The 103,464-nt window shown below is 38.8% G+C and overlaps 1 protein-coding gene across 1 annotated transcript; it reads left to right on the forward strand.

The window, feature by feature from the left end:
* Positions 1-4,014: 4,014 nt before the first annotated feature.
* BTBD8 (BTB domain containing 8) lies at positions 4,015-96,252 on the forward strand (the record flags this gene model as incomplete). The annotated part of the gene is made up of 18 exons (XM_080693076.1): positions 4,015-4,163; positions 13,301-13,498; positions 21,721-21,917; positions 27,043-27,160; positions 40,977-41,066; positions 57,836-57,916; positions 60,976-61,072; positions 64,907-64,995; positions 66,022-66,124; positions 76,435-76,617; positions 77,352-77,489; positions 78,755-78,884; positions 81,231-81,292; positions 86,371-87,073; positions 88,162-88,249; positions 88,682-88,821; positions 92,211-94,523; positions 95,786-96,252. The coding sequence occupies 18 exons, from the start codon at positions 4,015-4,017 to the stop codon at positions 96,250-96,252; spliced, it is 5,346 nt and encodes a 1,781-aa protein (XP_080549202.1).
* Positions 96,253-103,464: the final 7,212 nt, after the last annotated feature.

Below are 103,464 nucleotides of genomic sequence, written 5' to 3' on the forward strand. Positions count from 1 at the left end.
GAGTAGCTCAGAGGTAAAATGCTTCTGGGTTCCATCTCCAGACCCTGCCAAAAAAGAAAAGAAAAGAAAAGAATTGAAATTGAAGGGTTTTCACATTTAAATCTCCTAAACCAGGCCAGGAGGCACATACCCATAATTACAGTCCTTAGGAGGCTGAGACAGGATTGCAGGTTCAAGGTCAGTCTCAACAGTTTTTTTTTTTTTTTTGGTAGTACTTGGGATGAAACCCAGGGGCATTTTATCTCTGAGCTACACCACTAATCCCATTTTTAAAAAATTTTGAAACAGGGTCTCATTAAGTTGCAGAGAGCCTCACTAAGTAGCTAAGGCTGGCCACAAATCTTCAATCCTCCTGTTTCAGCCTCCCAAGTACTGGGATTACAAGCATGTGCCATCAGGGCCAACAGCCTTAGCAATTTAGTGAGGCTCTCAGCAACTTAGAAAGACCATTTCAAAGTAAAAAATAAAAGAGGGCTGAGGATGGGATGCAGTTCAGAGGTAGAATGCCCCAGGTTCAATCCCCAGTAACACACACACATGCACACGCACACACACACACACACACACACACACACACACACTCCTAGTTTCAGAGCCCTTGAGACATTTTATTCAACAGGAATAATGTTGGCACTGTAGACTCCAGAAAGCATGTGATATGTCTGACTGTCCTTTGCAATCCTGCCAACACTGAAAAGGTTCTGCAAATGTCACTTAAGCCTTTTTATCTTGATGAGGATGACTTCAGAACAGAACAGGAATTCACTGCCATACTTCAGGAAGCTTTTGGAGTGCCGGATCTTGATGTTTCCAGACTCTTTTAGGAAACAGCTGAAAAGAACTCAGCATGCATTTCATACAAGACCTTTAGGAAATTTCCCCTTAAGCATCCAGCATATGACAAGTTGTTTAATTCATACCTAGCTCTGCAGGCAGCCAATATATATTCATTACTATAAGAAGTACATCTTCAGCCAGGCGTGGTGGCACATGCTTGGGAGACTGAGACAGGAAGACTGTAGGTTTGCGTGGCCAGCCTTAGCTACTTAGTGAGGCTCTCAGCAACTTAGTGAGACCCTGCTTCAAAATAAAGAATAAAAAAACCAGGCTAGGAGTGTAGTGTGGAGGTAGAATGCCCCTGGGTTCAACCCCCAGTACTGAAAAAATAAAATAGAAGTACATCTTCATCACTGTATCCAAATGTTCCAGAAAATTGATATCTACCTATTGGTTCTAAGATAAACAGATCTCCAGAAATTGTAATCTTTTGTGATTTATTTGCTCATTCTAAATAATCACTTTAATACATTTATTTATTAATTTATTTATTGTACTATGGGTTATTTACTAAAATTGCAGAGTGCAATGAGCTTACTCAAAGTCTCTGATTTAAATGTTAATCTCATCTAAGAATACCTTGGGGTGCGGAGGTGTGGCTCACTGGTTCTCTAGGCCCTGGGTTAATCTCCAGGCACTGCCAGGGAGCCTGTGCACACACACATACCCTTCACAGAAACATCTAGAATAAACCATGGCCTAGCGAAATTCATGTAAAATTAACCCATCATGGTATCAAATTACTCACATTTGGATGAGAAAAATGTAAAATATAGAAAACAAGAAATGTTTAATTTTGGAAAGAAAGAGGAATTTGTAATTTTAATTGGGAAGGTGGAGGGGCTCCTAACAGTGACTGGACAAGCTTTATTTCTCAGTTGTGAGAAAATTTATCTAAAACAGATTATATTTAGAATATAAAATTAGATTATTTTCATAAATATAGTTGGCCCTCCGTATTCACAGAGTCAATCAATCTTTGAGGTTTTTTTTTGTGGGGGGGGTCTGGGGATGGAACCCAGGGGCATTTGACCTCCGAGCTACAGCCCCTGCCCTAGTTTTTATTCTTTATTTTGAAACCGGATCTCAGTGAGTTGCAGAGGGCCTAAGTAGCTGAGGCTGTCCATGAACTGCGATCCTCCAGGTCTCAGCCTCCCGAATGCTGGGATTACAAGCATGCACCAACACGCCCGGTTTAGATTGAATTTTTTTTTTTAAAGAAAAGCCATTTATTTATTTGTACTAGAGATTGAACCACACCCGGCTACCTTTAATTTTTTTAAAGTCTAAATCTACAGGTTCCTCTTCTTTCATTTATTTTGTTTACAATCTATTAAGATCCTGGGCTGAGCCTGGTGTGGTGGCGCACACTTGTAATCCCAGCCTTCGGAGGCTGAGACCGGAGGCTGAGACCAGAGGATCGTGGTTCAGGGACATTCTCAGCTACTTACTTAGTGAGGCCCTCTGCAACTCAGTGAGACCTGGTTTCAAAATAAAGAATAAAAAATAGGGCAGAGGGTGTGGCTCGGAGGTAGAACGCCCCTGGGTTCCATCCCCAGACCTGAAAAAAAAAAAAAATTAGGCTGATTGATCCCTGGTGTTTCCCATAACCTATGTTTTGCCAACTGCATATTCTTGGTACAAATCAGCATATCCTCTGCATTTGGGTCTCCTGTCGATTGGATCCAGGAGCTTGACCAGATGCAGCTTTGATCCCTTTGGCTAGACCATATTTATAGTAAGATTTTGTTCAGGAAGAATATATTTACTGGTTTTCCTGGTTTTCCCTCTTTTTGTGATATTTGCAGCTACTGGTGCAAGCATTGCCTACATTGCTGAGGACAACAAAATGGTGATATTCTCATTTTATTTCTTTTCCTTTGTTTTTCATTTATTAAGTGAAATATTTTAACAAAGAGATATTTCCATTCATTTATTATTTGGTTATATAGTAATATGATTCCACATAAGAAGATAATAGTCCAAATTTTCAGGTATCTAAGTATAAAAACAAAATCATATGTTATAAAATCTATTTCCTCACAGTTCTAGGGGTTAGATAACATCAGGGTTGAATTTTTTATTTGTGAGGTCTCTCTTTCTGGCTTGTAGATGGCCGCTTTTTCACTGTGACCTGATGTGAGCAGAAAGAGATTTCTGGTGTCTCTTATGAAAACACCAGTCTTACTGGATTAGGGCCTCATCCCTATGCCATCATTTAACCTTATAGTTGGCCCTCCACAACCATGCGTTCTACCTTCCTCATCATAAATTTTACGGCATTATATGCAAAATCCTGTACTATAATTTGACTTTTCTCAGCTCAAATCTAAGAGCACTTATGAGAGGAACTTCTTGGATGAAAAAAGAATAGGGGTCCTGGAGACGCTGTAAAGCTTCGTATTTTACTCAGGATTGTTCTGAACGTGGCAGAGTTTACAAACTTCTTTTTCTACCCCCAATTTTTCTTTCCCAAAGTCAGTTATTCCTCAGGATTGAGAAGCAGGTGAGGGGGTGAGACTTGCTGCTAGGTCCTTTTCCTTGGGGGTAAAAAACCTAACAGCAGGAAGACACGGCATACAAAGGCTGACAGTATTGATTTAAACTCAGTCCTTAATAAAGCGCCTTTTATTTTTTATTTTATGTATTTATTTTCTAGTGGTACTGCTACCTCGGAGCTATACTCCCAGACCTATTTTATACTTTATTTGTTAACAGGGCTCCACTAAATTGCTGAGAGCATAAGTAGCTGAGGCTGGCTTCGAACCAGTGCGATCTCAGCCTCCCAGCGCAGGGATTACAAACGTGCGCCACCACGCCCGACTAATAAAAATTTCTTTTAAAATCAATAGTTGAAGACGACCAGAAAGCAAAGCAGTGGGACAGGGAGGAGGGAACGCCAGCTCCAGGGCGACGGGGGCGGGGCGCCCGCAGGCAGAGGTAAACACAGCGAGTACGCCTGCGCACACCACCCCGGTCACGTGCCGGCGCCCTCGGGCCTCTGACGTCACCGGAGGGCGGTCCGGCTGCTTTAAGAGCCGACCGCAAACAGGAGGGGCGTCAACCTTTTCACTCTGGGGCGGGCTCGGTCGGAGCGTTTGGTCGGAAACGCCCCCTTCTCCTTCCAGGGCCCGCTAGGGAGAGTGGTCAGCCGGTGCCGCGCAGCCTTGGTGGGGCATGGCCGGTTGTGGGGAGGGCGGCGCGGCCCCCGAGGTGCTTCTGGGGTCCCCCGGAGTTTGCAGTAAGGGGCTGCCCAAGAAAGGGCTCAGTGAGCGGCGCCGGCTGAAGGCGACGGTGTCGGAGCAGCTCAGCCGGGATCTGCTCAGGTAGGGGAGGCGGGAACTCCGGCGGCTTCAGTTGCTAAAGCGCCCGCCTCCGCCCCAAGCGTGGCCTCCTCCTGATGTCTCCCCATCCTCCTCTCCAGTCCCCCAGCCTCCCCATTCCTCCCGGGCGGCCTCGCACACCCTCAGTGACCAGTCTCCAGCATTTCGGACACCACATGCAAAAGGAAAGCAGAAACTGAAGTCGCAGTTATGTGCAGCACCCATTTACGCTAACATTCTAATAGGAGCAGGCTCTGGTGCTCGAAAGACACATCACTAAAGGGGCAGATCCAGGTTTAGAAACGTGCACTTAAAAAAAAGAAAATAAAGCCTGGCGTGTTGGCGCACACCTGTATTCCCAGTACTTGGGAGGCTGAGGCTGGGGGTGGGGGGTCGCAGGTTAAGGCCAGCCTTAGCAGCTTAGATCTTGTTTAAAAATAAAGGCCTGGAGGTATAGCTCAGAGGTAGGAAGCCCTTGGGCACAAACCTCAGTAAAACACACACACACACACGAAAGGAAATCAGAAAAAAGACTTTGGAATGAAGAACAAATTATAGGTGCCTCGGTCTTCTTTTGAGCTCTGCTGGAACTCTCTATAAACAGTTGGGCAGAAATGCTTATATGAATTATTTCCCGATTGCAACCTGGCTCCCTCTCTCCGCCTAGAACCCTCTGTAGCTCCCAGCTTCTGCGAGGACCCGAGCAAATGAAGAGGTGGTTTGAAGCTTAACTTTTGTAAGCCTTGGGATATCCTCCTTTGGCTGTAAGGAATCTAGTTAGTCATCTCCATTTATAAAGAAAATGAACTTAGAAATATTACCTAGCTGATTTACACCATGAAAACTTTGACTCTTGAACTTGAGTGTACATTAGAATCATCTTTACTGGGTTTCAGTTGGTCTTTGATGTGGCCCAGGATTTTTGTGTTTCTAACAAGGTCTCAGGTGATGCTAATGCTGTTGGCCAGAATCACTTTGAGGACCACTTAAGTAAACAGAATTACAAGTAATAACTAACAGTTTTGCAGCATTCCACTTTTGCGTGCTACTGGGCATTCTACCTGTGAGCTATCCCCCCAGCTCTTTCTTTTCTTCTATCTTTTTTTGGAATCAGTTTCCCACTAGGTTGCTGGTAGACAACTCGTGTTGTTTTGTGAGCCTTAAAATGTCACCCATTTAAGAAAGTTATATAAATAATAGGTTGAAAGTGTAGCCTCATCCTAATAGCAACTGAACCCCTAAGTTCCTATTATAGGAAAAGACAGATGTGGTGGTGCATGCCTGTAATGTCAGTACTTGAGAGGCTTAGACAAGAAGATCACAGGTCTGAGGATAGCCTCAGCAACTTAGCCATATCTTCAGCAACCTAGTGAGACCCTGTTTTCAAACAACAACAACAAAAAAGGGCTGGGGGTGTAGCTCAGAGATAGAATGGCACTGGGTTCAATCCTCAGTAACAGACACACAATGAAGAAAAATAGGAGTAGCGATATTTTTTAGCAAAAACTTCAAATGCTTATCTAGTCACCTTTATATGCTGAGTTTATTTTCTCCAAGTACAGCAATAGCATTTATTTATTCTGCAGATATTAAATATCTAGCACCAGCCAGGTATCTAGTCCTATACTGTGTCCTAAGCAATTGAAGATTAAGTTCAGTGGTAGAGTGCCCTGACTTCAGTCTTCAGTACTTTAGAAGAAGAAAAGGAAGATATTGCTTTGGCGTTTGTTCTTAGAGTTTAGAGAGATAATGGTCAAACAAAAGTGGCAGTGGTGGTAGGAGTGAGTTGGGGAAGGCTTTTCAGTGTGACATTTGAGTGAGCTCTTGGGTATTATGTATTCATTAGGCAGATTAATGGATTCTAGAGTATTAGATTAAGAAGGGGGAGGTAGGGGGTGCCTAAAAGGGAATGGCTTTTATAGTCAGAGGGATTTGAAAGAGCTTGATTTATTTTGGGAAAGTAAGTTGCATTAACTTCTAGGTTACCTGATATAATGTGATATGTGGAGAAGTGAGGGAAAACAGAAAATGATTTCAGCTGTTCAAAAGACAGATCTCGTAGAACTGGAAAGATGCTTGGGCTGTAACAATTGCATAGGAAGACCTCATTGATTAGTGGACCATTATTCAGAATAGTTTAAGAGAAAAAAGTCAGTAGAGGCGGGTATGGTGGTGCAGGCTTGTAATTCCAGTCTTTGGAAGGCTGAGACAGAAGGATTGCAGGTTTGAGGCCAGCCCCAGCAACTTAACATAGTTCTCAGCAACCTAGTGAGACCCTGAAACAAAATAAGTAAAACAGGAGCCAGGCGTGAAGGCCTACGCTTGTAATCCTAGCACTTGGGAGGCTGAGACAGGAGGATTACACATGTTTGAAGCCAGCCTCAGCTACTTAGTGAAGCTCTTGGCAACTTAGACCCTGTTTCCAAATAAAGTATAAATTAGGTCTGGGAGTATAGCTTAGAGGTTGAAAGCCCCTGGATTCCACCCAGTATCACAAAAATAAAACAGGGATGGGGTACTCAGAGATAAAACACCTTTGGATTCAATCCCCAGCACCATGAAAAAAAAAAAGCTAACATATATTACCTTTTCACTACTTACTATATACTGGACTTATATGTAATGTTTTATTTACTTTTCTCATGAATCCTGTGAGGTGAATATTGTTATCTTCATTTAAGAGATGAGAGAAAGCTGGGTGTGGTGGCGCACGCTTGTAATCCCAGCATTCGGGAGGTTGAGACTGGAGGATCACGGTTCATGGACAGCCTCAGCTACTTAGTGAGGCCCTCTGCAACTCAGTGAGACCCGGTTTCAAAATAAAGAATAAGCTGGGTGTGGTGGTGCACGCTTGGAATCCCCGTGCTTGGGAGGCTGAGACAGGAGGATGTACAGGTTCAAAGCCAGCCTCAGCTACTTAGGCTCTTAGCAACTTAATGAGACCCTGTTTCTTTTTCTTTTCTTTCTTTCTTTTTTTCTTTTTTTGGTGGTACTGGGGTTCCTGGAAGCCCTTCTACCTCCAGGCTACACTCCCAGACCTATTTTTATATTTTTTAAAATTTGGAAACAGGGTCTCCTAAGCCAGCGCGCGCGGCTGGCTTCGAACCTGCGCGATCCTCCTGTCTCTGCCTCCCAAGCGCGGGGATTATAAGCATGTGCCACCACGCCCGGCGAGACCTTGTTTCTAAATAAAATATAAAATAGGTCTGGGAGTATAGCCCGGAGGTAGAAAGCCTCTGGGTCCCACCCCTCCCCCCCAAAAAAATTATAAAATAGGGCAGGGGGTATAGCTTGGAGGTCGAATGCCCCTGGGTTCCATCCTCAGACCCGGGGGTGGGGGATGAGAGACACATTGGATAAACAGAAGTAATGAAATCAGAATAAGAACTTAGCAATCGGTTCCAGAGGTAGTAAAGTGACTTGTCCAAGGTCACACAGGCAGCATATGAACCCAGACAGTCCCCCTTCTCTACAGTCACTGTACAGACTAATCTTGCAGTAGCCTTGTCCCATCATCTCTGCTCCCCTTAACATTTTTTTTTTTATGGTACCATGGATTTGCTTTGGAGTGTTGTTAGCATGCTCTCTGTTGGTCCTGTTGATCATAGACAACCTCCCTTGGAGTTCTCTTGTTTAACTTTTGCATCAGCTAATGGCTAACAGGCCCAGTCCTTGATCTATTCAGATGTGATTAGGGCATGAGGCACACAGTGCCAACCAGAGCCATAATAAATTTGGTTGTTTATTGGAAGAAGGTGATGGGTATGGCAGGCAGTCACAGTGACTGCATGGAGCGTGAATAGATACACTAAGTCTAGATGACAGAGGCCTTCTTTCTCCAGGGATATGGTTGGAATGTATTCTGGAGAAAGTGGAGAGAGCCATTGGGGCTTTTAAAACATGAATTAACATATTTGTGTGTGTGTGTGTGTGTGTGTGTGTGTGTGTGTGTGTGTGTTACTGGGGATGGAACCCAGAGGCATTCTACCCTTAAGCTATACCCTCAGCCCTATTTTTGATTCTTTATTTTGAAACAGGGTCTCACTGAGTTGGAGAGGGCCTCACTAAGTAGCTGAGGCTGTCCTCAAACCTTGATCCTCCTGTCTCAGCCTCTTGAATGCTGGGATTACAAGTGTGCGTCACCACGGCCGGCACATATTTGGGTTGTGAGTTTGAGAAAAGAAAGATTGGAAAGAGATTTGCTAGGAGATTTTGTAATAGTTGAGGGATACATACTGGCAGTGGAAATAGAAATTTTAACAGGGTTGGTAACTGACTACATGTGGGAGAACTGGGAAAGGGGAATGGAATATGGCCTTAAATTTTAGGACATTTGAAAGGGAGGTATATAAGGAATGTTCAGGAAGCTCTGTCAAGGAGACATCTGGAGTTGAACAGGAAGGTTGGACTAACAGAGATTAAAGGTTGGTGGCATCACCAGCACTTAGATACCCAACCAAGGGCTTTTAACTTCCTTTAGCCTTCTATATCCAATTACTAATTAATACCTTAAGAGTGCATACACACACACACACACACACACACACACACACACACACACACACACACTTTTTTGGGGGGGATTCTACCTCCAAGCTACGCTCCCAACCCTTTTTATTTTTTACTTTTTTATATTTGAAGCAGAGTCTTGCTAAGTTGCTGAGACTGGTCCTGAACCTGTGATCCTATCTCAGCCTCCAATGGGACTACAGGCATGTGCCACCATGCCCAGTTTACCTCTATATATTTTAATTGCAACCCCCCCCCCCCATTGGTCTTCTGGCTCCAGCTCTTCACATCATCCTTCTGTGTTGTGTGGTAGTTTTTTCATCTTCATTCTCAATTCTATCTTCTTTCAACACTTAACAGAGGATGATATGAAAAATACACTTTCCCGTGTTTCAAACTGTTTGACACCCCTTCAATAGTAGGTTACATTGAGCTTTTTGTCTCTCGTTCATCTTTATCCCTGTAGCTTCATCTGCCACCGTTCACCCTCTCAGTCCTCTCTGCAGGCCGATTTGTAGCTCCACGCTCACTTCACCTTTGTAAGGAACTTGGTCAGGAACTCCCTTTTGCCTTGCCTTGCTTCACTTTCCTAATCAATTCCTTTTTTTTTTTTTTTTTTTTTTTTTGGTGGCACTATCGGGGATCAAACCCAAGGGCATTCTATCTCTGAGTCTCAACCTCTACCTGATTTTATTTTGAAAGGGTCTTACTAAGTTGCCGAGGACCTCACTAAATGGTTGCAGCTGGCATTGAACCTGAAATCCTTTCTCAGCCTCCCAAGTTACAGGCACGTGCCATCATGACCAGCGCTCCCTAACCAACTCTAATTCTGTCTTTAAGAATCTCATTTGATTTCATGCCCTCTATGAGATCTTTTCTTAATGTCTGTACTTAGAAAAAATGTATTTATTTCAGTCTAAGTGTGGTGGTATATGCCTGTAACACCAGTATTTGGGAGGCTGAAACTGGAGGATTGCAGGTTCAAAGACAGCCTCAACAAGTAGTGAAACTCTGAGAAATCTAGTGAGACCCTGTTTAAAAATAAAAATAGGGCTGGAAGTGTAGGTTAGAGGTAGAATAACCTGCATTCAATCTACAATAACACACACATACATTTGTGCTAGTGAATGTGTCACATTTTATAGTGCTTTTAGTCCTTGTTTCCCTACTATATAGTATAAACTTCTTGAGGGTAGGTAGTTTGTTATCTTTATATTTCTAGTGCTTAGTACATAGTACATGCTCAAAAAATGTTTAGTGATAACTGGGTTTTATCAACCATCTAAATGCTTTAGATAGATTATATTATGATTTGAATATTTGTCCCTTCCAAAATTTAAGTTGAAATTTAACTACCATTGTAGCACTATTAAGAGGTTGGACCTTTAGTGGTGATTAAGGCCATGAGGGCTCTACACTCATGGGCGGGACTGACACCTTATGCTAGAGTGAGCTTGCCCCTCCCCCCGATTTTTCTTCCCTCTTGCCTCCCACCTGTGATGATGAGGCAGAAAGGCCCCTGCCAGATTTTGGCACTTTGATGCTGGACTTGCTAGCCTCTAATCTGAGCCATTAAGTTTCTGTTCATTATAAGTTATCTAGTCGATGATATTCCATTAGGGCAGCATAAAATGGAAAAAGACAGGTTAAGCCGGGTGTGATGGCACACGTTTATAATCCCAGCATTCGGGAGGCTGACAGGAGGATCACGGATTATGACGGCCTCAGCTACTACTTAGGGAGGCCCTTTGCAACTCAGTGAGAAACTTGTTTCAAAAAATAAGACTAAAAAAAAAATCAGGCTGGGGTGTAGCTCGGAGGAACAATGCCCCTAGGTTCTATCCCCAATAGCTCAAATTTAAAAAAAAATGGAAAAAGGTTAGTACAGTAGTTGGCAAAGAAATTAAATGAAAAGCTGAGTCTTGACAACATTAAACTTTTGCTCCAATCTGCCCCTGCTCTAGACTTACTTTTAGCTAAGCCAGTAACCTCCCATGTTTAAACCAATCTGAGTCAGTTTTTCTGTTATTTTAACAGTTACAGGATACACTGGCAACAGATACAAGTGGCTTTATAAAAGATGGTTGCAGTGGCACATGCCTGGAACTCTAGTACTTGGAAGGCTGAGAGGAAGATCACAGGTTTGAGCCCAGTGTGGGCAACTCAGTGAGACCATGTTTCAAAATAATAAATAAATCAGGGCTCTAGGTATAGCTGAGAAGTAGAGCACCCCTGAGTTCGGTGCCCAGCACCTCTCTTAAACATTATATTTTCATGCTGACAATATTTTACGCATGTTGACCTTTTGTCATTTAACATACTCATGAGCATCTATTGAGAACAGGAGGATTCTGGAGTGGTGGTTATTTGGCTACCAGTTGCAATGCTTCCTTAATCACTCAAGGGGGAAGGGAACAAATTGAATGCACAATTTGAGTTTGAGGTTTTTTTTTTTTTTTTGCAATACTAGGGATTGAACCCAGAGGCATTCTATCTCTGAGTGACACCCCCGGCCCTGTTATTTTTTAAGGGAGTTTATTATTATTATTATTTTTTGCAATCATACATCACTTTGGAATACAAGACTTGAGAGGATATACTAGCACATATCATCCAATAATCCCTCATCCACTCCCCATCCCATTCCCTCCCCCTCCCTCGATCCTATGCTTAATTGGTGATTATCTTTGATATAATTGTTTACACACCTCATGAGTTTTAAAGAGATTCCATTCTCCCCCATCCCCTCCCCTCTGATTGGTCACCTTAATTGCTTCTCAGTAGGCCGGCCCTGTTTTTCTTTATTTAGAAAAGGGTCTCACTAAATTGTGGAGGGCCTCACCAAGTAGCTGAGGCTGGCTGAGAACCTGTGATTCTCCTGTCTCAGCCTCCTGAGTATTGGAATTATAAGCATGCACCACTACTCCCGGCAAGTTTAAGTTTTTAAAACTTAAGAGGACAGCACACTGTGTAACTTTAAAATTACTTATAAAAATAACTTATTGAGCCAGGGTTGTGGTTCATGACTAATTGCAGTACTTCAGAAGGCTGAGACAGAGGATCAGATTTGAGGGCTAGCCTCAACAACTTAGCAAGACCCTGTTCATAGTAAAAGTAAAAGCGGTTGGGATGTAGATCAGTGGTAGAATGCTCTGCATTCAGTTCCTAGTACACACACACACACACACACACACACACACACACACACACACAGAATTGTTGAAACTGTTGACCAAACTAAGATGCATCATCTGCTTGTTTTCAAGGGTTTGAAAACTTTGTTCTTTGAACCATTTGTTTTGCTCAGGGTAAAATCGGATCATTCAAAAAGCAGATATTGAACCTTGCTGTGTCATGAAGATAGTTTTGCCCTTGGGGAGTTCATTGTCTAATAGAGAGAAATACATAAAAATAATGATGCAGTGACAGATGAGCTACAATAGAAGTATGTTCTGAGTGTAATGGGATGAGAGGAAGGGGCCATTTACCGGTCCTGGGGGACTGCAAGTGTCCTTGGCAACTCTCCAGGCTTTCTCTGTAATGGCTGTCTTCACCCATTACTTGTACCTCCCCTAGAGTAATGGTGTGATTGCCAATTATATCCTGCCATGCAGAAGTCTCCTGAGAACATATACCTTGATGATCATATTGCTACAGTGATAAGTATTATTTAGTATTTAGAGAGTAAAATAGGCAAAAGATTATATTATGGAAGTTTCTACTGTGATGTTGATTGCTATTCTTCCATTACTTTTTACATACATGAAATTAATGAGCCTTATCATAACTATGACTATATATTAGTAAAGGGATTTAATGGGTTTACTCCCTGAGTCCATCATTTTAATAATAGATTAGAGCATGATTAATTCTATTTGGGTGGCTAGAAAAGGGCTTAGATGTCACATTCTTGACATCCAAGCCTGCATTTCGGACTTGGTAATTGCAGTCCAAACAAAGTGTACCAGTTTCTAATCTGAATTGTCTATTGTTATGTTTGGTTTGTTGGTGTTATTGACTGTTTACTTTTTTCGTTTCGAGTTTAGTAAGATTTTTTTTAAAAACAAATTCTTTTTAATAGTCAGCAACCATGTTAACTTTGTGTTCTGTGTTTCAAAATAAATCTAAAGAAGGCACATATTAAAAGAAAATAAACATAGGTAGCAGAAAATAAAATTTATTAGTATTAATAGAAACCAGTGATAGTGGTATATGCCGTAATCCCAGTCAGTACTTCGGAGGCTGAAACAGAAGGATTGTAGGTTTAAGGCCAGCCTTAGTGACTTAATGAGACTCTGTTTCAGAATTTTTAAAAAGTAAATAAGTGGGCTAGGGATGTAGCTTGGAGGTAGAACACCCCTGGATTCAGTCCCCAGTACCAAAATAAAAAGAAGGTGGCATAAATAAGGAAAGATATTTAGAAAAAGTTGTCTTATAGCGAAATTACCTTTGTTTTCATTATAAATGTTTAGAAATTAGATTCTAAGTGTTCTTTGGAATGAAGTCAGAACAAATCTATTTTCTATTTTCTATTTACTTATTTTGTCTCTATTTTAAATTTGTTTTGAGTCTGTTTTATAAAAATGTATTTCCTAGCATCACTAAACTATACTTTTTTTTATTCATTACAGGATTTTAAGAGAAGAAATCCATACAGATATTTCTTTCTCTATAGATAACACTTTGTTCAAAGCACACAAAGCAGTCCTTCTAGCAAGAGTTCCTCACTTTTATTTTCATATTAGTGGACAGACATCAAATAATTTAACAAATCAAGAGCCTGTTCTTGTGGAGAATGTGGCAGCTTCAGCATTTAGAACATTTTTACAGTAAGTGTCTTATCTTTTTTCCTTTTATGTTTAAATGTAATATATAACTGGATATTTTTAAATATATTTGTGTGGGGGGCATATGTTTTCATTGCTTTCATAACCTGATAAAGAAAATATGTTTGCTTAAATTTAAGTCATCTTAGTAATAAAGACTGATTCTGGAATGGAAATGTAGCACGGTGCTAGAAGGCCCTGTCTGCTTGGATCCTAGCATGTACATGCGTGTGTGCACGCGCACAGACACACATACAGTGATCCTAAGAGACGAGAAATGAATGTTGTGCTCTCTGATAATCTGAATGAACTATTCTATGGTAGTTTCTCAATAGCGGCACTATTGACCTTTTTTTGTTGGTTAATTGTTTTGTTGTGGGGCATTGCTGTATATTTTAGGAGGTTTAATTGTGACAACCAAAATGTCTTCAGAGGTTGTCAGATGTCCCAGGGGCTGGTGAAGAAGGTTGTTGAGAGCCATTGACATGTACTTCTGTATTACTGATATTTAAAACTTTAAATTATATTTATAAAAGTAAAATACCGACAGGCGTGGTGGCGCACACTTGTAATCCCTGCACTTGGGAGGTGGAGACAGGAGGATCATGCATGTTCAAAGCCAGTGCACTGGATTAAGAGACCCTGTTTTCAAATAAAAAGTATAAAATAAAATAGGTCTTGGAGTATAGCCCTGAGGAAGAAGGGTTTCCAGGAACCCCAGTGCCACCAAAAAAAAAAAAAAAAAAAAAAAATACCTTAGATTCGATAATTTACAAATGGTAGGAATTTGTCACCACAGCTTGAAGACTTGGAAGTCTTAGATAAAGTCAGCAGGTTTTATGGTTGCCAAGGGCTAATTCCCCATAGACGGCACCTTCTCTGTGTCCTCACGTAGCAGAAGTAATGGCTCCCTTGGGTCTCCCTTTAAAGGGCACTAATCCTGTTTATGAGGGGAAACCCTTACAACCTTATGCCTCATTTTTTGGTACCGCCACATTAGAGATCAAGCTTCAACATACAGTTTTATGGACACAAGCATTTAGACAATAGCAGCTTGTCAATCAAATTTTTTGAAAATTGATCAATTGAATTTTTAATAACATTTTTTTATTGCTGAATAATATTCAGTCATGAGTATACCACATTTTATTTATGTTCATCAGTCTAGGCCATTTAAGTTTTTCCCACCTTTTGGCTGTTACCAATACTGCTGTGAGCCTGTTTCTACTGCTTTAAAATTCCCCTAAAAGTAAAATTGGTAGGTCATATATGAGGTGACTCTTTGTTTAACCTTTTGAGAAACTGCCAGATCTTCCAAAATGGCTATACCGTTTTACATTCCTGCCAGAAGTATATGAAGGTTTCATTTTCTTCGTATCCTCAGCAACACTTGTTATTATCTTGTCTCTTTTATTATAACTATCCTACTGGATATGAACTAGTATCTTTATGGTTTTCATTTGTATTTCCCTGATAACTAATAATGTTGAGCACATTTTAATGTCCTTATTTGCCATTTTAATACCTTCTTTTGAGAACTATGTATTCATATCCTTTGCCCATTTTAATTAGGTTATTTATATTATTGAGTTATAAGATTTTTTAATATTCTGGAATATAGACACTATTCAGATGTAAGATTTGAAGAGATTTTTTTTTCATTCTGTAGGTTGTCTTTTCTTTTTTTATTTTAATCTCCTTTATTTTGTGTGGTGCTAAGGATTGAAACCAGGGGCATTCTACCTCCAAAATATACCCCATACCCAATGTTTTATTTTTTATTTTCTATTTTGAAACAGGGTGTCACTAAGTTGCAGAGGGCCTCACTAAGTAGCCGAGGCTGTCCTTGAACCGCAATCCTGTCTCAGCCTCCCAAGTACTGGGATTACAAGTGTCCACCACCACTCCCAGCTGTCTTTTACTTTCCTGATTGCTCCATCTGTGACAAGAAAGTTTAATTTTTTTTTTTCAGTACTGGGGATTGAATCCTGGGGTGCTCAAGCACTGAGTTACATTCTTAGCCCTTTTTTATTTTTATTTTTTAATTCAAAACGGAATCTCACTAAGTTGCTAAGGCTGGCCTCAAACTTGCAATTCAAAAGAGACCTATCCAAAGATAGTCTACAGAGACTGCCTCAGCCTCATGTGCAGCTAGGATTACAGGTTCATGCCACTGTGGTATGTACAAAGATTTACTCTTATTTTCTTTTGATAGTTTTATGATACTTTTGACTCTGACATTTAGGTCTATGACCCATTTTGAGTTAATTTTTGTATATGGTCTAAAGAAGGGGTCTAACTTTTTGTTGTGGTTTGCTTGCTTTGGGTACTGGGAATTAAACCCAGGGGTCTTCTACTGCTGACTTACACCCCAGCTATATTTATTTTTTATTTTGAAACAGGGTCTTGCTATGCTACTGAGGCTGGCCTTGAACCTGTCATCTTCCTGTGTCAGACTGCCAAGTATTGTACCTGGCTCTAACTTTATTCTTTTGTTTGTAGCTATCCAAACTTGTTCCAAGCACCATTCCTTTTTCTTTTTTTCTTTTTCTGAATGAAACCCCTTCCCCTTTTTATTTTTTATTTGTGACAGGGTCTCACTGAGTTGCTGGGACTGGCCTTGAGCTTCTGGCCCTCCTGCCTCAGCTTCCCGGGTTGCTGGGATTATAAGCATGCACCCCCATGCTGGCTCCAATGCTGTTGTCTTACAGTTCGCTCTGCTTCGTCACACATCTGTATTCCCACAGAGGACTCCTTGTCCCTGCCACTACCTTCCCTCGCACACATTTTCTCCCTCACATTTGTCCCCAGAATGGATATTTCCCATTCTTTGAAGAAACTGCTCTTTCCCCACTGGATTGTTTGGACATCCTTGTTGAAAACCAGTTGTCCATTGCTGTAGTGAGTTCTCTTCCACCAGAATTCTGTATTGAAGTCTTATCCCTCAGTGTGATGGTAGTTAAAGATGGGACCTTTGGGAGGTAATTAGGCTTAAGTGATTTCCTGAGGGTAGGGTTCTTATAAGGATCACTACCTTTATGAGAAAAGAGACAGAGAACTTGTGCTGTCTTTCTCTCCTCATCTTGTTAGGACACAGTGAAATGGTGGCACCTGGAAGCCAGGAAGAAGGCCTTCACCAGAACCCGATTATGCCGTCACTCTTATCTTGGACTTCTAACCACCAAAACTGTGCCAAATTGTTATTTAAGCACCCAGGGTATGGTATTTTGTTATGGCAGCCTGAGATGACCAGTACATTTATAAATGTAAGAATTTATTTCAGGTCTAGTCCACTGATCTGTACGTCTGTTATGCCAATGCCAATTGTCAGTTTTGACTATTATGAGAATGAAGTTGGATTTTTGTGTTTTTATGTCCTGGACTCTACATATTTTTTAGGTGACAATCTTATTTGATGATATGTCCTTTGCTTGTAATCAGAATCATGTTAACTTTAGTCTAGAAAATTGTCTTTGGATCATTAAACATTAAGTATATTTGAGTGATTTGACTTATTCTTCATTTTATGTTCCAACACTAGCTAGAGCAATCAGTTTTTCTTTGAGTATTATTATGTGAAGCTCCTATAAGTGAAAATGGAAAATTGAAAAACTGCATAATCTTGACTACTACTTATTTGTTAGAACAGCATGACATACTATAAATTAATATTTCAAGTGCAATTTAGGAAATTATTTTCCAGTGTAGATCACAGGCTTTTCATTGAGTTGCAAATCCTGAGTTAAAAATGTATATTTTTTTTCTTCAGTAGGTGGTCTAGTGGAGTTTTTATAAGAGGCTTTGTAGTCGAGCCAGATCTACCATTTCTAAATATGTAACTATGTGAACTTGTACTAATCACTTACCATTGGTTTCATCATCTAAAAAAAAGGCCATAATACCTACCTCATAAAGTTATTGTGAGCTTTAAATGAGATGCTTATAAAGCACTTAGCCTAGTAGCATGGCAGCCTGACATATAAGTACTGAGCAAATTTTAATAAAATTAAATGTTTAGTTAGCACTATAACTTCTACATGTCTGCTGCAGCTACTAAGTATATGTTTAAAAGAAGATCAAGCCGAATGGGTCTGCCCACGCCTTGAATTCCAGCTACTCAGGAAGCTGAGACAGGAGAATTCCAAGTTCAAAGCCAGCCTCATTGAATTACAAGACTCTTTCTCAATAAAAAAAATAAAGGGCTAGGATGTAGCATAGAGGTAGAATGCTCCTGGGTTCAATCCTCAATATTGGGGAAAAAAAACCTGAATAGGCCAAATATGGGGATAGACTATTTTTTTATACAGGAGGGAAAGAGAGAAATTACATTAGTGTTGTTGTTATTATTATTATTATTATTATTATTATTATTATTATTTATTATTATTATTTTTTTTGGTGGTACTGGGGCTCCTGGAAGCCCTTCTACCTCCGGGTTACACTCCCAGACCTATTTTTATATTTTCATTTGGAAACAGGGTCTCTTAAGCCAGCGCGGCTGGCTTCGAACCTGCGCGATCCTCCTGTCTCCGCCTCCCAAGCGCGGGGATTACAAGCGTGCGCCACCACGCCCGGCAGTGTTATTCTTTATTATTAAAAGTTATGAGGAACCGGGCGTAGTGGTACACGCTTGTAATCCCAGCATTCAGGAAGCTGAGACCGGAGGATCTCCGTTTGCAGACAGCCTCAGCTATGTAGTGAGGCCCTCCACAACTTAGACCCTGTTTCAAAATAAAGAACAAAACATAGGGCAGGGGGTGTATCTCAGAGGTCCAATGCCCCTGGGTTCCATCCCCAAACCCACACACACAAACAAATGATGAGGAAAAGAGATTGAGTTAGAGATAAAGTGAGAGTGAAGAAATCCCAGGGCTTGTCAGCAAGACAGATACTTGCCTTTTCCTGGCTGTGCTTTAGCTTGTTTCTTTCAGCTTTTGGTTTCTCATTTAGAACAAAGAAATTTTGAATAGCTGGCTTTGTACCTCATCACATTTCCCAATACTGTATTTTGAGCAATTAGTTACATTCTATTTTTATATTGGGTTAGTCATGTACATCTGAGGTTCTATACACTCCTTGAGATCAGATTCTCATTGATGTGCCTGTCCCGCCATAGCTCATTTAGTGTCTTGTACATAGAACATCCTGTGGTGTACTGCCCCCTCCTTTTTAGCCGACTGCATTGAAATTGACTATATTAAAATAATTCATAAGGAGAGTATATTATAATGGAAAACACTGACATTAAACTTCTTTTAGTAAACATTCATATAAAAAAGCTAGATGTGATGGTGCACACCTATAATCTCAGTACTTGGGAGGCTGAGACAGGAGGATCACAGGTTTAAGGCCAGCCTCAGCAATTTTGTGAGATCCTCAGTAACTTTGGGAGACCCAGTTTCAAAATAAGAAAATAAAAAAGGCTAGTGATGCAGTTCAGAGGTAAAATGCCCCTGGTTCAATCTCAGTATTACTACTACTAAAATAAATAAATTAAAATTTAAAATAAAAAATAACTGGGGTATAGCTTGACGGTGGAATGTTCTTGGGTTTAATTTCCAAGAACCAAAAAATAAGAAAAGGAAAAAGAAATTCTGATAAAATAGATTTTTGAATTTTTGCTCTATGTTTGTTTGTATTCAATCTTTTATTTATAAAATTATTAATATCAGGAGTACCGGGGATTGAACTCAGGGGCATTCTACCTCCAAGCTAGGTCCCCAGCCCTTTTTCTTTTTTACTTTGAAACAGTTTCTCTAGAAACTTAACTCTTGATGATTCTAGTTGCTGCATTGGTGATGTTTCCCAAAGCATGGCCTCAGTTGCTATCTTCAAGTTCTCTTGTTCACTTCACCTCATGTTCTAGAGCAGTTCCATTCTAGCTTAGGAAGACTGGTGACGTGTCATGAAGCTGAAGAAAGAGACGCGGACGGATCTAGAATTGTACAGAGTAAATTTACTGGGGAATTTACTGATGGGAACCCGATTCTGGGTGGCAGCAGGACCAGCTGGATCCCCGTAGTTTGGGTCAGAAAGAGGATTGTACTTATAGGTCAGGACAACAGTGACTTCATCCTAGCTGGAACGTACCTGCTTCATCCTAATATTGAAGGGCTAAGCACATTCCTGGAGCCAGGGTCCAGTCATAAAGCTCCACATAGCACTCTAATGGCTTTGGCTTTTATAAGTTGCTGGGAAACTTTGCAGAAAAAAAAATGGCTAGGGTTCTGGGGACATCATTGTGCTTATGATTCAAGATAACTGCAGTCCTGTCAAGGTGAATCTATATACTTCAGTTGTTCACTACCATGTCAAATCCTAACTCATCTTGTTACCAGTAACGTGACTCCATAATCTTTCCAGGCATCTCCCCTCTAATTTCTACCTCTCTTTTTCACTTACTCCCTTTAGGACTCCAACTACAATAATTCATTGTCTTAGTTAATTTTCTGTTGCCTATACAGAATACCTGAGACTGGATAATTGATATAGCGAAAAGGTTTATTTGGCTCATGGATCTGGAAGTCCAAGAGCATAGTGCTGGCATCTGCTTGACTCCTAGTGAGGACCTCGTGCTGCAGAGTGGAAGAGTGGTGGACACATTCAAGGACAGGCACTCGTGTGAGAGACCTAAGGGAAGTGCCAGGCTCCTTCTGTAATACCCTTGGCATGAGGACTGGTCTACTGCCAGAGCTAATCCAGTCTCTGGAGAAGGAAATTTATCTATCCATGAGGGCAGAGCCTCCATAACCTAGTTACCTCCCAAGTCTCCACCTCCCAATGATTTCACACTGGGAATCAAATTTCAACCTGAGTTTTGGTGGAGACAAACCATACCCAGGCCATAGCACTCATCAGCCATTTTAAAGTCTCTGATCCTCTTCTGTCCTTATTTCCCTTCTTACTCAGCTCAAATTAATTTGGCTATATCACTATCACTCCTGCATACAGCTTGAGCTCCCCTTCCCCCTCTGAATTTGTTTTTTATTTACATAGCAAAACCCAAAATATTACATCCATCTTTTTTACCGCTTTACTCTTGCACTGCACTTATACAGCTTAATGTGGCTAGAAAAAACACACAACCCTGCTAACCAGCCTTACTTTACATGGATGACTGTGACCTCCAGTAGGCACTTAGGATGTCAGTCTTAATACATGGCTTTTGTCCTTCCTTCTATCCATGTGCTATAGAACATTGATTTTTTGTGTGTGTTTAACCACTCCTGACTTGGTGAGTCAAATCCCAGTTGGTCATTGTGTTTAATCAAACTTCTTATATATTGTATGTTGCTGGCTTCACTTTACTATTTTTTTTTTTTTTGGTACTGGGGATTTAACTCAAAGGCCATCTATCTCTGAGCTTCTCCCCTAGCCCTATTCTTTATTCTTATTTAGGTTGATGAGAGTCTCACTACTTGCTGAGGCTGTCCTTGGACTTGCTATCCTCCTGACTCAGTCTCCCAATAACCGGATTATATGCCTGTGCCATAATGCCTGGCTTACCGAGGGTTTTTTCAGTTATAGTAATAAGGAATATATGTCTGTATTTTTATTTCCTTGTTTTGTCCTTGTCTCAATAACACTGGCTTCACAGAATGATTTGGGAAGTGTTACTTCCTCTTCTGTTTTTGGGAAAGGTTTGTGAGGATTGGTTGGTGTTAATTCTTTGAATATTTAGTAAAATTCGCCAGTGAAGCCACCTAGTTCTGGCTCTTTCCTTTGTTGGAGGTTCTTGATGACTAATTTGTTCTATTTGTTGAAGATCCGCTCACATAGTCTTGTTTCTTCTTGAGTCAGGTTTTGTAATGTGTGTCTTTTTGGGAATTTTCTATTTCATCTAGATTATCTAATTTTTTGGCATTATATATTTTAACACTAAAAAAATTTTATAGAATACTTTCAGACTTCCTTCAGTTTTCAGTTGACCTTGCTACACTTAATACAGACTAAAAAGGTTTTAAAATTGTGTTTAACATATATAAATATGTTTAAAAACAAATGTTTAAAAGAAAATTTCCCCAATGTGCTGCTCTCATACATACACACATAAACATATGCATGAAATATATACATATACATAAACACATACGTGATGTAGGTCTATACATGTGTATACGTGTATCTACATACATATTTATGTATATTATGCGCATTGGAGATCTAGCTTTTTTCCTCCTAGAATCACCCCTATTTTAATGAATACTTGATATTTTGTCTTTCAGGATTGTATATTCATCAAACAAAGACATAAAAAACCATGAGGAAGAAATGTGTAGGAACATGGTAATAGAAACCGGGACACCACAAAAAAAGCTTGACCTCACTTCTCAAACATGTGAAACTTCATCTGAATGTTCTCTTCAGAAGCATGAAATTCCAGAACATGTCCGTGATAGAGATGACAGTTTAATTTCCAATGGTGAGGAATTTTGGTGTATTTGTAAAATTTTATAGATGTGAAGCCAGGCATGGTGGCACACAACTGTAATTCTAGTACTTGAGAGGCTAAGACAGGAGGATTACAGATTTGAGGTCAGCCCAGCAACCTAGCAAAACCCTGTTTTAAAATAAAAATACATATATTCCAAAATAAAATATAGACATGAAAATAATTATAATCTGATATAATTAGAGAAAAGTTTATTTTAAAACTCCCCTATTGTGGGGCGTGGTGGCACACACCTATAATCCCAGTGCTTGGGAGGCTGAAACAGGAGGGTCACAGGTTTGTGGCCAGTCTCAGCAACTTGGTGAGACTCTGTTTCAAAATAAAAAAGCCAGGCATGGTGGTGCACGCTTGTAACCCCCCAGCGTTTGGGAGGCTGAGACAGGAGGATCACGGTTGGTTCGTGGACAGCCTTAGCTACTTAGCCCATTTGCAACTCAGTGAGACCTTGTTTCAAAATAAAGACTAAAAAATAGGGCTAGAGGTATAGCTTGGAGATAGAATGCTTCTGTGTTCCATCCCCAGTACCACACACACACACACACAAAAAAAAAAAAAAAAAAAAAGATGAGTTTGGGTGTGTAGCTCAGAGGTAGAACACCCCTAGGTTCAATCCCCAGTACCATTAAACAAAACAAAACAAACTTCTTTGATTTTCTTTTTTAAAAAAGTATGGGGAAAGGAGTATATTATTGTGGTCAACTCCCAATGTCCCCAAGTAACTAGAAATCTATTATGAATAAATCTACATTTATTTCACAATTTAAACAAATATGCCTCTCCATGTCATTATTTTTATGCTAGTCTATACCAGTAAGATTTTAGCAAACTATAGAGTCAGTTCTGTTATAATCACAATATATGCATTCATTAAAAAAAAGGCTAGCCAGTCATGGTGGCATATACCTATAATCCCAGTACTTGGGGAGCTGAGACAGGAAGATCACAGGATCGAGGACAGCCTCAGTAAGTAGTGAGACTCATCAACCTAGTTATACCCTCTTTCAAAATAAAAATAGGGCTAAGGTGTAGCTCTGAGGTGAAATGCCCCTGGGTTCAATCCCCAGTAACACACACACACACACACACACACACACACACACACACACACACACACACACACGCTAGGCTACACAAAAATTCCTGTTACATAAAAACTTTGTGACATGTTTAAGATAGTGACCAGGTGAGCACTGTGGCACATGCCTGTAATCCTAGTACTTGGGAGACTGAGACGGGAGGATTGCAGATTTGAGGTCAATCTCATCAATTTAACAAGATCCTCAACAATTTAGCAAAACCCTGTTTCAAAATAAAATTAAAAAGGGTCAGGGGTATAACTTTGAGGTAGTATGCCCTGGGTTCAATCCCCAGTACCCCCCACCAAAAAAATAGTAACCTAGTAAAAATGGTAGCTCAGTTTAACACATTAATTGGCTAAGAAATATGATGGTTTGGATTTAAAATGTCCCTAAGGAGCCGGGCGTGGTGGCGCACGCTTGTAATCCCAGCATTTGGGAGGCTGAGACCAGAATCGTGGTTCACGGACAGCCTCAGCTACTTAGGCCCTCCACAACTCAGTGAGACCCTGTTTCAAAGTAAAGTATAAAAAAATTGGGCAGGGAGTGTAGCTTGGAGGTCCTCTGGGTTCCATCCCCAGACCTGCAACAAATAAATAAATAAATATCCCAAGGCCGCATGTCAGATAGGACAGCCATGTGTGGAGGCGAGTCTTGGTTCCTGGGGAATGGTCCCAGGTGTGTGGCTGGGCACGGTGTTTTCCCAGGCTAGCTACTGCATCTTCCTGCCCCTTTATCCTCTGCCACCATGAGCTGACAAGCTCTTACCCTCTCTCTGCTCCCCACCATGATGCCCTGAAAACCTTAGAGCCCTGATGCCTACTTGGAAACCAGCTCATAAATGAATTATGACCTCTGAAATCTCCAGAAACATGAGCAAATAAGTCTCTTCAGTGGTCATCTGGTACTTTGGGTCACATCACTGAGAATGCTGACTGAAATATGTGAACACATTACATATGCTCATTTACCTTAGAAAAGACCTTTAGTTTGTAGAAGTAGGGGTCAGAAGGGTTGTAGCTTTTTGTGTTTATCTTTACATCTTTCTCTCTCTAGGGAGGGAGAAAGAGAAAGATTGATGTATAGTGGGGGCATTCTAGCTAAAGCAGTGGTTAAGTCCTTGTTACAGTAACAAGGAGCTGGATGTTGTAGGGCCTATAAGAATTGTTAAGGACTTTGGTTCTTACTCTAAAAGAAATGGAGCTGTGGGAAGGTTTTGAGTTCAGATGGACCATGACCAGGATTGCATTTTGAAAAGATGTCTCTGGATGCTAATAGATTTTGGGGCCAGGTGTGATGGTGCACACCTATAATCCTAGTACTTGTGCTACGAAGGATCTCAGGTTTGAAGCCAGCCTCGGCAGTTTAGGCTTTCAGCAACTTTGCGAGACTGTTTCCAAATAAGAAATAAAAAGGGCTGGAGGTGGAGCTTGGAGATAGAATGCCCCTCTGGGTTCAATCCCTAGCACTACAGAAAAAAAAAAGGAAAGAAAAAAAGAAGATTGTGAGGATTAAGAGTGAGAGATTTGGGCTAAGGTATAACAGTGTAGATGTTGAATAGTAGTTGGGTTCTGGATCTTTTGATGGTAGAGCCCATATTGGCATTGTAGTTTTTACTCCAGGCTTATAAATTGTTCAGTGGGAGTCTGTCAGAAGCTAATGATTTAGAAACTAAATAAAGTTTCTGGACTGACAAAGTATAACATCCAGTTGTTAAAAGAAAAATTTTAGGCAAAATAAATATAATTGGGTTTATTTTATTTTATTTTATTTTTTGGTGATACTGGGGGTGGAACCCAGGAGCTACCCAGGCTATACTCCCAGACCTTTTTTAATATTTTATTTGGAAACAGGGTCTCACTAAGTTGCTGAGAGCCTCACTAAGTAGCTGAGGCTGGCTTCGAACCCGTGCGATCCTCCTGTCTCAGCCTCCCAAGCGCAGGGATTAAAAGTGTGCGCCACCACGCCCGGCTAACTGGGTTTATTTGAACAAAGAAGAATTCATAAGCCAGGCAGCACTCAAAACTAGGAGGTTTAGAAGGCTCCACTCTGTCACCTGGGCAGGGAGTATTTAGATGGAAGAAGGAAATAAAGTACAGATTACTTGGTTGCTTACGGTTAGGCCTTTGTCTTATTTGGACATGGTTTGACCACTTGGCTACCTGGGGTTGGATAAAATTTCACTACTTGGGATTATTGAGGTCTAGCTGTCCATTACCAAAAGAAATATAGTTCTAAGTTTTTGGTTTGTTTACTTAATAAGTTAGGTTGTAGTTTATTATGAAGGAACTCAAAGGATGGAGACAATGTCAGGTCAAATTAAATTTAGTACAGTGTAGTTTCCACACACTATAATACACATTGATCTACACCGGTATTTATGAACTATGTTGTACAGTGTAGTATTTCTCCTTTTTATTTTACTTGTTTTATATTTCATTTTCTACTACCTAAATGGTGAATCTTTTGAAGAAAAAAAAAGAGGTTTTTTGTTTTTTGGTTTCTTTTTGTGGAACTGGGGATGGAATCCAGGGGCTTTCTACCTCCAGGCTACACTCCCAGACCAATTTTATACTTTATTGGAAAACAGGTCTCACTGAGTTTCTGAGAGCCTCAATAAGTAGCTGAGGTTGGCTTCGAACCTGTGTGATCCTCCTATCTCAGCCTCCCAAGTGCTGGGATTACAAGCATGTGCCACCATGCCCAGATTGAAAGGTGTTTTTTTTTTTTTATCTTATTTTTGTATATCTCTTCTTTCTTTCTTTCTCTTTCTTTCTTTCTTTCTTCCTTTCTTTCTTTCTTTCTTTCTTTCTTTCTTTCTTTCTTTCTTTCTTTTTTTGGTGGTACTGGGGTTCCTGGAAGCCCTTCTACCTCTCGGCTACACTCCCAGACCTATTTTTACATTTTTATTTGGAAACAGGGTCTCCTAAGCCAGTGCGCGCGGCTGCCTTCGAACCTGCGCGATCCTCCTGTCTCTGCCTCCCAAGCACGGGGATTACAAGCGTGCGCCACCACGCCCGGCTCTGTATCTCTTCATTCTGTGTGTAGTAATAACCTCATAGTACTCTTAACAACCCATTAATTTTAGTTGAATTTCTATCCCTTTATACATCAGTCTAGCCATATATTCATAAAGCAGAGTATATTAGATTTATATCACTATAGTGAAATATCTGAGATAATTAATTTATAAAGAGAAATGGATTATTTTGGTTGCAGTATTGGAGGTCCTAGTCTATGATCAGGTGGGCTGGGTGCTTTGGGCCTTGCTGGCTGTGCCAGATGGCAGTGGTGGGGAGTACCTGGCAGAACACTGCTCACCTGTGACCAGGAGGCGGAAGAGGAAGGGACCAGGGTCCCACAATCCCCTCTAAGGACATTCTCCCAGTGACTTAATAAAAACTCTCCCTTGGCTCCATCTCCCATTCAGTATCTAAACTTTAGGGAATAGAAAGAATCACTTAGTGGAAAAGAAAATCGAATTGGGAAAACTGATGGCTTTCTAACTCAGATATCCATGAAATAAATTAGCTTTTGGCCTGTAGTTTTGTGATGTTATATTTAAATGTGTTTCTGTATTTAAAGGTTTATCTATATTTAAGTGTAAATAGAAATATTTTATTTTATTTATTTATTTATTTGCAGGTCTGGGGTGGAACCCAGGGGCATTCGACCTCTGAGCTACACCCCCTGCCCTAATTTTTATTCTTTATTTTGAAACCAGGTCTCACTGAGTTGCAGAGGGCCTCACTAAATAGCTGAGGCTGTCTGTGAACTGCTATCTTCCGGTCTCAGCCTCCCAAATGCTGGGATTAGAAGTGTGCACCACCACGCCCGGCAAAATAAATATTTTAAAGCAGAAAGTATAAGTGGTTTAAAATCTGTTTTATTTAAATTTACCACTTAAATATTCCATTTATTTGAGATAATTATGTAGAAAAAGCTCTTGCTGACATAGAAAAAAATTTTGGAATGTTTATAATATTAAAGAAATTATCTTTTATTTTTCTCTTTTGAAGATAATTATGACTTGGAGCCTGCATCTGAATTAGGAGAAGATTTATTGAAGCTTTATGTGAAGCATTGTTGTCCAGATATTGATATTTATGCTGGTGGAAGAAGTTTTAAAGCTCACAGGTAAATAGATGTGTGGTTGATTTGGTGTCTTGGTTGTGATGTTAAAATGTAGAAGAATGACTATCTTTTTCTCACACAGTGGTTTTCTAGCTCTGCTTCATGTCGGCCACAGGGGACTGTGATGATTCCTCAGGGTTCTCTGACAGAGGAAGAGGTTGGCCATCAGACTGGGTTTTCTGTCTGCGGCCCCATCGGTGCATGCAGGTCCATCCAGAAAATGAGCGTGCACGAGTTTCAGCCACAGCAGCTCTTCTATTTTTTCACACTGGGTATAAACCTAAGATTTCAGTAGAAGGAAATGTTCTGTTGCCTAAAATAGGTTTGAAAGCCCCTGTCACAGTAAATGTAGTTAAATATAGTTTTCAATTTTATACGCATTATGGTATTGAGAATTATTATTTCTACATGAATGGCATATATTTTCTCTGAATACATTTTGGCATGAATTCTGTGATTCAAAATAGAGATACTCATGAATTGCCTTGATTAGGAGGCTTAATATTTCAATGAACTTTTTAAAATCCATTGTTCAGCTTTAGAGTTGAGTTGCTTAGAAATTCCAGGCTTTGGGTTTCAAATTAAAGGCTGCTGCCTGTTTCGCTTGGGCTCTTTTGATCATAAGTTGCTAAAATCTGCCTAAAAAGAAAAAATTTGAATAAGAAATCTAGATTATGTGTTGGAATTCAAGGGAAGTACAGCTGGGCTTCACTGTGAACTAGAACCAGAACCAGAAATCCAAGGAGCCCAGACAGTTCTTCTTCCATCTGCTCATGTTCCAAATATGAATGTTGATAAATTATTTTGGTGCTTCTGAAGAGGAGAAACCATGCCATTTGCAATGGCAAGAAGCGGTTTTCTAGGCTCAGGTTTCCTTACCTCTTAATGAAATTAGCAGTAGGCTTAAATTACAGAAATCTGCCAAGCTCAGGTATCACACTGGTTTTGCTGGTTAATTGTGTACATTGCCAAACACTAGGATTGCCAGAAAATTTGCTCACCACAATTTGAAGTTCTGTTTCTGGGAATATGTGTTTTGTAAATATATGTACATACATATACATATTTTCCTAATTCTTATGAAATCTGCATTGTTTATAGTAACATACAGAATGTAGTATAGGTTGATCAGTATATTTTTGGTGTCATGAATATACATCTTCTAAATCATAGTGTATGTGTCTTTTTTTTTTTTTTGCTAACACTTTAAAGATTTAACTTAATTTTGTATCCAGGTCTTTCTTGAGACCATGTGGACATCTCACCAAAGTTCTGATTATTGAGCCCTGAAGCTGTTGCCATCACCCAGGGGAGGCAGGACCCTGTGACCATTTGCAGTTTGTCCTCAATGTATTGGGCTTCTCCCTATGTGCTGCCCGAGAGTGGCCAAATAGAACTGTGTTTTAGTAACTGAATCTAGAAAATTAAGTTTGTATTCCAGGACAGCGCTTGCTCACATTTCTGTCTTGCTTTGTTAACGTAGCAACAACAACAACAACAACAACAACAACAACAAATAAAATAAATTTATATTAACTAGAAGGGCAATTTCCTGAGGATAGTTTCAAGATCTGAATTTATTTTCCCTATTTTGTTGTCCTTATGTAAGTTACAGTAACATATTCCAAGTCAGGATTATCTTCCTAGTTCAGGCTTGAGCAGCTCTGTGTAGTACACAGTAATTTTATTGTACAGTTCAAAGAATATTCAGTAGTTCAGATGATACATCTTCATGTAAAGCCCATATATTTGTCTAAAGTTCAACATCAGAACTTTTTTTTGTGTGTGGTACTAAGGATTGAAGTCAGGGAAATTCTACCTTTGCGCTATACCCTTAGCCCTTTTTATTTTTTATTTTGAAACGAGGTCCCTAAGTTGTTGAGGAACTCTAAGTTGCGGAGGCTGGCCTTGAACCTGTGATCCTCCTATCTTGAATTTTAGACATGCCACCATGCCTGGCTAACATCAGAACTTTTAAAAATTACTTCTTGCCAGATGTGGTGGTAGACGCTTATAATCCCAGTACTTGGGAGGCTGAGACAGGAGGATTCTGGTTCACAAACAGCCTCACCAACTTAGTGAGACCCTGTTTCAAAATAAAGAATAAAAAATAGGGCTGGAGGTGTAGCTTGGAGGTAGAATGACCCTGGGTTCCATCCCCAGTACTGAAAAAAAATTAATTACTACTTAGCTGAGCGTGCTGGTGCATGTTTATAATCTTAGTACTTGGGAGGCTGAGACAGGAGGATTGCGGGTTCATGGCTAGCCTCAGCAACTTGTGAGACCCTCAGCAACTTAGTGAGACCCTGTTTCAAAATAAAGAATAAAGTAGGGCTGAGAGTGAAGCTCAGAAGTAGAATGCCCCTGGGTTCCATCCCCAGTACCAAAACAAACAAAAAACAAAAAAACCTTCTTGTTCTGTATGATCATTATTGGCTAGTAGAGTGGCTAAAAATCCATTTGTAAGATGGCTGCTCTAAGTTTTTTCATTTAAATGTACCCATATGATAAAAGATCCTATTTATAGAGAACCAGGATTTATGAAGTGAATTCTATTCAGTCTAAGTCTCAGCACTGCGAACAGCTTAGTTTGCTAGGATAGCATGTTCGAATTCATATGGTAATAGGGGAATGTCGCCCTTGGAGTTCATTTTCTCTAGTGCTCAGGTTGCTTCCTCAGTCACATCCCTGATAACCCATTTCTTCCAAGATTGTCTCACCAGTCGCACTGTGGTGATTTTTTTTTAACCTTAATCTTGACTATAATGCTGGGAGTACTTTTTTCTTTTTGTGGTGCTGGGGGTTGAACTCAGGGGCATTCTACCTCTGAGCAACACTCCCAGCCCGATTTTTTTTATTCATTCTTTATTTTGAAACAGGGTTTCACTAAGTTGCAGAGCACCTCACTAAGTAGTTAAGGCTGGCTGCGAACCTGGATCCCTCTGCCTCAGCCTCCCAGGTCCTGGGAGTAGAGCGTCACCGCACCCAGCTCTAGAAGTGCTTTACATGGAAAGTCGCCTGATGCCAGTGCTGTTTGTGGTGGCACACCTAACAGACAGAGGGCCTAGGAGGGTGTGGACTGTGAAACCAGCAGTTAGAACTGGAGAACGTGAGGACTGCAGAGCTAGTCTGCCTGGGTTGTATTTTTTTTATTTTTTGTGGTACTGGGGATTGAACCCAGGGATATCGTGTCTCCAAGATAAACCTCCTATTTTTTATTTTTATTTTGAAACAAGGTCTTGTTGGTTGATGAGAATCTCACTACTCGCTGAGGCTGTCCTCAAACCTGTGATCCTTCTATCTCAGCCTCTCAAGTACTGGGATTACAAGCATGTGTTACCATACCTGACTCCTGCCTGGGATTTGTTTGTTTGTTTGTTTGTTTGTTTGTTTATTGTGGTACTGGGGGTGGAACCCAGAGGCTTTCTGCCTCCAGGCTATACTCCCAGCCCTATTTTATATTTTATTTGGAAACAGGGTCTCAGTTGCTGAGAGCCTCACTAAGTAGCTGAGGCTGGCTTCAAATTTGTGCGATCCTCCTGTCTCAGCCTCCCAAGCTCGGAGGATACAAGCGTGCGCCACCACGCCCGGCTCTGCCTGGGTTTTAATCATGGGTTTTCACCATCATCATCTGTGTGAATTTGGGCAAGCTATGTAGCTATTCATTCTGTGCTTAGAATCCTCATCAAAGATTAGCGTTATAAAAACACTTTATGTGATGATTGTGGTGAATTAACTGCTTATTACACTTAAAACCCTTTAACAGTACTTGGCACATAGTAAGTCCTCTGTGTGTTTGCTGTCCTCACCATCTCAGGGATAGGCCTTTGATGCAAGCTTTCGTGTAGATGGTAGCAACAGCTTCTATGCTCCACTTATGTGGAGTAAGCAGAGAAATGGGATTTGACCTTCATCTCTCCCTAATCCAAGGAGGGGTAAGTGGCCTGCATTTCTATGAAACAGCAAAAAAGTGTGCAGTAGGGGCCTACAAAGCCTAAAATATTTACTCTTTGCTCCTTTACAGAGAAGACTTGCTTGTCTTTGTCATAATAGGAGTAACAGGAAACTTAAATGAAATAAATATAACAGAATTCCAAGTTACCATTCAGTGAGTTACAAACATCTTAATATTAATATTAATTACTTTAGCAATGATAAATGGTTAATCTTGTCCATATGAGAGGTTTAAAATAATAATAAATTAGATATAATAAATAATATTTAAAATAATAATAAATTAGAAATAATAATAAATTAGAAATTCCTTGGTACCACTGGCCTTGCAAGGGTTGTAATAGGGGACTAAAAGCAGAAGGCACTGGGTGCCTGAAAGGAAACAGACCGCCTATAGTAGAAGCTCCCTGACTAAGCCCCACTTACTAGACTGTGCAGATGCCGCCAGCGAGCATGCTGGGGTGTTAGGCTGAGCTCCTAAGGCTAGGAGACCATTTCTAGTATGCCTGCGCATTTCTCTTCCCATCACGTTAGTTTGTGCCTTCCAAAAATCACTTGGGATTGTTCCCAACCTGTCCGTGCCATTTGGATTTGTTATTTTGATTATGCAAATTAATATATAAGCCAAGGATACATGAAGTATGAAAAAAGAGTTAAGTGTTTTAGTAAAATCTAAGGTGAAAGACACTTCAGAAATTACTACTGAATGTAGTATATATGAAAGAATAGGAAAGGGTGAAGGGAGGGATGGGGAATGTAGCTTGGTGGTAAAAGCTTTTGCCTAGCATGCAGAAGGTCCTGGGTTCAAACCCCAGCAACAAACAAAAATGTTTTTTGAGGGGAAACCATCATTTTGTGGGAGGGTATTAGGGATCAAACCTAGAGGCATTCTACCTGTGAGCTACACCCCCAGACTTGATTTTATTTCTTATTTTGAAACAGGGTCTTGCTAGGTTGATGAAAGTCTCACTACTTGTTGAGGCTGTCCTTTAACCTGTGATCCTCCTATCTCAGCCTCCCAAGTACTGGGATCACAGACATGTGTCACCAGTCCCAACTTGAGGGAAAATGCAAAAATTTAGAATGGTTCTATGCTCAAATTACTTAACTTTCACAAAAATGTACTCTTTTTTAAGAGAAATTTTAACTAGAAATAGTTTTTGTAAGAATGATGAGGTTTCAGTTAGCAAATTTACTTTTTTTTTTTTAAAGACTGGCTTATGTTGCAAGATCTATGAATGAGTACATATTTATTTTTAAGGTGGGATAAAGTGATTATGATATGTAGAAATTATTTTTTAAATCCTGTTTTTTTGATTAAACAACTATCATCCTAATTGTTTTAGATAATAGGATATCCATTGTACTTTACTATTTAATTTAGGAAAACTGTAGTCAGTAGATGTCATAAAATCCTCAAGAGAAAGTTAACCTTATAAAGTCCTCTGAAATGTTTGTGAGGAAGTGGAATGAATAATAGTGACAGCTCCAAAAAGAGTCACTACTCTGGGCTTAATATTGATTCAGTTATGTGGAACTAGATAAAAACACACACTCTCTCTCCCTCCCTCCCTCCCTCCCTCTCCCCCCCCCCTTCTCCCTTTCTCTCTCACATTCACCCCTAGGAGAATTTGTAAGAATTAGACCCAGTTTAAAAAAAACAACTTCTGATCCAGGCTGTTATTGTGCCTGGACTAGTGAATCTAGTTCAGTTACCATTAGCTGTGACTGAAGTCACAGCAAGGGGGAAATTAGGGCATCTTGACAGAGCTAGAAGCAGCACTGTCAGTTGGAATTAAATGTATTCAAAAGGAAGAAATCGTTTTTGGCATACTGGAAAATAAAAAAGATTTAGCAAAGATTTTTAATGCACCATGCCATCTACAGCATTACATTTTAACCTGAGGCACGTATCCTAATTAAGTAAGAATGTTTTCCGAGTTTCTGCTTTTAAGGTCAGGGTAATCGTTTAAGCCTCAGACCCTTGAACTCAGATGAAAAGGGCTAACATGCCGTGTGTCTGCAAGTCTCCTGAGAAACAGACATGGAGATGGGATTAGACCAGCAGCAAGTTCAGTAGAGTAAATGCATCTGAGAGGACATGAGGAAGCCAGAGAAGACAGGCTGTGGACCGCAGTACTGCTCGGCCCGAGTGAAGGCAAAAGGAAGAAGTTACGCCAAGGGAAGCATCTTAGATGCAGCACAGGTCTGGGGAAGATGGCAAGGCTTTGGGGAAATTCCCAAGCCAGAGTCTTCAGAGAAACCGTATCTTCCAGAGATATATCTGCCTTATCCCGGCTAGGCTCAGTCACTGGCAAGAAATAGCTTAGAGTAGGTGGCCTTGGAACCAGAGTGGCTTAGATTTCACAGTACTGTAGCTGGGGCCATGGGTCACTTTCGGCAATTGGCAATTAAGGGGGTAGATTCTCATGACTGCCACCTGTGTAAATCAGGATATGCTATGTATTTAGGTATAGTCAGATAAAGTATGTAGATGTAAGAATAGAATTTTAATAGTATTCTTCGTTAAGAATTGTTTTATGCCTGGGCACAGTGGCACATGCCTGTATTCCCAGTATTTAGGAGGCTGAGACAGGAGGATCACAAATTTGAGGCCAACCTCAGCAACTTAGCAAGACCCTGTTTAAAAAAAAAGAGATGGGAATGTAGCTCAGAGGTAGAATGCCCCTGGGTTTAATTCCCAGTACCCACCACCCAACACACACACATTGTTTTATGAGAGCCAGGCATGGTGGCACATGCCTGGAATCCCAGTGCTTGGGAGACTGAGACAGGAGGATCACAAGTTTGAGGCAAGCCACAGCAACCTAATGAGACCCTGTTTCAAAATAAAAACAAATGAGAAGGACTGAGGGTATAGCTCAGGGATAGACTGTCCCCTGGGTCAGTCCCCTGAATGAATGAATGAATGAATGAATGAATGAATGAATTCATGCATGCATGCTAAAAATTTCCCTCTAAGCAGTGCTTTATCTGTATCCCACAAATTTTAATGTAGTTTCATTTTCACTCAAAAGTATTTTTTCATTTTCCTTTTAATTTCTTCTTTACCAAAGGATTGTAACTATCTATTGGGGAATTTTTCAGATCTTTCTCCATTATTGATTTCTAGGGTGTGTATTGCAGTACTGGGGGTTAAAACCAGGGGCATTATACCTCTGAGCTACACCCCATACCTTTTTATATTTTTGTTTGGAAACAAATTCTCCCTAGGTTGCTGAGAATCTTCCAACATTGCTGAGGCTGCCCTCTAACCTGCTCCTCCTGTCTCAGCCTCCTGTACTGGGATTACAGGCATGAGCCACCAGACCCAGCTGGTTTCTAATTTAATACCACTGTGGGTCATAAACATTTTTAGTTCATTTAACTTTTTTTTTTTTTTTTTTGGTGGTACTGGGGATGAAACCCTTCTACCTCTGGGCTATGCTCCCAGACCTATTTTATATTTTTTATTTGGAAACAGGGTCTCTTAAGCTAGTGTGCGTGGCTGGCTTCAAACCTGCGCGATCCTCCTGTCTCCGCCTCCCAAGCGTGGGGATTACAAGTGTGCGCCGCCATGCCCGGATAGTTCATTTAGCTTTGAGACTTGTTTGATGGCCCATAATAGGATCTGTTTTACTGTTTTGTTGTACTTGAAAAGAGTACATGTTATGCTGTACTGGGATGGAATATTCTATAAGTGTCAAATTGTTTGACAGTAGTGTGCAAGTCTTACATATTAAGTAAATTTTGTCTGCTTTTCTATTATTGAGAAGGACGTTGACATTTCCAGGTGTAATTGTGAATTTGTCTATTTGTCTTTTCATTTCCCTCCCATTAATTTTTGCTTCATGTATTTTGAAGGTTTATTTGATATATCACACTTGGGATCATTATTTCCTTATAATGAGTTGAGCTCTTTTTTATTATAAACATCTCTTTTGCCCCCAGGTAATATCCCTTGTTGTAAAATCTACTTTGATTTAGCTTTCATAAGTAAAAAGGACTGGGAATATAGCTCAGAGTTAGAGTACTCTTGGGTTCAATCCCTAGCACTACCCCAAAATAACTTTAAAAAATGAGTTTAAAATTATTTTTCATAGATGTATTTTGTATTTTATAATCCAATCTCATAATCTTCTTTTAAATGGAGTACTTACACCATAAACCATAATGTAGTTATTGTTTGGGTTACATCTACTATCTTCATATTTTTTTCATTTCTTTTTGTGTTTTGTTCTCTTTTCCTGCCCTTTAATTTTTTGCTTTCGGAGGGATAATAGATTTTTAAAATTTTTGTATTGGCGTATTAGTCATACATCTTTTTGTGTGTTTGTGTGTGATACAGGGGGTGGAACCCAGCGGCTTTCTACCTCTGGGCTATGCTCCCAGACCTATTTTATATTTTATTTGGAAACAGGGTCTCACTAAGTTGCTGAGAGCCTCACTAAGTAGCTGAGGCTGGCTTCAAACCTGAGTGATCTTCCTGTTTCAGCCTTCCAAGTGCTGGGATTACAAGCGTGCGTCACCATGCCTGGCTCATAGTCATACATCTTAATGGAGTACAAGATGGTAGAGGCATACATGCACACATCACTCAATTATCCCTTACCCAATTCCCACCTCATTCCCTCTCCTTCCTTCCTTCTCATGTTTGGCTTAGTGATTAACACAATAGGTTTGTAAATGTACATTATGTACATTAGGGAATTTCCTCTTACCCCCTCCCATCACCCCGTTAGGGCGCCTTATTTACACATCTATGGTTTCTCCTTTGTCTAGAGTTCCTTCTATGGACCCTTTTCTCCCTAGCTTCTGCATACTAGGGAGTACATCCAATTTCTTACTTTTTGTGACTGACTAATCTCACTTTGCATAATGTTCTCCAGTTTCATCCATTTCCCTGTAAATGATGTAATTTTGTTCTTTATGGCTGAGTAAAATTCCATTGTATGCCTTTTAAAATTTTTTTCCTTTTTTCTTTCTTTCCTCCTCCTCTTCTTCTCCTCCTTTGTACTGGAATTGAATCCGGGAGTACTTTGCCACTCACCTACATTTTGGCCCTTTAAAAATTTTTTCTTTCCTTCCTTCCTTTTCCTCCTCTTCCTTTTTTTCCTCATCTTCCTCCTTCTCCTCCTCTTCCTCCTCCTCCTTTTTCCTTCTTTATACTGGAATTGAACCCAGGAGTACTTTACCACTGAGCTACATCCTTAACCCTTTTAAAATTTTTATTTTGATGCCAGGCATAGTGGTGTATGCCTGTAATCTTAGGACATGAGAGCCTAAAACAGGAGGATCACAAGTTTGAGGCTAGCCTGAATGATTTATTGTGAAACCCTGTCTCAAAACAAACAAACAAACAAACAAAAATAGGGAGGGGATATAGCTCAGTGGTCGAGAGCCACTGGGTTCAATCCCTAGTACCATACACATATACACAAAAAATTTATTTTGAGACAGGGTTTTGCTAAGTTCCTCAGATTGGCCTTGAACTTGTGATTCTCCTTTCTTGACCTTCCTGGTTGCTGAAATCATAAATGTGCACAGTAACTAAATTTGTGTGTGTGTGTGTGTGTGTGTGTGTGTGTGTGTGTGTGTGTGTGTTTTGCTTTTCTCTAAGCTGCTCCAGAATTTACAATATGCATTGTCACACTGTATCTTCAATTAGTGTTATAATTCTTTGTGTATAATGTTAGAACCTATTCCCCTCCCTCTTGTCTTTTGAAATATTTATATATTTTGTATTGAAGTCCTTTATCCAGTAGGTGATTTGCAGATATTTTCTTCCAATTGGTTACTCATCTCTTTCATTCTCTTAATGGTGTCCTTCTTAAGCAAACATTTTTAATTTTTTTTTCAGTACTGAGGATGGAACCCAGGGGCATTCTACCTCTGAGCTACAGCCTCAGCCCTGTTTTTTATTCTTTCTTTTGAAACAGGGTCTCACTCACTGAGTTGTAAAGGACCTCACTAAGTAGCTGAGGCTGTCTGCTAACCACGATCCTCCTGTCTCAGCCTCCCGAATGCTGGGATTACAAGCGTGTGCTGCCATGCCTGGGTAAAGTTTGTAATTTTAATAAAGTCAAACATCAGTTTTTTCTTTCATGGTTAGACTTTTGGTGTTTTTTCTAAAATGCATTCCTAAACCCAAGGTGATATAGCTTTGTCTCTATTTATTTGTTTTTGTGGCACTGGGGATAGAACCCAGGGGCATTCTACCTCCAAGCTACACCCTCAGCTTTTTATTGTTCTTTATTTTGAAACAGGGTTTCAATGAGTTGCAGAGGGCCTCACTAAGTAGCTGAGACTCTGAGAACCGAGATCTTCCTGTCTCAGCCTCCTGAATGCTGGGATTACAAGGGTGCGTCACCATGCCTGGCTTTTTTCTCTCTTTGTTTTATTTTCTAGAAGTTTTAAAGTTTTACATTTATCTCAACTTAACTCTTGTATAGATATAAGGTCTACATCTGAGCTTTTTGTTTTTGTGTTTTGCACATGGATGTCCAGTTGTTCTAGTACCATTTGTGAAAGGACTATCCTTTCTTCATTGAATTATCCTTGTGCATTTGTCAAAATTCACTTGCCTTTTATTTGTATAGGTCTATTTCTGAGCCCTGTATTCTGTTTTACTGATCCATGTATCACATCTTTCACCAACACTCTTCTGTCTTGATTACCTTAATCAGATGGTGTGAATCTTCCTACTCTTTTTTTGTTAAATGTTAAAGATTTGTAGAAGCAGTTTGATACTCTGGTGATTAGGCATGTGGTGTGTGTGGTGGAGGGGTTCGGGGAATTGAACCCAGCGATGCTCCACCATAAGCTATATTCCCTGGCCCTTTTTATTTTTCATTTGGAGACACTCTTGCTTAAATTGTCCAGGCTAGGCTTGAACTTGTGATCCTTCTGCCTTAGCCTTCTGAGTAGCTGGAATTACAGGTGGGCACTGCTGCGCCAGGATCAATACTTGTACACTCTGGCGGATGTTATTTTAGTGTAGACGAGACTTCTTTTTGCTTTGTGATGGCAGTTAGGCTACATGTTGATCACTATTCCAATCAGGGTTTCAGCTGATTCAAAGCTGCCTTCAGCTCTCACAAGAACGTGTTTACTTCCTGTTCGCTCTTCCTCCTAGGGTATGGCTCTTGAGGGGCTCATAAAAATCCTGGGCTACCCACCAAAACTGCTTCTCTTTAATGGATCTCAAGTTCTAATTTGTGTTCTTTGAAGCCTGTGAAGATAAACCAAAGCTATTCTCAGCCTCTCAAACATTGTTTTTCTTTATTTGTGTGTGTGTAATTGAATCCAGGGGCATTCTATCTCTGAGCTACACCCCCAGCCCAATTTTTTATTCTTTATTTTGAAACAGGGTCTTACTAAGTTGTGGAGGGCCTTACTATATAGCTGAGGTTGGCTGAGAACCTGCGATCCTCCTGTCTCAGCCTCCCAAGTACTGGGATTACAAGCATGCATCTCCATGCCCAGCTTGTTTTTGCTTTTTAAAAAATGTTATCGAAGCTGGGTGTGGTCACACATGCTCATAATCCAAGTACTTGGGAGGCTGAGACAGGAGGATCCGGGTTCTCGCCCAGCCTCAGCTACTTAGACCCTTTGCAACTCAGTGTGATCCTGTTTCAAAATCAAGAATAAAAAATAGGGTTGGGGCATAGCTCGGAGGTAGAATGCCCCTGGGTTCCATCCCAGTACTGCAAAAAAAAAAAAAAAAAGTTATTGGTACATTGTGCTTACTCATCATATTGGGATTCATAGTGATATGCTTACACATGCACACATCATGTGGTGTGCCCTCCTCCAGATGCCACCCTGCTCCCCTCCCTCCCTCCTCATACATGCTAGTAAGATTGGTCGTGATGCCTTCATGTATGGACATAATATTATTTGGTCTGTTTCCTTCCTCAAGTTTCCTTCCCTTCTCCCTCCTTCAGTCCCCTTCTAATATTCTACTGGTGTCTCTCCTTTTTTATCTGAAGTCCTTTTATTTCCTATTTTCTCTCTAACTTCCGTGTATGAGAGAAAAACATGACCCTTGACTTTGAGACTGGCTGATCTCACCATAATGTTCCTAGGTTCTATCTGTTTTTCTATGAATAACATCATTCCTTTTTTTTTTTTTTTTTTTTTTTTTGGTGGTACTGGGGGTGGAACCCAGAGGCTTTCTACATCCGGGCTATACTCCCAGACCTATTTTATATTTTATTTGGAAACAGGGTCTCACTAAGTTGCTGAGAGCCTCACCAAGTAGCTGAGGCTGGCTTCGAACCTGCGCGATCTCCTGTCTCAGCCTCCCAAGAGCTGGGATTACAAGCCTGCGCCACCACGCCTGGCTCACATTATTCTTTATGGCTGAATAAAACTCCACTGTGTGCATATACCACATTTTCTTTTTCCATTCAACTGTTAATGGACACCTGGTTTGATAACATGCATACCTATGTTTATAGCAGCAAGATTCACAGCAGCCAACTTACAGAACCAACACAGGTGTCCATCAACAGATGAATGCTTTTGCTTCCATATCTGGCAACCATTTCAGTAGAAAAAGTTATGTCAAATGCTTGGATCTCCTGTCTACTCTCTTATAATTTGTTGAACTGATCTAACCACCATGGAAATGTTCATATGCCTTCAAATCATGCTTTTTCTTTTGTGTGTGCATTCAGGAGTATATATGTGCACATGCTCCATCTTTAGCTCTTTTCAGCAGAAGGGCTGGTCTGAAACAATCTAGCAACTAGTAAACCATTACCAGAAGTGCCTTTCTCTTCTCCCTAGTCTTCTTACTGTTCCATCCCATCCTCCACTGGAATATAACATTTTCCTGTTTATCTCATTTACTGCCGTATTCCTTGCATCTAGAATAATGCCTAGCACAAAGTAGAAGTCAATGGATATTTGTTGGATTAAAAAAATTACTGAAAATTATGCCGGGCATGGTGGCGCACGCTTGTAATCCCTGCACTTGGGAGGCAGAGACGGGAGAATCTTAAGCCCTCACAGGCTTAAGAGACCCCATTTCCAAATAAAAATATAAAATAGGTCTGGGAGTGTAGCCCTGAGGTAGACAGGTTCAATCCCCAATACCACCAAAAATAAATTTTTTTTAATTAGTAAAAATTTTTATTTGAATAGAATGGAAATTCAAGAGAAAATAAATTGCCCTGTAATTTACTTGAAACCAAGATAGAGTCTTTCCTGAGCAAAATTAGGGTGAGTTCTGAAATAGAACTCAGAATCCTTACAGTAGTAGTTTCTCCTTTTAATTAAAACTTTGCTAATAATAACTAGTTTCTTTCCTACTACTTCCTGAAGATGTTAAGTGACATCTTTGGTCTTTATTTTTTCTTTTGTAGTGATTTGTTGCTCTTTCAGTCATGGAAGTAGTTTTAATTGTTATTATTTAAATTAGCCTTCAAGAAAAAAATTAAAATGATAACAAAGGTGTTGGAATTTGTGTTTTAAATAAAATACTATGCTGGGTGTGGTGGTACATGTCTGTGATTCCTGTACTTGGGAGGAGGAGAGAGGAGGATCACAGGTGTGTGTACAGCCTCAAAAAATGGTAAGACTCATCAACCTAATGAGACCCTGTTTCCAACTAAGAAATTGGGCTGGGAGTATAGCTCAAAGCTAGAATCCCTCTGCATTCAATCCCCACACACACAAATAAAATACTTACACATAAATATACACTTATAATTTTTTATTGTAATAATCCTACCAGTGGATACAAACAGAACAAATCGATTGTTAGGTTTTAAGAGGTAAAGATGAACAGCTTCATAAAAATGTTATATCTTGCATAGTACATAAATGTTTACCTGTGTTCCTCTCCTCTTTCCTTTAGGGCCATTTTAAGTGCCAGATCTAGTTATTTTGCTGCAATGCTGAGTGGCTGCTGGGCTGAAAGCTCCCGAGAGTGCATTACTCTTCAAGGGTAAGCGTAATTTTTACAAGGTGGCTTGACTGCAAATGATTTCAAAAAATACTTCATACAAAGCAGTTTTTATTAATCTGATTTCCCTGTGTGTTTAGTGAAATGTTTCTCTTGTAGTAGACTTCAGCAAGTACATTTTCTGGAACAAGAGATGTAGGGAGCATTTAGTAAGAGTGTATTTAGCTGCTCTTCTATAACACAATTCCCAAACTGGATGAGTGGCTTAAACAACAGAAACCTATTATCTCAAAGTTCTGGCAACTGAAAATCCAAGATTAAGGTTGGTGTCTGACAAGGCCTTGCCCCTTGGGCTGCAGATTGCTGCCTCTGGCTGTGTGCTCATTGACTTTTGCTGTGTGTGAGCATTTGAGAGAGAACTCTCTGGTATCTCTTATAAAGATACTATTTTGCCCTTCTTGGTTCCATCCTTATGATCTCCTTTAAACTTCACTATTTCATTAGAGGCTCCATCTCCAAAAACAGCCACACCAAGAATTTGGGTTTCACTATATGAATTTTAGGAGGACCCATTCAGTCTATAATGGGTAGTTTTTGATTATGGGATATTTTAAAAACCTGGGAAAAGTTTATTTTTGTGTAGGCAAAAGAAACTTATAGATAGATCTATTGGTGGCATTTTATCACCAATGTTGAAAAACAATTTGAAAGATGTATATATCCTATTGATAAAATCTCTTCCTTTAAGGTGAATGTAGCCGGGCGTGGTGGCACACCCTTTAATCCCCGCGCTTGGGAGGCAGAGACAGGAGGATCACACAGGTTCAAAGCCAGCTGTGCTGGCTTAAGAGACCTTGTTTCCAAATTAAGATATAAAATATGTCTGGGAGTGTAGCCCGGAGGTAGAAGGGTCCCATCCCCAGTACCACCAAAACTATGGGATATATACACAATGGAATTTTACTTAGCCTTAAAGAAAAACACTATATCGTTTACAGGGAAATGGATAGAGCTGGAGGACATTATGCTAAGTGAGATTAGTTAGTAACAAAAAATAAGAAATCAGATGCTCTCCCTAATATGCAGCAGCTAGGGAGAAAATGGGTCATAGGAGGAACTCTAGATGAAGAAGGAGATTCTATAGATGAGCAAATAAGGTGACCTAACTGAGGGGATCAGAGGGAGGGGGAAATTCTCTAATGCACATGATGTGCTTTAACAAACATATGAATGTCAGTCACTAAGCCAAACATGAGAAGGAGGTAGGGGAGAGAATGGGGTGGGAACTGGGTAAGGGCTAATTGGGTAATGTGTACTTGTATGTCTCCACCATCTTGCATCCCATTACAATATATGAATACAATGCACTAATAAAAATTTTTTTAAAAAGCAAAAATAAAAATAAAAATAGGGATGGTGGTGTAGCTTGGAGGTAGAATACTCCTGGGTTTCATCCCCAGTATCACAGGGGTGGAAGGGAATTAGGAACAAGCTCTGTATAATTTACTACTGCTAAAAAATAAGATTTTATAATATGTTTCTTTTGACCTTTGTCTCACTAAACACTAAACAGAATTAGGTTTTTTTGGTGTGGGAACCCAGTGGCTTTCTACCTCTGGGCTATACTCCCAGACCTATTTCTTATATTTTATTTGGAAAAGTTACTGAGAGCCTCACTGAGTAGCTGAGGCTGGCTTTGAACATGTGCAATTCTCCAGCCTCAGTCTCCCAAGCATGGGCATTACAAGCGTGCACCACCACACCCAGCTATATCCCATAGTTTTTAATCCATTCATCTCTTGATGGGCATCTTGGCTGGTTCCATAGTTTGACAATTGTGAATTGTGCAGCTATGAACAAAGATATGCATGCATTAGTTTGGTAGTTTGGTTTCCTTTCTTTTGGGTAGATACCCAGAAGTGGTATTGCTGGATCATATGGTAAGTTCATTCCCATTCTTTGGAGGATACTCCATACTGTTTTCCAAAGTTGATACTAATCTGCAATCCCACCAACAATGTATTCGCATCCCCGCTTCTCCATATCCTTGCCAGCATTTGTTTTTGTGTTTTGAATGATTTACATTCTAGTTGGAGTTAGGTGAAATCTCAAGGTAGTTTTGATTTGCATTTCTCTGATTGCTAATGTTTTTGAGCATTTTTTTCATGCATTTATTGGCCATTTGAATTTCTTTTCTTTGTGAAGTGTCTAATTCATTTCCCCATTTTTGATTGGGATATTTGTTTTCTTAATGCTGAGTTTATGTTCTCTGTATATTCTAGACACTAGTCCTCTATCTCAAGAGTAGTTGGCTCTTGATTGAGGTTCTTGATAGTTTCCTTTGCTGTACAGAAGCTCTTCAGTTTAATGTAATCCCACAAAAATTCACCTTTCTGTGTCTTGTGCCTTTGGGGTCTTGTTGAGAAAGTTTTTCTCTGCTCTTATGTGTTGTAGTGTTGGACCTATGCCCTCTTCAAGAAGCCTCAAGGTCTCTGGTCTAATTTCCAAGTCTTTGATCCATCTTGAATTGCGTTTTGTGCAGGATGAGAAAGTGGGATTTATTTCCATTTTTCTCCATATGGTTAACCAGTTTTGCCAACACCATTTGTTGAACAGGCTATCTTTTTTCCAGTGTATGTTTTTTGCCCCTTTGTCAAAAATTAATTGGCTGTAAGTATATGGATTTGTTTGAGTCTTCTGTTCTGCTCCACTGGTCTGTGTATCTGTTTTTGTGCCACTACCATGCTGTTTTTATTGCTATGGCTTTGTAGTATAAAGTCAAGTATTGTGATTCTTCCTGCATGGTTTTTGTTGCTGAGAACTACTTTGGCTATTCTGGCTTTTTTGTTGTTACAAATGAATTTAAGAACTGATATTTCTATGTCTGGGAGGAATGATCTTGGTAATTTAATGGGTATTGTGTTGAATCTGTAGATCACTTTTGGTGGTATGGCTATTATGATATTTATTCTGCCTATCCATGAATATGGAAGATCTTCCCATCTTTTAAATCGTCTTTGATTTCTTTTTTCAGTGCTTTATAATTTTCTTTGTAGAGGTCTTTTACTTCCTTGGTTAAGTTTATTGCTAAGTATTTTATTTTTTTGTGGGAAATCCTGAGTGGAAGTATTTTCTGGATTTCTTTTTCAGTGAATTTTTGGTTGGTATACAGAAAAGCATCCTATTTTTAAGATATATTTTGTATCCAGACATGTTGCTGAATTTGTTAATAAGTTCTATAAGCCTTTTGGTTGAGTTTGTTGGGTCTTCACAGTATAATATCATGTCATCTGCAAATAGTGAAAGTTTGAGTTCTTTTCCATTTGTACTCCTTTGATTTCCTTTTCTTGCCTTATTGCTCTGGCTAGAGTCTCAGGTACTATATTGAAAAGAAGTGGTGATAATGGACATCTTGTCTTGTTCCTGTTTTTAGGGGGAATTCTTGAAGTTTTCCCCCATTTAATATGATGTTGGCTGTGGGCCTATTGTAGATTGCCTTAATAATGTTGAGGCATGTTCCTTCTATTCCAATTCTCTGCAGTGCTTTTAGCATAAATGGATGTTGGACTTTGTCAAATGCTTTTTCAGCATCTATTGAAATGATCATGTGGATTTTGTCTTTGGTTCTGGCTATATGATGAATTATATGGATTGATTTTTATATATTGAAAACATTCTTGCATCCCTGGAATGAACCCTACCTGGTCATGGTGTATGGTTTTCTTGATGTGGTTTTGAATGCGTGTTGCTAGTATTTTGTTTAGCAGTTTCACATCCAAGTTCATCTAAGATATAGTTTTCCTTCCTTGAGCTGTCTTTATTTGGTTTTGATATTAATGTGATGTTGGGTTCGTAGAATGTATTTGGGAGAGTCCCATTTTTTTCTGTTTCACAAAATAGATTGAGGAGTATCAGGATTAGCTCTTCTATAAAGTTTTTGTAAAATTGATTGGGAAGCCATTTGGTCCTGGGCTTTTCTTTGATATGGTAGGCTTTTTATTGCTGTTTCAATCTCTTTGATTGCTATTGGTTGGCTTAAATTTTCTATATCTTCTTGACTCAATTTAGGCAGGTTGTATTTATCTAAAAGTTGTCCATTTCTTCCAGATTTTTCATTTCATTGGGATATAGTTTTCAAAGTAGTTTCTGATAATTCTCTGGATTTCTACACTGTCAGTAGTAATATCTCATTTTTTATCTCTTATCTTCATAATTTGGGTTGGTTCTCTCTTCTCTCTCTCTCTCTCTCTCTCTCTCTCTCTCTCTCTCTCTCTCTCTCTCTCTCTCTCGGCTAGGTTGGCTAATGGTTTATCTATCTTGTTAAGTTTTTTAAGAGACCAGCTTTTGGTTTTGTTGATTTTTTTGAATTTTTTTTTATTCTCTACTTTGTTGATTTCTGCTCTGATTTTCCTGTCTTCTGCTGGCCTTAGGGTTAGACTATTCCTGTTTTTCAAGGGCTTTGAAGTGTGTCATTAGGTTTTTTGTTTTGTTTTGTTTTTGGTGGTAACTGGGGTTCCTGGAAACCCTTCTACCCTCCGGGTTACATTCCCAGACCTATTTTTTATAATTTCTTTATTTGGAAACAGAGGCTCTCAAGCCAGCAAGGCTGGCTTTGAACCAGCACGATCCTCCTGTCTCCGCCTCCCAAACATGGGGATTATAAGGGTGTGCCACCACACCTGGCATTTCATTAGGCTTTTTATTTGGTGATTTTCTGTTCTTCTTATGTGAGCACTCAGTGCTTTGTATTTTTCCCTCAATACTGCCTTCAAAGTTTCCCAGAGGTTTTGATATGTTGTATCTATTTTTATTTCTAGAAATTTCTTTATTTCACCCCTTCTTCTCTGACTCATTCTTCATTCAGTAAGTGTGGTGTTCAGTCTCTACATGTTTATGTGGTTTCTCTGGGTCTTCTTATAGTTGATTTCTAGGTTTATTCCATTATGGTTTGAAAAGACACATGGAAGTATGTCACATTTTTTTGAATTTTTAATGCTCACTTTGTGGCCCAGGATGTGATATGTTTTGAAGAACTTTTTGTGAGTAGCTGGGAAAAATGTGCACTCTGCTGTAGTTGGGTGGAATATTCTATATGTGTCTAATAGGTCCATTTGTTTGATGGTGTTCATTAGGTCTGAGGCATCTTTACTGACCTTTTGTCTAGAAGATCAGTCTAATTGTGTGAGAGGGGTATAGAGGTCTCCCAGTATTATTGTATTGGGATTTATGTATGACTTAATGTCACAAAGAGTTTGTTTTATGAAAGTAATTGCACCTATGATTGGGGCATAAATGTTGACTATTGTTATCTCCTCTTGCTGGATTATTCCTTTTACAAGCAAAAAATGACCTGCTTTGTCTCTTCTAATAAGCTTGCACTTGAAGTCTAACTTGTCTGATATCATAGTTGCTACTCCTGCTTGTCTTTGAGTTCTGTTGGCATGGATTACCCTGCTTTAGCACTTTACCTTTAGTTTGTGTTTAGCTTTACTTTACTTTTAAGGTGTGTTTCTTGCAGGCAGCAAATAGATGGCTTTCAGTTTTTAATCCATTTTGTCTTTTTACTGGGGAGTTGAGGCCATTTACATTCAGTGTGATTATTGAGATGATTTTTAATTCCTAACATATTGAGATTTAGCTTCTGTTTGAGGTAGTGTTCGTTCTTTTTTGCTTAGTTGTTTGCTGGATGGAAATTCTTGTTTTTATGGTTCTGGCATTATTATTTCTTCTTTGCAATTAATCTCTTTGAGTATTTTCTCTAGTGCTGGTTTGGAAGACAGAAATTTTTTCAGCTTCTGTTTGTCGTGAAAGATTTTTATCTCCTTGTCTAATTTGAGAGATACCTTTGCTGGGTAGGAAACTTGGGGCTGCAGGTTGTTTTCTTTCAGAGTTTGGAATATGCTACTCCAAGCCCTTCTGGCTTGGGAAGTCTAGAGTGATTTTTTTTTTTTTTTTTTTTTGCTAGTCTGGAAATGGAACCCAGGGGCATTCTACCTCCAAGCTATACCCCCTGCTCTATTTTTTATTCTTTATTTTGAAACCGGGTGTTACTGAGTTGCAAAGGGCCTCACTAAGTAGCTGAGGCTGTCTGCAAATCGCAGTCCTCCGGTTTCAGCCTCCCGAATTCTAATTGGTTTCCCTCTGAATGTCACTTTGTTGCCTTTAAGATTCTCCCCTTGGCTTCTACATTGATCAGTTTGACTATTATGTGGTGTGGGGAACCTTTTCTCTGATCTTGTCTAAAGGGGGTTCTATAAGTTTCCTATATTTGTATATTGACCTCTTGTTCTATGTTTTGAAAGTTTTCTGATATTACTTCTTTGAAAAGATTGTTGATCCCTTTAGTTTCACCTTCTATGCCAATTATTTTTTAGGTTAGCTCTTTGAAAATGGGCCCATATTTCTTCTGTGTCCAATTCATGCTCTCAAATTGTTTTTTCTACATTATATACTATGCATTCATTTTTGGAGTGATCATTTTCTAGGAGTGAGATTCTATTTTCCATGTGGTCTAATTGGTTATTTATAGTTTGAATTGATGCCTTCACTTCAATTATTGCATTCTTTATTTCTTTCAGACTCTAAATTTTTTTGGAAGTCCTTTATTACCTCTATAGTTACATTCCTGATTTGACCTTCTGGAGATCCCTGCAAATCTTTGTTGTCAGGTTCTGTTATTGTGGTATTGTAGGAGCTCATTGCTTCCTTTTTATTCCTCCGTCTCATGATTTCAGATGTTTGTATTTGTTGCTTTTGATAGATTTCTCTAAGCCTTTAGGTGTCAGCTGTTATATCCAAGGGCAAGTTGTTTTATTCAATAGTGAAGTTTGAGTGAGAAGGGAAATGAAGTTGTAAATGCAAGAATATGATAAAGCCACAGATAGGATCAAATAAATGAGAATATGAGTTTGGTAATGTAGTATAGAATAAAAATTAGCAATAGTGAATTTATAGTGGTATTCTAGTAACAAATGTTACTTTTAGTATAGTGATATGAAGTGGATTTAATACAAGACACAGAAGAGAAAAGAAGAGAGGGAAAAAATTATGGAGAGAGGAGAGTAGGTCTATAACAACAGAAGAAGTTTGGGAGAGTGTTTGAGGAGAGGGTAAAAAAGGCATTTACACTCACAATAAAAGAAAAATGAAAAACAACATCAACAACAAATTAATGCAACTCTACAAATATATAACTACTCAGCAGACTGGGTCTCTGCAGTTTCTCTCTGTGCAGACTGGGAGAGCCACCGGCACCTTTCCTGCTGTAAGCCTGGTTCTCTGAGTCTTTCTCGGTCTATACAGATGGCTGGTATCAATGGTGCTGGATCTAGTGTTAAGTGCAGGTCATCCTCCACACTTTCCACAGATGTGGAGTCTTGGTCGGTGGCAGATGCTTCTGATACCAAACTCAGTGTAAGAATCTGTTGTCCACAGTTAGGGCTGCGTTGGTCTGATTTCTCCCCACTCACCATGATTGGTTATCCGTGGTGATCCTGGAGATCCTACTAGTAGGGTCTAGTGTTAAGCATAGATCTCCCCCAACACTTTTCACTGATGCAGAGCCTGAGTCTGAGCCTCTGCTATGTCCAACAGTAGACCCAGGGAGTTTATCACGGCCGCGTGAGTCCCTGGGGGTGCTGTGCTGGGCCTTCTCCTGCAGGGGCAAGGCTGCACTTACAGTCTAGCCGGTCTCGATCTCTGGAGGGCGTGGTGAGCTCTGCTGCTTTTGGAAGTTGTAGCAGGAGTTTGCACAGGAAGAACTGATGGCGTACACTCCAGTGATCTGCAGCTGCTCACTTCAGGGCTTAGTTGTTTTCCTCTTTGTCTCTGGAGTCGGTGCAGTGAGGGAAGATGGCGCCACCACTAGTGCCAGCAGCCGCAAGGTGAGCGGGTTTCTTTTCTGTTCCCTGATTGGTCTTCTAACCTTTTTATTCCCCTCCTGCAGCCTTTTACCTATAGTTTTATTCCTCTACTGACAGTATTTTCTGGCTTTGTAGAATGCTGTTTTTAAGGCAGTGGAGATCAGGTGTCAACAGGACTGGTCGTCTGCTTCCCTTGGTCGCCATCTTCCCAGAAGTGGCTTTATTCTTTATTTTGAAACAAGTCTCACTAAGTTGCAGAGGGCCTCACTAGATAGCTGAGCCTGGCCATGAACCACAATCCTCCTGTCTCAGCCTCCCAAGTACTGGGATTACAAGTGTGTACCACCATGCCTGGATGATTTTTTTTTTTTTTTCTGGAAGAAATCATAGTTTCTTGTAGGTTCTTAACAGTTTTAACTGACTGATACCTATTATGCATATCTTTGTTCCTCTCTTCAAATAGCTCTTCAGCCATAATAGCACCTGACCATAACACTTCATATTTTCAATGCTTCTTTCACATTTACTATACCCTTTAATTTTTAGAATCAGTCTTTGAGATAGAGAAGGTATATTAAAGTTATACGTCTTTCCAGATAGTAAGTGCTTATGCTGAATGAATCACATTTTTATTGATTCTTAATTCAGAGGTCATTCCACTGCAGTCACTGAGGAAATTAAGAGTTTTCCTATTGGTGTGTATTCTGGAGTTAGCTCAGGATACTCTTTTCTAACTATTTTAATCAGTGATTTTCAAATTTTGTCCCATGGATGGAACATTAGGGAACATAAGGCACTTTAAGAAACATCAGGGCCCTGAGGGGAAGGCCATGCGAACATGGAGCCTCTTCAACTTTTATCAATTTTTTATCAATACATAGTTTAAGATACTCTAAGTTTAGTTGTAAGAATAAAAGCCAGGGCAGTCCTTTTTTTTCTTTTTTCAGTCCTAATCATTCTTCATGAAATGATCAGATTAAACATTCACATGCCCAGGCTTTTGAAGATAGGGTCTACTTATCAAGGTTAGTAAAGCTAAATGTGGTGGCACACCCCTGTACTCTCAGTACTTAGGAGGCTGAGACATGAGAATTTCAGGTTCGAGGACAACCTTGGCAATGTAGTGAGGCTCTCAGCAACCTAGTGAGAGCCTGTTTCAAAAATCTATACATACATACATACATACATACATACATACATACATACATAGGGCTGGGAGGTATAGCTTTGAGGTAGAATACCACTGGGTTCAATCCTCTACCCCAAAAAAGTAGCCAAATTAGTTCCAAGGTATTATCCAAATAAACTACACCTTTTATTAGTGCCAGCCGTGAGCAGGCTCATATCTCGTATAGTACTTTGCCATCACTCCTTTTGAGGTAAGCGAGGCTCTGCCCCTTACTGGTTACCTTACCCAAAACGTTTGCATGAGCAGTAGAGGCTCACTCCTAACTGACATATTCATTTCTAATGTTCATGCACTTGAAATGAAGATACAATCTTTTTGGTTCAACTCCTTTATTTTGCTAGATAAAACAAGATTTTTTAACACTAAAATGAAAGATAAAAGCATCCCCTGATGAATACATGGTTTATTCTGCAACCTTTATCATTCTCATCATACAGTGCTAGGATGTTTTTCCTTTCTGTCGTATCACATATCAAACGTACTGTCTCAAATTACCACCTAAAATTTTATTAGTATTGTGGCTTTTATTAGTATTGTTAGAAGGCTAAGGGAGATTGAGAAATTTTATGTTTCAAAATTTATCTTTTAGCAATTTTTATATTGCAACAAAATAATGTACAAAACAAACTCCATTTTCATCAACATATCATAAATCTGGGTAGGTGTTTTCATAAGGAGCATGATATAATAGGCCATGAACTCCTTACAGAAAGCCCTGTGTTGAGCCTATTTCTTTCCTGACTTCAGGGATATCCCTTGACTTTCCTGAGCTTCTCTGAGGCGACTGAGAGGATTGAGTGAAATACAGTAAGGAGAGAGCCTGGCATAGTGCTTGGTGCAGTGTATGTCGTGATGATTTATCTCCTTTCTCTAAATTAGTTCTCATTTTGTGAAGAGAAAAAAGTTACAGTGAGGGCCATTCCCTGCATCAGGACACCGCTGCCTGCTTTGCATGATCAGCAGCTTCTTTTGTAACTGCGCAGCTGTTCCATGTCTGCATGATATTTTCTACAAATAGAAGAGAAAATAAAATCCTGTTTGTTCTTACAGTAGCAACACTGGTGTATTTTATTTTATTTTATTTTATTTTATTTTATTTTATTTTATTTTATTTTATTTTATTGGTGGTACTGGGGGTGGAACCCACAGGCTTTCTACCTCTGCGCTATGCTCCCAGACCCATTTTATATTTTATTTGGAAACAGGGTCTCACTAAGTTGCTGAGAGCCTCACTAAGTTGCTGAGAGCCTCACTAAGTAGCTGAGGGTGGCTTCGAATCTGTATGATCCTCCTGTCTCAGCCTCCCAAGCATGGGGATTACAAGTGTGCGCCACCACGCCCAGCTAACACACTGGTGTTTTTAATGTTGGTTGCTCAGAGATATGTGCACATGGTATTTTTCAAGAGGGACAGCTTTCAATTAATTGAGGTAGGACTAGTAAGAGTCCCGTAGTGTTCCACCGTGACCCAGATTTGGGAACTGGAAGGGTGTAGTTGGAAGAAAATTGTCCTGTTCTGGTGAAAGGAAGGGAACATTTTTCCATGTATGTAATGGATTCAAACCACAGCCAACACTTCTATGAAGGAATCCTGTGTAAATAGAGGTCTTACAGTGGTGGCTTGGGTTTTAGAGCCACCATACATTTGGGTTTTATCATCTCCCTTAGGAAATTGAGCCTTCAGTATGATCTTTTGAAATTATGTATATATCCTATCTAAAATTTTCTGTCTTCTCATCATAGTTAGAATTAAACCCAAACTCTTTATCATGACCTAGAAGACCCTATATGATCTGGCCCCGGACTTTCCCTCATTTGTTTTTTATTATTGTTCTTATTTATAAACTCATTCCTGCCTTGGGGCTTTTATGCTCGCCATTCCCTCTGCCTATGAGGCTTTTTTTAACCTAGTACTTATTTTGCATGGTTGGCTTCTTCTCATGTTTGAAATAGAGTTCAAGTGTTACCTTCCCAGGTTACCCCACCTAAAGTAGGTATAGCCCAACGCCCCAGTTGTCCTCTTTATACCATCTTGTTGTGTGGTCTTTGTGACACTTTTCATTAATTTATCAAATTTCACTAATTTGTCAAGTGTGTGTGTGTGTGTGTGTGTGTGTGTGTGGTGTGGTATTGGGGTTGGAACACAGGGGCATTCTACTTCTGAGCTACACCCCTAGTCCTATCTATTTAGTTAGTTATTTAGTTAGATAGTTTTGTTTTGAAATGAGGTCTCACTAAGTTGACTGAGAGTCCCACTAAGTTGCTGAGGCTGGTCTCAAATCTGTGATCTTCTTGTCTCAGCTTCCTAAGTACTGGGATTACAGGCATGTGTCATCATGCCGGGCTAAAATTATCTTCTGTATATATTTGTATATATACTTATTGTCCATATTCTCCTTCTAGCATATATATTTCTTTATAGAAATGCTAGAATAGACTCAATAAATAGTGTGAATGGTTGGACACATGAATGAAAAAAGGAATGAATGAAAGGAGTCCCCATGTTACCTTAGCCCATATACATAGGAGCCTGAACTCTAGAAAGCACAGAGTGTGTAGACCAGTTGCATAATTAGTTTCTGATCATAGATCTTTGTCCTCTCTGGTTATTCTTTTCTCTAACTCTGAATATATGTAATGCTTTCATTTCCTACAAGCTTTTATCCTGATTACATGTTAGAGTCATGCTTTAAATCTTTCCATTTAAATTGTGGGCTATGGGAGTAATGTGTTGCTTTTCTAGGTCAGTTGATCACGTCTTTATTAGCACTTTTAGGAAAAATACAGATGACTTACAATATAATAAGAATGCATCTGTTATTAAAATATCTGTCAAGACAGCAAGAAAATGTTTCTTGCTGTTTTATAGCTATTATATATTGATACATAGGTTCAAATGTCTAGATTTTGCTGTTTAAATGACTTGTTTTTAGTCATTATCTTTTGCTTAAATAGGTCAGGTCTTAACTCTCCTTTCAGTATACCAATTCTCACTAATGTTGACAAGAATGGCTCTTGAGAAATCTGAGGAAAAGTGTGTTGAATAGTGGTGTTTTTTTGTTTGTTTGTTTTTTTTGTGGGACTGGGGTTCCTGGAAGCCCTTCTACCTCCGGGCTACACTCCCAGACCTATTTTATATTTTTATTTGGATACAGGGTCTCCTAAGCCAGCACGCGGCTGGCTTCGAACCTGCACAATCCTCCTGTCTCCGCCCCCCAAGCGCAGGGATTACAAGTGTGCACCACCACGCCCGGCTAGTGTTTTATGTTAACAAACTACAGTTGATATGACTTAATGACTCTGAGATTAAATCTTGTCATATTCATAATATTATAAGTGAGAATATCAGATATTTCACTTTTTTCTATGTATTAAAGATATAGAATTTTGAATTAGCAAAAACTAGCCATAGTAGAAGCCAGTAATTTTTTTTGGGGGGGTGCTGGGGTTTGAACCCAGAGTCATTCTTTTTCTGAGCTATACTCCCAGCCTTATTTTTTATTTTGAAACAGGATCTGGCTAAGTTGCTGAGGCTAGCCTTGAACCTGTGCTCTTCCTATCTCGGACTCCAAGTGCTGGGATTATTGACCTGGGCCACCACACCCAGCTGCCAGTAATATTTATTAATATAATAATTATATATAGTTCAGTGTTCTTATGAAGGTTTGGAAAGAGCTCATGTTTCTCTGTAAAAGACCTAATATAAATCTGGCATGGTGGTGCATTCCTGTAATCTCAGTACTTGGGAGGCTGAGAAAAGAGGAGCACAGGTTTGAGACCAGCCTCAGCAAGATAGCAAGACTCTTAGTAACCTAGTAAGACCCTGTTTCAAAACAAAAAATAATAACTGAATATGTAGCTCAGAGTTAGAATGCTCCTCAGTTCAACCCCTCCACAAAATAAATAAGTAATAAATACATTTAATTAACTAATTAAATGAGACCCAATAAGCCATTCATCAAACAGTCTTCAAACACTGAACTTTTTTTTTTAAAGCCATAGATGCAAAGTGAACACCTGTCTGAGTTCTGCCCTTTGGGCCACCCATTTCTTTTCTTCTTAACCTTTCTTATTTTGTTCCTTTAGCAGATATTAAGTACTCTGCTTAACAATCTGTGATGGTCTTATCAGCACTGTCTCTGCTGAGATTTTACAACAGAGCTCCAGTATTACATGGGGAAGGAAATTCTTCTATTCTAAGGATATTGAATCAATGTATATGTACTAGACATACAAGGATAAGTAAGACACGAGTACAGAACATAGACTAGAGAGACAGAAATCAAGATGTTGCAAGTCAGGTTGATAAGCTTGATACTGAAAGTATGTGAGGGATGCCAGTTAAAAGCCCAGGCTTTTGAGTAATCCTGCCTAGATTTACATTCCAGTTCATTACCAGCCATTTGACCAGGAGCAAGTTACTTAATTTCAGTTTTTAAATTTATAAAAGGAGACTGATGATAGTATATACTGATGTTATAATGATTAAATAAGCCTGTAGCATTGTGCTCATAATAGGGACTCAATAAATGTTACTTACTATTTTTGACATTCAGTTGGAATTTTGTTTTTATTTCTGCCTTGAGAGTGTTAAAGAAACAATCAGAGACAAAGAACCACCTGTCTGGTGTCTGAAAGATGAAGTGGAGAGGGAGAAGATGCTCGGCAGAATGCATAGAGTGTGTCAAGGCATGGATGTATTAGAAATTGTACGTCCTTCAAGTATAGAGAATGAGTCGTGCAGTTATCTTGAAGTAGCTACTAGAGAGAGGCCTGGAGGTCAGAGGATGAGGGGCTTTGTATGTCAACCTAAGAAATTTGAAAACTTTTTCCTGTGGGCTTTGGAGAATACTTTGGGAGTTTTAGAAGTAGGAAACTATGTAAGGTTTGAATTTCAGCAAAATCATTGTAATAACAGTGTGGGAATTGGAATGCAAGCAGAAGACTTCAGGCAGGAAACCTATATGAAAGGATTCTATATTCAGATGGGAGAAGATGAGAAGCTAAACCGAGGTAGTAAAAGGGGAAATAAAAACAGATTGAATTCAATAAATTTTTGAAGGTATAAATGGCAGGATCAAATGAGAGAGGATGAAGATAAACCTCAGTTTCTAACTCAGGCATCTAGACGAATAGTCTGAGAGTTTTTAGGGGGTCTAGTAAATAGCATGCTTCCTTCTTAGCAAAAAGTTAGCAAATTAAATGAAACATTTCTTTTGGGCTGGGTATGATGGTGCACACATGTAATCTCAGTACTTGGGAAGCTGAGATTGGAGGATTGCAGGTTTGCAGCCAGCCTCAGCTTCTTAGTGAGGCCCTCTGCAACCTAGTGGTGAGACCCTATATAAAAAATTGAGCTGGGGGTGTAGCTCAGAGGTAGAATGTCCCTGGGTTCCATTCCCCAGTAACACACACACACACACACACACACACACACACACACACTCACACACACTCACACACTCTCTCTCTCTCTCTCCTCTCTCATTGATAAATCAACGTTAAAACTTTAGAATGTGCTTAGTTAATGGGAAAGCCAAAGTTAATTTGCTTACTATATCCCTCTAAGTCTGAACAGTCTGATTCTGTACAGCAAACACACTTCCCCCATCATTTGTTCCCAGTGGTTCAGCAAAAAAGAAAGGAAAAATTAAATCAAATTACCTCTTGTCTCAACCAACAATTAATAGTTGTCCACCAGATCAGTCCCCTCTGAGCTACACACCCAGTCTATTTTTTTAGTATGTATGTATGTATGTATGTATGTATGTATGTATTTGCAGATCTGGGGATGGAACCCCCAGGGGCATTCAACCTCTGAGCTACATCCACTGCCCTATTTTTTATTCTTTATTTTTGAAATAGGGTCTCACTAAGTAGCTAAGTAACTAAGTTGCAGAGGGCCTCACTAAGTAGCTGAGGCTGTTTGTGAACCATGATCCTATGGTCTCTGCTTCCCAAATACTGGGATTACAAGTGTGCGCCACCATGCCCGGCTGGTCTTATTTTTTATGTCTCCTGATAGAAATAGTAATCAGTAGGTTATCAAATGATAGAAACTAATCGTAGACAGTTTGTTGCAAAACTACTTGTTATGTCCTTACTCTTTCAGCTGGATAATGAGAACATTGACCAAGTTACAGCCACTATGATAGGTATCACAAAATAAGTCTGTACAGCATAACAATCTTTCTAATGAATGGACTTGTCTATCTTTAAGCAACACCAGAGACTATTTATTTAAGGTGCTGAGAAAAGTGTATGTGTGTGTTACATTTAGTCAGCTAGTTAGTTACTGGGCATCAAACTCAACCTCATACATGCTAAGCAAGTACTCTACTACTGTGCTATGGGAGAGAATGTCTTAATGACCTCTAAAGTCCTGTCCTCTTTTTTTTTCTTTCTTAGTGGGGACTGAATCCAGTATTATTCTACCACTAAGCTGTATTTTCAGTACTTTTTATTTTTTGAGGCAAAATCTTGCCAGATTACCCAGATTGGCCTTAAACTTGAAACACTTCTGCCTCAGCCTCCTGAGTAGCTGAGATTACAGGAATCTACCCCATGCCCAGCTGTAAAGTTTCTTCTAACTCTAAAAGTTTGTGGAAGAAAATGCCTAATAAATAAGCAAATATTCAATAATATTCTAGTAACATTTTATAATTTCATACAAATCCATAGTTGCAGTTCATTTCAAATTATTGAATCTCCTACATGGATGTTATTTGAACTTTATCTTGACCAAAAGCTAACAGGAAAACTGGGAAGCTGGGTGTGGTGGCACACACTTGTACAGGAGGATTTTGCAGGTTTGAAGCCAGCCTCAGCTACTTAGGCCCTCTGCAACTTAGTGAGACCCTGTTTCAAATAAAATAGAAACTAGTTCTGGGAGTATAGCCCGGAGGTAGGAAGCCCCTGCGTTCTATCCCCAGTACCACCAAAAAAAAAAAAAAAAAAAAAAAGGAAAGCTGGGCATGGTGACACACTCCTGTAATTCCAGTATTTGGGAGGCTGAGACAGGAAGATCGCAGGTTTGAGGCCAGCCGTAGTAACTTAATGAGATCTCATTTCAAAATAAAAAATGGGGCTGGGCGTGGTGGCGCACGCTTGTAATCCCCGCACTTGGGAGGCGGAGACAGGAGGATTGCGCAGATTCGAAGCCAGCCGCGCTGGATTGAGAGACCCTGTTTACACATAAAAAAAAAAGTACAAAATAGGTCTGGGAGTGTAGCCCATGGGAGTGTAGCCCAGAGGTAGAAGGGCTTCCAGGAACCCCAGTACCACCAAAAAAATAAATAATAATAATAATAATAATAATAATAATAATAATAATAATAATAATAATAATTAATAAAAATAAAAAATGGGGATGTGGCCGGGCATGGTGGCACACGCTTGTAATCCCAGTGCTAAGACAAGAGGATCGCACAGGTTTGAAGCCAGCCTCAGCTACTGAGTGAGGCTCTTACCAACTTAGTGAGACCCCCGTTTCCAAATAAAGTATCAAATAGGTCTGGGAGTATAGCCCAGAGGTGGAAAAGCCCCTGGGTTCCACCCCCAGTAACACACACACACACACACACACACACACACACACACACACACTAGGGATGTGGGTGTATCTCTGAGGTAGAATGCTTGAGTTAAATCCCTAGTAACACACATACACACATGTTATAGGAAAGTAAAAAAGTAAAATGTATTATAAATATTAGATTAGTTAAGCCTCAATTATTTATGGATTTGCATTTTCTTTTGCAGTATAAACCACGTAGAAATGAATGTTATGATGTATTTTATATATGGAGGAACTTTGGATTTTCCAGACAAAGCTAATGTTGGGTATGTATTTTTCATAAGTTTAAAAGTACTAATACTATACAGGTTCTGCTTTGTTGCATAGTACCAAAGAAGTAGAAGCTTCACTTTTAAAAAATACTTCTAACACTTTTACTGGTACAGTATATAGTCTTACATCATCATGTAGCTTGTAGTGATAGTGACATATGTGCACACATGTATGTCACTCGGTGACCTTCCCCCAGCTCCCTTCCCACTGTCCCTACACAAAGATACTGAGGTAAGCATTGGTGTCTCACATGTGTCCATAAAGCCAGTGGAAGTGACTCCTTTATTAATTCTCCCTTTCTCCTACCCGTCCACAAAACCACTTCCCTCAATCCACTGGAGTTTCTCCTCCATTACATAAAGTCCCTTTATATACTCCCTAACTTCTGCATATTAGAGAAGACATATAACACTACCCTTTCTGTGACTGGCTAATCTTATTTAACAAAATGTTCTCTGGGTCCATTCATTTTCCTGCAAATGACATCATTTTGTTCTTTACTGCTGAGTAGAATTCTATTGTGTATATATCCCATCTATCCCATCATTTCTTTTTTTTTTTTTTTTGCTGGTACTGAGGATTGAACCCACAGGGGCATTCTACTTCCGAGCTACACCCTTAGCCTTTATTTTTGTTTAGAAGAAGGGTCTCACTAGGTTGCTGAGAGTCTCAGTAAGTTACTGAAACTGGTCTTGAATCTGTGATCCTCCTGTTTCAACCTCCCAAGTACTGGGATAACCTCTGTGCCCCACACCAGCTTTTACTGTTTGTTTGTTTGTTAACAGTCTCTTGCTGTGCCGCCCAGGCTGGTCTGAACTCCTCAATCCAGGAGATCTTTCCTCTTCAGTTTCCCAAATGCTGGGATTACAGGCGTGTGTCACCTCACCTGGCTCTGAAGCTTCACTATCAATTTTACTCTATCTTTAGTGTTAGGAAATATCTAAAAAGTAAAATAAGCAAGTAAATTTATTGAGATGAAAAAGGTGACTTAGTTTACAGTGATAAGATTGAGAATGGTCTTTATTAGATTTCAGGCATGTTAGAAGAATTTCAGTTTACTTTTGGAAAATTAATGAGAGTTTTTATAAAATTTGTCTAGTCTCATAAAACTTCAAATATTATTACACTATATTTTAATTTTAGGATGTATTTTTAAACAAAATAAAAAGAAAAACATTAAAACTTAAGTTGGGGAGAGGACCATCAAGTGCCGTGTGCATGTGTCACTGGCAACAGGGTTTACATTATGATGTAAGATTATAACGCACCAATAAAAGCACACTAAGAAATAAAAATAAAATAGTAAAAAGTAAAATTTATTTAAGAATATAAGGGCATTTAAAGACCAACATACTGCATAGTGAAATACCATCTAAACTTCTGAAATCCTACTGAAAAGTGAAATTTCACCTTGCTGCTGCTGCTGCTGCTACTACTGCTCCTCCTCCTCCTCCTTCTGCTCCTCCTCTTCCTCCTTCTGCTCCTCCTCCTGCTCCTCCTCCTGCTTCTCCTCCTCCTGTTACTGACTAATGAACCCAGGGGCATTCCACCTATGAGCTACACTCTCAGTTCTGTTTTTTTATTTTTACTTTGAAACAGGGTCTCATTATGTTGCTGCCCTGAATCTTTAATCCTTCTATCTCATCCTCCCAACTACTGGGATTAAAGGTGTGCCACCATACCCAGCTCCACCTTGCTCTTCTGATTTCCCAAATGTCTTCTCTCTTCTTGTATTCCAACATCAAACAAGTGAAAGGTGTTCTTCTAAAGATTCATTGGGTTCCTTTAATTCTGAACTGAATAAATATGTTTTGGGGAGAATATGTGATGGTTCACAGGGATTAAATACTAAAGTTTTATCCCCTCATAATGTATATGAAATTTTTTCATGCTATTTCTAAGTACCTAAAGTATGTATAGGTACTCATAAATATTTGCCAAGTGAAGGAAGTAAGGGAACTCTGGCCATTGAATTCTGTCTAATATTAGGGTCATTTGTAGGCATTTTCTTTTTTAAATTTTTTCTTTTTTTCTTTTTTCTTTTTTGGTGGTACTGGGGGTGGAACCCAGAGGCTTTCTACTTCCGGGCTATACTCCCAGACCCATTTTATATTTTATTTGGAAACAGGGTCTCACTAAGTTGCTGAGAGCCTCACTAAGTAGCTGAGGCTGACTTCGAACCTGCGCGATCCTCCTGTCTCAGCCTCCCAATCGTGGGGATTACAAGCGTGCACCACCACGCCCAGCATTTGTAGGCATTTTCAACATAATAAGCATCAATGTAGTTTCTCCCCTAACTCTTATTATACAAATTTATTGAAAAGATATTTGTAACACAATCTTCAGAGCAGTTTTGTTTAGATGTCCTAGATTTCATCCTATATGTCAGTGATCATATGAGGGGAATTTGAAACCTTTCCAGTTTATTTTTTGTTATTCACCACTAAGTAAATCATGTGTCAGTGCCTCAGCATTTGGCTTGAAGACCAGCCTCAGCAACTTAAGACTCTCAGCAACTTAGCAAGACCCTGTTTTCAAAACAAAAAATAAGCCGGGCGTAGTGGCGCACGCTTGTAATCCCCGCACTTGGGAGGCAGAGACAGGAGGATCGCGCAGGTTCAAAGCCAGCCTCGCTGGCTTAAGAGACCCTGTTTCTAAATAAAAATATAAGAATAGGTCTGGGAGTGCAGCTTGGAGATAGAAGGGTTTCCAGGAACCCCAGAATCACAAAAAAAAAAAACCAAAAATAAATAAATAAAATGGACTGAGAGTGTAGCTTAGAAGTGGAATACCCCTTGGTTCATTCTCCAGTAAAACACACACACACACACACACACACACACACACACACACACACACTACTTATTATAAAAAGCAAAAAGATTTTAAATAATTCAGATTATTTTTTCTAAGCAACTGATGTACTCTGTATTATGCTTTAACATTTATATAATTTGATTTTTAATTTGATAATTAATATTATATCTATTTCTGTATATTGTGCTTTTATCTTTAAATTTAAGGATTAAAGATACATTTATAATTATTTTAGTGAGATACTCATCATGGCTGATATGTATGGATTAGAAGGATTAAAAGAAGTAGCAATCTACATTTTAAGAAGAGATTACTGTAATTTCTTTCAGAAGGTAATTATTAAATTTCAGAAATCTTTACCCAGTGCTTTAAGTTGCCCATTATTGCCTGTTAGATTTTAACCTTCATGGTATTAGTGCTTTAAATATTAAAAATATTAACTCAGTTTAATAATGGGAGTGCTACTTGAGAATAACTCATGGTATGCTTACAAATATCAGAAATTAAAGTGATTTTAAGTGAAATAAAGTTGATATGGGAGTGGTTATTGGAAAGATTAATAATATTCTCTACAATTCAAAGATACAATGTACAGCTGGGATTCAGGACTTCAAAATAGGATAAAGGAAGTCAAGAACTGCAGTCACAGTCTCCATTTGTCAAGACCTACACAGTGGTTGTTTTCCCTGGAAGTATATCCTTTCCTTCCATCACCTCTTAGCAGCATGTACTTGGGTTGGAATATAGTTTCTTCTACCTGTCTCCCCAGGTGGAATATGAATGCTGACTTTTTAATTTTAGTATATGCAAAAGCCAATTTATCATCTAAAGAAAAATCTTATACTATGCATTTCAAAATCATTTTGGACATTATCTTTATATTCTTCATTATCTTAACCACTTTGCGCTGCAGGTTATTTTTATTTTATTATAAATGCTTTTTCATATTTTGTAAATGTTTTACAATAAGTGCACATTACTTTAATCAACACAAAATTTTAAATAATTGTTTACATTGTATTTTCCTCTTACTGGGTACTTGAGGCATATAATATGCGTTGTATGAATTCTAATTAGGTAATTTTTAAAACACTTAAATTTAGATGTTTGTGCTGGTTAGGACTTTTTCTGCCTCCCTATAAGTTGTAGATGAATAGGTTTTGGACAGTCATCTTTCCTTTTTATATGAGTATATCGGTCATATTCAGCTTCTTGTATTTTATGTTCGGTAATTCATTTAAATTTATTTTTGTTTTCTGTCATCATATACGTTGACATACATAGTTTGAGTGAAGCATATCTCACATAATGGTGTTTGAAAACCCAGTCATAACAATTAGGAACCACAAAACTATCTCCACAATTTTTTTTTCTGGGGCTGGGGGTAACTGGGGATTGAACCCAGGGTTATTCTACCTCCAAACTATACCCTGAGTCCTATTTTTTATTCTTTATTTTGAAACAGGGTTTTACTAAGTTGTGGAGGGTCTCACTAAAAAGCTGTGAATGGCCACAAACCTGAGATGCTCTTGTCTCAGCCTACTGGGATTACAAGTGTGCACCATCATGCTCAGCTTTCCACTTAATTTTTAAAAATTACTGGTGGCACATGCTTGTAATCTCAGTACTTGGAAGATTGAGACAGGAGGATCTCAGGTTCAAAGCCAGCCTCAGTAACTTAGGCTTTCAGGAACCTAGTAAGATCCTTTTTCCAAATAAGAAAGAAAATTGGGCTGGAGGTATAGCTTGGAGCTAGAATGCCTCTGGGTTCAATCCCCAGCACCGAAAATAATAACAATAAATAAGTTTAAGCTACTTAGACCATCTCAACTCAGACCTTGTTTCAAAATAAAGAATAAAAAATTGGACTGGGGATATAGTTCAGAGATAGAATGCCCCTGGGTTCAATCCCTGGTATAAAACAATAAATAAATAAATTTTAGAAATCACTGATTTTATTACAACTATTCTTTGGAAATACACATTTAGAAACTAGATATATATGTGTAAATGTTTTTTGCTGGTCTTGAGGCATATGAATTCAAACTCACAACAAATCAATGTGTATAAAGAAAACATCAACCTTACTGGGCAATGATGTGCCTAGGAACATGGTCCAAAACCTGAAAATACATTCCATGGGCAGTATATTGTACAAATGCTAAACCTTACTAAAGACAGAAAGTTGTTTTATTTGTATCTACCCTTTATTTTTTTAATTTTGTTTACTTTTGTGTGGTACTGGGCATGGAACTCAGGGGCATTCTACCTACAAGCTATACCCCCAGCTCTATTTTTTATTCTTTATTTTGAAACAGGGTCTGAGTTTCAAAGGGCCTCACTAAGTAGAAGCTGAGGCTGTCCTCGAACCGCGATCCTCTTGTCTCACCCTCTCAAACACTGGGATTACAAGCATGAGCCACCATGCCCAGCTGTATCTACCCTTTATTTATCCAATTCATTACTTCTATATATGTGCTTTTAAAAATATTACATCTTGAGTCAGGTGTGGTGACACACACTTGTAATCCCAGGACTTGAGAGGCTGAGACAGGAGGATGGCAGGTTTGTGACCAGCCTCAGCAACACAAGGCCACTGCAATTTAGTGAGACCCTGTTTCGAAATAAGCAATAAATAGCCAGGCGTGGTGGTGCATGCTTGTAATGCCAGCATGTAGGAGGCTGAGACTGGAGGATCGAGGTTTGCAGACAGGTTCAGCTACTTAGTGAGGGCCTCTGGAACTTAGTGAGATCCTGTTTCAAAATAAAGAATAAAAATAGGGCTGGGGTGTAGCTTGGAGGTAGAATGCCCTGGGTTCCTCCCCAGTACCACACACACAAAAAAGGAATAATAATATTGAGCATGTTGTTCAGAGGGTAGAACACCCTTGGGTTCAATACCCAGTACACCCCCCCCCCCCCCCCCCACACACACACACACACGAAAAAATTATCTTAGAATCCATTTACATTCTTTCCTTTTATCTGAGGTCAGTATAGGACCTCCTATTGCCCTTGTACTTTGTTACATTTTACTTAAGGAAGTAGATTAGACCTTATGGTTGTATTGCAAAGTAATGTGTCAGAAATTATTATACCACTTCTGCTTATAAAAAGGATATTTTAGTTAAAATCATTTAGAATGAATATTGTGTGTATTTTAGAAGCTAGAAAAGCTCAAACACTATCCCATAAAACTAAAAGTTATCAGTAATACTTTTTTCTAAAAGCTAATGGACTTTGCACAAAAAGACTATTTTTAGAGCTGGATGTGGTGGTGTACACTTGTAATCTCAGTACTGGGGAGGCTGAGACAGGAGGGTCGCAGGTTCTCAGCTACTTAGTGAGGCCCTCTGCAATTTAGTGAAACCCTGTTTCAAAATAAAAATAAAAATAGGGCTGGGAGTATAGCTTGGAGGTAGAATGCCCCTGTGTTTCATCCCCAGTAACACAAAAAATAAAATACTATTTTTAAATCAATTTGTTTTTTGTTTTTGAAACAGGGTCTCACTGATTTGCAGAAAGTGCCTAAGTAGTTGAGGCTGGTCCTGAACCTGTAATCCTCCTGTCTCAGCCTCCCAAGTAAGTGGGACTATAAGCATGTACAACCACGCCCTTTTTTAAAAAAATCTAAGTTGCTGAGGGCCTCACTAAATTGCTGAAGCTGTCCTTGAACCTGTGATCCTTCTGTCTCAGCCTCTCAAGTAGTGGGATTACAGACATGTCCACTACTCGCCAGATTAACTTCTTATCAGTATTCACTTAGTAGTATGTATTCAAGTTTCATCCATTTCTCTTCACATCTTGATAGTTCATTTTCAATGCTGAAAATTCCATTGCATGGATGTACTATATTTATTCATCTACTAAAGAACATCTTGGTTACTTCTAAGTTTTAACAAAAGCTATAAACATCTGTGTGTAGGTTTTGTGTGGAAAGGTGTTTTTAAGGAAAAAAATTTTAAAACATTGACTATAATACATCTATAGGTAGAGTACCACCAGAAGTTGAGTCTAGGTAAAGAAATATGGAAAATAAATTTCTGAATTAATTTGAATAGCATATATGTATTCTACAGTTTAAGCATATATATTTTTAAAAATTAATCAAATGCTTTCAGCCTTTGTAATTTGAAAAGGAATAAATGATTTTTTGTTAATTTTAGCCCATTCCCAGAACATTGACATCTGTACAAGAATGCTTAATTATTGCTCATTCAGTTGGAGTGGAAAGTCTTTTTGCTGAATGTATGAAGTAAGTTATCTTAAGTAGTACAGCTATTATTAATTTCGACATTTTGTTCTTTTATTCTCTTAATTTCCAGGCAATTTTAGGTTTGACCTATTTTCTTGTGCAGTGTCATTAGTGCTTAGCTAGTTGCACTAATTGAAAAGAATTATTGATTTAGATATTGCTCAAGATGTTTGGATTGATTTATTTTAGCTGAGCCATGTTATGTTAAAATCTGTGCATATAGCCGGACGTGGTGGCTCACGCTTGTAATCCCCATGCTTGGGAGGCTGAGACAGGAGGATCACACAGGTTTGAAGCCAGCCTCGGCTACTTAGTGAGGCTCTCAGCAACTTAGTGAGACCCTGTTTCCAAATAAAGTATAAAATAGGTCTGGGAGTGTAACGCAGAGGTAGAAGGCCTCTGGGTTCCATCCCCAGTACCACACACACACACAAAAAAAAATAAAATCTGTGCATATAGCCCAACATGAGTTTAAAATGTTTTTATAGAAAATGGAGTATATAATTATATCCATCATAGAGTTCATAAAATTAATAGTAAGGGTTGATTAAAACGTATGTGTGACAATCACAGAGAGTGAAGGGTCATATGTTTTCTTTAATATGTGCGGGATATAGTGTAATGGGGGTAAAAGAGAGACTCCAGATGATGAGGAGAAACCTCAGGGGAGCCAGGGAGGAGATATAAGGGTAGGGGTGGAGGAAGACTTAGGTTCATTAATCGAAATACTAGCATAGACTATATGTGTACATGTGAATATATACCAATGTCAATCTGGGTGCTTCATATTGGGAGGGAAGGAAGTGGGGAGGGGGCACCAAGAGCATGTGCATGTATCTCATTGTCAACATGATTTACATTATGATGTGAATCTATAATGCACCAATAAAGCACACAAAAAAGAAACGTACATGTGAGGGAGAGAGAGTGTGTGTATAGTTTATGTAATTGAAAACAAAAATATTATTGGCTATTATAATGAAAAATATTTGAATTCTCTAACTTCAGATTCTTTTCTTTTAACAGGTGGATTGTAAAGCATTTTGCAAGGTTTTGGTCTGAGAGAAGCTTTGCAAATATACCTCCTGAGATTCAGAAAAGTTGCTTTAACATGTTGATTCAGTCCTTAGTGAGTATAACCTAGAATACTCTTGATTGTATGTGCCATCACAAAAGTTTTTTCAATTATGTATAGTACTTCCAATTATTTAAACATAGATTGAGAATATTATTATAAAAAGCGAGATGATAGCCGGGCGTGGTGGTGCACGCTTGTAATCCCAGCTTTTGGGAGGCTGAGACCTGAGGATCGTGGTTCGCAGACAGCCTCAGCTACTTAGTGAGGCCCTCCGCAACTCAGTGAGACCCTCTTTCAAAATAAAAAAAGAATTAAAAATTGGGTAGGGGGTGTAGCTCGGAGGTCAAATACCTCTGGGTTCCATCCCCAGACCTGCAAACAAACAAACAAACAAACGAGATGAGAGAACCAGTTCCAGATAACATAGAACCAATTCAGAGAGCCTAGGCTTAAGATTTTGTTTCCCCGAAACCACTTTTAGTACTCAGTTATTCATCAGTCAGGTTTGGTCAGAGAGCCAGAACTGCTAGGAAGTATATATTGGTTCCTGAACAGAAGGCTTTCAGAGATGGAGGCTGTGCACTGGTTCAGCAATATGGACTACGCAATATGTAGTCACCAAAGTGGGATCTGGATATAACCCTATAGCTTTTCAATGGCACCATTCTTTTGTTGTTGTTTTTGTTTGTTTGTTTGCGAGTCTGGGGATGGAACCCAGGAGCATTCAACCTCCGAGCTATAGCCCCTGCCCTATTTTTTTTTTTAATTCTTTATTTTGAAACAGGGTCTCACTGAGTTGCAGAGGGCCTCATTAAGTAGCTGAGGCTGTCCGCGAACCGCGATCCTCTGGTCTCAGCATCCCGAATGCTGGGATTACAAGCGTGTGCCACCACACCCGGCTTCAATGGCATCATTCTTCAGGGGGTTCCGCCATATACCTAAAGACAGGTTGTTTACATTGGCCCATGTCTATCATAGAAAAAGGAAGTGCTTTATTCTCATTTTAATAGACATTTGTTCTGGATTTGAATTTGCCTCCCTAGCTCACAATATTTCTGCTAAAACTAGTAGCACGAACTTACAAAATGCTTTATCCATTATCTTGGTATTATTCCATGCAGCATCACAATGACCAAGGAATGCATTTCATAGAAAATTAAGTAGAATAATGAGCCCATACTCATGGAATTCACTAAACTTAGGAGGATTGGCTTGTTCTTGCTGTCTCTCACTTTATATTCATCCTCCCTTCTCCACTCCTGTCCTGTGTGCTTCAAACTACATAATCAGATATAAAGGCTATTTATCCAGTCCCCACAGTTGATAAGATCACATCCCTGTAACAAATGATTGTACACACACACACACACACACACACACACACACACACACACACACGTACGTACCCCTACTAGCAGTCTTGTTTCTCTGATTGAATCCTGAATAATAGCTTCAGAATGGGTTACATAGAAGGTACATTTAAGTTTAACTGGAAAAACAAGTGTAAGCCTTTAGCTCATAAGATGCCACTGCACAAGATAAATCTAAATCTGTATTTAATTTAATGAAGAACTGTGTAGTTTTGTTACTTACCGTTCCTTAGTCATTGATTAATTCCTTCCTGTTTATGAAGGCAAACAGTTGTCCCACCTGTAATTCAATAGTAGAAGTACCTATATTTAGTGGATTTTTCCAGACATTTAACAATTCTGAAAAAACCTTATATGTGTGTACATGTGTGAAATTTATAAGACAAATACTATTTCACATACGACAGTAGAAAATAAGAGGTGAATCCTTTGTTCAAATTCACAGTGTCAGTAAATGACACAGCTGGGTCCTAAAAACAATTTCTGCCATTCTAAAGAGAATAAGCATTCATCATGAGCAAAGATTTTTTTTAAGTCTGGACCTTGACCTCCAGAAAGTCACAAATGGATTGAATAACAGGCATGTAAACAACTCAATAAAATACAAGTTAGAGTATGACCAGCATTGAGCTCCATGTCAGTTTTGTTCACTATCAAAACCCCAGCCTTAGAACAGTGCTGAGCACATGCCAGACCTCCAATGTGTATTGTCAAATCAATGAGTGAGTTGGTAAAATGTATAATTCAAGCATATACATTAGATCACAGAGATTTAAATAACCAACCTGATTGTAATAATGAGAGAAGTAACTTGAGATGAACCTGAAGATAGAGTACAATTTCACAATAAAGAAATAGGACATTCATGATAAACTGAAAAATATATCCGGGGGAACAGGGATTAGGCAGTGTTAGTACTGGTCTGTATCTGGAATGAGAGAGGAGTCTGAGGATAGTCTAAGGCCAGACTGGGAGGAATTTTTACCAAATACCCTTGTTAACAAGTTTCTTTTTTTGTTTGTTTGTTTGTTTGTTTGTTTGTTTGTGGTACTGGAGATGGAACTCAGGGGGTTTCTACCTCCAGGCTACACTCCCAGACCTATTTTATATTTTATTTGGGAACAGGATCTCACTATGTTGCTGAGAGCCTCACTAAGTAGCGAGGCTGGCTTCGAACTTGCATGATCCTCCTATCTTAGCCTCCCAAGTACTGGGATCACAAGCATGTGCCACCATGCCCGGCTTTTTTGTTGTTGTTGTTTTGTTTTATGTAAGTGGTATTCTTAATTGACGAATAAGCCCTTCAAACTGTTCCTTTCCTTCTACTATATTTTATCTTTATTTTATGAGTCTAATTAGGTATTTTTTTTAATACTGGGGATGGGACCCAGGAGCATTCTACCTCTGAGCTACATCTCCAGCTCTACTTTATTCTTTTCTTTTGAAACAAGGTCTCACTAATTGTGAAGGGCCTCAGTAAGATGCTGAGGCTGGCCACAAACCTGAGATACTCCTTTTTCAGTCTCCCAAGTACTGGGACTATAGGTGTGTGCCACCACACCCAGCTCAAGTTCTTTATGTATTCTAGATATTAGTCCTGTGTTAGGGGAGTAGCTGTCAAAGATTTTCTCCCATTCTTCAGGTTCTCTCTTTAGACTCAGTGGTTTTCTTTGTTCCACAGAAGCTTTTAAATTTGATGTCATCCTATTCTCAATTTTATTTACAGGACTTTAAGTGTCTTAAAGAATTTCTACTAGTGCCTCTGTGTTGGGTAGTTGGTTCTATGTTTGTGACGAGTAGTTCCAAAGTTTCTGGTCTGATTTCTAGGTCTTTGATTCCTCTAGAATTTTGTGCAGGGTGAGACATAGGGTCTAATTTAATTTTTCTACACATGGATATCCAGTTTTCCCAACACCATTTGTTGAAAAGGCAGCCTTTTCTCCAGCATATGTTTATCGACCCTTTATCATAAATCACCTGGCTCATTGCTGGGCGTGGTGGCGCACGCTTGTAATCCCCGCGCTTGGGAGGCGGAGACAGGAGGATCACGCAGGTTCGAAGCCAGCCGCGCTGGCTTAAGAGACTCTGTTTCCAAATAAAATATATAAAATGGGTCTGGGAGTGTAGCCCAGAGGTGGAAGGGCTTCCAGAAACTCCAGTACCCCAGTACCACCACCAAAATAAATTAAAAAAAAATCACCTGGCTCTTTGTCTTCTATTCTGTTGGTCTGTGTGTCTGTTTTTGTGCCAATACCATGCTCTTTTTATTCCTATAGTTCTGTAGTATAATTTGAAATCAGATATTTTGATAACCTCCAGCATGGTTCTTACTGCTCAGAATTTCTTTGGTTATTTCTTTTCTTCTTCCATATGAATTTTATAACATTTTTTCTAGCTCTGAGAAATGTCATTGATATTTTGATAGGGACTGCATTGAATCTGTAGATCACTTTTTTGATGTCTATTTTGCCAAAGATCATGTGGTTTCTTTTTGTCTTTTAAGGTCTTCTTTCTTCGTGTTCTGTAATTATCATTATAGACGTCTTTTACTCCTTTGGTTAGATTTATACCTAAGTATTTTATTCTTTTTGAGGCTATTGTAAATGGGATTATTTTCTGGACTTTTTTTTCCATTGGATACATTGTTAGTATAGAGAAAAGCTATTGTACGTTAATTTTTTATCTGGCTACTTTTGTGAATTTATCATCTCTAGAAGTCTTCTGATTGAATTTTTTATCTTCTAAATATAGGATCATGTCTTCTGCATGCATTCTATTTGCATCTCTTGAATTTCCTTCTCTTGCCTTATTGCTTTGACTAGAATTTTAAATAATATACTGAATAGGAGTGGTGATATTGGGCATCCTTATCATATTCCTGACTTTAAAGGAAATAATTTAAATTTTTCCCCATTCTGTATGATACTGGCTTTGGGTTTATCATATATTGTCTTTATGATGTTGAAGTAAGTGCCTTCCATCCTTAATTTCTTCAGTGTTTTTAGCATGAATGGGTGTTAGATCTTGTCAATGCTTTTTCTGCATCTATTGAGAGCATCATGTAGTTTTTGCCATTTATTTTGGTTACATGATAGATTATAATTATTGACTTGCATAGATTGAACCAACCTGCATCCCTAGAATGAGACCTACTTGGTCATGGTGCCCTATCTTCTTGATGTGGGTTTGAATGTGATTGCTAGTATTTTATTAAGAATTTTTGCCAGGTATGGTGGCACACACCTGTAATTCCAGTATATGAGAGGTTGAGACAGGAGAATTGCAGGTTCTAGGCTAGCCTCAGAAATTTAGTGACGCTCTCGACAACTTAGTGAGACTCTGTTTCAAAATAAAAACATAAGCTAGGGCTGTAGCTCAGAGGTAAAATGTTCCTAAATTCAATCCCATGTAACACACACACACACACACACACACACACACACACACACACACACACACACAGAATTTTGCACTTATATTCATTAAAGATATTGGTCTATAGTTTTCTTTCTTTTACTTTTTCTTTTTTTGTGTGTATGGTACTAGGGATTGAACTCAGGGGCATTTACCTCCGAGCTACACCCCCAGCCCTATTTTTTTTGTTTAATTTTGAAACAGGGCCTCATTAAATTGCAGAGGGCCTCACTAAGTAGCTGAGGCTGGCTGAGAACCTGGATCCTTCTGTCTCAGCCTCTCAAGTACTGGAATTACAAGTATGTGCCACCACGCCTAGCTTATAATTTTCTTTTTTTTGAGGTAACTTTATTTGACTTGATGTCAAGGTGATAACTGACTTCATAGAATGAGTTTAGAAGTATTCCATCTCTATTTCATGGAATAATTTGAGGGGCATTGTAGCTTAGTCCTTCCTTAAAGGTCTTATAGAATTCATCTGGGAATCCACTGGATCCTGGGCTTTTCTTTGTTGGAAGGCTTTTTATTGCTGCTTCAATTTTATTGCTTATTATTGGTTCATTAGGTTTTCTATATCCCCTTGGTTCAATTTAGGTAGGTTGTATGTGACAAAGACTTTGTCAATTTTTTCTCGATTTATGATTTGTTGGAATATTAATTTTGAAAATAATTCCTGATGGTCTTCTGGATTTCTATGGTACTATGGTGGTATATTTCTTTTTGTTTCTCATTTAATTTGCATAATTTCTCTCTCTTTTGCCTAGGTTTGCTGAGAGTTTTTTAGTCTTGTTTATTCTCTCTATATAACCAACTTTTTCTTTTATCTTTGGCATTTTTATTCTCTATTGCATCAATTTCTGCTCTGATTTTAATTATTTTCTGCCTTCTACTGGCTTTAGATTTAGTTCCTATTTTTTTAGGACCTTGAGATGTATGTGGTGCTATGGATTGAACCCAAGCACATTCTACCTCCGAGCTACACCCCCTTACCTTTTTTATTTTTTGTTTTGAAACAGGGTCTTGCTGAGTTGAGGCTTTAGGTTGCTAAGGCTATCCTCAAACCTGTGATTCTCCTGTTTCAGTTTCCGAAGTACTAGGGTTAAAGGCAAGCACCACTACATCTGGCCTGGTCAGTACCTTTATATTATTTTGAATTCTCTGTCAGCTAAATCATATATAGGGATTCCTCTTTTTATTGCAACTTCAGTTTACTCTGTTTTGTTGATTCTTTGTTTTTCTGCAAATTGGAGGTATTAATGTTTCAAAAATTTCCCTTATATCTGTTAAGGTGATCTGTGCTTAATAAGCCATTGTTTCAGGGTACCACAAACCATGACCGTATAAGACCGCATACTTAATAATGTGTGTTGTATCTGCCCCAAGGGCCCACTGGCACCCCAGATCTCTCCTCTTCACAGACAGCTGTGTTCTCCAAGAAACAATATTGAAATTAGGCCACTTAGTAACCATACAATGGCCTCCAAGAATTCAAGTGAAAGAGTGAGCCACATGTCTCTCACTTTAAATCAGAAGCTAGAAATGATTAAGATTGGTGAGGAAGGCATGTTGGAAGCCAAGCTAGTCTGAAAACTCAGCCTCTTCTACCAAACAACCATACTGAATGAAGGACATTAAAAATATTACTCTAGTAAATACACAAATGATAAGAAAGTGAAACCACTTCATTGCTGATACAGAAACCGTTTTCATCATCTAGACAGAAGATAGACCAGCCACAACATACTCTCAGCCAAAGCTTCATCAGGATCAAGGCCCAAACTCTCTTCAATTCTATAAACCTGAGAGAGGGGAAGAAGCTGCAGAAGAAAACCTCGAAGCTGTTACTGAATATTTAAAGTCCAATGTAGAAAACTTCTGCTCAAGGAAAAAATCCTTTCAGAATATTACTGCTCGTTGACTATGTGCCCACCCGCCTAAGAGTGTTTATGGAGATGTACAATGAGATTAACATTGTTTTTATACATGCAAACACAACATCCATTCTGCAGCCTGTGGATCAAGGCATAATTTTGACTTTCAAGTCTTATTCTTTAAGAAGCACATAGTTGCCATAGATAATGATTCCTCTGATGGATCTGGGCAAATTCAATTGAAAATCTTCTGAAAATATTCATCGTTCTAGATTCCATTAAGGACATTCATGATTTATGGGAAGAAGTTCAGAATGTCCACATTAGCAGACATTTGGAATAATTAGACTCTGACCTTTACAGATGAATGACTTTGGGGTGATGAGTCAGGCATGGTGGCACACACCTGTAATCCCAGTATTTGGGAGACTGAGAGGAGGATCACAGGTTCAAGGACAGCCTCAGCAAGTAGCGGGACTCTCATCAACCTAGCAAGACCCTGTTTCAAAATAAACAATAAAGTAGGGCTGTGAGTGTAGCTCAGAAGTAGAATGCCTATAGATTTAATCCCCAGTACCACAAAAAAAGCCACAAACAAAAAAACTTCTTTGATGAGCTGGGCACAGTGACACACTCTGTAATCCCAGTATTTGGGAGGTTAAGACAGGAGGATGACAGGTTCACAACCAACCTCAGAAGCTTAGAAAGACCCTGTTTCAAAATAAAAAATAAGGCTGGGGGTGTAGCACAGAGGTAGAATGCCCCTGGGTTTAATCCCCAGGACCAAAAAAGCAAAGTATGCTAAGTGTAAAAGGCGGCATACAGATTCCTGTACATATTAATACCTCCATTTGAATAATTGGAAATTGTATATATTGTTTGCATATGTACAAGATCACTCTGGAAAGAGAAAAATTATATTGGCTTGAAAATGGATGGTTTGGAGATAGGAAGGAGAGAAAGACTTCCTAGTAGTGCCCTTTATACAAATTCAAATTTTGACCATGTGATTGTTAAATATTGAATGAATATATTTATTTGGTCTAGAAGTATTGCTTTTTTGTGTGTGTGGTACTGGGGTTCCTGGAAACCCCTCTACTTCTGGGCTACACTCCTAGACCTACTTTTTTATATATATATATATTTTTTTTATTTGTAAACAAGGTCTCTTAAGCTAGTGAGGCTGGCTCGGAACCAGCATGATCCTCCTGTCTCCGCCTCCCAAGTGCAGGGATTACAAGCGTGCGCCACCACGCCTGGCTAGTATTGCTTTTTTTTTTTTCTTTGAACTTTGAGGTATCCCAACATTTAATGTTTAGCATATATTTAGATCAACATGGAAAAAATTATATATCTATATTGTCACTTAACTGTGTCTATATTTTAGTTTTCTAATAGATTCCAAACTAAATTATGAACCATACTTAATTTTTAAAAAATTAGCTAGAAATGGTGCACACTTGTATTCTTAGTACCTGGGAGGCTGAGACAGATTGCAGATTCATGGCTAGCCTCAGCCACTTAGTGAGGCCCTCTGCAACTTAGACCCTATTTCAAAATAAAAATAGGGTAGGGGTGTAGCTCAGAGGTAGAAAGCTCCTGAGTACAATTCTGGCACAAAGGGAAAAAAATAACTGTTGAGCACATAACATTATGTATATAGAAAGCGCTTTGCAGATATCTGCCAAATTTATTTGCATATCTTACATTTGGCTCCACTAACAGAGCAATGCCTACATAGAACAAATTGGGCTTATTGCCTAAAACTCTTGGTAACTGCAGTTACTCAAGAAGTCACCATGGGAGGGAAGGATAATGCTACATTAAAAAAAGAAAACTTGAATTATAGAAAAGTAGGATTTTTTTCCCCTTCAGTAAGGCAGTGGATGCATACAATGTATTTTTAATGAATTCTTGCTAAATGGGATGTATGTTTGTTTGTTTTTACGGCACTGGGGATTTAACTCTGGCCATTCTACCTCTGAGCTATACCCCCAGCCCTATTTTTCATTCTTTAGTTTGAAACAGGGTCTCACTAAGTTGCAGAGGCTGGCCGTGAAACTGCAATGCTCTTGTCTCAACCTCCCAAGTAATGGGATTACAATTGTGCGACATCATGCCTGGCAAATGGTTAAAATTTTTAAAATATTCAAGAATTAAACTTAAGTTATCTTAGAAATTCACCGGGTGCACACTTGTAATCCTCAGTATTAGGGAGGCTGAGACCAGAGGATCACGGTTCGCGGACAGCCTCAGCTACTTAGGCCCTCTGCAATTCAGTGAGACCCAGTTTCAAAATAAAGAATAAGATATAGGGCAGGGGGTGTAGCTCGGAGGTTAAATGCCCCTGGGTTCCATCCCCAGATCCACACACACAAAATAAAATTTACATTGACTCTCAGTCTCTGATTATGCTAAGAGGTCAAAGAATGTTTGAGCATCTATTATGACCCAGTTCTGTACTAGGCCCTGGGGATACAATGATGAGCAAAAACAGGCATGGTTTCATACTCATTGAACATGTAGCAAGCATAGTAAAGAAGACAGACATTAACCAAAGAGTGATCTTCATACCTGAATAATTACAAATACCTTAAAGAAAAGAGACAAGGTCTCTGAGGCATATATAAAAGAAAACTTACGTAGGTGTGGGGACCAGGGAAGATGTAGTGCTTTAGTCAGAATCGGAAGTGATACAGTGGGTGTACGAAGTCACCATGGTACGGTCCCTGTTGAAATTCTAGACTCTCATTTCCAGATTTATCAGTTATCTATTGCTGTGTAACAAAACCACCTTACAACTACATTGTTTAAAAACTAACTTATTCTTTCTCATAGTTTTGTGGTTTGACAGTGACTCTTCTGCTGGCCTCGCAGGAGCCCACCGCTGTGGCTGTGTCCAGCTGGTGTCTTCTCTGGAGCTAAGCCTCCTGCTCCCTGTGATCTTCCCTCTCAGGCCTCCTGAGGCCTGTGCTCTGGAGCAGGCCCACACCAGTCCACATGCAAGACGCGAGGAAATAGGCTCTACCTCTTGATGAACGGTCTGGGGGTGGAACCCAGGGGCACTTGACCTCCAAGATACACTCCCTGCCCTATTTTTTATCATTTATTTTGAAACAGGGTCTCACTGAGTTGCAGAGGACCTCACTAAGTAGCTGAGGCTGTCTGCAAAGTGTGATCCTCCAGTCTCAGCCTCCTGAATGCTGGGATTACAAGCGTGCGCCACCACGCCCGGCTTTATCTTGCTTTTCTTTCTTTCTTTCTTTTTTTTTTTTTTTTTTTTTGGTGGTACTGGGGTTCCTGGAAGCCCTTCTACCTCCGGGATACACTCCCACAGGCTACACTCCCAGACCTATTTTTTAACTTTTTTATGTGGAAACAGGGTCTCTTAAGCCAGCGAGGCTGGCTCCGAACCAGTGCAATCCTCCTGTCTCCACCTCCCAAGTGCTGGGATTACAAGCGTGTGCCACCACACCCGGCATTTATCTTGCTTTTAAAGAAGTAAATAGTTCTCAGATCACAGCCTTTTTGGGTAATTCTGAAGTGAATCAATATTATAAGTAAAACTAATGGTAAAGACATTAGCTATCTGGAATCTTCTTGCAGAAATAAGATTTCTAACAAAAGTATTTGATTCACTTAGAAAGTTACTTCTTGAGCAGTAAAAACACCTAACTTTTCTTCCCAATATTTTTAAAATTCTAAGAATGATAAGAATGCTGCTTTTCTTCTGATGGAAAGTGACAGGCTAATCAACAGTTTACCCAGAGTAAAGTGGACAGAAGCAGCACTGACTATGGCCTCTCAGCTCCAAGAAGAGTGTATTACATTTATTGTAAAAAACTTCTCCAAGATCATTCAGAGTGAGAATTTCACTCTCCTCTTACAGGTACTATTTCTAAAATTATATCTTATATTTTGTCCCATCTCTGTGCTGTAATTTTAATTGTGAAAGTGTTTTTAAATGCAGGTTGTCTTTGATTAAATTAGTATGATTTAAACAAACTTTCACAGCAGATGGCATGTTTGCGTCAGATGTAGAACAGTGATGGACAGGATTTTTGGCTCGCAATATAAGGAAGGCAGAGGGATAGGTTTGTGTCCTCTGGCAAAGCACATTGTAACTCTGGCCAACTCTAGCCCTCAGTCAGTCTAGCCACATTTTAGAAAGCAGAGTTATGAAAATACTGTTTGTTCAGTGATACGTTATGGCCCATGCAAAATTCCCTATCTTACTGGGAAGTTACTTCCTCTAAAATCAGTGAATAAAGAATTTTTATTGCTTATTTCTAGGTTCTTTTATTAGGACTATGTTGGCCCCTTAAAACAGTGTGTATGTGTATATATGTATCTGTATATATGCAGATTTTTGTTTTGTTTTACTTTTGTGGTACTGGGAATCAAACCTAGAGCCTGGAGCTTGTTAGGCAAGCATTCTACTACTGAACTAAATCCCCATCCCATATGCAGATTTTTTCAACAGAGAAAAAGGAAAGAACAAATAGGATGTCTGGCTGGCTTCATACAGCCAGTTAGGATGACTGTTCTGCTGTTATGCCAGACTTTCATGTTTTATACACGCCACATGAATTTCTGTTAAATAACAATTTCTGTGTTTTGTAGTCACAAGCAATGAGCAGCACAGCTGATCTATTGGACAAAATTTTTAAAGCAATTGAAGAAAATATTACTACTGAAAATAGTTGTTCTCTTCTTATGGCTCTGGACACATTACTGAACTCTGAAAGTACAAAGGAAATGGTACTGAATACAATAAAATATATTAAAATATAGTATTTGAAGTATTTTAAGATTTTAAATTGCATGTAAATTTTAAATGTTGCATGGGTCATTGAAGCTGGGGTTTGATTATGATCTCTGCTTTTTGTGTATATTTGGAATTTTTCACCATACAAATTTGTTTGTTTGTTTGTTTTGGTGGTACTGGGGTTCCTGGAAGCCCTTCTACCTCCGGGCTACACACTCAGACCTGTTTTTACATTTTTTTAAAATTTGGAAACAGGGTCTCCTAAGCCAGCGCGCGGCTGGCTTCGAACCTGTGCGATCCTCCTGTCTCTGCCTCCCAAGTGCGGGGATTACGAGCGTGCACCACCATGCCCGGCACCATACAAAATTTTTAAATCTCATTTACCTCCAAATGGACTTTTTATAGATGTTTAGAACTTGACATTTAGTTCATTAATTTTAAACCTAGTTTTTGCTACTTAGAAATATTATTTGGCACTGTATAATTCTAGTATTTCTCTCTGGTAATTACATTTTCAGATATAAAATGTAAACTTTAGGAAAAAAAAATGATACCTTTTATTATTTATAATTTGGGGGGAATTGTTTGTTTTACAGTACTGGGCATGGAACCTAGGGGAATTCTACCTCTGAGCTATGCCCCCAGCCCTATTTTATTTTTTTAGTTTGAAATAGGGTCTCACTCAGTTGAGGAGGGTCTCACTAAGTTGTTGAGACTGGCTGCAGAGCTGTGATCTTAAAGTACAGACATGCACCACCATTTCTGGCTTATAATTTATTCTAAATTATTTCTTTCTCTTCGCAAACATATATTTTAAAATTAGATTGACTAGAAAAGCAAATTTTAAATATTAAGTATTTTAAATGCAGTTAATCAATGGTAATTAATATGCTAATTGCAAATTATTGGCATTTTTATTCTACAAGAATGATGAAAATGTCATCATATTTATTATTATTGCATAGAGTATTTGACCTTGTAATGTCACAGTTGATTCGAAAAGGCTGTGGAAAGTATTTATATAAACACTGGTGTTTTAAAATAATGCTTGGTTGAAAGGATAAGATTTAGCATTGCATCCTTATAAAATTCTGTTAATGAGTAAGCCGTCATAAATAACATGTACCCAACGATCTGAAAAACCTAAGTGATGACATCATTGATCTAGCTTAGGAGTAAGTAGATTCGGAAAGGAATAATGACTGGTTGCTATGACAATGTGGCTCTCACCAGCTGCTGATTTGTTGCTGGAACACAGGGTTTTACGTGCAAGATCCAGGCTCTGCGTGATAAGCTGTGGGTCTTCCTGGTTCAGTCTTTCTATGCTGTTCGTCACACAGAAAGCTGGAAGCTGATGAGCACAGATGATCAACAGAAAATCCAAGCAGGTATTTTAGCCTTGGCATTTTTTTTATTCTTATGTAATGATCTTTGTGACAGCAGATATTTTGAGGAGAGTGTGATAAATAGTTAGATCAGCATTCGTGTGCTTCTGTTGGGTAAATGGGTGCTAACTAAAACTAGTGATAATATGTTAGGCAGCTTTAATAGATCGTGCTTCTTTGCTATTCTTAGAAAATGAAACTCCTTTCTTTACATATGCACATCAATTTTTAATCGTGTATATTAGTGACAGTATTCTGGCCAAATTTGCTTAAAAGCATTCTTGTGAAGAGGTTAGAAGTATAAGAGAATATAATGCACGTAGTACAGTTTACCAAACACAATTCTCTCTTAAAATATATTTTGCCATAAAGCTTCCCATCTTTTTTTGCAAGACACCCTTTCTTGTGGTTTTGCCTAGATTCGATGGCTTTATTTCACAATTGATTGGCTCAGTGATGTGGTGTGTGCTACTGCGGAGAGTCCCTCAGGAGCCACACGGTGATCTCTGATGTTTAATAGGCATGGTTTGAAACATTAGCATTAAACAAAAGATGTATAGTGCTCATAATACATGTTTGTTTCAAAAAATAAAAATTTAAGGGTGTGGAACTAAAAATGGCTTCGTGACTATTTTTGGGTTAAAGCCAGTGCCTTAGAAAAAATACTGGCATATTCGGCAAGTATACTTTTAAAAACATTTTAAGCTAACGGACTACATTTTGTGAAACATAGATTTTTGTACCCTAAAACATAAAGCCATGTGTGAAAAAATATATTGTTGATAATGCATAGGTATATTAAATTCTTTAGTAGAGAGTCAGAATGTGACCTGCTCAGTCTTGTAACACGATAGTGTAGCTAGATGTGATCTGAAGAGCACTTCTCAAAGAAATTTCTTTTTTTAAATAACAAAATCATGAGAAGATCTTTAGAAATTGACATTGTTTTCCTTGTAACTGTTTCTGTGCTGGTATTCAGATGGCAGTTTACTGTAACATCTAAACAGTGTCAAGAAACAAAACAGGATCAGCATTCCCTGAGTAGATGTCCTTCTACTCTGTTCGTTGGTAGAAAACTTTGTTTTTCTCCATTTTAGATGACTTCATAGTTAACTTGAACTTCAAATAATGTTCTTTACTTCTCCAAAGCACTAATTTTAAAAATACATGTAAATACGCTTACGCTTAAGATACTTACCATATGTCTAAACAAAATGTCATTGGTAATGCAACTAATTATGAAAAAGAACTTTTCATTGATGCTGTTACATTGCATCCATATAATAATCTTAAACTTTAAATATTTTGAATTATAACGAATCCCAATTTATAACATAATTACTGCATTTGGGAAAATCAGATAAAAAATGTTTCTATATTGCTTTTGCTGCAACAGTGCATTCCTTCTATTTCTATTTGAGCTACTGACCTTTTGGAGAAAATTTTTATTAAATTCTTTCTGTATATTGTTGTGCAGAGTCATTTGCTTACTGCAAATCAGTCTTTACATTGCTATCTAAGATCTCTTTGTCTTAAACCACATATCCTATAGAATAGAGATTGTAAAAGATGCATGGTAAAGTTAATAACTTAATACATTTTTATTAGCTGATTTAATAAAAATCAAGTCAGTTTTGGAAATTATATATATTTATAAAATATACCTTGAAGCCCCATAACCTTCAGAAAAAAGACATTAGCTAAACTATATTGATAGTCCTCATACCATATTCCTATATATTTTCTTGCTGTCATTCAAGTTCTTTTTTTGACCCATAAACATGAGTTTCCCAATAATTCCCACATAAACCTAATTTATAAAATGAATTATTCTAAAAAAAGGCATAATTTAGAGGATTATTTCTTGTTTTATTTTCAAAAGAACCTTATTTTTTCTTCTTTCCTCAAGATATACCTGAAAAATCAGAATATTAGGATAAATGTTTTCTCATATAATTGTATATAAAATATCACATTTGCCATAATTATAATTTTTTGAAATTTGGAAAATTAAATGAGTTACCTAAAAATTAATAACTTGAGAAAATTCTGGGTTTTAGAAAATATATGAATCTTCTCTGGGAAATTGCACTTTTCATATTTATTAATATTGAAAACAAAATCTTATGGACCAGAGAAAAACAAAATAACAAAATCTCACGAAAATAAGATTTTTTTAAAGTTTCTAAAATATAATAGGGAGAATTGTTTTTGTATGCTAGATTAGCTGCACTCTTTTGTTATTTCCATTAAAATAGAATGTTTTTTCTGCTAGCATTCTATTTTTCCTGTACTTGTATAGTAATAACACTGCTTCCTGTAAAAATAAATTGCTGTTTCTTTCTACAGCTGCATTTGACAAAGGTGACGATCGAAGACTTGGCAAAAAGCCTATATTCAGTAGCTCTCAGGTAAACTTTCTAAACGTTATCGGTCCAAGTGAAAAAAGATACCAAATAATTTAAATTTTATTTTACATTTCAGAATGATTTTTAAAAATCTGTTCATTAAAGCCATTTTAGTGGAAATAATTTTAAAGTCAAGTGAACATTGAATATGTTTTTAAGCGATGTGAATATTTTATATCTAGCTGGCATTAGAAGTATTTGCCTTTTTCATTTCCTTGAAAACCTTTTGGCAAGTAACATATTGGAGCCATTTCAGTATATTAGGAATTGTTTAGAATTCTAGGCCTAATTCAATGTCTATTTTTCTAATTAACCTCCTTCTTACAAAAGAAGTTTTAATTGTTCCAGTTTTCTCTGTGCTAGTATTTTAATTCACATAGTTTTTTTTTTTTCATGTGTGATATCAGGGACATTCAAACACTGAACTATACCCCCAACCCTATTTTGTTTTTTATTTTGAAACAGTGTCTCACTAAGTGACTGCACGCTGGCCTTGAACCTTTGATCCTCCTGTCTCAGCCTCTAACTCATATAATTTGTGTGGGGACATGGGGCTGGAGATTGAATCCAGGAGCATTCTACCTATAAGCTATATTTCCAGACCTTTTATTTAGTTTGAAACAGGATCTCACTAGGTTGATTAGAGTCTTGCTAAGTTGCTGAGACTGTCCTTGAACCTAGGATCCTCCTGTCTCAGCTTCCCAAGTGCTGTGATTGCAGGCATGCACCACCATGCCTGGCTTAATTTTTTTTTTTTTTTTTGTATTGGCAAATGAACCCAGAGCCATTCTACCTTCAAGTTACACCCCCAGCCCAATTTTATTTCTTGTTTGAAGCAGTCTCACTAGGTTGATGAGAATCTCACTACTTGCTGAGGCTGTCCTCAAATCTGCTATCTTCCTGTCTCAGCCTCCCAAGTACTGGAATTATAGGCTTGTGCCACCATGCCTGGCTCATATAATTTTTTGATGTGAAGAAAGCAGTTAGTTCCTAGAGCACAGTTGCATTTAACTTTAAAAATTACTGTGTGTATTATATAAAGTACCAAAGTAGTCAAATTCTTAAAAACAAAATTAGAATGGTGATTGACAGGGACTGGGAGTGTGGGATATAGAAAAGAGGACTTATTGTTCAGTGGGCATAGTTTTAGTTTTGCAACATGAAAAAGTCCAGAGATCTGTTATAAAAAGTACATATAGGTAACAATACTGTACACTTTTAAATGTTAAGATGATAAATTTTATGTAATGTGTTTTTTTACTATACACACACAGGCACAGTGCTTGATGTGTTCATTATAACCTGAAATGCATTTTTTTGTCCCCTACTTAGATGTTATGAATAATGGTTAGTGCTCCAAGCTAACTTACATGTAATCAATAATATATTTGATTTTTTGGGTGTGTGTGTGCGTGTGTGTGCACGTGTGTGTGTGTGTGTGTGTGTGTGTGTGTGTGTGTGTGTGTGTGTTTAACCCAGGGTCATTCTACTTCCAAGATATACTCCCAATTTCTTGTTCTTTATTTTGAAACAGGGTCTCATGAAGTTGTAGAGAGCCTCACTAAGTAGCTGAGGCTAGCCACAAACCCGCGATCCTCCTGCTAAGCTTCCCAAGTACTGGGATTACAAGTGCGCACCACCACACCTGGCTCAATAATATATTTGACGTACAGAATTATACTAACTTACTCTGTGCATTACATTGATAATATGAAAACATACATTGAGAGTTCCAGTTTGGAATGCAAAGAGCATATTGCCCTTGCAGAGTGAAGTAGGAATTTTATTTTCTTCCTTGTCATCCAGTTGATAGAAACTAGTACAGTCCAAGCTGTAACTGAGTTACTTAGTTCTCATGACTTACGGCAGGGGTGCATGAAGCTCTAAATATCTTAGGTAAGAAACTGAAATGCTATTTTTTTTAACCAGTAAATCTAGAACGGTTTTCTAAAGTGTTTTGCAATATGCTACCTCAGTCAGATGTTCTACCTAAGAGCATATAGCATCAACTAAGTTTAAGAATTACTATGTAACATGGCTTCTTCTAGAGACTGATGAAAATTATGCTTTAAAAGTGCTAAGAAACACTACAGTAAAGAACATTTTTTAATTTTGTTTCACCTCAAATTTCCATTTGTTAAGCTATGAGACACCACTGGACTCCCCCTCAGCTCCTTTAAAGCATATTGTACAATTCCCCACAACATAGTCTAAGAAATGGCAACTTAAAACTACTTTTGAGCCAGGCATGATAGCGCATGCTTGTAATCCTAGTGCTTGGGAGTCTCTCTCTTCCTCTTCCTCACTCTCTCCCTTCATATCTGAGAAAGAGAAAGAAGAAGAAAAGCTGGGTTTGCCGGGCGTGGTGGCGCACACTTGTAATCCCCGCGCTTGGGAGCCGGAGACAGGAGGATGGCGAAGGTTCGAAGCCAGCCGCACTGGTTTAAGAGACCCCATTTCCAAATAAAGTATAAAAATAGGTCTGGGAGTGTAGCCCAGAGGTAGAAAGGTTTCCAGGAACCCCAGTACCACCAAAAAAAAAAAAAAAAAAAAAAAAAAAAAAAGCTGGGTTTGGTGATATATACCTATAATCCCAGTACTTGGGAGGCTGAGACAGGAGATCACAGGTTCAAGGCTAGCCTCAGCAACTTAGCATGACACTCAGCAACCTATTTCAAAATAAAAAGGGCTAGAGGTGTAGCTCAGAGGTAGAGTGCCCCTGGATTCAATCCCCATTACCAATAATAAATAGATAAGTAATGGCTGGGAGTGTAGCTCAGACACACACACACACACACACACACACACACACACACACACACAGGAACAAGCCTATTTGAAAGTATGTTAGCATCCTAGAACACAACTCTGAAGAGGAATATTCTCTATATACATGCATAATCTTGGGCCCAGAGTTAATAATTTTTCTTTTGGCAGCACTGGGGATTGAACCCAGAGGCATTCTACCGCCAAGCTACATCCCCAGCCCTATTTTTTTATTCTTTATTTTTAAATAGGGTTTTACTAAGTTGCAGAAGGCCTCACTAAGTAGCGGAGGCTGACTGAAAACCTGCAATCCTCCTGTCTCAGCCTCCCAAATACTGGGATTACAAGCTTGTGCCACCACACCCAGCTCAGAGTTGTTAATAATTTCTTAAATACCCTAGGTCCATTGGAAGCAAAGCCAGGATGAGGATTTAGTAGTTCCTTTATCAGCATACCATTCTTTTCCCAAAATTTAACTAAGTTAATTATTTCTTTATTCACTTTCACTTTATTCATTTTTTACATATGACTGTATACACATACTTGTAAGTACAGACACACATAAAGATATTATCTTGGGCAATTTTTTTTTGTATGTATATGTGTATATGCATGGTACTCGGGATTGAACCCAGGGGAATTCTACCTCTGTACTACATCCCCAGCCCTTTATATTTTTTGGTTTATAACAGGGTTTTAATTAGGCTACTTGAGTCTCAATAAGTTGATGAGGCTGTCCTCAAATCTGCGATCTTCCTGTCTCAGCCTCCCAAGTTAACCTGAGATTACAAGTGTGTGCCACTATGCCCAGTTTATCATAGGAATTTTTTTTTAACTAGATTTGAACCCAGGGGCATTCTACCTATGAGTTATACCCCGAGCCCTATTTTTTTTCTTTATTTTGAAACAGGATCTCACTAAGTTGTGGAGGGCCTCTCGCAGTAGCTGAGGCTGGCTGTGAACCTGTGATCCTCCTGTCTCAGCCTCCCAAGTACTAGGATTACTATCCTGCACCATCACACCCATCTATCATAGGGGAAATTTTTAATATAATTAGGAACTTTTTATAATTAGAAATAGTTAGACTTCATATCAATATATGCTTAGTCTTAACAATAATCATCAATATTTTCTTGATTATTATGGGCATAGTCCCAAAGGGTGCTATGAAGGGTAAAGATAACACAGGCTTTACCTCATACCTGTGCAGTCTAATATAGGTTTGCAATGGAAAAAAATTAACATCTGCATATTTACAGTAAGACACTATCATCTTAAAATTTTATTTAAAAATTTCTACCAACTTTAACTTTTTGTTCCTTTTTTATCAAGATTGAGTTTAAGAAAAATAATAAAGTAGTTGTGTTTATCTTTCTTGCCTTTCTATTTTCCTCATTTTATCTATTTAAGCTATTTTTGGATGATTTTTCATACTTCCTCCAAAAAGTATACTTACCAAAGAGGATTAAATATTTAATGATAAAATTCTGGTATTGGAGATAGGGTTTAAGAGAAAATTTTTAGTGAAAATCTTTAATAATGTCCATCAGAGTACACTATGCAGAAGCCTCTCTTGAGGCAGTAAGTCATGAGCTCTAGTCCCAGTTCTGTGCCTTACCAGCATGTGACCTCGGCTCAGTTCCTTCCCTGTTTAACCTCCAATTTCCTGTAAGAAAAGTAACTACAGGAGCTATTTTACAAGATTGTTGTAAGGATTAAGTGAAATGATTAGGAAAAAAGCTTATAAAGCATGAAACCTGAGATTTCTCAAGAAATCTTGGATGTAGTTATTTATTCAAGACATCCTGAACCTTTAGATATTAATTTATATCAAACTTTACAAATATATAATGGAATACTTTTTAAATAAACATTTCATGCTGTATATTTCAGATTTGGTTAATATGATCAGACATACAATGATTTTTAAATGATCAAAGACAATATAAGTTGGGTTTTTTGTTTGTTTGTTTTTGTTTTTGTTTTTGTTTTTGGTGGTACTGGGGTTCCTGGAAGCCCTTCTACCTCTGGGCTACACTCCAAGACCTATTTTTACATTTTTATTTGGAAACAGGGTCTCCTAAGCCAGCGCGCACGGCTGGCTTTGAACCTGCGTGATCCTCCTGCCTCTGCCTCCCAAGCGTGGGGATTATAAGCGTGCGCCACCACGCCTGGCATAAGTTTTTAATGACCTTACATCATAATTTGAGCTTTACTAACTTTTTCCTTTGAAAAACTGGCTTATTGAAACATAAAGCATTGTATAGCAAAGGCTCCAGTGAAGTTATAAAGCTTTTTTATTTCTTTTTTTGTAGCAAAGGAGACAAGTTTCTGGCTCTGATGTTATAAAAAACAAGTCTTGGAGGGAAAATAACAAGAAAAAGTGTTGGAGTTATCTCTCTACTAATCAAAAGATGAAATCTGATGGATTAGGAGCATCAGGACATTCATCAAATACTAATAGAAATAGTATAAATAAAACATTGAAGCACGATGATTTAAAGGAAAAAGATAGTACAAAAACAACATCCAAGATTACAAAAGAATTGAAAAGTGGAGGGAAAAATATTTCTGAAAAACCCAAAACTATAATAAAGCCCCAAACTGAAAACAGTGATAATGCAAAATTGGAAAACATGTCACCTAAAGTTGTGGAAAGGCCAGCAACAGCAAGCGGGCATAAAAATTCAGTAAGTGGAAAGGGAGTAAGAAATCATGAAGGGCAGATTGCAGGGGCCAGACCCAAGGTACTCACTGGAAACCTAAATGTGCAAGCCAAAGCAAAGCCTTTGAAAAAAGTGACCCGGAAGGATTCTCCATGCCTCGGCATTTCGGGACCCACCAGCCGGTCTGCAAGTTCGAGTATGGAGTTACTGACTTCCACTGGATGTCTGGGTGAACCCAAAGAAAATGGATCCGTAGGAGAGGAAAAGTCTTCTGAGCAGAAGCTATCACTTTGTGATGCTCCAGGACAGATTCGGAAAAACAGTGTGGAGGGTGTTAAAACTTCCACTCTAGGTAAGTTTAGCACTCTAATTTTTTTAAACGTTTTTTGGAAGGCTAGGGGCTGGGAATCCAACATAGGGCCTGCACTTGCTAAGCAAGGGCTCTATCACTGGGCTATTCCAAAACTCTATATTATCTTATTGTGACACTGAGATTTGAACCCAGGGGCATTCTACCTCCCAGCTACACCCCCAGCCCTACTTTTTATTCTTTATTTTGAAACAGGGTCTCAGTAAGTTGCAGGGGCCTCACTAAGTAGCTGAGGCTAGCCATGAACCTGCTTTCCTCCTGTCTCAGCCTCCCAAGTACTAGAATTATATGCATGTACCACCATGCTGACTTCCAGACCTTTTTATATTTAATTTTGAAATGGAGTCTTCCTAAGTTACCATGCAATGGCCTTGAACCTGTGATCCTCATTCCCAGCCTCCCAAGTGCTAGGATTATGGGTATGAGTCACTGCAAAACTCTAAATTTTTTTTTAAGTGGTACTGGGAATTGAACCCAGGGGCATTTTACCTCTAGGCTAGACCCACAGCCCTGTTTTATTTTTTAGTTTGTCTCACTCAGTTGTGGAGGACCTCACTAAGTTGCTAAGTAACACTGGCTTCAAACCTTCAATCCTCCTCTTGCATCTTCCCAAATACTGGTATTATTAAAGGCATATGTGACCACGCCTGGATAAACTCTAATTTTTTTTTCTTTTTGGTGGTATTTGATATGGAACCCAAGGGCTTTCTACCTTCGGGGTAATCTCCCATACCTATTTTATATTTTATTTGGAAACAGGGTCTCACTAAATTGCAGAGTGCCTCACCAAGGAGTCTCAGCCTCCCAAGCACTGGGATTACAAGCATGTGCCACCACGCGTGGCTTAAACTTTAACTTTTAAGAGCTCCTGACAGTTAAAGTTCTTAGAATGATCCCTAGGTGCTTTTGTTTACTTTAAAATTTCAAATATGTATATTTATGTTTTCTTGCAAACTGAGAGAAAATTTATTCCTTCCCAATTTAACAATTTTGTTTAAGCAGTAAATTTACACCAAATTATTACATATTAATATATTCTATTTTATGACTGACTGTTTTGTAATTTATAGCAGTAAAATCTCGACCTGTTTCAAGAGTCACCAATGGAACTTCCAATAAAAAAAGCATTCATGAACAAGACACGAATATCAATAACAGGTAGATCTTCACTCAGTGTTTTACCTATATACTAACTTTCCCTGAAAGTTAATTATATAAGAACTTCCAGCTAAATATTGTTAGAGTAGTTTTTCTCTTGCTAAAACTCTTAATGTAAATACAATAATATTTTAATGATTTCCTATTTATTAAAAAGCCAAAATATAAAATATTATAAAATATTTATGCAAAATTATTGATGCAAAATATTAGGAAAGTATCTTACTTTATACTTATGGCATGTGATTATACATTTCTTTATCAGAGTTGGCCTATATTTTTAAACTTAAATACTTAGAAGCATATGGTTTTTCAGTTTTCGGAAGAGATCTATTTTTATTTCTTGGGAAAAGTATATTTCATACATGAGTCTTTTAAAAGCTCATATTTTGGAATCTCATTGTAATACTGAGTGCAAATCATTTTTCTTAGTGTCCTGAAGAAGGTCGGTGGCAAAGGATGTAATGATCCAGTACCACAGGCCGTTTTGAAGAAAAGAGGAAATGGCAGTGGATGTGCTGTGGCTCAGCAGAGATCAAAGAGTGCCTCATCTACTCCTGCTAAAGCTCAAGGTAAAGCTCAGGTCGTTCTGGGTACCAGGAGTAGTATTCCTTGTGTAAATTTGATAAGTGGAACTCCAGTTTGGAACTTTTATAGCAATAATTTGCAAATGATTTCACTTATTTTATATTTATTTCACGTGATAGAGAGTCTATACTTTTACTTTTTAAACAAGTATTGTGTTTAGGGGGGTTGGATTTGGTTTTTATTGTTCTTTGTGGAAGAAATAATTAAGGGAGTCACTAGTTTATCCACATTTTTTGTCCCTTTATCGAGTATGCCTATGTTTCTTGACCTTTTCATTGTTGACTATAGCAATTCCATCTGTAAAGCCAGCACCAACAAGCTCTTAAAATAATGGTACAGTTTAGATAGCCTTAATATTTACGGAAGAGGAATTTTCCCTTCAGAATCTGCACTGTGCCTGTTGTATTTCACCATCATTTTTCAATATTTTAAGAAAGAAGAATACTGCTTAGACCACATAATTTTCTAACATAACTCATTTTTTTTTTTGTACTGGGAGTTGAACTCAGGGGCATTCTACCTCTGATCTATACCCCCAGCCCTATCTTTATCCTATTTTTATTCTTCATTTTGAAGTAGGGTCTCACAAAGTTGCAGTGTCTCACTAAGTAGCTGAGGCTGACCTCAAACAGTTGAAGAGTGCCTCTTTCAGTAGCTGAGGCTGACCTTGAACCTGCGATCCTCCAGTCTCAGCCTCCCAAGTGCTGGGATTACAAGTGTGTGCCACCATGCCTGGCTAACATAACTAACATATATATATATATATATATATATATATATATATATATGTTTTTTTTTTTTTTTTTTTTTTTTTTTTTTTTTTTTTTTTGCGGGTCTGGGGATGGAACCCAAGGGCATTTGACCCCTGACTACATCCCCTGCCCTATTTTTTATTCTTTATTTTGAAACAGGGTCTCACTGAGTTGCAAAAGACCTCACTAAGTAGCTCAGGCTGTCCTCAAACCATTTGGTTGTTTCAGCTTCCCAAATGCTAGGATTACATGTGTGCACCACAACGCCCAGCTTTTTGTGTGCATGGGGTGGGGGGGGGTGTACAGGAGATTGAACCCAGGTGCATTCTACCTCTAAACTACATTCTCAGGCCTATTTTTTTATTCTTTATTTCTGAAACAGGGTCTCACTAAGCTGTAGAGGGTCTCAGTAAGTAGCTGAGGCTGGCCACAAATCTATGGTCCTCCTGTTGTGGGCTCTTAAATACTGGAATTACAAGTGTGCAACCATGCCTGGCTAACATAAGTAAATTCTTTGTGTGTATGTGCTGGGGATTGAACCCAGAGGCATTCTAACGCCAAGCTATACCCCCAACCCAATTTTATTTCTTATTTGGAAACAGTCTCACCAGGTTGCTGAGAGCGTCGCTCAGTTGCCAAGACTAGCTTTGAACCTATAATCCTCCTGTCTCAGCCGCCCAAGTACTAGGATTAGAAGCATATACCACCATGCTTGGCTACATAACCAATTTTTAAATTACTTTTTCTTATGCACTGAACATTCACATATGTGAAAGAGTTCATAAAATTCTAAAAAAAATTTTGATTTATATTAGGAAGGTAATACTGAAAGTCAATTTTAAAATAAGGCATAGAGCCGGGTGTGGTGGCGCACGCCAAGTAATCCCGCGCAGAGACAGGAGGATTGCGCAGGTTCGAAACCAGCCTCGCTGGCTTAAGAGACCCTGTTTCAAAATAAAAATTAAAAAATAGGTCTGGGAGTGTAGCCCGGAGGTAGAAGGGTTTCCAGGAACTCCAGTACCACCAAAACAAATAAAATAAGGCATAGAAGATTATTCATATCCTAATAATAGCTAAAAATTAAATATTTAAAAATATTTAATAGGGCTGAAAGTATGTCTCAGTGGCAAAGCACTTGCCTAGCATGCACAAGATTCTGAGTTCTATGCCTAGCACCTCAAATAAAATATTTGATCCAGGCGGGGTAGCACACGCTTGTAATCCCCGCACTTGGGAGGCAGAGACAGGAGGATCGTGCAGGTTCGAAGCCAGCTGCGATGGCTTAAGAGACCCTGTTTCCAAATAAAAATAATATAAAATAGGTTTGGGAGTGTAGCCCAGAGGTAGAAGGGTTTCCAGGAACCCCAGTACTACCCCCCAAAAAGAATAATAATAAGTAAAGTATTTGATAATTTTTTATTTGGCCAGTTCAAATGCCTTTCACTACTTTAAACAGTATAAACAAATTGATTCTCAAAATTCCTCATTCCCCCTAGTCAACAATTCTGATTTCCCCTGAAGATCTAAGTTAACTAATGAACTGCAATACTAATGATCTGGTTATAAAAAGTAAAATGGAGCCAGGCGTGGTGGCACACCCTTGTAATCCCAGCATTTAGGAGACTGAGACAAAAAGATCCAGGCTGACCGAGAGCCTCTGCTACCTAATGAGGTCCTTTACCACTCAGTGAGACTCTGTTTCAAAATAAAAAATAGAAAATAGGGCTGGGGTATAGCTCAGAAGTAGAATGCCCCTGGGTTCTATCCCCAGTACCGCAAAAAAAAAAAAAAAAAAAAAAAAAAAAAAGAGTAAGGTTTTAAGCCAGTTGTGGTGGCACACACTTGTAATCCCAGTACTTGGGAGGCTCACAAGTTTAAAGGATCATAAGTTTAAAGCCAGGCTCCATAATTTACTCTGTTTCAAAATGAAAAATAAAGAAATGTAAAAATAAATAAAAACTGAAAATAGGACTGGAGGTATAGTTCCGAGGTAGAATGCCCCTATGCTCAATTCTCAGTACCAACGAATGAATACATTTTAAAAATAAAAATAAGTAAAATGGTTTTATACATGTTTGAAGAAAGAAAAGGAACAGTTTCAATAATTTTCTTTTTTTTTTTTTGTTTAGCTTGCTTTTCCCTTTCAGCTGTGTAGAACAGTCTGCCCCTCTACCCCCAAATCATCTAAGGGAAGTCCTTTGTTCTTTTGGTATAAGAAAATCAGTTTGCCCTATTTTTTTTTTTATTCTTTATTTTGAAACAGGGTTTCATTAAGTTACAGAGGGCCTCACTAAGTAGCTGAGACTGGCCCGAACCTCCTGACTCAGCCTCTCAAGTCCTGGGATTACAAGCATACGCCACCCTACCTGGCTTAGAAAATCATGTATTTCCACCATCATATATTTATGCAAATCCAATTTTGGCATAAGGATTAGGGCTCTTTACTTGAGGAGAAAAGATGCAATTTTAATCATTATTACTAATTATTAAATACTAATAATTGTGTGTACTATAATTGATCATAGATATGTTACCTTTTATTTATTTTTAAAGTAATTTAAAAACATTGAATTTCACTCAAAATTGGAGAGTATATTATATTTTGAACTTTCTTTTCTTAGGATCCCAGGGAGAATCACCAAATTCAGTGAGATCATCAGTCTCTTCAAGGCAGTCTGATGAAAATGTGACAAAGTTGGACCACGGTACAACCACAGATAAACAAATACTTAAGAGAAAAATCATCAAACAAGGACACGCACCTTTGCCAAAGGTTAATACAAAAGTGGTATCAGTGCCTAAAATCCTAAATCAGTCAAAGAAAAGTGAAACTTTACATAGTAAAGATCCAAAACAAAAAATGCATCCTGGACAGGTCATGATGAAAACTCAGACTTCTTCTCAAAAACTTTTAAAGAGTGAAACATCTGTTGTCCAAAAAAATGTACTTCATGGTGTCCATGATAATAACAACAAGGACAGTGTTTCCGAACAGAAGCCTCTTAAACCTCTAATTAACCTCACAGCTGAAACCAGCGGCACAGAAACACGCCTGCCGTTGTGCAGACCTGACCCACAAATACCAGTGAGCAACCAAGAGAGGGACGAGTTGGCATCAGAATGCCAAAGTGCTGCAAAGCGGGATAAGTCAGTAAAGCATGAACCAAAACCAAAACAGGTTTGTTCTGATAAAAGTGAAACAAAACTTCTCAGTCACAAAGATGCAAACCATTGCAGTGCAACTAAAATATATTGTCATTCTGATGAGAGTAGTAGTGCAGATTTAAAATCATATAGCACCACTGTTATGAAATCCATAGTTTCAAACCCAAACGAAAACTCCTTAAACTCGAATCCAACGCATGATTTCAACTCAACAAACACAGAGCAAATCCTTTTAATATCAGATAGAGAGAAACAAGTAGGGAGAAAAGATGCAAGCTTGAAATGTGTGAAAGATGTTTTGCCTTGTGTTCCTGAAAGGACAAATGGTACCTTAAACTCTGTTCAAGATGACAGAGAATCTAAAATTCATGTCCAAGAACCAACAATTCCTACTCAGTTGTCTAACAACTCTGCCACGAAGGAAGATAAATATGCTACAGCAGACTCAGACATTTCCTCCAAATGTTTTTCAGAACAACCATCAGAAAAAATTTCTCCTAAAAATATGGACACATCAGAAACTCCAGAGAACCATGAAATTCCAGAAGCTCCTTTCATGGGTCACTGGAATTTGAGTGCTGGTGCGATGCATCAGAGAGAGAGCCCTGAGTCCGACACTGGCAGTGCTACCACCTCCTCTGATGACATAAAGCCACGGTCTGAAGACTATGATGCTGGAGGTTCTCAGGACGATGAAGGGTCAAATGACAGAGGTATTTCTAAATGTGGTACTATGTTGTGCCATGATTTTCTTGGAAGAAGTAGCAGTGATACTAGTACTCCCGAAGAACTGAAAATATATGATAGTAATTTAAGGATTGAAGTAAAAATGAAAAAGCAAAGCAGTAATGATCTTTTCCAGATTAACTCAACAAGTGATGATGAGATTCCGAGGAAAAGGCCGGAAATTTGGTCTCGATCTACAATGATCCACCCTAGGGAAAAAGAAACTACTCCACGAGGAAGTGTCCAGTTTGCTCAGGAAATAGATCAGGTTTCTTCCTCTGCGGATGAAACAGAAGACGAAAGATCTGAGGCTGAAAATGTCGCAGAAAACTTTTCTATATGTCACCCAACTCCTCAGCAGTTTCAGGGAATAATTAACTTGGCTTTTGAAGATGGAACCGAAAATGAAAGCCGTGAGTTTTCTTCAACTAAAAAGTTTAAAAGGTCAGTTTTACTTTCAGTAGATGAATGTGAAGAATTGGGATCGGATGAAGGGGAAGTCCATACACCCTTTCAGCCCTCTCTAGATTGCCTTTCACCTTCTGATGTTTTTGTTGGTGTTTCTCATGAACATCAAGGAAGGACCCACTATTCCAGATTCCCACAAGAAAGTGATAATGTCTTAAAGCGTAAACAAGATAAAGGCAATTGTGTGTATAAAGAGAATACTCTTTTGAATCTTAGTTGCATTGACTTATCAAAAAAAGATAAACAGAATGCTTCAGCCATTGACAAAAAGAACACAATAGATGTCCTGTCCAAAGGAGACAGGCAGCTTTTTTCAGAAGAGAAAAAAGTAAACAGTGGAAGCAACATGGATAATGACTTTCAGCAACATGGAAAGTTGTTGGATAGTGATTTAAAGTCTCAAGAAAGACCATGTCATTTGGAGCTTCATCAAAGAGAACCCACTTGTGACACACCAAAGAACAGCTCTACAAAATCTCTAGACTCCTTCCGGAGCCAGGTTCTGCCTCAGGAAGATCATGTGAAAGAGAGCCATTCTACAGCCTCCGAAAAAGCTAATATTGCTGTATCTGCAGGTAATGTACAGAAGTAGAAATGCTAAATGCATAAGAAAATAAGTTTATAGACTTTTCAAGTTTTATGTAGCCTTGAATGTTATATTTTAGGTAGGTAGAATAATTAGTTTAGCAACAGTTTCAAATTTTTAATGAAAATTCAAATTCCTTAATTAACTAGCTATTCATCTTTATTGTTCACTTAAAATTCTAGTGAAGAATTAAAACCTAGCAAAAATTTTGGTTGTTTTAGATAGAGGTAACCTACTAGATTTTACATGAAAAAACAAAGATAAAAACTTAGTTTGTTATAATTTAGTTATTTATGTCTAATTTAACATAAGATTCTTAACTATTAGGAATTTTATTATACATTGGATATAATTTATGGACTTGATAGTATATATCTAAGAGGGCTGTGCAATAACTATAATATGTAACTAAAAGCACTGAACTATTTTAACAACTAGATTATTACAATTTATATACATTTTACAGATTTTAAGACTTTCAGGATCAATATAATTCTATTCTAAAATTTTCAAATAAAAAGTTAAATTTCCTAAAAGAGATTATATTTAGAAGCATTGATAATATATGAAAAAAGCCCAGGCTTACTTCATATGCTTTGGTGATTTCCTGTCTGATTGTTTTGTGTTTTGTCTGCCTTATAGTAAGTCAGAGGAATGACCCACATTTGAAATATACAGTAGTGGCTGACTGAGTCACTATTGTGTATCATAATTAAGAAAAAAGGGATCAATAATCCCTATTCAGCAAAATCATAAGAATAGGAAATCTTTAAAAGTTGTACTTTTTGTTTGTCCTTGCTTGCATCCCCCTTTGCATGTGCAATATACAAATAAGCCTTTAGATAAAATGTATTTATCCCCTCCCTTTTGGAACTGACTTGCTTTAAAAGTCATCATCAAATAATTATGTCTTTTTTTCTCCTTAAGTTTCTATTGTAGTGAATTAGATATATGTGCACTTTCTATGTTTATGTTTAAATAATTTGTTATTTTCTGTATACGTTTTCAAATTATAGAGAATTATTGTTAGTTGCCTATGTTGATTTTGCTGCTAAACATTACCCTTGAATTTTTTAACACAGAAAAAGAAATGACTCGGAAATGTTGTCAATTTTGTATAAATGTTATTTTTCCCATTTTGTGTTTTGGGGGGGCTATCACTGTTATATTGTGTTAATACCGTTCTACAAAACTCTGAAGGGTACCCACATGTGCAATTTTTACATTGTGTAGTATTATGAATTATTTCAGGAAACATAGATGGTTGTGACACACTGGCACAAACCTGCATGTATGACCAGCGGCCTTCAAAAACCCTCTCTCCAATATATGAGATGGATGTAACAGAAGCGTTTGAGCAGAAAACGGAATCAGAAACACAAGTTACAGATACGGGTTGTGAAGATAATGAACACTTTGCAAAACAGGACTGGACCCTCCTAAAGCAGCTGCTCTCTGAACAGGATTCAAACTTAAATATTACCAATTCTCTTCCTGAAGACCTAAATTTAGCACAGTATTTAATCAGTCAGACACTCCTTTTAGCACGAGATAGCTCAAAACCTCAGGGCATGGCACATGTTGACGTCTTGAACCCGAGTGAACTCTCCTCTCCACTTGATAATTCCTCAGCAAGCATCTCCATGGCCAGCTTCTCCTCCGAGGAGTGTTCACCTCAAGGGGAATGGACGATTCTGGAACTGGAGACCGAGCATTAAGAGTCCTAGTGGTTGGAAAAAATTTTAAACTGTGCCACCCCTTTATTTTTGATGCATCTATATTATACCTAAATTATAATTGCATTAGCCAGATATAGACTGTCCTTAATATGGAGGGAGTCTTTCCAATTTATTGAGGTAAACATAGTTTATTTATTCATATGCTATCACATGTAGGAAAAAGTGTTTTTATAAAGTTTTTGAGCATGGTTTCTATAATTATTAGAGAAATTAGAAAAATTGTAAGGAAAACCCTTCAGTTTTTCTTTCCTACCTGATCATTTGTTCATTTGTTTATTATTCAGGAATTTAAACTGTGAATGCACACGTAGATTAATCCTTTTACCCCCTTACTTTTTGCTCTGCATATGGTACCATAGTAACCTAACAATTAAAAAAAAACTAACTGTGCTTGTGTCGGTTTCTATAGAGTCGATCTGGATATTTGAAGTCAGGGTGGGGTGGTGTAGGCTGAGAGCTGAGCACTGGGAAAGAACCTCTGCTTTCCCATCAGTTCAGGTCTAGGAGATGGTGAAAACAAGGACATCTCAAGTTTTACCTTGTTAATAAGACATGGGATTTTCTATATTTGTCTTTTGGGGATATATGAGGAGAAAGGCATCTGCCTCTGTTCAAAAAGAGTGGAGGAACTATCCATCTTTTCTATGTAGAGTCCCTTACAGTTAATCACTCTCTCTTTTGCATTTCATGTTAGGGATTTTTTTTTTTTTCCCGGTATTGGGGATGGAACCCAGGGGCATTCTACCTCTGAGCTACAGCCCCAGCCCTATTTTTTACTCTTTTTATTTTTGAAACAGGGTCTCAGTGAGTTGCGAAGGGCCTCACTAAGTAGCTGAGGCTGTCCGTGAATTGCGATCCTCTGGTCTCCGCCTCCCGAATGCTGGGATTACAAGCGTGTGCCATCACGCCTCGCCCTCATGTTAGGGATATTTTTTAAAGTGCTCCAGCACTAAGCTGATAAATATTAACTTAAAAATGGGTACGTATGGCAGTTGGAAAGTCACTGGGTTTTTTGTTTATTTTTTTTTTATGGTACTAGGGATGGAACCCAGAGGCAATCTACCTCCAAGCTACACCGCCCTATTTTTTATTATTTATTTTGAAACAGGGGAGCACCTCATTAGGTAGCTGAGGCTGGCTACGAACCTGCCATTCTCCTGTCTCAGTCTCCCAGGTATGGGGATTACAAGTGTGTGCCACCACTCTAGCTACTGGGTTTTAGTTATATGTACATTATTTCTTTTTGTTTAGTTTTTGTCTATAGATTTTATTTTATCTTATTTTTGCAGAAATTGGGGTGGAACCCAGGGCATTCTGCCTCCAAGCTACACCCCAGCCCTATTTTTTTTTTTTTTTTTTTTTGGCAGTACTGGGGATGGAACCCGGGGGCATTCTATCTCTGAACTACACCCCCAGCCCTATTTTTTAGTCTTTATTTTGAAAAAAGGTCTCACTGAGTTGCAAAGGGCCTCACTAAGTAGCCGAGGCTGACCACGAACCTTCAATCCTCTATCTCAGACTCCCAAGTACTAGGATTATAAGTGTGCACCACCACACCCAGCTTTGTCTATAGATTTTAGCTCCATATTGTTGGATCCGATTATTTTTCTCTCTGCAATTTTGGTAGAAAGACAAAGATAAAACTGGGCATGGTGGCACACTCCTGTGACCCAGTACTTGGGAGGCTGATAAGAGGATCACAGGCTTGAGACCAATCTCCACAATTTAGTGTGATCTTGTTTCAAAAAATAAAAAGGACTGGAAGTATAGGTCAGAGGTAGAAAGTTCCCAGGAGCACACACAAAAAAGAAAAAGGATGGAAGGAAGAAGAAGAGAGGAAAGGAGGAGAGGGAGAGAGGCAAAGATGAAAAAAAAAAAACCACCTGTCTACAGAATGCCACTGGGAGTGAATACTTTGATATTGGGGGCTATTGGCCTTTAGGATAATGGGACTTAATACATTAGCCTTGCTCGGCAAGGTGATACATACTTGTAATCCCAGTACTTGAGAGGCTGAGACAGGAGCTTGCAGATTCAAAGCCACTCTCAGCTACTTAGTGAGGCTCTCCACAACTTAGACCCTGTTTCAAAATAAAGAATAAAAATAGGGCTGGCGATGTAGCTTGGAGGTAGAATGCCCCTGGGTTCCATCCCCAGTTCCTAAAAGAAAAGCTCTCAAAACTTTATAGCTAAATTATATAAACTATGTCAAATAAATCTTTTAGGATAGAATTTTTCTAAATTAGCAAAGTTTTCAACAAATGATTGATAATCTGTAAATATTGAATAGCAACCACCATCTTAATGCACAGTCATTTGTTCTGAACACCATATGTTATCATGAGGTACTAATCTGTTGCACCGTTTTCCATGCCTTTTTTTTTTTTTTAAAAAAATAGAAGGTCTAAGCCGGGTGTGTTGGCACCCACTTGTAATCCCTGCGCTTGGGAGGCAGAGACAGGAGGATCGCGCAGATTCAAAGCCAGCTGCGCTGGCTTAAGAGACCCTGTTTCTAAATTTAAAAATATACATATATAAAAAAGGGTCTGGGAGTGTAGCCTGGAGGTAGGGTTTCCAGGAACCCCAGTACCACCAAAAAAAAAAAAAAGCTCTATGCAAGGGAACATTCATTTGAGAACCCAGGGGCTTCTTACCACCCATCTATATGCCCAGCCCTATTTTACTCTTTATTTAGAAACAATGTCGCTAAACTGCTGAGAGCCTAAATTGCTGAGGCTGACTTCACACCTCAGTCCTCTTGTCTCAGCCTCCCAAATACTGGGATTACAGGCTTACACACCATACCCTGCTTAGTTTTAAATCTCAGTAGACAATTTCCATGCTTCTGGAAAATAACCACCTGTAATGCAATAAGTAATCATCAAAGTTGTTTTTTCAGTAGTTAGGCAACATAACCATATATGTTTCAGAGAAAAAACTGTGCACAGGAATGAAGATGACCTGGCTTGGAGAAGCACGTTGACAGGATGTAGTTACAGTAACTTTTGTCAACCATAGGAACAAGGAATGGAGAAGGATTTGGAAACAGGCATTAGGTAGTTTGAGATTACAGGGTGGCTAGGCGTGGTGTCACACACTTTCAATCCCAGTACTTGGGAGGCTGAGACAGGAGGTTTGCAGGTTTGTGGCCAGCCTCAGCAACTTGTGAAGCCCTCTGCAACTTAGTGAGACACTGTTTCAAAATAAAGAATAAAAAATAGGGCTGGGGGTATAGATTGGAGGTAGAATGCCCCTGGATTCCATCCTCAGTATTGGGGGGGGGTGGATGGGAAATGATAGGATTTCTTGAATGATCAGATGGGAGAAAATGGGAGTTTTTAAACTTCTATCAGAAATAACATTCATTCTCTTCATCACGGGCCTGAACTTTGTTACACCTGGGGCTACAAAGACAAGCGGAGAGAACTTTATCCTTGCCTTGAGTATCTTAGTTGATCAAGGGGAAGAAATCATTTTTAAAATTCCCAAATAGTGAGCTAGCATGGTGGCGCACGCTTGTAATCCCAGCGATTGGGAGGCTGAGACAGGAGGATCGCATAAATTCGAAGCCAGCCTCAGCTACTGAGTGAGGCTCTCAGCAACTTAGTGAGACCCTGTTTCCAAATAAAATATAGAATAGGTCTGGGAGGATAGCCCGAAGGTAGAAAAGCCCCTGGGTTCCACCCCCAGTACCACCAAAAAAAAAAAAAAAAAAAAACTACTGATCTTGTGTCATAAAGCTCTGTGCAAAGTATAAATGGTGCACGAAGGAGGGAGGAATGATGGCAGTGTGCTGAGATAGCTCTTTTCCTCTCTGAGGAGTAGTTGAAATTCACAAAAGGAAGGTGCACCCTTGTAATCCCAGTGCTTGGGAGGCTGAGGCAGGAGGATCGCAGCCAGCCTCCGCTACTTAGACCCTGTTTCAAAATGAGAAAAAACAGGGCGGGGTTTGGGGGTGTGGATCAGAGTAGAATGCCTCTGGCTTCAACCCCTGGTACCACAAATAAAAAATAATAAAAAGAAGATGAAAACCCTTGGCAGGAAAAGAGCTGAGCGGAGTGAGGATTTCCGGCTCTCCACAGGAGTGGAGAGCAGAGGGACCGGCTGGGAGAGTGGAGTGAGGAAGCTGGGCGGACGCCCAGAGAGGAGCATGGTCAGACTTGCCCCTTAGAGGGTGGAGTGGCTGGCTGGGCTAGTGAGAGCCCACCGCGGAAAGCGCAGACCGGGCAGTGTCCGCGGAGAGAGGAGTGGATGCAGTTGAGAGGTCTCAGAGGTGCAGCTGGGAAAACTTAGACTGGCTGTGGGACTGAGAGGAGTCGTCATCTGACTTCCTGACTTGGCGGCCCGGGTGGCTGGTGATGGCATCAGCCAAAAAGAGAGGCAGCCGTGGGAGTGAAGCGAAGTTTAATTGGGTGCACGAGTTTGAGGTGCCTGTGGACACCAGGCAAGGGGCTGAGGACACGATACTGTTAATAGTAAGAAAAAGAAGATCCTAGAAACACTGCAAAAGGAAAGTTCAGAAGTAGGAAGCCATGGTGCAGAGAAGAGTGATAAAGGAGGTGCCAGGTCAGCTTTATCAAATTTACAACGTTTTTTTTTTTTTTTTTTTTTTTTTTGTAAGAGTGTGTGTGTGTGTGTGTGTGTGTGTTTTACTGGGAACTAAACACAGAGGCATTCTACTTCAGAGCTACACTCCCCAACCAATTTTATTATTTGGAAACAGAGTCTCACTAGGTTGCTGAGGGCCTCACTAAATTGCTAAGGCTGTCCTCAAATCTGCAATTCTCCTATCTCAGCCTCCCAAGTACTGGCTACACCCCCAGCCCTATTTTTTATTCTTTATTTTTTAAACAGAGTCTCACTGAGTTACAAAGGGCCTCACTAAGTAGTTGAGGCTGTCAACGAACCATGATCCTCCTGTCTCAGCCTCCCAAATTCTGGGATTACAAGTGTATACACCATGCCCGGCTTTAATTTTATTTTGAAACAGGGTTTTACAGCCAGGCATGGTGGCTCGCACTTGTAATCTCAGTACTTGGGATGCTGAGACAGTAGGATCATAGACTCGAGACTAGCCTCAGCAACTTAGCGAGACCCTGTTTCAAAATAAAAAATAAAAAACAATTTGTGATCTATCTCTTCATACTTTGGGTTGTTTCCTTTGCTGTATAGAAGCTTTTCAAGTTGATTTGATTTATTGATTCTCAATTTTATTTCCAGACCTTTAGAATCTGTACTAGTGCCTCCATTTTTGAGAGTTGGTTCTATGTTTTCTTGTAGTTCAAGTGTCTGGTCTAATTTCTAGGTCTTTGATGTATCTTGAGTTAACTTTTGTTCAAGGCGAGACATAGGGGTCTAATTTAATTCTTCTCCACATGGATATTCAGTTTCCCCAACACTGATTTTTGAGAAGGCTTTCTTTGTCCCAGCATGTGCTTTTAGCATCTTTATCAAAAATCAACTGACTCTAAATATGAGGGTTTGCCTCCATGTCTTCTGTTTATTCCACTGGTATATGTTTCTGTCTTTGTGCCAGTGCTATGCTGCTTTTGTTACTATAGCTCTATAGTGTAATTCAAAAACAGGTATTTTGATGCCTCCCACATAGTTCTTAATACATATGATGGCTTTGGTTGGCTACTCTGGGTATTTTGTTCTTCCATATCAATTTTAGGGTCTTCTTTTTTCTTTTTTGTGGCACTAGGGATGGAACCCAAGGGCATTCTATCTCTGAGGTATACCCCCAGCCCTATTTTATTTTTTATTTTTATTTAGTGTATGTGTGTGTGTGGGGGGCTACTGGGGATGGAATCCAGGGGCTTTCTACCTCTAGGCTATACTCCCAGACCTATTTTATATTTTATTTGGAAACAGGGTCTCACTAAGTTGCTGAGAGCCTCACTAAGTAGCTGAAGCTGGCTTCTAACTGCGCAATCCACCTGTCTCAGCCTCCCAAGTATGGGGATTACAAGTGTGCACCACCATGCCCCGCTTATATATTTTTTATTTTTAAATAAGGTCTTACTAAATTTCGGAGGACCTCACTGGCTGTTTCAGCCTCCCAAGTACTAGGATTACAAGTGTAAGCTAACAAGCCTGGCTTAGGGTGATTTTTTTCTAACTCTGTGACTATTGACATTGCTATTTTGATAGGAACTACATTGAATTTATAGATCACTTTTGGTAGTATGGCCATTATGACTATATTTAGTCTGTCTATCCAAGAATATGGGAAGTCTTTCCATCTTTTAAGGTCTTCTTCAATTTTTTTCTTCAGTGTTCTATAATATTTTATTTATTTTTATATGAACCTACGGGCAGTTTACCTTAGAGCTACACCTCCATTGCCTTATTTTTGTTTTGTTGTGTTGTGTTTTGAAACAGGGTCTCACTATGTTGCTAAGGCCGTCCTTGAACCTGCAATCCTCCTGTTTCAGCCTCCCAAGTACCGGGATTACAGGTGTGTGCCGCCATGCCCAGCTCTGTTCTTTTTAGATAAAAACATTTTTGGTGCACATTTGTAATCCCAATACTTGAGTTGCTGAGACAGGAAGATCACAGGTTCAAAGCAACTTAGCTCCCTGCAACTTACTGAGACCCTGTTTCAAACCAAAAATAAAAATAAAGCAAGGGGGGTATAGCTCAGAGGTAGAATGTTCCTAGGTTCAACCCCCAGTATAAAACACACACACACACAGAGCCATTTTAGAACACTTGGAAATAATGAATCAAGGACCATTGAAAAAGAGACAGGAGAGCTGGGTGCTGTGTCGGGCATTTGTAGTCCCTGCTACTGGGGAGGCTGAGGCAGGGGGAATCACTTAAGTGTAGGAGTACGAGGCCAGCCTTAGCAATATAGCATGCCCCTGTCTTAAACAAAACAAAACAAAACAAAACAGAGGCAGGCAGAGGTGAGATCAAGCAGAAAGATTACCTGCTAGATACAGGACATTTCAAAGAACTTCAGACTTGTTTTTTATTTTGTATTTTGAAAAGGTATTTCGCTATATTGCCAACGCTGGCCTCAAACCTGTGATCCTCCTGTCTCAGCCTCCCAGGTACTGGGATTGCAGATGTACACCTCCACACCTGGCTGCACTTGCGGTTTTGAATGTAACTGCAGCACTGATGTATGTGGGACAACGGTAGAAGGTAAAGCTGGGAAAGTGCAGCCAAACCAAAGGATTATGA

Source organism: Muscardinus avellanarius (genome assembly GCF_963383645.1).
Source record: "Muscardinus avellanarius genome assembly, chromosome: 3".
Taxonomy (NCBI): Eukaryota; Metazoa; Chordata; class Mammalia; order Rodentia; family Gliridae; genus Muscardinus; species Muscardinus avellanarius.